The sequence below is a fragment of the Drosophila suzukii genome, chromosome Y (assembly GCF_043229965.1).
Source record: "Drosophila suzukii chromosome Y, CBGP_Dsuzu_IsoJpt1.0, whole genome shotgun sequence".
Lineage (NCBI taxonomy): Eukaryota > Metazoa > Arthropoda > Insecta > Diptera > Drosophilidae > Drosophila > Drosophila suzukii.
Window position 1 is genome coordinate 1,613,096 of NC_092085.1, and position 140,439 is coordinate 1,753,534.

At 47.7% G+C, this 140,439-nt stretch overlaps 11 protein-coding genes across 19 annotated transcripts; 3 read left to right on the forward strand and 8 right to left on the reverse strand.

The window, feature by feature from the left end:
• Positions 1-19,310: 19,310 nt before the first annotated feature.
• Positions 19,311-20,005, forward strand: LOC139353607 (uncharacterized). Its single transcript, XM_070997961.1, has 2 exons — positions 19,311-19,853; positions 19,928-20,005. Exons 1-2 carry the CDS (start codon positions 19,311-19,313, stop codon positions 20,003-20,005), a joined length of 621 nt encoding a protein of 206 aa, XP_070854062.1.
• Positions 20,006-32,759: 12,754 nt separating this feature from the next.
• LOC139353608 (uncharacterized) lies at positions 32,760-33,356 on the reverse strand. Its single transcript, XM_070997962.1, has one exon. It carries the CDS (start codon positions 33,354-33,356, stop codon positions 32,760-32,762), a length of 597 nt encoding a protein of 198 aa, XP_070854063.1.
• Positions 33,357-53,892: 20,536 nt separating this feature from the next.
• Positions 53,893-54,802, reverse strand: LOC139353610 (annexin A7-like). The gene is made up of 3 exons (XM_070997964.1): positions 54,674-54,802; positions 54,172-54,340; positions 53,893-54,119 (listed from the first exon to the last, which is right to left on the reverse strand). Exons 1-3 carry the CDS (start codon positions 54,800-54,802, stop codon positions 53,893-53,895), a joined length of 525 nt encoding a protein of 174 aa, XP_070854065.1.
• Positions 54,803-58,927: 4,125 nt separating this feature from the next.
• LOC139353611 (uncharacterized) lies at positions 58,928-62,611 on the forward strand. Its single transcript, XM_070997965.1, has one exon. It carries the CDS (start codon positions 58,928-58,930, stop codon positions 62,609-62,611), a length of 3,684 nt encoding a protein of 1,227 aa, XP_070854066.1.
• LOC139353526 (uncharacterized) lies at positions 61,549-63,992 on the forward strand. Its single transcript, XM_070997888.1, has 2 exons — positions 61,549-63,223; positions 63,291-63,992. Exons 1-2 carry the CDS (start codon positions 62,699-62,701, stop codon positions 63,327-63,329), a joined length of 564 nt encoding a protein of 187 aa, XP_070853989.1. The 5' UTR covers positions 61,549-62,698; the 3' UTR covers positions 63,330-63,992.
• A 4,010-nt stretch (positions 63,993-68,002) lies between these two features.
• LOC139353532 (uncharacterized) lies at positions 68,003-69,701 on the reverse strand. 3 transcript variants are annotated; one of them, XR_011604844.1, is made up of 5 exons: positions 69,247-69,701; positions 68,966-69,192; positions 68,847-68,904; positions 68,463-68,784; positions 68,003-68,311 (listed from the first exon to the last, which is right to left on the reverse strand). XR_011604844.1 is itself a non-coding variant. In XM_070997896.1 (4 exons), the coding sequence occupies exons 2-4, from the start codon at positions 69,036-69,038 to the stop codon at positions 68,553-68,555; spliced, it is 363 nt and encodes a 120-aa protein (XP_070853997.1). In that variant the 5' UTR covers positions 69,039-69,192; positions 69,247-69,700; the 3' UTR covers positions 68,387-68,552. The 3 variants fall into 3 exon arrangements, 1 of the variants encoding a protein (XP_070853997.1); XR_011604843.1 differs by having other exon boundaries at positions 68,459-68,784; XM_070997896.1 differs by lacking the exon at positions 68,003-68,311 and having other exon boundaries at positions 68,387-68,784; positions 69,247-69,700.
• A 658-nt stretch (positions 69,702-70,359) lies between these two features.
• On the reverse strand, positions 70,360-77,112 carry LOC139353533 (uncharacterized). Of its 3 annotated transcripts, none has more exons than XM_070997899.1 (9): positions 76,876-77,111; positions 76,607-76,821; positions 76,488-76,545; positions 76,104-76,425; positions 74,308-75,952; positions 73,533-74,260; positions 72,866-73,466; positions 71,799-72,816; positions 70,360-71,700 (listed from the first exon to the last, which is right to left on the reverse strand). In XM_070997899.1, the coding sequence occupies exons 2-4, from the start codon at positions 76,665-76,667 to the stop codon at positions 76,194-76,196; spliced, it is 351 nt and encodes a 116-aa protein (XP_070854000.1). In that variant the 5' UTR covers positions 76,668-76,821; positions 76,876-77,111; the 3' UTR covers positions 70,360-71,700; positions 71,799-72,816; positions 72,866-73,466; positions 73,533-74,260; positions 74,308-75,952; positions 76,104-76,193. The 3 variants fall into 3 exon arrangements, with proteins under 3 accessions (XP_070854000.1, XP_070853999.1, XP_070853998.1); XM_070997898.1 differs by having other exon boundaries at positions 76,100-76,425; XM_070997897.1 differs by having other exon boundaries at positions 74,308-76,425; positions 76,876-77,112.
• An 871-nt stretch (positions 77,113-77,983) lies between these two features.
• Positions 77,984-83,383, reverse strand: LOC139353530 (uncharacterized). The gene is made up of 7 exons (XM_070997894.1): positions 83,078-83,383; positions 82,543-82,967; positions 81,934-82,207; positions 81,159-81,886; positions 80,492-81,092; positions 79,425-80,442; positions 77,984-79,326 (listed from the first exon to the last, which is right to left on the reverse strand). The coding sequence occupies exons 1-2, from the start codon at positions 83,381-83,383 to the stop codon at positions 82,896-82,898; spliced, it is 378 nt and encodes a 125-aa protein (XP_070853995.1). The 3' UTR covers positions 77,984-79,326; positions 79,425-80,442; positions 80,492-81,092; positions 81,159-81,886; positions 81,934-82,207; positions 82,543-82,895.
• A 14,513-nt stretch (positions 83,384-97,896) lies between these two features.
• LOC139353531 (uncharacterized) lies at positions 97,897-99,502 on the reverse strand. Of its 3 annotated transcripts, none has more exons than XR_011604842.1 (5): positions 98,974-99,502; positions 98,693-98,919; positions 98,574-98,631; positions 98,190-98,511; positions 97,897-98,038 (listed from the first exon to the last, which is right to left on the reverse strand). XR_011604842.1 is itself a non-coding variant. In XM_070997895.1 (4 exons), exons 2-4 carry the CDS (start codon positions 98,763-98,765, stop codon positions 98,280-98,282), a joined length of 363 nt encoding a protein of 120 aa, XP_070853996.1. In that variant the 5' UTR covers positions 98,766-98,919; positions 98,974-99,502; the 3' UTR covers positions 98,078-98,279. The 3 variants fall into 3 exon arrangements, 1 of the variants encoding a protein (XP_070853996.1); XR_011604841.1 differs by having other exon boundaries at positions 97,898-98,038; positions 98,186-98,511; positions 98,974-99,501; XM_070997895.1 differs by lacking the exon at positions 97,897-98,038 and having other exon boundaries at positions 98,078-98,511.
• A 584-nt stretch (positions 99,503-100,086) lies between these two features.
• On the reverse strand, positions 100,087-115,274 carry LOC139353529 (uncharacterized). Of its 3 annotated transcripts, none has more exons than XM_070997891.1 (11): positions 114,830-115,274; positions 114,596-114,757; positions 106,615-106,825; positions 106,334-106,560; positions 106,215-106,272; positions 105,827-106,152; positions 104,035-105,679; positions 103,260-103,987; positions 102,593-103,193; positions 101,526-102,543; positions 100,087-101,427 (listed from the first exon to the last, which is right to left on the reverse strand). In XM_070997891.1, the coding sequence occupies exons 1-3, from the start codon at positions 114,866-114,868 to the stop codon at positions 106,643-106,645; spliced, it is 384 nt and encodes a 127-aa protein (XP_070853992.1). In that variant the 5' UTR covers positions 114,869-115,274; the 3' UTR covers positions 100,087-101,427; positions 101,526-102,543; positions 102,593-103,193; positions 103,260-103,987; positions 104,035-105,679; positions 105,827-106,152; positions 106,215-106,272; positions 106,334-106,560; positions 106,615-106,642. The 3 variants fall into 3 exon arrangements, with proteins under 3 accessions (XP_070853992.1, XP_070853994.1, XP_070853993.1); XM_070997893.1 differs by having other exon boundaries at positions 105,831-106,152; positions 114,830-115,267; XM_070997892.1 differs by having other exon boundaries at positions 114,830-115,267.
• A 9,032-nt stretch (positions 115,275-124,306) lies between these two features.
• LOC139353525 (uncharacterized) lies at positions 124,307-125,802 on the reverse strand. The gene is made up of 2 exons (XM_070997887.1): positions 124,683-125,802; positions 124,307-124,560 (listed from the first exon to the last, which is right to left on the reverse strand). Exon 1 carries the CDS (start codon positions 125,781-125,783, stop codon positions 125,130-125,132), a length of 654 nt encoding a protein of 217 aa, XP_070853988.1. The 5' UTR covers positions 125,784-125,802; the 3' UTR covers positions 124,307-124,560; positions 124,683-125,129.
• Between the last annotated feature and the right edge of the window lie 14,637 nt (positions 125,803-140,439).

Sequence of the window (140,439 nt, forward strand, 5' to 3'; positions counted from 1 at the left end):
AAAATACAAAAATGTCATATTATTTGTAACCAAAAAACAACGGCCAGAACCAGAAAAATTAAAAAAAAAAATTAAAATTAAAAAATTAAAAAAATTAACCAAGAAAATTTTTTAACAGAATTAAGAGATCAATTAAATGAATTTCATATTGAATCGGGACGATCCATTTTAGAAGGGGGAGAGTTATCCAACCCGTGAAACGGTTCCACTTATGGAATTTATAAACAAATTTTTGAATTCAATCTCAGCTATGTTACCCTTGCCTTCAGCGACATTGCCTTTGTTTAAAGACTCTGCCTTTGCCTTTGCCATTTACTTCGAGGGCCGCGCTTGACCGTCCTGCTAAGATAAATAAACCAATCGTAAAGTAAACACAAGCTTCCGTTCGAAGCCCAAACTTTTCCGTTCAAAGCCCACAGTATTGCGTTCTAAGTTTAGAACATATTGCGTTCCGATTTTCAATCAAATTGCATCGGTCAGCATAATTTCATTTCACAACGAGATGCGACAGTTTCAGCATAAGCTTTTATTTTAAACAAAAATTAAAGTTCTGGAAGCTTAAGAAAAGGAAAGCTTCTGGCCGAGGTTCATTGGATAATTTTTTAGAATTAAGATTCAGTCCTATTTTATCCGAGACCGCGATCGGTTCACAATCTTTAAAAAGTGTCTTGTATTAATTCAGTTTAAGAATAAAGGTTTATCACCCAAGTTTTAAAAAATTAAAAAATAAATTTTTTTAATTCATCTATTAACGACGAATTTAATTTGTATGTAAATAGTTGCCGGCCGAACTTAGCGGCAAAGAAAAAAGCCCTGCCGGCGCTCAGAGAGAGCAAAGTGCGCGGCTAACTTATTCTATTGAATAATGAACCCTTTATCCATTTGTCCCATTGACGGGCAAAAACCTTTAAAGATCTGTACATCTTTATTTATCTCTTTCAAAGAATATGAAATAGCTTAATAAATACCTATAGATTGTCCCAAAAAAACTGTTCCGTTTTCAGTCAAATGCTCTCAAACCAAAGTAGTTAGGACAAGCCTTGACACTAGAGCCAGAAAACGACATACATACATACATATGTATTTATGCATGTGTGTGGACGTACAAAATTGCAATCTAATATCCGCGGCCAATAGAATTCTTTCAAACAAAGCAATTCAACCAAATATTTTGAAATACAGAATGTGCCTTAAAATTGTGTATGTTTAGCAAGCATACATAAATATAAATGTTTTTTGTCTATTTTATGTGTTGCTTTCTCATTCTTGTCGCTGGCTGAAACAAAAGCAGAGCCGAGAAATGAGAGCAAGGGAGAGAGAACAAAGTGCGCGGCTAACTTATTTTAAAGTTTGTTATCTGAGTAACGGGTATCTGATAGTCGAGGTACTCGACTATAGCGTTCTTCCTTGTTTTTATATTTAAAAGAAAAGAAAGTGTACTCATCCTTCAAAGCTACACCAGACGAATACTTATTTATTTAACAAGCACGGGATTATTGAAAATGCACCAAACATTTTCATAACTCAAGGAACGGAACGACCTTTTAAAACCAATAGTTACCAGTGTTGAACTAATAAGCTTTTTTATTAGTTGTTGCTAAATTAAAATACGAATTTCAGGTTGCTTTAGGCTTGTTAACAACTTATTAGCGAGAGAGAGTACAGCAGGCGAGACGAGAATGCGTTTTATGTCGAGATCAGAATTCGTACTGATTTACAAAGGGACAGCCAGCCGAAAGCTGGGCCGAAAAATGCAAGTACACAAAAGACGAGAGAGCTAGATAAAGAGAGCTACCTTTCGCGATGCCATTAATATAAGAGATCGAATTAAGAAGATAGTTGGCTGCTGCGGCTGCGTGACCCGACATACTCCCCCCGTTGGAAGCCTGGGCTTCAACATTATCCTTAAGGGGTAGCAGACACAGCTTGTTTACTGCTCGCTTTGTCACTCCTGATGCTGTCTTCAGAACGGCAACTCGAGCAACCCCATCTCCACCGAAGAGAAGCTCGATCACTCTGGCGAGGGGCCACTTCATGGGAGGCAAGTTTTCGTCCTTAACCAGAACTAAGTCATCGACAACCAGGCCAGGTTTTGGGGTGCGCCACTTGTAGCGCTGTTGTAGCAGTGTTAGGTATTCTTCCTTCCATCGGGACCAAAAGATCTGCTGCAAGTAAGCCACGCGTTGCCATCCATCCAAGCGATTGAAGTTAAGACTGGTCACATCCGGCTCGACGAAAGAAGAAGGCGGACCACCATTCAAAAAATGTGCTTGGGTTAATACATCCAGATCAGCTGGGTTTTCTGAAATCGAGACTAATGGTCGAGAATTAACAACCGCCGAAATGTGACACACCAGGTTCCGCAACTCCTCAAAGGCTAAAACAGCAGTGCCAACAGCGCGGTAGAAATGATGCTTAGCGATCTTTACAGCCGCTTCCCAAAGACCGCCAAAGTGAGGCGACCTAGGAGGAATGAAACACCAATCAATAGCTTCAGCTAGGCAAAAGTCCAATGTAGCTCTCTGATGATCACTGCTGAGGAAAAGACGCCTTAGTTCGAGCAGCTCATTGCGAGCTCCAACAAAGTTGGTTGCATTATCAGACCAAATCTGCCGCGGCCTTCTTCTAGTGCATATAAATCGTTTGAGGCCATGTAGAAACGATACCGTAGAGAGATCCTTGACCAACTCCAGATGAATAGCCTTCGTGGCGAAGCAAATGAAGACACAAACGTAGCATTTTACTGGAGGCTTGCTTCGCACCTCTGACTTGTAGAGAAATGGCCCGCAAAAGTCAATGCCAGTGACTTCGAATGCATGAGATCCATCAAGTCGTTCCTTTGGAAGATCCGCCATTATATGCTCCACTACTCGAGGCTTCATTCGAAAGCATCTAATGCATTTGTTTACCGCCTTCATTACCGTCTTTCTCCCCCCAATAGGCCAATGTTGGGATCGAATTATGCCAAGTAATGCCCGTGGCCCAGTGTGCAGATTGCGTTCATGAAAGTGAGTAATAATGGCAATAGTGACCGAATGACTCCGTGGTAATATAATTGGATGACGCCCATTAAAATCCAGAGAAGAATTCTTCAGCCGGCCATCCACTCTAAGAAGCCCAAATTGGTCAATGAATGGCGAAAGAGATGCGAGCGAGCTGGAGGAGTGCACCATTCCCTTTGACTGCAATGATTTGATGTCATCCCATAAATGTGAGCGCTGGACAAGACGAAGCAACAGCAACAGAACAACAACTCCATCCAAAACAGCCGACACATTGGAGCACCACTTTCTAAGCTTAAATTTTCCCTTGGCTAGAAGTTTTGATGCCTGATCCATAATGATGACTGCCTCTTCCTTGGACTTGGCTCCAGATATCAAATCATCCACATAAAAATCGCGACGAATGACCTCAGCCCCAAGCGGAAACGCTGTATGCTCGTCTGCTGCCAACTGATGCATAGCTCGCACAGCCAGAAATGATGCTGGCTTCGTGCCATAAGTAACGGTGTCTAGCTTAAACACCCGCAATTGATCCTGGGGGGAGTCCCTCCACAAAATGCATTGCAAATGGCTGTCCTCAGGCTGAACCCTAACACAACGGTACATTTTGCAAATGTCTCCTGTGATTGCTACTGGGTGTGAACGAAACCGTAGAAGAATCTGGAACAGCTTAGGCTGAATAACAGGGCCTGCCATAAGAACATCGTTGAGAGAATAGCCTGAGGAACTGGCCGCCGATCCATCAAAAACTACGCGAAGCTTTGTAGTGGAGCTATCTTTCTTTATGACGCAATGATGAGACAAGAAATATCGGCACAACCCGATGTCAGCGGCAGAAACTGATGACATATGTCCTAGATCGGGATATTCTTTTATGAATGCTGCATATTGAGCCTTCAAAGATGGCTGACGATTCAACTTTCTCTCTAGGGACAATAATCTTCGATAAGCTTGCTGGTAGGACTCTCCCAAAAGATCTAGATTAAACTTGGCAGGCAGCCGAACAGAATAATCACCAGCTGGCAAACGATTGACGTGTCTTACGAAATGTGCTTCACAGTCCAATTCTTCCTTAGTAGCGCGTATAATTGGCTCGGCGCAGCTTTCCACTTCCCAAAATCGTCGAAGAAGATCATCTAACCGATCGAAACTATTCTCTCTACTAGCGAGAAGTTCATCTTGAGACGACATTAAAACCGAGCCATTGGAAAGGCCATAGCCTCCAGAAACAACCCAACCCAGACGCGTCTTTTGAATTAGGGGTAATCCAGGTGGGAGCTTGATTTGGCCAACGCACAACATCTCGAAAAAGAGGCTGGCTCCGATTAAAAGATCCACCCGCTGGGGAGCATAAAACCTTGGGTCAGCTAACTGTATATTTTTGGGTATGTTCCAGCTGCCAATGTCGACGTTGAAGCTAGGCTGTCGCTCTGTTATGTTCGGAGCAATCACCGCGGTAATGTTGGCCGAGTATTCGGAAGTTCGGGACTGAATCGTAATATTGACCGAGTGACCGTCCGTCACAAAACTGGAATCTCCAACTCCAGTTACAGATGCTGAGGATTTTACTTTCTTTACTTGAAGCTGATTTGCGAATCGGGACGTTATTAGATGCAGTTGGCAGCCCGAATCGAGTAGAGCTCGACAGGGAACGAAAACCCCAGAACGGTTTTTTACTAAAATGCTAGCCGTTGCTAAGAGCACAATATCATTACTAAATTCCTGTGCAATAAGAGCAGTCGAAGTGGAAGGCAGTGCAGAGGGTGAAGCAGAAGGATGTGCTTCTTGAAGCTGTGCTCCTTCTTGTGAAGGAAAAGAAGGTGAGTTTCCCAGGTGAAGCAGGGTGTGGTGCTTAGATCCGCATGAACGACAACTACTAGAGTTGCATTGCCGAACTTGATGACCAACCTTAAGACAATTTATGCAAAGACCGAGCCGCTTCGCTTCATGAAGCCTATTCGCAGGAGACAGGATTTTAAAATTCTGACAATAAGAAATGGAATGCCCAGTATCATTACAGATTATACAAATCCAGGGGTTAGCGTTCGAGACAACAAATGCTGATCTACGCGCATTGGGTATTCTGTTACTTCCCACCTGATTGCCCGGCGTATAGTTTGCCATGGCGAAATCCATAGTCTCCAACGTCCTGCATCGCTGCTCCAGAAATTATGCCATTGACTCCCACGTAGGAATTAAATTGACGAAGGCAGGGTCCTCTAAACGCTCTTCCCACTTTGCCTGACTTGTAGGATCCAACCTTTGGAACAGAACTTGGACGATGATGCATCCTGCGATTTGTTCTGTCGTGCCCAGTCCCTTGAGAGCACGAATATGAGCATTGAATTTATCGGACAGATCCCGAAGTGTCGAGACGGAACCACTCTGCACCGCCTTTAGTCCCAGGATCTCAATAATGTGTGCCTGAAAAACCAAACGTCGATTATCAAATCTATTTTTCAGCAAATCTAAAGCAATTGCGTAGTTGCCATCCGAAATTTCCAATGAGCGAATAGTTTCCAACGCTGCGTCCCTCAGGCATGATCGTAGATGCTGCAGCTTTTCTACGTTGGTGAGGTCGGGATGACTATCTATGATCGTGGTAAACATAGAATAAAAGTCAGACCAATTTGCATAACCTCCAGCGAATTTTGGAAGCTCCAGTGGGGGCAGCAATGCTGCCCTATGTCGAGGCTGACGCTGCTGGGGGCCGAAAACTCCCGGAGTGATGCCGTCAGCAAAAGTTGAATGCGAAAGAAGCTGTGAGGTGCGCTTTGAAATTTCGGATCGAACCGATGACTTCAGAGTTACGAGAATGTCATCAAATTTCTCACTTAAATCACTTTCAATTTCCTCTAAATCCAACTCTTCGAGCTCACCGAGCACCTTTTTAAATGACTCTTGAAGCTCATCAATCAACTCTAACCTCACATGAAGACCGGATTCGTCGCATGAAGTTAACGCCGCACTTGATAGGGAATCCACTAAGCGCTCCACTCTATTAAATAAAGCCGTTGCCTTGCGCTTTAAAAATATTGCCCTGTTTGCATCAGCGGTAACATCTCCAAAAGCTCCCGTAGGCATGGCTACAACAACAACAGCAGACGAAATGCCCGAAATTCGGCTCCAGCGGGAAGATGAGCGCAAAGCAAACGAGGGAATAACAGCCCGTTACTTGGCTATGTACGCTTCTATGTATAGCTGATTTTGCGCCTTATGTGTAAATTTCCGCAATCACCAACTGCTATTTATTTATAGCGCTCACTGCATTTAAGGCCTTATGATTGTTGCTACGCCAATGCACCGCAGAAACAAGAATGAAAAAAGTCAATAAATAGACTTATATGATTTGCACTTAGTATTATTTATGCACAAATCACGTCGGGGTCACCAATGTTGAACTAATAAGCTTTTTTATTAGTTGTTGCTAAATTAAAATACGAATTTCAGGTTGCTTTAGGCTTGTTAACAATTTATTAGCGAGAGAGAGTACAGCAGGCGAGACGAGAATGCGTTTTATGTCGAGATCAGAATTCGTACTGATTTACAAAGGGACAGCCAGCCGAAAGCTGGGCCGAAAAATGCAAGTACACAAAAGACGAGAGAGCTAGATAAAGAGAGCTACCTTTCGCGATGCCATTAATATAAGAGATCGAATTAAGAAGTTAGTTGGCTGCTGCGGCTGCGTGACCCGACAGTGCGGATATATACTATTACACAATAGGTGTATAACAAAAAGGGCCATAAGCCAAGCAAACGATCTAGATAAGATCTAAATGCACACGCACAACACCATGATAATTATAATAAAAATATATATTCCAAAATCTTGAAATAAATATACATAAATTGAAAACAAAACTTTTTCAAAATAATGGTCTAAGTAATGAGAAATGAATTAATTGTCCAAGAAACATAATTTCTAAACAAAAAAATTAATTAAATAAAAAATAAAGATAATAAATAAAAATTTAAAAAAAAACATGATCGTAAAGAACACAAAAAAAAAGATAACTAGATTTTGAGAATAGAGAAAAGGGTATTTTTTGATAAACCAAAAGATAACAGAGCCCCTGTAATTTCTTATGCAAATAGATGGATAGGTACGAATGGAAAAATAGGTGAACAATAAAACGAAACGTCGCTAAAAATATTTTTAATAATGCCGACAAATAAAGCGATAAACCTTTAGAAAGGACCCCGAATTTTCTGAGCGAGTGCAAGCCATACTTCAATTGCACAAGTCACCAATGTCAATCAATGAACTCAAAAATGAAAACATTGAAAGATATAACCTACAATTTTCACCATTGATCCATTGCACTGCAACACAAAAAGGAATTATTCTGAGTACAGTACCAAATTGTAAAGTTTTTTCGGAAGTAAATAAAGATCCGTTTCTTGGTAACGTAATAGTGATAAAAGCAGCATGGAATGGATTGAAATAAAGGATAGGCTGACAGAAGTAAAAAATACGATTGACAAGTCCTTTAAATGCCTAAATCAAAACAGAAATATACAAGAAGGCACCATAAACAAACACGCTAAAATACTAGTAGAATGCTTGATTGAAGCACGAACGCTAGTACATAATAACAGAGAAACACTAAACCAGCCACACTGGTCATATGCCACAAAATTATTCCTACGGATAAGATCCAATCTTATTTCTGTCAAAGAAAAATACGATTTGCATATATCTATCCCCACTGTTCTTAATACCCCAGTGACGGCTGAACCTAGTCAACAACTAGAGTCAGATACCGATACTACTGAAAAAATAGATTCAGAAGAAAAAGAAGAAAATATTGACGAGAAAAATATAAATGATTTAACAATACCTGCCGTAAACACATTACCTGAGGCAGAAGAAGAAAATTGGTTAGAACCTGAATCTAATTGTAGTACTGTTGAGGATAAACAAGTCATAATACCTTAGCAAGAAAAAATGGCTATCACACCAATTGAATTCCTAAAATTAGCCTCATCACTCATACCAGAGTTTGATGGTAAGGCAGAAAATTTGAAAAGTTTCTTAGATTCCTTAACTTTGGTAAACTCCCTGAAGGAATCCCATGAAGCTTTAGAAGTTAATCTGATCAAGACTAAGCTAAAAGGCCATGCACGAAACTTAATAGACAATGAGAATTCAATCTCAGAAATAATAGAGAAACTAAAAAATAAAGTTAAAGGAGAATCAGTAGATGCCATTTCGGCAAAAATATTGAATCTCCAACAGAGACAGAAAACAGCCAATCAATACGTTCAAGAAGTAGAGAAATTGGCAAAGGCACTAGGAGGAGCCAACATAAATGACGGACTTTCATCAGAATTAGCCACTCAGTAAAGCAAAACACATGCCGTCAAAGCAATGACCAAAAATTGTACAATCGATAAGATAAAACTTATCATGGAGGCTGGCACATTCAACACATTGGATGATGCCATGTCCAAATTCGTAAACAGTTGTACAGATGCAACAGGCCAATCAAACACGGTCCTGTTTTACAATAGAAGTAACCCTGGAAATTACCGCGGAAGAGGTAGTTTCCGCTCTTATAACAACAATAATAGTAGCCGTGGTTACTTTAACAATAATAGAGGACGAGGCCAAAATAGAGGAAGTTATAGAGGAAATAACCACCAAAATAGGGGTTATTACTATAACAATAATAATAACAATAATATTAGGGTAGCCCAAAACGTTTCGGGAAACTCCCAACAACCTTTAGATACCGAGCAATAGGGACCACAAAAATTCACACAATCATTCTCGGCTAAAATATATTTGTAACTTTCAAAAATGTCGCAACCGGAAAAGAAGTTGTATTTTTAGTAGACACTGGTGCGGACATATCTATACTCAAAGAAAATTCATATGTTTTTCCAAACATTCAATCCGACTGTGTAATAAACATACAAGGAATCAGTCAAGAAATTACAAAATCTATAGGACAAATATCCATTGAGATACAGACTTCTAAATATATAATCCCACATAATTTTCATATTGTAAATTTACAATTCGCCATTCCCTGTGATGGAATATTAGGAATCGACTTTATCAAAAAATACAACTGTCAGTTAGACTTCAAGCAATCCGAAGATTGGCTTATAATTAGACCAAATAACTTAAAATTCCCAATTTATGTTCCGATAACATACAGTTCTGGCAATAACTCCATAATTCTGCCAGCAAGATCCCAAGTTGTCCGAAAAATGAAAATAGATTCAATTGAAGACAGTGTGTTGATTCCAAACCAAGAAATTGAGCATGATAGCAAATACCATAGCATCCCCTGAAAATGCATTCATTAGACTACTTAACACAACAAGTACAGATAAAGTAGTTAGCATTAATAAATTAAATTATGAATCACTTTCGATCTACGACGTAGTTCAATCAAGCAAAGAAAATTGAGAAAAGTTTGTATTATCTCCACTTTTCAAAAATTTTCCTCCACAATTCCGGATACAACTGTCAACCCTATGCACACAATATAGCGATGTATTCGGATTGGAAACCGAATCGTTAAGTACAAATAATTTTTATAAACAAAAGCTGAGATTGAAGGATGAAGAACCGGTTTATATCAAATACCACAGAAGTCCTCACAGTCAAAAAGACGAAATTCAAGCCCAGGTACAAAAATTAATAAAAGATAAAATTGTGGAACCATCTGTATCTGCATATAACAGCCCACTCCTATTAGTTCCGAAAAAGTCCATCTCGGGCTCAGATATAAAGAAATCTCGATTAGTAATTGACTATCGTCAGATCAATAAAAAATTATTGTCTGCTAAGTTCCCACTAACCAGAATTGATGACATTTTGGACCAACTAGGTAGAACAAAATATTTTTCATGTCTCCACTTAATGTCAGGTTTTCACCAAATCGAGCTGGAAAAAAGCTCCAGAGATAGGACGTCCTTCTCGACCATTCTGCTTAAAAATAGCGCCAAACTCTTTTCAGAGGATGATGACTATAGCATTCTCTGGACTAGATCCTTCTCAAGCATTTTTTTACATGGATGATCTAATAGTCATTGGTTGTTCCGAAAAACATATGCTTAAAAACTTATCTGATGTTTTTGAGAAATGTAGGAAATGCAACCTAAAGTTACATCCTGAAAAATGCCCGACGACAAAAATACGACGTGATAAAAAATTATCCAGTCCCACACGATGCGGACAGCGCTAGAGGATTTGTTGAATTCTGCAATTATTAAAGACGTTTTTTTAAAAACTTTGCCGACTATTCTCGTCACATAACTAAGTTATGCAAAAAAAAATGTAAAATTTGAATGGACAGCTGACTGCCAGCATGCGTTCGAACATCTTAAATCGGCTTTAATAGAACCAACATTGTTACATACCCAGATTTCAGTAAAGAATTTTACATAATTACAGATGCTACTAAGCAAGCTTGTGGAGCAGCTTTAACGCAAAACAAAAATGGACTTCAACTCCCAGTTGCATACGCATCAAGATCGTTTACAAAGGGTGAAAGTAACAAAAGTACAAAGGAACAAGAACTTACAGCAATTCATTGGGCAAAAACCACACTTCAGACCATACAATATATTTATGGTAGACTCTTCACTGTCAAAACAGATCACAGACCACTTACGTACCTATTTTCCATGACAAATCCGAGTTCCAAACCCACGCGAATAATTAGAAGAGATCGACATCACTGTAGAGGATCTAAAGGGTAAAGATAATTACGTAGCAGATGCGTTATCGAGAATAACCATCAAAGAGCTAAAAGACATTACCAGAAATATAAATAAAGTCACTACAAGATATCAAAGTAGACATAAATCCGCGCAGAAGAAAAAGAAATAGAGTTGCCTAGGCAATCTATAGAAAAAGCTTCAAAGCCCTACGTATACGGAGTCATCAATAATGACGAAGTACTAAAGTAGTGACCTTGCACATAAATAATATGACCTGTTTCTTCAAACATGGAAAACAAATTACTGCAAAATATAACGTTAGCGATTTATTTACCAATGGAATTCTTGACTTAGGTCAGTTCTTCCAAAGGCTTGAAATGCAAGCCGTTATATATAAAATCAGCCAACTTAAAGTGGCACCGTGGGAAAATATCTTTGAACAAGTTTCAAAAGATGATTTTAAAAAAATGGCCAATTAGACATTGAAATCATTGAGCGTAGCGCTACTCAACCCGGTGACCGTAATATATAATGATAAAGAAAAAGAAGCTATACTGTCTACATTTCATAACGATCCAGTACAAGGAGGTCACACTGGCATAACTAAAACCTTGGCCAAGGTCAAAAGATATTATTATTGGAAAGATATGACCCGATATATTACTAAGTACATAAGAAAATGTCTAAAATGCAAGAAATCAAAAGTGACAATACATACAAAGACTCCTATGACAATCACAGATATTCCAATAAATGCTTTCGACAGAGCGATAGTAGTCACAATTGGTCCGCTACCAAAATCAGATAATGGTAACGAATATGCAGTCACACTTATATGTGATCTAACAAAATATTTAGTTGCCATTCCAATTGCCAATAAAAGTGCAAACACTGACGCAAAAGCTATTTTCGAATCTTTTATGTTAAGGTACGGTCCAATAAAGACGTTCATTTCGGACATGGGAACCAAATATAAAAATTCAATCATAAATGAATTGTGCAAATATTTAAAAATTAAAAATATAACTTCTACAGCACACCACCACCAGACAGTTGGAACAGTAGAAAGAAGTCACAGAACATTTAAAAAATACATACGCTCATACATATCGATTGATAAAAATGATTGGGACGTATGGTTAAAATATTTCGTATACTGTTTCAACACTACACCCTCAATGGCACATGATTACTGTCTATATGAGTTAGTTTTTGGCGAAACATCGAATTAGCCAAAAAAAATTTAATACCATAAAAAGCATAGAGCCTATATATAACATAGATGATTTTGCTAGAGAGAGTAAATATAGATTAGAAATAGCACATAAAAGAGCTAGAATTATGATAGAGGAAAATAAAAGGAAAAACAACGAATTTTATGACCTTACGACTAACGACATAGATATATCTATAGGAGATAAAGTTTTATTGAAAATGAAACAGGACATAAGCTAGATTCTAAATATACTGGACCATATACGGTAGAAAGTATAGAAGAGAACGAAAATATAATAATTTCAAACAATAAAAATAAGAAGCAAACAGTACAAAAAGATAGACTAATCAGTTCATTACTCTTACAAATATTTCCAGTATGGCCATATATAGCAGTAAAAACATAATAACACAAAAAAAACACTAAAAATTAAAACGCATAAATTTATATATATTTTCTTATATACAAATCAATATACTAATAAAATAACTATAATTTCGTTATTTTTCTAAAGGAGGGAGATGTAGTATGTTCACATATTGAATGCACTCTGTACTCAATGTTTCGCATTAATATTATTACATATACATTGTAGCACTTGGCCACAATAAGTAAGCCACAAATACAAGTACCAAACAGTTCTCAACTACACTGTCAGTAGCTGTACGAAGAATTGTAACAGCCTTAAGAATTCATTGAATAAAGAGAACTCTAAGCAAAAGGTTGACGTGCAAATCTAAATTGAAACAACATATTCAAATTGGGATAATAACTAATATAGAGGCATGCAAACTAGATGCACATCTGAACAACCCTTTGCTTGTTCGTGAGTTGGCTGACAAACTTCCAAATCAATATAAGATGAACTGGGCATTGCACCCAAAAGATGAATCCATAGCAAATGTAAAAGCATTTAGCGATTGGTTGTATAAGATCGCATAAGCATCCTCCACAGTCATTTCAACCTCACATTCAAGGACGTATAATGTACATACTCATACCATCTACAATGATGTACATCCGCAACATGCGGAAACGGAAGAGTACCCACACAATTCCTACCGATCCGAGAACTCAGCTGGTTTCGTATGCCAAAGCGCAGAGCATCAAGTCGCTCAATGTGAACAATTCAAAAACGCACTTACGAAGGAAGGCAAAAAGATGTTCGCGACAACAGGCTCTGTTTCAAGTGTCTGAAAGTTCATGGCCGTAGATGTTTTTTTACAAATGCATGCCGTGTTGTAGGATGTGAATCAAGGCATCATCCCTTTCTTCACAGAGGCAAGCCCAAAGTTTTCACGTCTTACCAAGTCAAATCAGCAGAAGTTGAACAATATTTTCGTATCCTGCCAATACATATCCAAGGTGACAATACTGAAGTTGACACCTTTGCTTTGCATTAGTGACACCCCCGAACCGATCTGTAAGCAGTGGGCCAATCAAACCACCAGAAGAGAGAGCAATTCGGTACGCTGCAATATTCGAGTTGCCGGGGCAGGCGCCACTGTGAAAATCCTAGGCTTGCCAAAACAGACGGTCAACGTACATGAATTGCGCATCAAGTTTTCACGTCTAGATGGAATACCCCTACAATCTTTTTCGAATGCCGAACCAATGATTCTTATTGGAACCAACAACTGGAAGCTCGCTGTTCCACGAAGGATCAGAGAAGGAAAATGGAATGATCCCATTGCGTCCAAGTGTATTCTAGGCTGGGGACTGCAAGGCTCCACAAGCTCCAACACTGCCTTTTCCATGCACCACTGCCAGTGCACCTGGGGCGAGATTGAAAAGAGCATTAAAGAGAGTTTTTGCGTTGAAACTGTTACTCCGCAGACGTTTCGTTCCGTGGATGACGAGAAGGCCCTGGAAACATTGGATAAAACTTGTTCAAAGAATGAAGGACATTATCAAGTAGGACTTCTTTGGCGCGAGAATAATCCAACTCTTCCGGAAAGCTACAACAACGCAATGAAACGGCTAAACTGTCTAAAGGCTAAGATAAACCGAGAACCGGAACTTTTTGGCAAAATTGAGATGCAAATAAATAATATACTCGAAAAAGAGTATGCATCCGAACTGTCCAGTGCCGAACTTGTTGAACAGCCTGATCGCGTGTGGTACCTTCCAATATTTATAACCCACAATCCAAATAAGCCTCAAAAGGTCCGTCTCGTCTGGGATGCGGCTGCTAAATCTCACGGGAGGTCACTCAACGATTTCATGTATACCGGTCCCGATTTACTACATCCACTTACCAAAGTATAAAAGACGTTTCGAGTTGGTAAAATAGCTGTTTGTGGCGACATTGCTGAAATGTTCCACCAAATTGGAATCCTCGAATCAGATGCGCAACGTTTTGTATGGTACAACAAGGAAACGCAGGCAATCAGAACCTTTGAAATGAGATCCATGACATTCGGAATATCCTGTGCGCCATGCATTGCTCATTATGTTCGCGACAAGAACGCGGAGGAATACAAGCTGCAAAGCCCTCGTGCGTTCGAAGCCATTACCAATTACATAGATAGCCTAGGCGACGAAACTGAAGCAATCGAGGTTACGTTAAAGGTCCGAGACATACACGCGGCTGGAAGTTTCAATATAAGGAACTGAGCTTCTAATTCACACGAAGTACTAAAACATTTACACGGTGATTCCCTCGATCTTCAACCGCCAAAGGAACTCGGAGATCCAGAAAAAGTCCTCGGTATGTTTTGGGAACCAGCAACTGATATGTTTTCAGATTTGCACGAATGAAAAGAAACGTCCTGTCGGAAGAAGCCTTGCCAACCAAACGCGAGGTACTGCAAGTGTTGATGTCCATATTTGATCCATTGGGATTCTTGTCCTGCTACACTATTGGCCTCAAAATGCTCCTTCAGGAAATTTGGCGCACAGGCATAGGCTGGGACGACATCTTACCAGGACCTCAGCTGAGTTTTTGGACGAAATGGAAAGACTTGCTACCCCAAGCTACAACTGTTCAAGTACCGCGCCATTACTCGCCCTTACTTTGTATGGCAGATTTTGTTGAACTACATACTTTCGTGGACGCCAGTGAGTACGGATATGCCGCCGTGTGTTACTTTCGGATAGGAAAAGGGGATGATATCACCGTCTCACTGATCGCAGCAAAAAGTAAGGTGGCTCCCCTCAAGCCACTTTCCATACCCCGCATGGAACTACTTGCTGCCGTAATCGGCGCACGTCTATCCTACAAAGTGCGGAGCATTCGCAACATAAGCGTCGATCAACACACTTACTGGACCGATTCAAGGACAGTACTTTCCTGGATGACGATGGACCCGCGTAATTTTTACTCTTTTGTAATGCATCGCGTAGGAGAAATCCTGGAGACCACAAACGCTGGTCAGTGGCATTGGGTACCAACAAAGCTTAACGTAGCAGACATGGCGACAAAGTTTATCAGCAAACCAAACTCACAGGAATGGATTAACGGCCCATCATTTCTTCAACATTCAAAGGACCAGTGGCCAAAACAGCCCACTTTGTGCCCTTCTAACAAAGTCGACCATGATGAGATTAAAAAAACGGTCTTGATAATCAGAAAAGAAAGCATAGTAGTGGTACCATTATACGTTGAGCGTTTTTCTGATTGGAAGCGCTTATACCGAGCAACGGCTACTTTTCTGTTATACTTGGACATTCTACGAGCTAGATGCAAAGCTGAGAAACTCCAAAAAATATTAACGCTCGAACAACTGACGACGGCCAAAAACCTACTCTTCAGGAAAGCACAACAAGATAATTTCAAATCGGAACTCGAGACTCTTCAATCAAACGGATTCATAAGTAAGCCCAGCGTATTGATTGGACTGAATATTTACATAGATAGTGATGGAATAATGCGTACTCAAGGCCGATCAGACACAATAAATCAAAGCCGAGACCAAATTGTCTTGCCAAAGCGCCACCACATCACTCAACTTATAGTAAAGGAATTTCACGAAACAAACCATCACATGCTTCACGAGGGAACAATTAATCTAATCCGCAGCGTATATTTTATTCCCCAGTTACGTGTTATTTACAAATCCGTACGGAAAGCGTGCCAAAGATGCAAAAATAATTCGGCGATCCCGGAACCACCTCAGATGGCACCACTACCGCCAGCTAGAGTCGCGAGCTTCGAGAGGCCCTTTACATACACTGGAGTGGATTTCTTCGGTCCAATTCTCGTTAACGTAGGCCGACACAAAGAAAAACGGTGGGGTGTTATATTTACATGCCTCACTCTGCGCGCAGTTCATATAGAGATAGCCCACAGCCTTGACACTAGCTCTTGCATAATGTGCCTGGCAAACTTTATGTCGCGACGCGGGACGCCCAAGGAAATATTTTCTGATAATGGAACAAATTTCAAAGCAACCGAAAAGATTGTCAAAGAGGAGCTAAAAAATGTTGAGTTCGACAAGCTCGTTATAAAATATGACAAAATTAAATGGCGCTTCAATCCACCTGCCGCACCACACATGGGCGGGGCATGGGAACGTTTAATTCGATCGATTAAAATGGTACTCAAATCCATTTCCCCAAACGCCAATTACAACGACGAAAGTCTCAAAAATGCTCTTATAAGTGCAGAGTACGTAATAAACTCCCGTCCACTGACCTTCGTTTCCTTGGAGGCAGAAGACGATGATGCACTTACTCCCAACCATTTATTGCTAGGATCCGCAGACGGCTTCAAGCCTCCACTGACAAGCGAGTCAAGCCCAAGACAACGTTGGCGCCAGGCAAACGAACTAGCCGATCTTTTCTGGAGGAGGTGGGTGAAGGAATATATGCCAATAATCACCAAGCGATCCAAATGGTTTCCCAACGACATCCTCTGGCAGTTGGCGACGTCGTAATCGTAGTGGACGAAAATCTACCCAGGAACCTTTGGCCCAAAGGACGAATTACAGAGGTCGTCACAGCCAAAGATGGTCAAGTTCGATCTGCCACTATTAAGACTCAACATGGTATTATGGTACGGCCAGCAACCAAAATAGCTGTACTGGACGTTGCTTCTAAGTAAATGTAAACACCCCATAGCTGTTTACGTGGGGGGGAATGTTACCGCCCCAGTACATTTTGAAACGTCGATTAATTTACATAAATTCATCGGTTGGATCCGACACCAATCAACATCTCGCCGACAATCGAAAGACCATACAGTTACAGTGCGATCCTCAACAGGAGAGGAAGATTTTTTAAAGCTCTTGATTTAATTTTGATTTTGTAATTTGATTTAACTAATAAAAGTCATCGGATTATAAAGCAGTGCTGTTAGAAGCTTTCATTAAGGGGTCGGCTGTAACAATAGCTATTCTGGATCTGCACCAGTCGCGATTCAAGGCCAAAACCCTGACTGTCCACAGCGCCACCTTTCAATCTATGGAGGAACACGTACATGACTCCAGACAGTTCGGGGAGGATGTGCTCGTCGCCGAGGCCGACTCTTCGGGGCAGGATCTGATTGCCGACTGCGAGATCATAGCCATGGATCTCCAAGGCTTCCGAGGTGCTATGCGCATCCGGGATCGCCTCATCGCCAAGGGACTGTGCACGGAAGTTCGCTCGCCGATGGCAATGGATGATAACGAACCGCTCTCCAGTCTGGAGGAGCTCGCAGCACTTGGCACCCAGTACGCCATTGTCTTGACGTCCGTGAAGTAGTAGTGCACTACTTGTATGAGGACCGTTCTGAGCATCCCGACTTGCCGCAGGATCAGGCCATCGAGATGGTTGTGTCAGACTTCAACCGCCGCCATGTCTTTAATTCAGCGGATGGTGTTCGTGACTGAGGTTGTTAACTTATAATAAAATTCTATTCAAAAACCTGTGATAATACTCCAGGAATCACGGTAAAGTTAATTTGTAAATATAAGAATACACACAATTTATTTATGTGTGTGTGTTATTTCCTGGAAGCGTCACACTATTTCGTCAGAATCCAGATTTCACGTCTTGTCACTTCAAAATTATGCGGAATAAGTGAGAGCTGAACCAGCTCTTCGGAACCAAAACGATATTAGTGTTACCAGTAGTGAGCAGAATACTTTTGCTTATACGATATTCTTATCGATATGAAGTAATGTCATATTCCAACACACATCCTCAAAAGTCTGATGCTCATGATTTATAAATTTAAATTTACAAACATGACTGCTATTACAAGACAGTCCTTGAGGAACTCTCACGTATATTTCCTCTTTTAAATCTCCATTTAAAAAAGCAGTTTTTACATCCATATGATGTACTTTAAGGCTATACTGGTTTGAAAAAGACATTATAAAAATAAAATATATATATATAAAAATTTTGCTACGCCCACTCTAACGCCCACAAACCTCCAAAGAAAAAAGCTATGGCGTCAGAGCCAGACAATGCGAAATGTTTTTACGCGTGTATGTGTGTGTATGTAAATAGTTGCCGGCCGAACTTAGCGGCAAAGAAAAAAAGCCCTGCCGGCGCTCAGAGAGAGCAAAGTGCGCGGCTAACTTATTCTATTGAATAATGAACCCTTTATCCATTTGTCCCATTGACGGGCAAAAACCTTTAAAGATCTGTACATCTTTATTTATCTCTTTCAAAGAATATGAATTAGCTTAATAAATACCTATAGATTGTCCCAAAAAAACTTTTCCGTTTTCAGTCCAATGCCCTCAAACCAAAGTAGTTAGGACAAGCCTTGACACTAGAGCCAGAAAACGACATACATACATACATATGTATTTATGCATGTGTGTGGACGTAAAAAATTGCAATCTAATATCCGCGGCAAATAGAATTCTTTCAAACAAAGCTATTCAACCAAATATTTTGAAATACAGAATGTGCCTTAAAATTGTGTATGTTTAGCAAGCATACATAAATATAAACGTTTTTTGTCTATTTTATGTGTTGCTTTCTCATTCTTGGCGCTGGCTGAAACAAAAGCAGAGCCGAGAAATGAGAGCAAGGGAGAGAGAACAAAGTGCGCGGCTAACTTATTTTAAAGTTTGTTATCTGAGTAACGGGTATATGATAGTCGAGGTACTCGGCTATAGCGTTCCTCCTTGTTTTTATATTTAAAAGAAAAGAAAGTGTACTCATCCTTCAAAGCTACACCAGACGAATACTTACTTATTTAACAAGCACGATTTTATTGAAAATGCACCAAACATTTTCATAACTCAAGGAACGACCTTTTAAAACCAATAGTTACCAGTTCCACAAGAAAAGGAGAGTATTAATATAATTTTCAAAGTTAATAATTGGTACCGTGAGTATGGTACAGGGTTGTCAACGTTATCTGATACTATCGCAACAACATTTTCCAACACTGAGAAAGGTTAATCTCTAGTCGCACGTGTCAATGGAAACTATTTCACGTTTGACAAGCTCGAGTGAAAGTTTTCAACATGTCCAATACGCCGATCGAAGGATATTTGCTGCTCAGGGGACCAACCCATCTTACCAGTCGAATCTTCGTAGGAAACCTGCCGCCATGCAGCCGCAAGGAACTTGCTCAGCTATGTGCACGTTATGGAAAAGTTTTGGGTACAATAATTGAGACGTTTGGTTTTCTTCAGTTCGAGAGTGAAAGACAGGCCAACATAGCTATTCTGGCTCTGCACCAGTCGCGATTCAAGGCCAAAACCCTGACTGTCCACAGCGCCACCTTTCAATCTGTGGAGGAACACGGACATGACTCCAGACAGTTCGGGGAGGATGTGCTCGTCGCCGAGGCCGACTCTTCGGGGCAGGATCTGATTGCCGACTGCGAGATCATAGCCATGGATCTCCAAGGCTTCCGAGGTGCTATGCGCATCCGGGATCGCCTCATCGCCAAGGGACTGTGCACGGAAGTTCGCTCACCGATCGCAATGGATGATAACGAACCGCTCTCCAGTCTGGAGGAGCTCGCAGCACTTGGCACCCAGTACGCCATTGTCTTGACGTCCGTGAATGAGAGCATGGGCTCGGCGTCAGTGCACTACTTGTATGAGACCGTTCTGAGCATCCCGACTTGCCGCAGGATCAGGCCATCGAGATGGTTGTGTCGGACTTCAACCGCCGCCATGTCTTTAATTCAGCGGATGGTGTTCGTGACTGAGGTTGTTAACTTATAATAAAATTCTATTCAAAAACCTGTGATAATACTCCAGGAATCACGGTAAAGTTAATTTGTAAATATAAGAATACACACAATTTATTTATGTGTGTGTGTGATTTCCTGGAAGCGTCACACTATTTCGTCAGAATCCAGATTTCACGTCTTGTCACTTCAAAATTATGCGGAATAAGTGAGAGCTGAACCAGCTCATCGGAACCAAAACGATATTAGTGTTACCAGTAGTGAGCAGAATACTTTTGCTTATACGATATTCTTATCGATATGAAGTAATGTCATATTCCAACACACCTCCTCAAAAGTCTGATGCTCATGATTTATAAATTTAAAGTTTAATAAAAAATTTGAAATTTGAATTGGCAAGACAAGATATTTCTGGGAGTGCACATTGACCCAACATTTGTTGCTTGAATTGGGGAAACCCAGTAAAACCCAATTAGGTCAATCTTAAAATTAATACAAAGAAAAATGAATATTCAAAATGACAAAATTATGTGATGCAAAATTAACATACAAACAATTAAAGGCAACTTCAGGAAGTAATCTTATACATTTGAAAATTATAAAGTAATTAGGAATATCTTCTGCTTCCAAACTTAATAACTAGAAAATATAACAGATTTTAAATTCAATAACATAGTTTCAAAAAATTATTCTTTTAAATGATAAATTAAATTATGTCTTCAACTTTTATGTAGGTATATAAAAAAAAATTGTCGTCTGCATCCATCAATCGGTTAAGCCAAGACGCTGTCTTAGTTGTGCGAAGCGTGGAGCTGGGAGTGGTTTTGTTAATATATCCGCCAGTTGATGATCTGTAGAAATATACTCAAGTTTTATTAGTTTATTTTCAGCTTGTTCACTTGAAAAATGATATTTGATGTCTATATGTTTTGAACGTTTGTTTTAAACATCTTGAAAAGATATCCTGTTGTACTTCTCCTATCCAATTGACTTCCACCCCAATCTGAATCTACATATCCAACAAAGAAGTCGTCATTCTTCTCAGTTTTAGTGAATGTTAGCTTAAAATCAATAGTACCTTTCAGATATCTTAATACCCTTTTTAAGCATAGCCAAAGCTATTTATTATTTTTCTGACTATACCGACTCAAAAGATTTACAGATATACTGAGATCTGGCCTTGTACATAGCATTACATACATAAGGCATCCAATCAAACTTTGACAAGGAGAATCGTCTCTTTCATCAGAGTCTAATAAATCAAAGTTCAGTTTACTTCGAAGTGGTGAATTTACAGAATTACATTGCTCCATTTTAAATATTAATAAAATATTTTTAATATAAGCTGATTGGCTTAATTCCACTTTACTTTCTTTTGTGTCTATTTTAATACCAATAAAATACTTAATTTCCATTAAATCTGTCATTTGAAACTTGCTCATTAAATATGACTGAAATTTATTCATTGTTAAAATGTTTTCTGTACAAATAACCAAGTCATCTACGTATACCAAAACATATATATTTTTTAAAATAGTCCCTTTATCCAAAATATATATACATCTATCTACAGGTGAATTTTTACAACCAATATCTTTTAAAGCCTGTTTAAGACCATAAATTGCTTTATTCAATTTACAAACATGACTGCTATTACAAGACATTCCTTGAGGAACTCTCATGTATATTTCGTCTTTTAAATCTCCATTTAAAAAAGCAGTTTTTACATCCATATGATGTACTTTAAGGCTATACTGGTTTGAAAAAGACATTATAAGTCTGAAACTTGCAATTCTAGTCACAGGGGCAAATGTTTCGTCGTAATCGATTAAACATTCCTGTGTAAATCCTCGTGCTACAAGTCTGGCTTTATATTTTAATGGTCTACCAAACTCGTTCTGTTTTATTGTAAATATCCATTTACAATCGACTATGTTTTTGTTTTCAGGTCTTTCTACCAGTGACCATGTTTTGTTAATTTCATGAGAATTAAGCTCATCTTCAATAGCTGCTCTCCACTGTTCTTTATCACTCCTATTATTAATTTCATCAAAAGATATTGGAGCACTACCTGTTAAAGTTTGCGCATTCATAACACAATTTTTAATCATATCTCTATATGACAATTTGGGCTTTTCTTTTAGTCTATTGCTTTTTCGAATTTGAGTATTAGAGTCACTTGGTTCACCTTCAGATAAAACACCAGATATCTCTGGATCGGCATTTTCCACTTCATTCGCCACTTCATTTTCAATTTCACTAGGCTGCACATCTGATACTACCATATCAGTGTTTTTCTGGTCTCTCAATAAGACCAGAGTCTTGAAAAGCAGGTTCAATATTTTCTTCAAGAATGGGAAAATCCATGTTGTTATCAACATCCACAGCTCTAGACATTATCCTGCTTGATTCATCAAACACTACATCTCTTGCAATAACAAATTTGTTATTCTCCACATCCCATACTTTATATCCATTTGGTTCATACCCGACAAGTATACCTTTCCATGATTTGTCATCAAATTTTCTTTTTCTCGTTTTATTGAGAAAGTATACTGTCGAACCAAAAACTCTTAAGTACTTCAGGCACGGCTTTTTGCTGTGCCACATTTCAAAAGGTGTCTTTCTGCATTCATGTAATGCACTAGTTGGGCTTCTATTAATAAGGTAGGTGGCTGTTAGCACTGCTTCACCCCAGAAAGTTTTCTGAATCTTGCCCCCTATAACTAAAGCTCGAGCTTTTTCCGTTATAGATCTAATCATCCTTTCGGATACACCATTTTGTTGTGGAGTATGTGGAACCGTTAAGTGGTAACTAATGCCTTTTTGAACACAGAACTCTTTCATTTCATTCGATAAATACTCCCTACCATTATCAATATAAAGGTTAACTATATTTAAATTAAACAAAGCATGCGTTTTAGCTACATAGTCTTGAAATACACTAAAAACTTCTGACTTATAACTCAACAGGTAAGTTACACAATAATGCGTATACTCATCAATAAAAACTACATAATAAATCTTATGATCAACAGTAGATGGGGTTATTGGACCACACACATCAGAATGTACAACAAATAATGGTCGATTTATGTGGTCCTTATTTTTAAGTTTATTAAAACTTAATCTCGCCTGCTTTCCCTTGACAAAAGCTTCACATAATTCACTTTCTGGTTTTATGTTATTCAGCAAATCTGTATCGTCAAACATATTTTTGGTTTTAATTTCTAAAAACTTTCCCTTACTCAAATGACCTAGCCTCTCATGCCACAAACTATAATTATTATTTTTAGCTGCATTTGCAATACAAGCTAGTTTATTAGAAAAGAAATTAACCAATGGAACATTTCCAAATATACTTCCATTCATTACAATTATTTTACCTTTTCTAACAGTTACACCTCCTGGGTGAAATACAATGGTAAGGCCTGCCTCCTGCATTTTTTTAACTGAGATCAAGTTTTCAGGGATATCAGGACAGTATAAGACATCTTTAAGCTCAATTTTATCATTTGAATCTGTGTACAGCTTCACTGTTCCTTTCTTAACTGCATAAATGAATACATCGTTCTTGGCAACAGAAATTTTAATAGGTTCATCTAGTTCAGTGATAGTTGTAAACAAACTCTCATTGTTGGCCAAATGGTCTGATGCGCCAGAATCCAATAAGAACCCAATGTTTGGTTGGCTATTTGCGCGTCTCATCGTAAATGCGATCCCATTATGATTTCCTTGGCTTTGTGTGGATGTCATCTGCGCCTGTTTGCCATTTCCATGTTTCTCCTTTTCCCTTTTTAGAGCAAAGCAATCTTTTTTAATGTGACCACTCTTGCCGCAATGAAAACATTTTTTCTGGACCTTTGAAACTCTATTTGTTGCAAATTTGCTACTTTTCTTATAAGAAAATTGAGGCTTACTGTCCTTTTTTACAGCCTGCATAACCTTTAGACTGGTATCTTTGCTAATATTTTTATACCCGTTACTCGTAGAGTATAAGAGTATACTAGATTCGTCGGAAAGTATGTAACAGGCAGAAGGAAGCGTTTCCGACCCCATAAAGTATATATATTCTTGATCAGGATCACTAGCCGAGTCGATCTAGCCATGTCCGTCTGTCCGTCTGTCCGGATGAACGCTGAGATCTCGGAAACTATGAGAGCTAGGCTATTGAGATTTGGCGTACAGATTCCTGAGCTTCTTACGCAGCGCAAGTTTGTTTCAGTAGACTGCCACGCCCACTCTAACGCCCACAAACCGCCCTAAAATGTAACTCCAACAGTTTTGATGCTAGATAGAAAATTTTAACTGAAATGTATTAGTCTTGTCAATACCTATCGATTGACCAAAAAAAATTTTGCTACGCCCACTCTAACGCCCACAAACCTCCAAAGAAAAAAGCTATGACGTCAGAGCCAGACAATGCGAAATGTTTTTACGCGCGTATGTGTGTGTATGTAAATAGTTGCCGGCCGAACTTAGCGGCAAAGAAAAAAGCCCTGCCGGCGCTCAGAGAGAGCAAAGTGCGCGGCTAACTTATTCTATTGAATAATGAACCCTTTATCCATTTGTCCCATTGACGGGCAAAAACCTTTAAAGATCTGTACATCTTTATTTATCTCTTTCAAAGAATATGAATTAGCTTAATAAATACCTATAGATTGTCCCAAAAAAAACTTTTCCGTTTTCAGTCCAATGCTCTCAAACCAAAGTAGTTAGGACAAGCCTTGACACTAGAGCCAGAAAACGACATACATACATACATATGTATTTATGCATGTGTGTGGACGTAAAAAATTGCAATCTAATATCCGCGGCAAATAGAATTCTTTCAAACAAAGCTATTCAACCAAATATTTTGAAATACAGAATGTGCCTTAAAATTGTGTATGTTTAGCAAGCAAATTATGTTTTTTGCTTCGGGATATATTAAAAAAAGCGATTTTTATTTTAATATAAAGCGGAGTTTTTATTGGTAAAGTTCTTTCAAGTTAGATCCCCAACCTTAAACTGATTTTACAAAATGCATTATTCTTATAACTATGCCTTTTAGCGGTGACAGCGACGCGAGCAGCGAAAGTGGACTTTGATTGAGAATTTGGATTGGTCAAATCTGTGGCCCGATGAAACGGTTTCTAGGCTGCATCTTTTGTTTAATTAATTTGATTTGGCCAAAGCTTTTATGCTGACGAATGGGTTCTCAGGCTGGACCCTTTGTTTAAATGTTTGACTATTGTTTATGTCTACCGTCGTCGATAAAGGCGTGAGAAGTGTTTATAATTCTGGTGCTGCCGATTGAAGGCGTGGGAAAGATTTGTGTTTGAGGGGTTAAATGCTTATGTCGGATTCTTGTTTTTGTTGATAGGTAATAGAGTTTTTAAGTTTTAACAATCGTATTGGTTCATATAAAGTAATATTAGTGCTGGATAATATAATTTTATTTTCTTTTATGTTCTTTGATGTTGTAATTTTAATATCTCTTATTTCTAAAGTACATTGACTTAATTGTATTATATTGTTATATTGAATTGTTTTGTTGAACATTTCGCAATCTTGATTAATTTGTGTCTCTTTTAAATTATAAGTAATAATGATGTTAGGCTCAATATATTTTAAAGATTCATTTTCTGATACAAAAGTGTGTTGAAATTTCGCAAATTGATTAGTAAGGATTTGAGAGATACATTGATCAGTGATAATAAATTTTTGGTCTAAAATATTTGCTAATGAATTTGGTGAATTTTCCAAGTAAAATACTTTCTTTTCAGCATTTACAAAATATTCATAATTATCATTTATATCAATTTGTCGGCGCATATTATCTGGATATTTAATAATTCTATATTTTTGTGTTTCTTTAAAAGAAGTGGGTATATGGGCTAGAATAAAAGTGTCTTTAGTTTGACTGCTTAACCAAGCTGAAGTTTTGATTGAGAGTAATTTTTCTTCGTTTATGTTCTCCAACTCTTCATGTTTTAGTATTTTAGGATTAAATATTCCAACTCTTGTTAATTGTAAACTCATTTGTAAATCTTCAATGTATTCTAGGAACATATTTAAGGAATATCTAAAAATGTGCAAAGCTTTTTCTTCTTGTTTATCTTTTACGAGTTTGCTTATATCTTTTGATTGTTCATTTATTATTTGAATTATTTCATTAAATTCTTTGTTTTCAATTAACATTTCTTGTAAGTTTTGTAGTTTATCTTCCAACTCTTTTTTATCATCTTCAGTTAATGTTCCAAATAGATACTTGTGAGCTGTCCCTAAAAAGTTAATAAATCCCCGTTTTTGTCTCGATGATGAAGTAATTCCCTTGATTTCATGTTTTAATTGTTTCAATGTAAATGCAATGTCCGGTACATAATCCGGTTTATAATTTATAAATTCCTGATATGTTTCAAATATTTTAGTTTGATTTATTTTAATCATATGATGTTCATACTTTAGAGGTATTTTTATAGTCCATGTGTTCAGAAGTAAATAACCGTTGTTCGAAGTAATGGGTGTAATGCTAATTTGTTGAGCTGTTGTCAATGGTATTTTCGTCCATGTCACTATCATGATCATTTTCATTATCAGAATCAGTACTGTCAGTTTCCCTGGAATGAGGAGAGAGATTTTGTATTTTAGCTTTTTTAAATTTACTTATGTGTTTTACTACTTTATGACCCCTATTAGTTTCTTGCCAGTGCTTTTCGTCTTTTTGTTCTAACGCTCCTGTCTTTTTGAATGGGTTTACTAATTTAGCTTTACGTTTCATTTCTTTTTCAACTTTAGTGTATTCCAGATCTACTTCATGTTCCTCGCGGTCTTTATTAAGTTTATCTATCTTATGTTCTTTTTGTTTTTGCATATTTTTGCTGGGTTTTATTCCATAAAGAAATATCTCAGCAGGAGTTTTACCTGTGGCATCGTGGGTTATTTCATGATTATAAACATATGTTGCCTTTTCTATGTTCATTAACTTATCTTCAGCGTCCGTAAGTGTATTAATAATTCTAAGTTTTTCATTGATTGTTTTATGTACCCTTTCTATATCGGCTATACCATTCTTGCTAGTTGTAATTTCAATGTTAATATTTTCCTTTTGTAACCAATTTTGTAATGATTTAGATACTAGGCCAGGATCTTGACCCATTTTAATTGTTTTCGGTTTACCTATCATATTAAAGATTTTAAGAAGAGCTTTTTTACTTTCAATGCAATCTGTGGTTTTTGTTTCAATAATAGAAATGAATTTTGAATGAATGTCGATGCATGTTAAAAATTTACGTTGGTCAATAAAGTAATAGTCTATAACATATTTATCGCGAATATTTTTGGTTTCTGGAGTTTTTTCAAACGGAAGAGCAACTTTTCTGTGCTCTGCTTTGCATAAATTACAAATTTCACATTTATTAATAATGTTTTGAATAAGTTTTTGTGTTTTAATTCCTTGGTGTATTGTTTTCTCATGTGTTTCTAATATTTTTCATGAAAGTCTGCATATGTGGGCAAGTTGGGAAGTACTACTGAAGTTTTCATTAATTTCGTACCAGTATTTGGTTTAATTAATTTCATATAGGCTCGTTGAAAAATCTTCGTCATTATTAATGTACATAACAAAATTGTGTCCACATATAAATTTTATAATTATGTCTTTCGCCAAAGTCTCAGTCATGTCACTGTAAATAATTTTATTAATAGTTTTGTTAAAGTAGTGAGTAAGTTCGTTAGTGTCTTGATTTCCCTTTTCAAATATAAGTTGGTGATTAAAAACGTTAACTGGTCGTTCGGTAATTTGTATGCAATCGCCATTATCTTCTTGTGCACTATGCACTGTTGCTGCAGTAGTATCTACATCGTCTTCATTTTGAAATACTTCTTCAATTTTGTTATCTTTTGATTCCTTTTTTTAATCCTGGATAGAGCATCTGCTACATGATTCTCTTTCCCTTTAATGTACTTTATTTCATAATCAAACTCTCTAAGCTTTATTTTCCAACCTTGTAATTTCATATTAGGTTCCTTTATATTGTGTAACCAAACAAGTGGTTTATGGTCAGAACATATTTTAAAACTTCTTCCAAAGAGATAGGGGCGGAAACACTTAGTCGCCCATACAATAGCTAATAATTCTTTTTCAATAGCTGCATAATTTAACTCATGTTCATTTAAAGTTCTACTGGCAAAACAAATGGGTTTCCCTTCTTGGGATAGTACAGCACCTAATGCATAATTGCTTGCATCTGAAGTTAGATCAAACTTCTTTTCAAAATCTGGATATATGAGAATCGGATCGTTACTTATTAAAGTTTTTAATTTTTCAAACGCTTCATTGTAACTAGGATCGTTTATATTTATTTTTGCTCCTTTCTTTAAGCAGAGAGTCATTGGTTTGGCAATTTTTGCGAAATCTTTTATAAATTTACGATAAAAACCACAAAGGCCTAAAAATGATTTTATTTGTTTGGAGAGTTTGGAATTTTAAAATCTTGAATATCTTGAATTTTATTTGGATTTGCTCTGATTCCTTCAGTTGAAATTATGTGACCTAAAAATTCAGTTTCTCGTTTCATAAACTCACATTTATCTAATTGTAGTTTGAGATTCGATCTGCGAAGACGTTCGAATACTTTTTTTAAAGATTGAATATGCTCTTGTAAAGAGGTTGAAAATATAACAATGTCGTCTAAATATACTAGACAATGGGTACCTATTATGTCGTGTAATATATTATTCATACAACGCTTAAATGTGGCGGGTGCATTTTTAAGTCCGAAGGGCATTCTAGTATATTCATAGTGACCCTTCTTAGTGGAGAATGCAGTTTTTTGAATAGAGTCCGGGTCCATTTCAATTTGATGGAACCCTTTAGCAAGATCTAATGTTGTAAAGTATTGACATTTCCCTAACTTGTCTAATATTTCGTCCATGTTCGGAATAGGGAATTTATCATTGATAGTTATTTCATTCAGTCCTCTGTAATCAATAGCCATACGAAATTTGGGTATGCCCGATGCATCCCTTTTCTTGGGTACCATTACAATTGTACTGCAATAAGGAGATTTGGATTTTCTGATAATACCTTGTCTTATCATTTCTTCAATTTGTTTTTCTACTTCTGTATCGTAAATGTAAGGATAACTATATGGTCTCCTATAAATCGGTTCTTCATGTTTTGTTTTTATAACGTGTTTGATTTCGTTCATGATACTGAATATCAAAATATTTTGACATTAAATAATGAAGTTCAGTTTTTTCTTCATTATTTAAGTGATTGTCTGTAATATTATTGTCAAATAAGTCCGTTTGTAAGGCATAATTATATTCTTCATCATCTACTACATTTGAAGCAGTTTGATTACATTTTTCCGTTATATTTACCATAGGAAATTCATAATTAGGTAATTCAATGGTGTTTTTCATAAAATCAATTTTTGCTGACGATTCTTTCAGAATTTGTCTTCCTATAAGAATGTCATAGTGTTTTGAAAAGTTTTTTATAAAAAATGTTTGCTTAGATGAAAATAATTTTGGAATACTAAACTGAATATATTTATTCAAAGTTACAGATTTACCAATTGTTTCAATTTTAGTAGAATTATTTTTAATTGGGTAGTTAAAGAAGTTTTCGTTAATTAAATTTATGCTTGATCCTGTATCGATAAGACAGAGGCATGGTTTATTATCAATTTTAATTTTTATGGCTGTGGTGTTTCGTCCGAGGCTGTTGTCTGAAAATTTTCAAATGTGTCCATTGGCTCAGACTTACGTTGTTGATCTGAATCTGAAACTCGGGGACGTTTTTGGGGAACATTGGTACTCTGAGTACTTTGGTTACCCTGTCCTTGATTGTTTTGAAAAGTTTTAGGATAATAATTATTTCCTGAATTATTATTATTAGAATTATTGTTGTTACCCCAATTTCTATTAGAGTCGAATCTATTCTGTCTCTGCTGGTTGTTGTTATATTTGTTTTGATAATTGTTATTTTGGAATCTACCCCCTTGGTTATTATCTGAATGATAGTTGGGTTTTGTATTTGAGTATGATTTTGATATTTTAAAATCCTGAAATTCATCATCTTCCTGAGAGTTTTTGAACATATAAGAACGATTGTTTATGGATTTATCTTCAAAGATTCCTACAGTTTGGGCCGCTTGTTTTAATTTAAGAGGAGACGAAATATCAAATTTACTTAATGTAATAAAAGTTTTGACTGGTAATTTTTCACGAATCACTTCAGCTAATGTATCACTCAATGTCCTCGAAACTAGAACTGTGTTTGATGGATTATTGTCTAAGCTCAATTTACAACAAATTCTACTAGTCTGTTCTTCCAATTCTTCAACAAATTTTCTTAAATTATTTTTATATTTAATCTCACGTAATTCTGCTATCATTCGATGAGGAGGTGTTGCGCTGTTGAACTCGCTGATAAGTAGGGTTCTCAGTTCCTTCCAGTCCTGTGGTATGTTTCTCATCAAGAGTGATCTGGCTTGTCCAACTAGGAGGTTCCTGATGGCTGCTTGGATAATTTGATTTTGGCCTTCTGATGTTGTAGGGTAATGGTAGACTAATTCATCGACTTCTTTTATAAAGAGAGCCAAATATAGTGGGTCTCCGTTGAATTTATTTATCTGTTTTAGTTGCAGAAGGAAATGATTCATGGATACATCTGAGAGGGCTTGTGATGCTTTTGCTGCTGCGGCCACGGCTGCTGCTGCTGCTGATGTTGATGGCAATTCCATTTTTTAATGGTTTTATTTATTTATTTTTTTTTTTTTTTTTAGGCGAAATTAATTAGATTTATTATCGCTGGGTTAGACACTAGAAATCCTCATTCGTGATTTAACTAATGTTGGTAAGTTCGTTTTGCGGATACAAATAATGTTTTAATTTTCGCGAAGTGATTTTTTTAAGTCCTTTTTAGGTAGTCACTCGCGAGGATATTACTTGTATCCTACCGACTGCGCCAATTATGTTTTTTGCTTCGGGATATATTAAAAAAAAGCGATTTTTATTTTAATATACAGCGGAGTTTTTATTGGTAAAGTTCTTTCAAGTTAGATCCCCAATCTTAAACTGATTTTACAAAATGCATTATTCTTATAACTATGGCTTTTAGCGGTGACAGCGACGCGAGCAGCGAAAGTGGACTTTGATTGAGAATTTTGATTGGTCAAATCTGTGGCCCGATGAAACGGTTTCTAGGCTGCATATTTTGTTTAATTAATTTGGATTGGCCAAAGCTTTTATGCTGACGAATGGGTTCTCAGGCTGGACCCTTTGTTTAAATGTTTGAATATTGTTTATGTCTACCGTCGTCGATAAAGGCGTGAGAAGTGTTTATAATTCTGGTGCTGCCGATTGAAGGCGTGGGAAAGACTTCTGTCTGAGGGGTTAAATGTTTATGTCGGATTGATTTGAATAACTGCGATAGTAGGCTCTGGACTTATGTTATTGACAATTGGAATAATGGGTATCTCGGGATATACAGGTTGTATGTTGGGTTTGGTATCCAGGGTATTTTGCGTATACGTCACTTACATACATACATACATGTATGATGTAAAAAATTGCAATCTAATATCCGCGGCAAATAGAATTCTTTCAAACGAAGCTATTCAACCAAATATTTTGAAATACAGAATGTGCCTTAAAATTGTGTATGTTTAGAAAGCATACATAAATATAAATGTTTTTTTGTCTATTTTATGTGTTGCTTTCTCATTCTTGGCGCTGGCTGAAACAAAACCAGAGCTGAGAAATGAGAGCAAGGGAGAGAGAACAAAGTGCGCGGCTAACTTATTTTAAAGTTTGTTATCTGAGTAACGGGTATCTAATAGTCGAGGTACTCGACTATAGCGTTCTTCCTTGTTATACCCGTTACTCGTAGAGTAAAAGGGTATACTAGATTCGTCGGAAAGTATGTAACAGGCAGAAGGAAGCGTTTCCGACCCCATAAAGTATATATATTCTTGATCAGGATCACTAGCCGAGTCGATCTAGCCATGTCCGTCTGTCCGTCTGTCCGTCTGTCCGTCTGTCCGGATGAACGCTGAGATCTCGGAAACTATGAGAGCTAGGCTATTGATTTGGCGTACAGATTCCTGAGCTTCTTACGCAGCGCAAGTTTGTTTCAGTAGACTGCCACGCCCACTCTAACGCCCATGCTGATGCTAGATAGACAATTTTAACTGAAATGTATTAGTCTTGTCAATACCTATCGATTGACCAAAAAAAATTTTTGCTACGCCCACTCTAACGCCCACAAACCTCCAAAGAAAAAGCTATGACGTCAGAGCCAGACAATGCGAAATGTTTTTACGCGTGTATGTGTGTGTATGTAAATAGTTGCCGGCCGAACTTAGCGGCAAAGAAAAAAGCCCTGCCGGCGCTCAGAGAGAGCAAAGTGCGCGGCTAACTTATTCTATTGAATAATGAACGCTTTATCCATTTGTCCCATTGACGGGCAAAAACCTTTAAAGATCTGTACATCTTTATTTATCTCTTTCAAAGAATATGAATTAGCTTAATAAATACCTATAGATTGTCCTAAAAAAACTTTTCCCTTTTCAGTCCAATGCTCTCAAACCAAAGTAGTCAGGACAAGCCTTGACACTAGAGCCAGAAAACAACATACATACATACGTTTGTTTTTTTTTTTTTTATATTCATTTATTTTATACAACTATATACAGTAAAAGTAAGTTCAAGAACAGGAGTAGGGGGCCGTGGTTGCGCGGTATCACCGCAAGGTATTGCTTCGCGCAATGGTAGCCACCTAGGCTGTTACTTCTCTCTTCTCGTTGTCGGTGCGACGCAGCGTTCGCAGTACGCTCGCTGCGTAGGCTGCCGTCGCTTCCCAATTCGCTTCCTTCAGCAGCATGAGGGGCACAAAAGTTTCTGGCCGAACTCTTGCCCCGGTGGTCTCCATGAGTATCTGGCGGTCATAGCCAAAGCGGCGACATTCAAAAAGGATATGCTGAGCGTCCTCGACAATGCCGCTGCCGCACTCTGGGCAACCGTCCTCCGTGTCGTGCCCGAAGCGCTTAAGGAAGCTTCGAAAGCAGCCGTGTCCACTCAGCGCCTGCGTGAGGTAAAAATCCACCTGGCCGTGCCTCCTACTTAGCCATGGCTCTATGCTGGGGATGAGCTTGTGCGTCCAGCGACCCTTGCTGGCTCTTCTCTTCACCTCGGTCTTGGTACTACGGTCCGCCTGTTCGCCTGCTAGAGCCGCGCGAATCTCCTTGGCCTCCCGCACCAGTTCACACAGGGGAACTTGGCCTGCGATGACAAGGGCTGCGTCGTCCGAGATCGTCCTGAAGGCACTCGAAATTCTAACGGCGCACAGGCGGTACGTCGAGTTAACACCTCGCATGTAGCTACTCACAGCAGTGGCCTCAGCCCACACTGGAGCAGCGTACAGCAACTGCGACTTGACAACAGTCGCGAGGAGCCTGCGTCTGTCCTGCTTCGTTCCCCTGGTATTCAGCAGGATCCTGCAGAGCGATCACAGCTAGCTGCGACTCCGCGTAGCCTCGACGCAGACTCCGAACTCTGATGCGCTCCGCGTCGATACCATACTGGTTCGCAATCGCAGCGCAGATTTCCTGCTCCGTCGCGATGGAGTCGATGTCTCTTATCTCCAGAACGAGAAGTTTGGTCTCGTCCGACATGGCTCGCACTGACGCTGCGTCGCCTAACACCCTCGCAATGCTCTCCTTCATGGCTTCTGCACTTTCTGCGCTGCCTTTGGCCACCTCGAGCAGTAGGTTGCCGTTAATGGTGCGGCGTACCTTGGATACACAGCTTCCCAAGTCCGACAGCTGTTTATCTTCCCTTCGAGTCACCATGGCTAACACCTCGCTGTACGATTTCCCGATCGCCTGGACAACGACGGCGTCGGGTCTGGCGCGACGCGTGGCCCTCGGCTTTTTCTTGACCACCTCCCACTCAGCGACCGGAATTGCGGGGCTCACAGTCTGGCGCCAGCGTGCGTCGCATCTCTCTCTTGTGGCCCTTTTGGCGGGTTCTTTCGGGTGCTCCTGGGAGCTTTGGCACTTTTCTGCTGCGTTGGGCGCGTGGATGGTGGGGCCACTTGAGCCGCGGATCCTCCAGCCACAGTCGGCTGGCTTATCCTTCGCCAAGGCTCCGTTTGCGCTGCAGAATCTCTCCTCCAGACAGGCGTTGTCTGCTGTTCTTTGTCGGCGCTCTGCAGGCTTCGAGAGCATTTCGCGCACACAATTGCAGCATCTTGCCCATTCACCCTGATACTGTCGTCCTTGCCGCCCTCTCTGTTCGCCTCTAGGATGTTCGTGTGAAGCGCCTTCATGCGCACGAACGTCTCCCTCGTGGCGACAGTTATGTATCGCGCCGTCTTATCCATCATCTTGGTGGATACCTCCTGCAGAAGCTTCCCCAGCTCCAAGAGATCCTCCAGGCAGGTTGCCTCGTGGGAGGCCTTGCTCCTTTTGGCCGGCGTTGTCCTCTGCGAGTTAGCTGGGCTCGCAGGATCACGCGTCCTCTTAGGGGTTTCCTTAGCTTCCTCGGTGTCTACGATCAGCTCATCGACTTGGGTTGTCGAAGGTGTCGGCGAGCGTTCGAGCTTGCTACCCTTCTTAAATGCCGCTGCAACTCCGTCGGTCCCATCTTCCCTCGGCTGGCGGGGAGATCTTACCACCGCTGGTCTGCCCGCGAAAGGGTTTTCAGCCTCCTCCATCTCGGGCTACCAGGTTTGTTCGAGGGAGGCTCCCGCGCTGGCCACAGATTTCCCCTAGGCTTACGATGGGGGATATACCGCCCCTTTTCGGTCCCCAGTGCCCCTTTTGATAGACACCGCCGCGGCGGAGGGGTTGGAATTTAGCCCGATCCTTGGCCTTCTGCCTTTTGCCGTCCCTGAATCCCGGTGCCAGAATTTGGAGAATTTCGAATATTCAAAATTCAAAAACTTTGGCTGGGCCCGCGTTTATGGCGCTTTCCAACACTATGTGCTGTTAGGCGCGGGGATCCGCGCTGTTAAGCTCCTACCCCGACGTTGTTCAACACTGTAAACAGCTGATTTTGTTGTTTGCAGTGATGCGGGAAAAAACGCGCGGGTGGCAGCTTGTGGATGCTGTGCGCGTGAGAGAGATTTCGAGGTGAAAGCCTCTCACTCGATGGGCGCGGGAGAGGATCCCCCCCCTAGCCCACGAACCGACAGCAGCCTCACCGGTCCAAGACTTGGGGATACGTTCGGAGGCCCCGCCGGAACAGTGCCCTGGTACGTACCTCTAGTCCCGGAGTGTCTCGCACTATACACAGTACACTTTTTAGGTAACGACCGTCGCTACACTGACTTTAAAACGAGATAATTTCAGAGCGCACTCGACTATACAACCGTCTTGCCTCACGTCAGTTGTCTATCTCCATACATACATATGTATTTATGCATGTGTGTGGACGTAAAAAATTGCAATCTAATATCCGCGGCAAATAGAATTCTTTCAAACAATGCTATTCAACCAAATATTTTGAAATATACATACATAAATATAAATGTTTTTTGTCTATTTTATGTGTTGCTTTCTCATTCTTGGCGCTGGCTGAAACAAAAGCAGAGCCGAGAAATGAGAGCAAGGGAGAGAGAACAAAGTGCGCGGCTAACTTATTTGAAAGTTTGTTATCTGAGTAACGGGTATCTGATAGTCGAGGTACTCGACTATAGCGTTCTTCCTTGTTTTCTATGCTTTTGCTACGAGTTTCATGAATTCTAAAATAGAGGTGTCGGACGGGTAAACAAATTCTACCGAGTTTTAGTCTTTTTTTACAAGAATTTTATGAACTAAAACTAAAAAATCAACGTTGCCTTCTAATTTATACAGAGTGCATCGCATAGACCCAATCGTTTTTCAGAGTGCACTTCAGGCAAGCAGTGCGGCGACAACAACAGCAACGCAAGCAGTAGACGTTCAGCAAACAACACTTGTAAAAGTGACGCCCCTTTCCGTTTTTGCTGCCACGCCCATTTGCCAACGCTGATTGACAAAGCAGCTAGCAAAAATGTGGCAGACTCGGAAAGAGAAAGGAGATTTCCCCCCTTTGGCGGCGACATAAAACAACATCGCATAAAAATCAGCGCAAGTGCCGACGCCTCTGCCAACGTCCTTTTGCACTGCTCAGTGGCTCGTAAATGGGCAAAACACTTTTACAAAGTGCAGCTTACACAGTTTCCGTCCCGTTCTGGCCACCGCGTGTTCTGTGGCGGGAGAAAGGGAGAGGGGGCGAGATGCCAGGAACAGATTAATGCGTTTATGCAGTGCTTTCACTTTCATCCGGCTCGTGGGACCATTATTATATTAGAGCAAGCAGTTGAGGAGCTCTTCTGGATTAAACAATGGAGTTTCTGACCTTGTTGATCTCTTGGCGAAAATCCCGATACTCGAAAGTTTCTGCAGCATTTGGTGCATAAGCCGCGGCTCAGTGGAATGTGGAACATTTGATAACGCATCGGCGTCGCACTTAAAACGCATGCACCGAGTGCCACCCAACACCCCGCGAATCGCCCCCAACACGCCCACTTTGAAACGCCCGCCCATTTCTGGTATTCGGCGATTAAGGTGATTTTAAACGCGCGCACGTTTTCCGCGCGATTTGATGGCGCTTTCGGTCGCGTTTGATTGCACGGTCCAAGCAATTAAAGTCGCCTCGTAAAGTCAGGCATCAAATCGTCACAGCTCCGGAATATGTACAACTGGCCTCGTAATAATAAGGATAATAATAACACTGTTGAACTAATAAGCTTTTTTATTAGTTATTGCTAAATTAAAATACGAATTTCAGGTTGCTTTAGGCTTGTTAACAATTTATTAGCGAGAGAGAGTACAGCAGGCGAGACGAGAATGCGTTTTATGTCGAGATCAGAATTCGTACTGATTTTACAAACGGACAGCCAGCCGAAAGCTGGGCCGAAAAATGCAAGTACACAAAAGACGAGAGAGCTAGATAAAGAGAGCTACCTTTCGCGATGCCATTAATATAAGAGATCGAATTAAGAAGTTAGTTGGCTGCTGCGGCTGCGTGACCCGACATACTCCCCCCGTTGGAAGCCTGGGTTTCAACATCATCCTTAAGGGGTAGCAGACACAGCTTGTTTACTGCTCGCTTTGTCACTCCTGATGCTGTCTTCAGAACGGCAACTCGAGCAACCCCGTCTCCACCGAAGAGAAGCTCGATCACTCTGGCGAGGGGCCACTTCATGGGAGGCAAGTTTTCGTCCTTAACCAGAACTAGGTCATCGACAACCAGGCCAGGTTTTGGGGTGCGCCACTTGGAGCGCTGCTGCAGTAATGTTAAGTATTCTTCCTTCCATCGGGACCAAAAGATCTGCTGCAAGTATGCCACGCGTTGCCATCCATCCAAGCGATTGAAGTTAAGACTGGTCACATCCGGCTCGACGAAAGAAGAAGGCGGACCACCATTCAAAAAATGTGCTGGGGTTAATACATCCAGATCAGCTGGGTTTTCTGAAATCGAGACTAATGGTCGAGAATTAACAACCGCCGAAATGTGACACACCAGGGTCCGCAACTCCTCAAAGGCTAAAACAGCAGTGCCAACAGCGCGGTAGAAATGATGCTTGGCGATCTTCACAGCCGCTTCCCAAAGACCGCCAAAGTGTGGCGACCTAGGAGGAATGAAACACCAATCAATAGCCTCCGCTAGGCAAAAGTCCAATGTAGCTCTCTGATGATCACTGCTGAGGAATAGGCGCCTTAGTTCGAGCAACTCATTGCGAGCTCCAACAAAGTTGGTTGCATTATCAGACCAAATCTGCCGCGGCCTTCTTCTAGTGCATACAAATCGTTTGAGGCCATGTAGAAAAGATACCGTAGAGAGATCCTTGACCAACTCCAGATGAATAGCCTTTGTGGCGAAGCAAATGAAGACACAAACGTAGCATTTTACTGGAGGCTTGCTTCGCACCTCTGACTTGTAGAGAAATGGCCCGCAAAAGTCAATGCCAGTGACTTCGAATGCATGAGATCCATCAAGTCGTTCCTTTGGAAGATCCGCCATTATATGCTCCACTACTCGAGGCTTCATTCGAAAGCATCTAATGCATTTGTTTACCGCCTTCATCACCGTCTTTCTCCCCCCAATAGGCCAATATTGGGATCGAATAATGCCGAGTAGTGCCCGTGGCCCAGTGTGCAGATTGCGTTCATGAAAGTGAGTAATAATGGCAATAGTGACCGAATGACCACGTGGTAATATAATTGGATGACGCCCATTAAAATCCAGAGAAGAATTCTTCAGCCGGCCATCCACTCTAAGAAGCCCAAATTGGTCAATGAATGGCGAAAGAGATGCGAGCGAGCTGGAGGAGTGCACCATTCCCTTTGACTGCAATGATTTGATGTCATCCCATAAATGTGAGCGCTGGACAAGACGAAGCAACAGCAACAGAACAACAACTCCATCCAAAACAGCCGACACATTGGAGCACCACTTTCTAAGCTTAAATTTTCCCTTGGCTAGAAGTTTTGATGCCTGATCCATAATGATGACTGCCTCTTCCTTGGACTTGGCTCCAGATATCAAATCATCCACATAAAAATCGCGACGAATGACCTCAGCCCCAAGCGGAAACGCTGTATGCTCGTCTGCTGCCAACTGATGCATAGCTCGCACAGCCAGAAATGATGCTGGCTTCGTGCCATAAGTAACGGTGTCTAGCTTAAACACCCGCAATTGATCCTGGGGGGAGTCCCTCCACAAAGTGCATTGCAAAAGGCTGTCCTCAGGCTGAACCCTAACACAACGGTACATTTTGCAAATGTCTCCTGTGATTGCTACTGGGTGTGAACGAAACCGTAGAAGAATCTGGAACAGCTTAGGCTGAATAACAGGGCCTGCCATAAGAACATCGTTGAGAGAATAGCCTGAGGAACTGGCCGCCGATCCATCAAAAACTACGCGAAGCTTTGTAGTGGAGCTATCTTTCTTTATGACGCAATGATGAGACAAGAAATATCGGCACAACCCGATGTCAGCGGCAGAAACTGATGACATATGTCCTAGATCGAGATATTCTTTTATGAATGCTGCATATTGAGCCTTCAAAGATGGCTGACGATTCAACTTTCTCTCTAGGGACAATAATTTTCGATAAGCTTGCTGGTAGGACTCTCCCAAAAGATCTAGATTAAACTTGGCAGGCAGCCGAACAGAATAATCACCAGCTGGCAAACGATTGACATGTGCTTCACAGTCCAATTCTTCCTTAGTAGCGCGTATAATTGGCTCGGCGCAGCTTTCCACTTCCCAAAGTCGTCGAAGAAGATCATCTGACCGATCGAAACTATTCTCTCTACTAGCGAGAAGTTCATCTTGAGACGACATTAAAACCGAGCCATTGGAAAGGCCATAGCCTCCAGAAACAACCCAACCCAGACGCGTCTTTTGAATTAGGGGTAATCCAGGTGGAAGCTTGATCTGGCCAACGCACAACATCTCGAAAAAGAGGCTGGCTCCGATTAAAAGATCCACCCGCTGGGGAGCATAAAACCTTGGGTCAGCTAACTGTATATTTTTGGGTATGTTCCAGCTGCCAATGTCGACGTTGAAGCTAGGCTGTCGCTCTGTTATGTTCGGAGCAATCACCGCGGTAATGTTGGCCGAGTATTCGGAAGTTCGGGACTGAATCGTAATATTGACCGAGTGACCGTCCGTCACAAAACTGGAATCTCCAACTCCAGTTACAGATGCTGAGGATTTCACTTTCTTTACTTGAAGCTGATTTGCGAATCGGGACGTTATTAGATGCAGTTGGGAGCCCGAATCGAGTAGAGCTCGACAGGGAACGAAAACCCCAGAACGGTTTTTTACTAAAATGCTAGCCGTTGCTAAGAGCACAATATCATTACTAAATTCCTGTGCAATAAGAGCAGTCGAAGTGGAAGGCAGTGCAGAGGGTGAAGCAGAAGGAAGTGCTTCATGAAGCTGTGCTCCTTCTTGTGAAGGAAAAGAAGGTGAGTTTCCCAGGTGAAGCAGGGTGTGGTGCTTAGATCCGCATGAACGACAACTACTAGAGTTGCATTGCCGAACTTGATGACCAACCTTAAGACAATTTATGCAAAGACCGAGCCGCTTCGCTTCTTGAAGCCTATTCGCAGGAGACAGGATTTTAAAATTCTGACAATAAGAAATGGAATGCCCTGTATCATTACAGAATATACAAATCCAGGGGTTAGCGTTCGAGGCAACAAATGCTGATCTACGCGCATTGGGTATTCTGTTACTTCCCACCTGATTGCCCGGCGTATAGTTTGCCATGGCGAAATCCATAGTCTCCAACGTCCTGCATCGCTCCTCCAGAAATGATGCCATTGACTCCCACGTAGGAATTAAATTGACGAAGGCAGGGTCCTCTAAACGCTCTTCCCACTTTGCCTGACTTGCCGGATCCAACCTTTGGAACAGAACTTGGACGATGATGCATCCTGCGATTTGTTCTGTCGTGCCCAGTCCCTTGAGAGCACGAATATGAGCATTGAATTTATCGGACAGATCCCGAAGTGTCGAGACGGAACCACTCTGCACCGCCTTTAGTCCCAGGATCTCAATAATGTGTGCCTGAAAAACCAAACGTCGATTATCAAATCTATTCTTCAGCAAATCTAAAGCAATTGCGTAGTTGCCATCCGAAATTTCCAATGAGCGAATAGTTTCCAACGCTGCGTCCCTCAGACATGATCGTAGATGCTGCAGCTTTTCTACGTTGGTGAGGTCCGGATGACTATCTATGATCGTGGTAAACATAGAATAAAAGTCAGACCAATTTGCATAACCTCCAGCGAATTTTGGAAGCTCCAGTGGGGGCAGCAATGCTGCCCTATGTCGAGGCTGGCGCTGCTGGGGGCCGAAAACTCCCGGAGTGATGCCGTCAGCAAAGGTTGAATGCGAAAGAAGCTGTGAGGCGCGCTTTGAAATTTCGGATCGAACCGATGACTTCAGAGTTACGAGAATGTCATCAAATTTCTCACTTAAATCACTTTCAATTTCCTTGAAATCCAATTCTTCGAGCTCACCGAGCACCTTTTTAAATGACTCTTGAAGCTCATCGATCAACTCTAACCTCACATGAAGACCGGATTCGTCGCATGAAGTTAACGCCGCACTTGATAGGGAATCCACTAAGCGCTCCACTCTATTAAATAAAGCCGTTGCCTTGCGCTTTAAAAATATTGCCCTGTTTGCATCAGCGGTAACATCTCCAAAAGTTCCCGTAGGCATGGCTACAACAACAACAGCAGACGAAATGCCCGAAATTCGGCTCAAGCGGGAAGATGAGCGCAAAGCAAACGAAGGAATAACAGCCCGTTACTTGGCTATGTACGCTTCTATGTATAGCTGATTTTGCGCCTTATATGTAAATTTCCGCAATCACCAACTGCTATTTATTTTATAGCGCTCACTGCATTTAAGGCCTTATGATTGTTGCTCCGCCAATGCACCGCAGCAGCAAGAATGAAAAGGTCAATAAATAGACTTATGTATATGATTTGCACTTTGTGTTATTTATGCACAAATCACGTCGGGGTCACCAATGTTGAACTAATAAGCTTTTTTATTAGTTATTGCTAAATTAAAATACGAATTTCAGGTTGCTTTAGGCTTGTTAACAATTTATTAGCGAGAGAGAGTACAGCAGGCGAGACGAGAATGCGTTTTATGTCGAGATCAGAATTCGTACTGATTTTACAAACGGACAGCCAGCCGAAAGCTGGGCCGAAAAATGCAAGTACACAAAAGACGAGAGAGCTAGATAAAGAGAGCTACCTTTCGCGATGCCATTAATATAAGAGATCGAATTAAGAAGTTAGTTGGCTGCTGCGGCTGCGTGACCCGACAAACACTTATTGTGCCTTTTTAAACCTGAACATTATTAGTCCATAAACATTCAGAATTTTAAATAAACTATAGAATTTTTTTTTAAAAAGATCCTTCCATCATAGTATGATAATAATAATGATTGCTAGTCAAGTAAATTTATTTATTTAATTTCAACAAATACTTTTGCGGCTGGGTCCTTATCTTTTCGCGCATTTCCAGAATCCAGCGTCATGCTGCAGAAGCTTCCGCCGCCGACGTCTCCTTGATCCCTCGAAGCGTTTCCGGCAGTGGCTGCCTTGACAAAGCGTCTGCCACCACGTTGAGTTGCCCTTTCCTGTACGCTATTTCGAAGTCGTACTGCTGCAACTCCAGGGCCCATCTGGCGATTTTCCCTGAAGGGCTCTCTATGCTGTTGAGCCACTTCAGTGCCATGTGGTCGGTTACTACTTTAAAGTGGTAACCTTCCAGATACGGTTTGAGCTTTCGGATTGCCCAGACGATTGCCAAGCACTCCTTCTCGGTCGTTGAGTAATTCTTCTCAGCGCATTGAGCGTTCGGCTTGAGTAAGAGATTACCTTTTCGCCTCGTTCAGTTTCCTGGGTCAAGATTGCCCCGATGCCGTAGTCGCTTGCGTCAGTTTGCAAGGTGAATGGTTTGTCGAAATCCGGGCATGCCAGTACGGGGTCTGCGACGAGTCTTGCCTTCACCTCTTCGAACGCCGTCTGATGTTCCTGCGTCCACACCCATTTATTGCCCTTGCGTAGCAGATCGTTGAGAGGTTTGACTATTTTTGCGAAGTCAGGTACAAACCGGCGGTACCATGATGCTACGCCCAGGTACTGTCGGAGCTCTCTTACTGTCGATGGTGGTTCCAGTTCGGCGATGGCTGCTACCTTTTCCGGATCCGTGCCTATTCCTTCGCTAGTCACTCGATGACCGAGATATAACAGCTCTTTCTTGAAAAATTGGCACTTCTCCGGTTTAATCTCAGATTTGCCTCCTTTAGTCGTCGGAACACTTCCTTCCTTTTGGCCTTGTGTTTTTCCAGCGAGCGCCGGATCACTATGATGTCGTCCTGGTAAGCAAATGCGTGCGGCGACATTTCGGGGCCGATCACCCGGTCCAGCACCCGTTGAAAGGTCGCAGACTCCGAATGAAGTCCGAATGGCATTACCATCCACTGAAACAGACCTTTGCCTGGTACCGTAAACGCCGTATATTGCCTGCTACTCTCTTCCAGTGGGATCTGCCAGTATCCATCCTTCAGGTCCAAGCTGCTGATGTACCGCGCTTCCCTTAGTTGATCTAGGATGTAGTTAATGCGGGGCATTGGGTAGGCATCCTTCACTGACTTCGCGTTGGTCTGCCTGAAGTCGACACACAGTCTCCACTTGCCTGTCTTCTTTTTCACCATCACGATGGGGGAGCTGTATGGGCTTTTTGAATGCTCTATGAACCCCATTTGGAGAAGCTCGTCCACCTTTGCGTTGATTTCCCCTTGAATTTTTGGGTTCTTTGGGTAGTATCTCTGCTTGATTGGCTTGTCGTCCTTCATTTTGATCTGGTGTTCTGCCATATTCGATGTTCCCGACATTGTGCTGAAGTCTGCCAGCTCTGTTTCAAGGAATGCTGTAGTATCGTCCAACTCGTCTACTTGTTTAACGACTGCTACTGATAGCTTCTCCTCGAGCCATCCATTGAGTCGGTTCCTGGTTGGTATTATTATCTCGTGTCCAGCAGACCTTATCTCGGTTCCGACTTGTTTCAGGAATTTCCATCCCAACACTAATGGATCCACTACTCCGGGTAAAACCAACAGGCTCATGGTCACTTGTTTGTTGCCGAATTTGACCTCCATCTCGAGCTGCGCATCAATTCCGCCGCACCAATTCAAATTCAATTTTCGCGATGGCTTCACCACCGGTGGCGGATCGTCGTCCCGCTCGCCCTGCAGAAACTTTAAATAGCTATCCATGAACTGAGTCTTCTTCTCCCCAATCTGCGTGCCCACGCTGACGGGCTTGGGAGCAGCTGGACTGTACGTCGTGGCTGCACTGGCTCCGCTAGTCGAAGGCGTCGCGGGCGTGGCCGCTGAATGGTCATGCCCGTTATTGGAAGCATGCGAATTAGGCGGGCAGTTCGATGGCTCCGGAGATGGAGTCTTGTTCGGATTACGTATGCCAAAGTTGGTGTTATTCGTGGAGGAGTTGATGCCGCGCCCGTTGCTGGATAGTGAGTTGGAGTATCCTTGCTTCGGTGCAGCTGTGGCGTCGGCCAGAAAGTCTAGCTCGTCCTCGATGTTCGGCACGATGACCTTGTTGCTGGCCGCCGCTGCTGCCGCCGCCGCTGCGGCCGCCGTCGCGTCATATCCGTTTATATCCTCCTGCCCCGCTCCATCGTCCTCCAGCTTTGTCCAACAAAGGTTTTGATGGTGCTGTTGCTGCTGCTGCAGGGTGCTTTGTATCACAGATGAATAGGCCACAGTAAGGGGCGTGGCAGTCGCACACAATCCAGCGCCTGCCTCCGACCGCCTTTGTACCGGGGACGCCGTCTTGTAGACGATCACCTGGGCCTGCGGTGTGCTGACCACGTCCACGGCATGTAAATTCGTGATGGGCGATCCATCTGCGGTGCTCAACGCCGGGCTCGCATATTGCGCCGGATAGGATCCCGCCGGAACTGGCACTGCCAGCGGCACCGGACTGCCATCCTGCTGCTCAACTATTGTCGCTCGGAAAGGCTGGCCATCCTTGCTCGTCACCTTGACCTTCCGGCCATCGATCATGTAAACGGTGTCCGGCTCTGTTTCCGCCTCGGCGATCTCCTGTTGCAGTTGCTGCTGGAGCTGCTGCTGCTGTTGCTGCGCTGCCTGCTGTTGTTGCTGCTGCTGCTGCTGTTGTTGTTGCAGTTGGATCAGTTAAATCGAGTCGTTGTAGGCTTTTAATTGCTTTTCCTGCTTAATCTGCACTTTGTCGGCCACCAGGTTGAGCTGTTGCTGCTGCGCCTGCTGCTGTTGCTGTTGGGCCTGTTGTTCCTCCAGAGCTGCCGGCGCTGGTGGGCACGATGCGGTTGTAGGCGTATGACCAGGGCCTGGAGTTGGGATCCATGGCTTGGACTCTTCTACTGCTGTTGGCTGGTAATTTTTAGACGTTATAGAATCGGAACTGTCGGTCTGCTCCGGCCCAGCATTATCTTCACATCGGACTGCACAACGCTCCAAATAGCACGAGCGGTTTCTGGTCCTGGGATCCAGCGGGCTCAACCGGAAACCACTTTCTTCCCAGATTCGGGGCTCCTCCGTCGCTGCCGTCTCCTCTACGGGTCCCTCCGGCCAGGTCCAGACAACCGTCTGCTGTCGCCACCTAACTCCTTCGGCCACGAACGTTTGGGTGCTGTGGCTCACATGGGCCGCCGGTATGTCCGTCCGGATGTGTTGCTGCTGCGGTGGTGGCTGCTGCTGCGGTGGTGGCTGCTGCTGCGGTGGTGGCTGCTCGCGCTCGAGCTGCTGCTGCTGTGGTGGCTGCTGCTGCGGTGGTGGCTGCTGCTGTGGTGGCTGCTGCTGCGGTGGTGGCTGCTGCTGTGGTGGTGGCTGCTCGAACCTCGGCGTGGGCGGTCGTGCTGGCGTCCACTGTGGTGACCCCTCGTACCGCGGTGTGGGCGGGATTTCGGGCAGCCACCGCGGAGGTGAGGACGCCCAGTCGTCTGCCACTTCTTGCGGCGGGATGCAGGGCTCAGGCGCATACCTCGGCGTGGGTGGGTACCCCGGGTTTTTCCACAGCTGCTGCTCCTCCTCCTCGGCCATCCGCAGTTGGGCCTGCCACTCCTCCATCTCCTTTAACCGCCGCTCCTCACTCCGCCTTCGCGCCACGCACTTTCGTCGAAACTCCCACGTAGCCGCTACCACAGCATCGGCATGGCTACTGGGAGCCAGCTGGTCCTGGGGCGGCTCTTCGCTAGCCCCCTCCACCTCCGCCTCGCCAGTCGGGATGCGTCCGTCGGCCCGGTTGACCGCTTTGCGAAACCGCCATCGCCGTTGCTCCACCCGCGGGTCTTCCACCAACTCGACGTCGCTGTCGGAGCTGATGACCGGCTCGGGGACGCCCCGCCCGGAGATCCGCCGCGAGGTTCGGGTAGGCCGGGCTGTCGACCATCCTTGCCCCGGGCTAGATCCTCCGGACGGCTGGTGGGCAGCCATCATTTTACGCGCTTCGCTCCTGGTTATGTGTGTGCTCATGATGCTCGTCGATTTTTATTGTTCAGCTGGAGCCTGGGCTCCCTTTAATGACACCTCGGTTCCGAGCCTTCCTCTTTGCTCAATCCCGCTATTTCCATCGGCCTCTCCTTCTTACTACCCAGATCTACGGTACAGCTCTCTGCTCTGTGCCGTCTTCCCCCTTCCTTCGGCAGACTTTTGATGCGTGTTTTTTCCTTCCTCCGATCAGTCCCAATCGAGACCTTAGACGCTATGGTTCGCTCCCTTTGTGTTCTTAACGTTCTCCTGATGTCCTTTATGTGTTTCATTGCGCCTTTGTAGATGCCCTGTAGTATCCTTGGAGTCGGTTTGTAGTATCCCTTTCGAATCCTTGGAGGTATCCTTGGAATTTGTTCGTAGTATCCTTTGGTAATCCTTGCAGGTATCCGTGGACTCTTTTCGTAGTATCCTTTGGGCATCCTTGGAGGTATCCTCTGAATCCTTTCGTAGTACCCTTGGGCATCCTTGGAGGTATCCTTGGACTCCTTTCGTAGTATCCTTTGGGCATCCTTGGACGTATCCTTGGACTCCTTTCGTAGTATCCTTTGGGCATCCTTGGAGGTATCCTTGGGATCCTTTCGTAGTATCCTTTGGTCATCCTTGGAGGTATCCTTGGACTCCTTTCGTAGTACCTTTTGGGAATCCTTGGACGTATCCTTGGACTCCTTTCGTAGTATCCTTTGGGCATCCTTGGGGGTATCCTTGGGATCCTTTCGTAGTATCCTTTGGTCATCCTTGGAGGTATCCTTGGACTCCTTCCGTAGTATCCTTTGGGCATCCTTGGGGGTATCCTTGGACTTTCAATGTTGTTTTGCGTCTGTTGTGTTTGCTTGCTGTGGCCGCTCGCTTGTGTTTTCCGTTTGTTGCTGTTTCAGCTCGCTTACGTGGATGGTCCGCTCTTTCTTTGTGCTTATGTGTCGTATTTTGCAGATTACTGGTGACGCAAAACCTATGACTTGGTAAGGTCCGTCGTATCTTGGGGCCAATTTTGCTGCGAACCCCTCGGCCGCTTTTGATAAGTGGTGTTCCTTGGCCCACACGACGTCACCCACCTCTGGCGTCCATTGCCTCCTCCTTAGGTTATAATGCCTAGCCTGGTCCTGGGATGCTTTCTCCAGGTTCCGCCTTACAATCTCGAAGATTTCCCTGAGTTTGTTTGCTTTCTCTTCCGGGGTCTCCGTCGGTCGTCCGGTCCCTACGGTTTCTCTGTCGTATAGGGCGCTCGGTAGTCTTGGTTCCCTGCCTTGGGTAATGAACGACGGTGTGTAACCTGTGGATTCTGAAACGCTCGTGTTTACTGCCAGCATGATTTCTGGCCAGTTTTCGTCCCAGTCTCTTTGGTTCTGCCCTGCGAACTGCGCTGTCATTGTTTTCACCGTCCTATTGGCTCTCTCAGTCGGGTTCTCCTGTGGGGTGTATGGAGCTGTGAACTGTTGCTTGGCTCCCATTTCGGCCAGGAAACTCTTGAAAGTTTTGCTGGTAAACTGGACTCCGTTGTCCGTTATGACTATTTTGGGGACCCCATACCTCGCGATTATGCGTTCTTTAAAAGCTTTCTTTAGGGACTCGGCCGTCGCGCTTCACAGCGGCACCAACTCAGTCTACTTGGAGAACCGGTCTATCAATACCAGCAGCATTTGGTTGCCGTGCTTCGAACGCGGCAGGGGTCCGACGAAGTCCGCACGTACCGTAGCCCATGGTTCCTCTGGCACCTGCGTAAGCATTTTCCCAGCCATTTGCATCTGATTCGGCTTGAATCTCATGCATGTCTCGCATCCTCGCACGTGTGCTCGGGCGTCCCTGTGCATTCCTGGCCAGTAGTACCGGGCTGCCAGACGTGCTATTGTCTTTCGGCTTCCTACATGGCCAGCCGCTGGTGAGTCGTGGTTCTCCTTCAGCACCGTTTCCCGTAGAGCTTTCGGGACGCACATCTTCCATGTTGCAACATCTTCGCTGCCCGCTCTATGAGGTATATTCCTGTACAGGGTGCTACCCTCCATCACGTAGTCCGGATACTTTTGCGGCTGGGTCCTTATCTTTTCGCGCATTTCCAGAATCCAGCTGCATGCTGCAGAAGCTTCCGCCGCCGACGTCTACTTGATCCCTCGAAGCGTTTCCGGCAGTGGCTGCCTTGACAAAGCGTCTGCCACCACGTTGAGTTGCCCTTTCCTGTACGCTATTTCGAAGTCGTACTGCTGCAACTCCAGGGCCCATCTGGCGATCCTCCCTGAAGGGCTCTCTATGCTGTTGAGCCACTTCAGTGCCATGTGGTCGGTTACTACTTTAAAGTGGTAACCTTCCAGATACGGTATGAGCTTTCGGATTGCCCAGACGATTGCCAAGCCTTCGAGGAGCGATATTGCTACGTCGAGACGTTCGGGATTGGGACACCAGGAATCTCCGAATTGAGACGCAGGTAGCTGAGATCCAGAGGGCATCACACAGCTAGGTCAAGGCGGTCGATTAACCCTGTCCACAAAGTCCTGGCGTTACGCCTGGAAAGAGTATACCAAGCCAGAAGGGAGAGCGGTCGATCGGTACCGTCTCGAGTGGAATTATCCAGGAGAGCCCTACGGATTCGACTTGCGAGGTCGCGGAGAGGCGTGCCCGAACCCCGAGTATAATAAGCCAGAAGGGAGAGCGGTCGATCGGTACGGTCTCGAGTGGAATTATCCAGGAGAGCCCTACGGATTCGACTTGCGAGGCGTGCCCGAACCCCGAGTACCAAAAGCCACGCGGAAACGTCCCGGACAAAAGGCAAAAGGGTGAGGCTAGGGTGGAACGTTCGTTTACACTAGGCGTGGAAGCGAAGTAAGGCGCGAGGCAGCTTCCTGGTTCTTAAGAGCATACAAAGTGTCGGACCTGGAAGAAGAAGAACTTGAAAAGGAACGGGAAGTCTTCGCACAGGAGAACAAGTTCTCAAAGACAAAGTCGGCGTCACCAACACAGGTGACATGCAGGAGATGCGAGGAGGTAGATAACCAGGACACACGAGGAAACGACCAATGGTCACCACCACACCAAGCCAAACGACAGCAGGCAACAGACGCACCACGCGGAGGCCATTGGGCACCACCCCCACAGCAACAGAGACAGCCAAACAATACCTTGTGCAGGCCGCCAAGCAACACACAGAGGCCACAAGATGCCACCCATATCACAGACCCGCAGGAGGCCTGTCGGAAATGCGGTGGGAACGGACACTGGGCTAGAGGATGTCGAAACCAGCGGCTGCTGTTTTGCTGGATATGCGGCAAGGTGGGTGTTAGGAGCGTCGATTGCTGCCAACGATCGGGAAATGGCCAGCGATCTCCGCCGCAGAGAGGCGAGCGGGGATCGCACAATGCCACTCCAAACTAACGGGCAAGCTAATCGAGGAGGAGCAGCAGTTGTCCGCAGCTGTGATGACTGGTGGGAACAGCTACAAAGCCACAATCGACACCGGAGCAACGGCAAGCTTCGTCACCGAAGAATTGGCGGACAATATTGCTGCTCTAGGAAGGATTACAAAGACGAGACGGCAAGTTAGGTTGGCAGATGGAAGGTGCGGCGGAATTGATGCGCAGCTCGAGGTGGAGGTCAAATTCGGCAACAAACAAGTGACCATGAGCCTGTTGGTTTTACCCGGAGTAGTGGATCCATTATTGTTGGGATGGAACTTCCTGAAACAAGTCGGAACCGAGATAAGGTGTGCTGGACACGAGATAATAATACCAACCAGGAACCGACACAATGGATGGCTCGAGGAGAAGCTATCAGTAGCAGTCGTTCAACAAGTAGACGAGTTGGACGATACTACAGCATTCCTTGAAACAGAGCTGGCAGACTTCAGCACAATGTCGGGAACATCGAATCTGGCAGAACACCAGATCAAAATGAAGGACGACAAGCCAATCAAGCAGAGATACTACCCAAAGAACCCAAAAATTCAAGGGGAAATCAACGCAAAGGTGGACGAGCTTCTCCAAATGGGGTTCATAGAGCATTCAAAAAGCCCTTACAGCTCCCCCATCGTGATGGTGAAAAAGAAGACAGGCAAGTGGAGACTGTGTGTCGACTTCAGGCAGATCAACGCGAAGTCAGTTAAGGATGCCTACCCAATGCCTCGCATAAACTACATCCTGGACCAACTAAGGGAAGCGCGGTACATCAGAAGTTTGGACCTGAAGGATGCATACTGGCAAATCCCACTGGAAGAGAGTAGCAGGCAGTATACGGCGTTCACGGTACCAGGCAAAGGTCTGTTTCAGTGGAGGGTAATGCCGTTCGGACTTCACTCGGCGTCGGCAACGTTTCAGCGAGTTTTGGACCAAGTAATTGGCCCCGAGATGTCACCTCACGCATTCGCTTACCAGGATGACATAATAGTGATCGGTCGCACGCTGGAAGAACACAAAAGAAACCTGAGAGAAGTGTTCCGGAGTCTAAAAGAGGCAAACCTGAGTCTGAATCCAGAAAAATGCCAATTCTTTAAAAAGGAACTACTGTACCTGGGACATCGAGTGACAAGCGAGGGAATAGGAACAGATCCAGAACAAGTAGCCGCCATAGCCGAACTGGAACCGCCATCGACCGTCAAAGAACTTCGGCAATACCTAGGAGTAGCGTCGTGGTACCGCCGATTTGTACCAGATTTTTCCAGAATCGTCAAACCCCTGAACGACCTGCTGCGCAAAGGCAGTAAGTGGGAGTGGACACCAGAGCACCAGATGGCGTTTGAGGAGTTTAAGGCAAGACTCGTGGCAGATCCAGTGCTAGCATGCCCGGACTTCAGTAGAACTTTCATCCTGCAAACAGACGCCAGCGACTACGGCATCGGAGCGATACTGACCCAGGACACCGAAAAGGGCGAAAGAGTAATCTCCTACTCAAGCCGAACACTGAACGGCGCGGAAAAGAACTACTCGACAACGGAGAAGGAGTGTTTGGCGATCGTCTGGGCGATCCGGAAGCTCAGGCCATATCTGGAAGGTTACCACTTTAAGGTAGTAACCGACCACATGGCCCTGAAGTGGCTCAACAGCATAGAAAGCCCTTCCGGAAGGATCGCCAGATGAGCCCTGAAGCTACAACAGTACGACTTTGAGATAGCGTACAGAAAGGGTTAGCTAAACGTGGTGGCCGACGCATTATCAAGACAACCACTACCGGAAACACTATGAGTTTTAAAAGAGGCATCGGCAACTACAGCTTCAGGAGGATGCAGCTGGATCCAGGACATGGGCGAAAAGATAAAGACCCAGCCGCAGAAGTACCCGGACTATGTTATTGAGGGTGAGACACTATACAGAAACATACCTCACCGAGCAGACAGTGAAGACGTCGCGTCATGGAAGATGTGCGTCCCAAAGTCGCTACGAGAAGCAGTGTTGAGGGAGAACCACGACGCACCGTCTGCGGGACACGTAGGAAGCCGAAGGACAATTGCACGGTTGGCAGCCCGATACTACTGGCCAGGCATGCACGAAAATGCGAGATTTGCATGCGGTTTAAGCCCAATCAGATGCAGGCGGCCGGGAAGAAGTTGAGCCAAGTGCCGGAGGAACCATGGGAACGGTATGTGCAGACTTCGTTGGACCCCTACCAAGATCTAAGCACGGGAACCAAAATCCTGCTGGTCATGATAGACAGGTTTTCGAAATGGACGGAACTGGTGCCCCACGCAGTGCGACAGCAGAGTCGCTCAAGAAGGCGTTTAGGGAGCGCATAGTCGCAAGGTACGGGGTCCCGAAGGTGGTCATAACGGACAACGGAGTGCAGTTTACAAGCCGTATCTTCAAGAGTTTTCTGGCTGAGATGGGTATCAGACAACAGTTCACCGCACCATACACACCACAAGAAAATCCGACCGAGCGAGCGAACAGAACGGTCAAGACCATGATTGCGCAGCTCGCAGGGCAGGACCAGAGAAACTGGGACGAGAAGTGGCCGGAGATTATGCTAGCTGTGAACACGAGCACATCGGAATCCACCGGCGTTTCTTACCCAGGGAAGGGTAGACGCAGCAGCCTATAGGATAAGGAAACCCTAGGCACTGGACGAGCTACGGAGACCCCTGAGGAAAATTCCAACAAACTAAGAGAGGTATTCGAGATCGTGCGGCGAAATATGGAAAAGGCGTCCCAGGACCAAGCCATACACTACAATCTGAGAAGGAGGCAATGGTCACCAGCGGTGGGCGACATAGTGTGGGCCAAGGAACATCACCTGTCCAAAGCGGCCGAAGGATTCGCTGCAAAACTAGCCCCGAGGCCCCCCTGGCCCTTACCAGGTCGTAGATTTCGTCTCTCCAGTGATCTGCAAAATTCGCCACATACAGTCGAAAAAAGAAAAGACAGTTCACGTTGGCGAGCTCAAGCAACAACTAAACGAGCAGACAGCAGAAACGTCAGATGTCTAACAACGGGTACGAGGCGACAGGATTAGGCGTCAGGCCGAAGCGAGAGTCATCCATACGCCACACGGAAAGGACAATCAGGATAGCACAAGGACATGGATAAGGGTTTCTCGTTAATCCAGACAAGGACGTGGATAGGGATGGAAGGTGATCCCGACCGCAAGGCAACAGGATTCAGCGTCGGGCAGTTGCCAGAGTCATCCGCGATAACGCCAGGTGGAAGGGACACTTAAAAAACGGCACAAGGATACGGGTAACGTAGAAGAGAGTATGCGCGGAAGGAGACAAGCAACACAAGACGCGCAATCCAGACATACACCGCAGCATCCGGAGATTCTATACGGAATGCGCCGGACGAGCTCGTCTAGTTGTTACCCGAGGAAAAGGGGAGGACGGTGCAGAATCAGTAGAAGCTCAAGGGAGTTAAGAGCGTCGAGGGAGCATCGAGGGAGCAACGAGGGAGCGCCGCGGGAATCACAATGACTCGAAGGCTAGGACATGCAAGGAAACGCCGGAGAGTAGATACAAGTTCTAAATGTTTCCCGAAGTAAGGGGGGAATGTGAGGAGTTGAATAACTCCCCACAAATAGAAGCAGCAGCAGATGGCCGGCCGCTTACCAGTTACGCGGCGAATTCGCGTAGTAACGGCGCGGCGAGGAGAGTTTGGAGACTTGGATGGAGAGCGAGAGAGTTTGGAGACCAAGGATGGAGATCGAGAGAGTTTGGAGACCAAGGATGGAGATCGAGAGAGTTTGGAGACCAAGGACGGAGAGCGAGAGAGTTTGGAGACCAAGCATGTTGAACGAGAGAGAATGGAGACTTCGCGGGCAAGGCAAGAGTGCCGTGTGCAAAACAGGATAACGGAACTCCACCGGACTTTGGACTCTCCCGTGAACTTTGGACCGGGAGAGGAAGTGCCACATCTCGGCAGCGGAGCGGCACACAGGCGTGCCACAAGCAGCACGGCAATCAGCGGAGTGGCAGCAGTGGGCGGAGCATCTATTGGAAGCGGTACGTGAAGGACAAGTGGGTCAACCAGGAGGCACGGACTTTGGACCCAGAGTGGAGAGATCCTTTTTTTTTTTTTTCATTTTATTCAAATTTTATTTCGGCCGCTCCTCGAACACTCTCGTGCCCGCCAGCCCCAACCGGACGCGGAACGCGCGCCCCTCTCTCCATACGCGCACGCTGCGCCTGCCGCCCAGGATGCGAGCCTCCTGTACCACCGGTGCCTCCGCGATCCCTTCGGACCACTCATGCTCCGCGATCTCTCGCCATCGCTGGCCCTCCGGCGCCGACACCGTCCGCGACAATTTCGGCCGTGTCACCACCTCGGACACTTCGGGCGCCCAGTGCTGCCGCTTGAGCGGAGGACGGCCGTTTTCCACGGGCTCAGGCCAGGGTCCTCGCTCCAGAGGCTCCGCGGTTACTGTCGTGCTCCCGGTAGGCATTGGCGTCCATGGCCCTGTCCTTGGCGTTGTTGGTCCGGTGCTCGGTGTCGGTGGTGCCCACTCCGGTCTGCCACGGGTCTTGGGATCCAGCGGGCTCACCCGGGGACCACTTTCTTCCCAGATTCGGGGCTCCTCCGTCGCTGCCGTCTCCTCTACGGGTCCCTCCGGCTAGGTCCAGACAACCGTCTGCTGTCGCCACATAACTCATTCGGCCACGAACGTCCGGGTGCCGGTATGTCCGTCCGGATGTGTTGCTGCTGCGGTGGTGGCTGCTGCTGTGGTGGTGGCTGCTGCTGTGGTGGCTGCTGCTGCGATGGTGGTTGCTCGCGTTCGAGCTGCTGCTGCTGCGGTGGCTGCTGCTGCGGTGGCTGCTGCTGCGGTGGCTGCTGCTGCGGTGGTGGCTGCTGCTGTGGTGGTGGCTGCTGCTGTGGTGGCTGCTGCTGCGGTGGTGGCTGCTGCTGTGGTGGCTGCTGCTGCGATGGTGGTTGCTCGCGTTCGAGCTGCTGCTGCTGCGGTTGCTGCTGCTGCGGTGGCTGCTGCTGCGGTGGTGGCTGCTATCGCTCGAGCTGCTGCTGCTGTGGTGGCTGCTTCTGCGGTGGTGGCTGCTCGAACCTCGGCGTGGGCGGTCGTGCTGGCGTCCACTGTGGTGACCCCTCGTACCGCGGTGTGGGCGGTATTTAGGGCAGCCACCGCGAAGGTGAGGACGCCCAGTCGTCTGCCACTTCTTGCGGCGGGATGCAGGGCTCGGGCGCATACCTCGGCGTGGGTGGGTACCCCGGGTTTTCCCACAGCTGCTGCTCCTCCTCCTCGGCCATCCGCAGTTTGGCCTGCCACTCCGGCGACTCCTCCATCTCCTTTCACCGCCGCTCCTCACTCCGCCTTCGCGCCACGCACTTTCGTCGAAACTCCCACGTAGCCGCTACCACAGCATCGGCATGGCTACTGGGAGCCAGCTGGTCCTGGGGCGGCTCTTCGCTAGCCCACTCCACCTCCGCCTCGCCAGTCGGGATGCGTCCGTCGGCCCGGTTGACCGCTTTGGGAAACCGCCATCGCTGTTGCTCCACCCGCGGGTCCTCCACCAACTCGACGTCGCTGTCGGAGCTGATGACCGGCTCAGGGACGCCCCGCCCGGAGATCCCACGCGAGGTTCGGGTAGGCCGGGCTGTCGACCATCCTTGCCCCGAGCTAGATCCTCCGGACGGCTGGTGGGCAGCCATCATTTTGCGCGCTTCGCTCCTGGTTATGCGAGTGCTCATGATGCTCGTCGATTTTAATTGTTCAGCTGGAGCCTGGGCTCCCTTTAATGACACCTCGGTTCCGAGCCTTCCTCTTTGCTCAATCCCGCTATTTCCATCGGCCTCTCCTTCTTACTACCCAGATCTACGGTACAGCTCTCTGCTCTGTGCCGTCTTCCCCCTTCCTTCGGCAGACTTTTGATGCGTGTTTTTCCTTCCTCCGATCAGTCCCAATCGAGACCTTAGACGCTCTGGTTCGCTCCCTTTGTGTTCTTAACGTTCTCCTGATGTCCTTTATGTGTTTCATTGCGCCTTTGTAGATGCCCTGTAGTATCCTTGGAGTCGATTTGTAGTATCCCTTTCGAATCCTTGGAGGTATCCTTGGAATTTGTTCGAAGTATCCTTTGGGAATCCTTGCAGGTATCCGTGGACTCTTTTCGTAGTATCCTTTGGGCATCCTTGGAGGTATCCTCGGAATCCTTTCGTAGTACCCTTGGGCATCCTTGGAGGTATCCTTGGACTCCTTTCGTAGTATCCTTTGGGCATCCTTGGACGTATCCTTGGACTCCTTTCGTAGTATCCTTTGGGCATCCTTGGAGGTATCCTTGGAATCCTTTCGTAGTATCCTTTGGTCATCCTTGGAGGTATCCTTGTACTCCTTTCGTAGTACCTTTTGGGAATCTTTGGACGTATCCTTGGACTCCTTTCGTAGTATCCTTTGGGAATCCTTGGGGGTATCCTTGGGATCCTTTCGTAGTATCCTTTGGTCTTCCTTGGAGGTATCCTTGGACTCCTTCCGTAGTATCCTTGGGGCATCCTTGGGGGTATCCTTGGACTTTGTGAGGAGTCGTTTGACCCCTCACAAATAGCGCCACCAACATCGCCAGCGCCAACAGCATCGGCCGCCAGCGCCAACAACATCGCCAGCGCCAACAGCATCGGCCGCCAGCGCCAACAACAACGCCAGCTAGCAGCTACAACATCGCCAGCGCCAACAGCAAACAAAACCCTCGCGAATAACTTTGTAAAAAAAAACATTGTACAGTGCATTTAATATATAAGCTTAGCCAATAATCATAAGATTTGTAGTTATATTGATACACAATAATTATTTTAGCTCAGCCTAAGCGATAGGTTCTGTTTACCTTTTCCCCCTCCGTTCTCACATCAGCAGTAGCCACACACACACACACACCAGGAGAGCAACGAAATATTCACCACGATAAGTGCAGCGCCGCACAGGAGCAAGCGAGAGAGGACATGCGATCGAGGAGGAAAACAACCCCCGAAAATTGGCACGCGCCAAGGGAAGAGCGAGAGAAAAGGAGTACCGAAACTTCGACAAGTGGAAAAAACCCAGAGCAGCCGAAAACTTGAACAAAACGCGGCGGCAAAGCTTAACTAGCTCTCTTTTGGAAAAGGCGGTGCACGGGATCAGAAGTGCGAGGAGTCATTTTTGCAAAGGCGGTGCACGTGATCAGAAACAGGAGCTCTCTTTTGGAAAAGGCGGCGCACCGGACCAGAAGTGCGAGCAGTTCACTTTTGGAAAACGCAGCGCACCGGACCAGAAGTGCGAGCAGGTGACTTTTGGAAAACGCGGCTCACCGGACCAGAAGTGCGAGAAGCAGGGGACTCTTGCAAAGGCGGCGCACGGGATCAGAAGTGCGATCAGAGCAAATTTATGTGGACAACAGGAGTCTTTTGCCTTCGGGCTGATGCCAAGTGACCCAGGAAGGGTTTACCTAGACGACCTCGAGGAGAGTGTGCCGGCCCAGGACCAGCGGCGGAGCACCCGGAGTCACGCGTGTGTGTCTGCGTGAGAGCGAGACGGGTGAGTGAGTGGAGTGAACCGCGTTTTGGCCAGCGAGAGTCCCGTGCAATGAGAAATTTGTCGAAGGCCTCGATGCGGTTTCGCCCAGAGTAGGCTAGAATTTATAAACCATGACCTAACCTAACCCGTTAATTGCGAGCACTGAGAAAAAAAAACATGAACCAAGAATTTAAATAAAGAATATTTTCTTACATATCTGAACACATGTTGTTGCCATGTTGTTCTTTTTCCCTTTGACTACTTTGATTTCTGATTTGATTTCCGAGCTGACTACACCGAGAGAAAGGGGTGGACCCAACTTTAGGAAACCCGTTGCTCATTAATTAAATAAAAATATTTCTCAGATATTAAAAATACTACGCACTGCCACACCCTCTTTCCAAAGGAACTTCGGGAAATATTTTTTTAAAAGGAAAATTTATTCTTCTTCTTTTATCACTGCCGGCTGTATTGAGCCAACTCGCGCCCGACTACACTGGGAAAACAAAAAAAAGTAGAATCTCGAGTTACAAATGAATCAATAAAAATACCCCAATAAAAGTATTTCTCGCCTGATTTTAATGCAACTCGTAGGGAAAAAAATCCAATCAAGCTGGCCACGCATAAATATGAATATTTCCAGACAAATGCCTAGATTTTAGGCCATAAATTCTGCCCTAGGGAAAAGTTGTCCCCATAATCGATCTCCTCTCTCTCGGCCTTCTCGTAGCGAATGCTATGAGCCAGGCCCAAATGCGCGTTACCGCTGACGCTTTTCACTCTGCTACAGACACCGAATAAACTGTTTCTCTCACTCCGTACCCCGGTGGCTGGCACTCTACATCTCACGCCAGCCAACCGATTTTCGTCTTAGACCTTTTTGTCCCATATCTTTACAAATATTTTCGGAAAAGAGACCCTGGCGGGACTGAGTATATCCCAGCCTACGAGACTTCTTTACAGAATGGAGCCCGAACAGGGACATGGGGTTTACGAAAATTTTAGACGACCTAAATATGGCCTAAATACCCATCTGTGTACAGAGTTTGAAAATTTTCGGTTCAGTCACTTAGAAGCGAAATTTTTAAGTCGGAACGTAAGGAGAGTCATATATCGAGGGACACAAAAATTTCTAGGGCAGGAAACAGGAAAATATATATATATTCAAAAATATACCAACGCATCGAACATAACCTCAGAAAAAAAAACTTAGAATTTAAGCAGAGCACATGGCATTCGGGAGAACTTATACAAAAGTATACCAACACACAGCGAGAAATTTCTAACGCACGCAGACACACATACATGTATTTCTAAGCAGAGCAAAGTACATAACCTAAAATCAGAGATTCTTTGTTCCAAGCTCACGTGGCCAGCAAATCAAGTGAGGACGAAACACATACAGGCAGATAATCGGAAAGAGAGAGAGAGCCCTCTAGGCTAGCCAACTCAGGTCACGAGAGTTTCGAAAGAGCGAGGTAGGGAAAAGCTAACGTATACTCCCTACAGCGCAGCCATTTTGTTTTTTTCGTTTTCACTCTCATCGTCGTCCCTCTCACACGAGCAGGAGTCGATCAAGTACAGGCAACGGGATCACATCGTTGGGGGCTTCTCATATAACCATCGCCGAGTCAACACGTGCATCGGCAGCTCTCAAAAACATCGTCGTGGAAAAATTTAAAACTACATCGTCGTCGAACAAAATTTAATCACCGTCGAGAAAATTTAGGAATTAAATCGTCGTTTGACATCGGATTGTGGTCACCATCGTTGCACGTGGGAATTCAGTGAATTCTTGGTGACAAACAAAATAAAATTTTCAATGAAGATTTTAACCAGTTCGAACATCGTTTGACCCTCGTCCAAGAATTTCTCTCGTCCTATCGAAACTTTTCCTGTCGTTTGCCAGTTAACTATTATTTCACAGCAATATGGGGGCGCGTTGGATTTCGTATCTCCGGAAGCGGGAATTGAAGGCGATTCTGAAGGAGTTTTCCTTGGAAGCAACCGTAACAGTTGAGGAAATGAGGAGCCGGCTGTCTGCTTTTAATAATCGGGACGACCACGTGCTGGAGATAGCTGAGCGGCTACAGGATTGCGAAGCGGAAATTACAGCCGCCCTAACGGATAGGAAGCAGCGTTCACCGACTCCGAACCCACACCCACAGGGTCCAACACAGCTTCAGGTGCCAGCACTGGAAGGCCGAGGTGCCGCCGATGTAGTTGGAGACACGGAGATCCATCCGGTCAATCGGGATATTTTTCCCAGGAAATCAGAGATGTCCGCAGCCACGCTAGCGGAAAAGCTGAAGAATTGGGGAATCACTTTTGACGGGACCACGGACCCCATAACCTTCATCCAACACCTCGAGGAACGAGCCAACGCACACGAAGTTGACGTGGAGAAGATGCCGCAGGCCATCCCTGGTCTTTTGACGGATACAGCTGAGCACTGGTTTCGGACAAGCCAGCTGCTAGGAAAATCTTGGACGAACTTCAAGAAGGCGTTTCTTGACTTCTTTCTGCCACCCAGGTACTTTCAGCGACTCGAGGATGAGATCCGCACCAGAGATCAGCGACGGGGAGAGACTTTCAAACAATACCTAGTCAACATCAGACTCATGATGCACAGAGCGGGGTATAATGCGGAGCAGGAGTTGGACCGGATCTATGAAAATCTCCAACCGGAGTACCAGATGTACGCAAGGAGGCACGACTTCACCACTTTGGAGCAACTTACCACTTTAGCGGTAAACTACGAGGTCACCCGCGATCGGAGCACAGGAAGCCATGCCAGAATGTTGGCCGAACCACAACCAGCGCCTAGAAGGAACGAGTACGCGATCGCAGCGTATGCAGGAGCATCACCAATAGGTCAACAGAATTTCACACGACCGGCCAGACGACCACCCACCCACAGTTTTACAATCAGTTCCTCGAGTGGGGAACAGGTCAATGGTGCCGAACTTCAGTCTTGCTTGCAGGAATTGTGCCCAGGAGGGTCACCGTTTAGCTACATGTCGCAATCCCATAGTCCTCTTTTGTTGGGATTGTGGTCGCAGAGGAGTACGCACTCTCGAGTGTTGCCGTCGTACCCAGCCGGGAAACGAGAGGAGTCTTCCCCGGAATTAGGAGAAATCTTACAGGTTCAGTCGAGCAGAATTATCGCGCAGGTGCAAATCGAGGGTCAGGAGTTTAACGCTACCATAGACACCGGAGCTAGCAGAAGCTTCGTGAGCGAACGAGTTGTTCAACGTGTAGAGACGCCACATAACGTACGGTCGGTACACAGTCATGTCAGCCTGGCGGAAGGCTCACGCAAGGAGATAACCAAGTCTCTGGTAGTTTTCCCTTCGTTCATGGAAGACGTTCTATTGGGCATGGGCATGTCTGCCACTCTCCAATGCGGCCGCGCTTCGCTGCAGCTGTACCCTCTCCTAATAAGCAGCCCCACTAACGACTTAGCTATGCCTCCTCTCTTGACAAATGCGTTCACTCCAGCAAACAACGATCCAGATAACGAGGTGCAAACCACCCTGACCAGCAGTATTTTAGGGTCTCGAGACGACAACGCCGTGCGAAATAATCCATTTCGACGGAATCATGCTACTGTTTCAGCGGAACCAGTAGAGGAAGGGCGAGCGCCTTCCCCAGTCAGACCAGGATACACGCCTGACACTGGAGGAGCACTAGCCGCAATCACCGCAAACGCCGAGCAAGAAGAATTAGAACCCTGGGTAAACAAATTCCTACAGGAGGAATTGGCCAAATTCGAAGGATTGACGGGAGTGTCAAATATCGCTGAGCATACGATCACGATGCGAGATGATAAGCCCATCAAACAGAGGTATTTTCCTAAGAATTCCGCGATGCAGAGGATTATCGATGAGCAGATCGACGAACTGCTACGCAACGACTGTATAGAGCCTTCTCGGAGCCCCCACAGCGCCCCTATTGTACTCGTGGGCAAGAAATCTGGAGAGATGCGACTATGTGTAGATTTTCGACAACTAAATGCCCATTCTATTCCAGATGCATACCCGCTGCCAAGGATAACACACATCTGGGAGCGTCTGCGCCATGCCAAGTACATATCGACGCTCGATTTGAAGAGCGGATATTGGCAAATCCCTGTAGCCGAGTCCAGCCGCGAGTGCACAGCATTTACAGTCCCCGGGAGGGGCTTGTACCACTGGAAAGTGATGCCGTTTGGCCTCCACTCAGCATTAGCCACATTCCAGCGGGCGCTCGACAGCGTCATAGGACCGGACATGGAGCCCAACGCGTTTGCGTATTTGGATGACATCATCATCATCGGCCGCACTCTGGAGGAGCATGTGCAGCATCTACAAGAAGTATTTCGACGGCTACGAAAGGCGAACCTTCGTCTCAACGCGAAGAAATGCAGTTTCTTTAAGCGCAGCCTGGTGTACTTGGGACACGTCATCAGTGAGGAGGGAATTCACACGGATCCCGACCAGATTTCGGCAGTACGGCGACTGAGTCCGCCCACCACATGCAAGGAGTTGAGGAAATGTCTAGGGATTGCGTCATGGTACAGGAGATTTGTACCCAACTTTGCCAGCGTAGTGCAGCCCATGTCTTTGCTACTCAAGAAAGGAAAGAAATGGCAATGGGAGCAGGAGCAGCAAGATGCGTTCGAGGAACTCAAAAGAAAACTCACGGAGGCGCCGGTTCTCGCCTGCTCCGACTTCAACGAGAAGTTCGTGTTGCAAACAGACGCCAGCGACGTCGGCCTAGGAGCAGTTTTAACGCAGAAAATCCAGGGAGAAGAACGAGTCAACGAGAACGCATTCGCCAGCAGACGCCTCAACGCCGCCGAGGAGAACTACTCCGCCACAGAAAAGGAGTGTCTGGCTATCATATGGGCCATCAGGAAACTCAGATGCTACTTGGAAAGTTATCGATTTGAGGTGATAACGGACCACCTCGCCTTGAAGTGGCTCAGCTCGATTGATAATCCCACCGGCCGCATAGCGCGCTGGGCGTTTGAACTGCAGCAGTACCAGTTTGACGTCACCTATCGACGCGGGAGCCAGAACATTGTTGCAGATGCACTTTCTCGACAGCCTTTGGAAGTACTTCAGATGATCCAGGAGGATAAGCCGGGATGCACATGGTACCAGCGGATGCTGAAACTTGTTCAGGACAGGCCTGAAGATTACCCGGACTACGCGTACGAGAACCAACAGCTCTATCGGCATATCGGATCCCGACCTGACGACGAAGACTCCGTGCCCTGGAAACTGTGCGTAGCCAAGGAACACCGACAGCGAGTACTGTCGGAATGCCATGACCAGCCGACGGCAGGACATCTCGGAATCAGGAAGACAACCACCCGCATCGCCCAGAGATATTACTGGCCAGGTCTTTTCCGCGATATTGCCAGGTATGTCCGCAAGTGTGACACTTGCCAACGGTTCAAAGTCAGCCAAACCAAACCGGCGGGTAAAATGTTCACCAGACAGATTAACGAGCCGTTCGATACTGTCTGCGCCGATTTTATTGGCCCCTTCCGCGATCCAAGAGTGGGAATTCGATGCTGCTCGTATTCTTCGACGCCTTTTCGAAATGGGTTGAGTTGGTCCCCTTGAGAAAAGCTACTTCGGCGCATCTCGAAAAATCCTTTCGGGAGAGGATTTTGAATCACTTTGGTATTCCCCGAACATTTGTCTGCGATAATGGGACACAGTTTACGAGTCTTCTGCAAGCAGGCGGGAATGGAGATCCAACATACAGCACCTTATAATCCGCAGCAGAACCCGACAGATAGGGCCAATCGCACCATTAAAACGATGGTCGCCCAGTATATCGAGGACAAGCAGACGACGTGGGACGAACTTCTGCCCGAACTGAAGCTGGCAATTAATAGCAGCATCTCAGAATCAACCGGATTCAGTCCAGCGTTCATCGTCCAAGGCAGAGAGCCACGACTCCCAGGAGCCTTGTATGATGAAGTGACTCCAGGACCAAGCCAAGCGCCACGTTCACCCGAAGCGAAAGCGGAATTGCTACGGGACATTTTCAAGGTAGTACAGGAGAACACTCAGAGAGCTTCGTTGGAGCAGCGGAAGCATTACGATCTCAGGCGACGTGCGTGGAGACCGACCATAGGATCGCTGGTTTTCGTAAAACAGCATCATTTGTCCAGGGCAGCGGATAACTTTGCCGCTAAGCTAGCACCCAAGTACGAGGGCCCGTACAAAGTAAAGTAAAAACCCAGTTAGTAATCGTTAAAACAAAGCACTAATACCCTTTTGTTCTCCCCTACAGACATGGCGTCGGACAACCCGTCACACCTGTGGCGCATGACAACACGCAAGCCACGGCCACCCACATTTCTCAACGCCCCCCGAAGTAGGAGGGGAATGTGAGGAGTCGTTTGACCCCTCACAAATAGCGCCACCAACATCGCCAGCGCCAACAGCATCGCCAGCTAGCAGCTACAACATCGCCAGCGCCAACAGCATCGGCCGCCAGCGCCAACAACAACGCCAGCTAGCAGCTACAACATCGCCAGCGCCAACAGCAAACAAAACCCTCGCGAATAACTTTGTAAAAAAAAACATTGTACAGTGCATTTAATATATAAGCTTAGCCAATAATCATAAGATTTGTAGTTATATTGATACACAATAATTATTTTAGCTCAGCCTAAGCGATAGGTTCTGTTTACCTTTTCCCCCTCCGTTCTCACATCAGCAGTAGCCACACACACACACACACACCAGGAGAGCAACGAAATATTCACAACGATAAGTGCAGCGCCGCACAGGAGCAAGCGAGAGAGGACATGCGATCGAGGAGGAAAACAACCCCCGAAAATTGGCACGCGCCAAGGGAAGAGCGAGAGAAAAGGAGTACCGAAACTTCGACAAGTGGAAAAAACCCAGAGCAGCCGAAAACTTGAACAAAACGCGGCGGCAAAGCTTGACTAGCTCTCTTTTGGAAAAGGCGGTGCACGAGATCAGAAGTGCTAGGAGTAATTTTTGCAAAGGCGGTGCACGGGATCAGAAACAGGAGCTCTCTTTTGGAAAAGGCGGTGCACGGGATCAGAAGTGCGAGGAGTCATTTTTGCAAAGGCGGTGCACGGGATCAGAAACAGGTCTCTCTTTTGGAAAACGCGGCGCACCGGACCAGAAGTGCGAGCAGTTCACTTTTGGACTTTTGGAAAACGCGGCGCACCGGACCAGAAGTGCGAGAAGCAGGGGACTCTTGCAAAGGCGGCGCACGGGATCAGAAGTGCGAGCAGAGCATATTTATGTGGACAACAGGAGTCTTTTGCCTTCGGGATGATGCCAAGTGACCCAGGAAGGAGTTTACCTAGACGACCTCGAGGAGAGTGTGCCTGCCCAGGACCAGCGGCGGAGCACCCGGAGTCACGCGTGTGTGTGTGCGTGAGAGTCCCGTGCAATGAGAAATTTCTCGAAGGCCTCGATGCGGTTTCGCCCAGAGTAGGCTAGAATTTATAAACCATGACCTAACCCAACCCGTTAATTGCGAGCACTGAGAAAAAAAAAACATGAACCAAGAATTTAAACAAAGAATATTTTCTTACATATCTGAACACAAAATTTGCCGCTGCCATGTTGTTCTTTTTCCCTTTGACTACTTTGATTTCTGATTTGATTTCCGAGCTGACTACACCGAGAGAAAGGGGTGGACCCAACTTTAGGAAACATGTTGCTCATTAATTAAATAAAAATATTTCTCAGATATTAAAAATACTACGCACTGCCACACCCTCTTTCCAAAGGAACTTCGGGAAATATTTTTTTAAAAGGAAAATTTATTCTTCTTCTTCTATCACTGCCGGCTGTATTGAGCCAACTCGCGCCCGACTACACTGGGAAAACAAAATAAAGTAGAAACTCGAGTTACAAATGAATCAATAAAAATACCCCAATAAATGTATTTCTCGCCTGATTTTAATGCAACTCGTAGGGAAAAAAATCCAATCAAGCTGGCCACGCATAAATATGAATATTTCCAGACAAATGCCTAGATTTTAGGCCATAAATTCTGCCCTAGGGAAAAGTTGTCCCCATAATCGATCCCCTCTATCTCGGCCTTCTCGTAGCGAATGCTATGAGCCAGGCCCAAATGCGCGTTACCGCTGACGCTTTTCACTCTGCTACAGACACCGAATAAACTGTTTCTTTCACTCCGTACCCCGGTGGCTGGCACTCTACATCTCACGCCAGCCAACCGATTTTCGTCTTAGACCTTTTTGTCCCATATCTTTACAAATATTTTCGGTAAAGAGACCCTGGCGGGACTGAGTATATCCCAGCCTACGAGACTTCTTTACAACTTTCAATGTTGTTTTGCGTCTGTTGTGTTTGCTTGCTGTGGCCGCTCGCTTGTGTTTTCCGTTTGTTGCTGTTTTTTGAATATAAAATAAACGACGCGCCGAAAGTAATTGTTATTTGTTCCCCGTGCCCCGTGTTTTTTTTCGCGTCTAGTAGTCCTTGTGCCCGTCGAACGGAAGTGTCAAACTCACCAGTGCTAGTCGCCCCAGTTGTGCAGTCAGTAGGACCACAAGTTTCCACATTTCCACACACGACAGGCCTGTTTGCTGCTCTCTCTGCCCGGCAAACAAACATTTAGTGAATATTTTCTACACTTTTTGTTCGGTCGTGTTTTTTTTATTTTGCTAAAGTCACGTTGTGCCATCCGTATTGTTTTCGTTTCGGTTTTCGGGGAACAGTGCCGTTGTTCGTCTTGGGGGTCTAGTGACCTTGCGCGACCCGCACCATGGACCTGCGCAGCTGGCGTAAGGTCCTTATCCAGTAGGTCATCGAGTGTCGCTTCACCGAACACAACTTCATCACACTGGAGCAGTCGGACATCGATGCCTTCTTCTCGATCTACGTGCAAAAGGCCCAGGTGGCGCCGGTAGAGGAGGAGAACGCGCTGCCGGCCCTCGCGGAGCACCGCTCCCCCCTGCAGAACTTCCTCCGAGATCATTATCCAGAGTTCAGTGCCCACATAGATGGCCGTGGCCAACTTGTGACCGCGGACTACGTGTATGTCTACACACTGCTCCTGCATTACTCATGCGTGAAGCAGCCCAGCGTGTTTATCCACAGCATCTGCAAGAAGCTGCCGGAGCTAGTGCAGACCTGCATCGCAAACTTCTTCGGCCAGACGTTGGAGCAACAGCTGACGCGCCAATTTCTCCGCCAGTCTATGAACAATGTGGCTGTGATTTACCGCCAGGGCGTCCAGATCAGCCCCAGTCGTCCGAGCTGCAGCACCATGAGTCCCGACCATGGGTCTCATTATTTGGCTAGTTTTAAGCAACAAGTTAGGGGAGGAAAATCCTTGGAAAATCCCAAAACCTTTTCGAGGCGCCAAGGGAACTAGCTTAAAAGAGGACTTGAGAAGTGTACATACCCTTGCATGTCCTATAATAATCTAAGGTTTCACTAAAAATGTATAAAATGGCCATTAATCCTTGAATCCTACTATTTCAACTAGTTTATTGACAATAAAGTGAAGTAAAGTAAAATGGAAGAAAGAAAATCCTTTGAAAATCCCAAAATAAGAAAATAACTAAATTAAAAAGGGGAATTTGATATGTACATATCTAAAAAGAATTTATATTCCCTTGTATTTATAATCACAATTCAATATTTGACTAAATAGGAATAAAATAAACATTTGCCCTTGAATATTACTTATATTTCAACTAGTTTTATTGAAATTAAAAAAAATTGCTCATATAATCAGTTCTATAAGTTAAATATCAAGTCGGTTAGGGTCTATACAAAGTCCTTCCTTTTCCCCATGAATGTTCCTATATCCAAAACATTTTTTTCTTATCTAGATATGAGGTAATACACCCTGACAGTACTGAAATAATATACAATGACCATTAGTCCTTGAATACCATTATTTCCACTTGTTCTGTTTACAACAAAGTGAAATTCTCATATAATCAGTTCTTTAACAATCGACTCTGGTAGGTGCCTATGTTTTTTCTATATGAAAGTTCCTATATCAAAGGTGTCTTGGAATCTAGACTCATGACATTTGGGCAACCATGACTTTGAAAAAATAGTATCCCCTATAGTATAGTATAGTATTGAAAAAATAGTATAGTATAGTAGTAAAATAGATGAAGGCTGACAACCCTGTTTTTCAGGAGACATGACATGCAAAATTATTTCGGGCTGGAAATGCAAAATACCCGAACTCACCTCGGTGGAAGTTCTGCAGAGACGAGCGGCGAGGGTCGGCAGCGCGTTCTCCTCCTCCACCGGCGCCACCTGGGCCTTTTGCACGTCGAGAAGAAGGCATCGAGAAGAAGGCATCGATGTCCGACTGCTCCAGCGTGATGAAGTTGTGTTCGGTGAAGCGACACTCGATGACCTGTGTCGGGAAATCGCGTAAGTGGATGGTATCGGGAAGACCTGCGACGATCCCAGGATCTCTACTACTTACCCACTGGATATGGACCTTACGCCAGCTGCGCAGGTCCATGGTGCGGGTCGCGCAAGGTCACTAGACCCCCGACGAACAACGGCACTGTTCCCCGAAAACCGAACTGAAAACAATACCGATGGCACAACGTGACTTTAGAAAAATAAAAAAAAACACGACCGAACAAAAAGTGTAGAAAATATTCAATAAATGTTTGTGTTTGCCGGCAGCGAGAGCAGAAAACACGTCTGTCCTGTGTGGAAATGTGGAAGCCTGTGCTCCTACTGACTGCACAACTGGGGCGACTAGCACTGGTGAGTTTGACCCTTCCGTTCGACGGGCACAAGGACTAATAGACGCGAAAAAAAAATACACGGGGCACGGGAAACAAATAACATTTACTTTCGGCGCGTCGTTTATTTTATATTCAAAAGCCGACGCTAGGGATGGGAGAAATGTATCAAAATCGATACTTTTCGTATAAAAATAAATATTTATATCGTGATATTTTTCAACTGACTTATCGCTGTTATCGCTATCAGCAACGTAAATGACGGAAACGTAAGTGCGTAAATACAAATGTTGCAATTGGAGTCGAGTGGGAGCGACGTTATCGATAGTTTAGGTCGATAGGGCGATAGCTGCAGCAGCGGGATGAGTCTGGCGGGCGATCTGGCCATTTGAAGATTAATCCCGGTTCGCTCTGGGATTACTTCAAATGGCCCATGTATCCAATGACCCAATGTCGAGAGAGGCCATGTAATATGGCGGGGGGCGATGATCAGCAGAGCGTGATAGTCGCGGCCATACTGTCCAGCAATCAAGGCAGATGCAGCTAGGAGTGCTAGTATAAATTTTCTTTGTGCCTTAAATTAAATAGTGAGTTATGTGAAAGTTCTATAGTAGTTCGGGATTTAATATTTATCATTTATAAATAGCAGCCGGGGTACCAATACAAAGGGCCCCGGAAGAATTTATTTGGACTCTACTGACATCGCCATACTTCGACATACCTACCAGCCCGACTTGGCTGACCAGCAACCGGTGTCCGTTCGACCCGTGCCAGCGACCAACCAGGAAAGCCTTCTACAATCGACGCCGACGACGTCAACACTTCCCGGTGAGTCCGTTCCGTCGTACCGCGTCCTCCTCCTCCTCTCGGGAACTTCCAGCGCTCGCATTGCGGCGCTGAGAAGTATCGCCATTTTGTCTGGCAGCCGAATCTCGGAATGCCCGTGCACCACTCACCGGAGAGCGCCGTTTTCCCGTATCGCTGCTGGCCTCCGACGGGAAGTCATCAGCCCGGGCAATCATCGCCTCCAGGCCGGCCCAACAGTGGCTGAAAATTAAGAGAAATTAAATACACGTGTACCTCGATTATATATAGTGATATCTACTTACCTGTTTGTGAGTTTATCCGGAGTTAGACCCGAGAGCCTTATTTGTCCTCGTTGTTTGCCTAAAATTAAAAAGGTCGCGAGCATTAGTTAAATGGTATAGTTTACAGTGCAGTTACGTACCTTTTTGGCCTGTCCCTTCTTTTCCCTTGGAGCTCCTCAGGATTAGGTGACCATACACACGCGCATCGCGCATGTTCCCTTGAGGCCCGCGTTTCCATGCGAGCTCTACCAATACATGGCTGGTAGAGCATAATTCCCGCGGCGCCTGTACCCTTTCCCAGCAAAACAAATCCTCTGCTTTGACCGCGTAAATATCCGAGACGGCGGCCAGGTTTCGGTCTTAGAGGCTGAGGAAGGATAAATCTATTAAGAGGAGAATGTATATGAACGATTGTACTTACCATATTTATTAAACCTTTGTAATACCCACTATGTGTGAATAAGCTTTCCCAGTGGGGGAGATGGAACCGTAGCCGCAGTCGCGAGGAGGGGGCTCCTGCCGACTGCGAATGGGTGGTGCCCTGCAGCATCTTGAGGGCATCCATGGATGGGCGGGAGCGCTTGGCTAGGACATCGATAGCCACCAAATGTAATCCATTTTCCCGACAATAACTGTAATTTTTGCTTTGTTTACGTTTTTGCCCTTAGTGATGGCCGATAGATTAGTAAGGTGAGACCGCGAAGTTATCGATACTTATGTTGCGAGCTGTGGCATTAGGGGTACTTTGCCCTGAAGACGACTGAGCTAGCGGCACTGCCACCGAAAAAAAGCAGTTCGTAACATATTGGCGCCCAATTAAACAAAATAAATTGTCGAGGCGACGACGTCTCGCCCATTTATGACCCTGACGTCCCCGCCATCACGACCTATGGCTTGCAACATAGATTGCAATTGCTAGGGAGTGGTGACGGGGAAGTCAGCTGAGTAGGGAAGTTGGAAGTAGAACGGGAGGCACGTCGACATTGCCGACGATTCGCTCCTGGTCACAGTCTTACCAGTGAACCGGTGATGGCATCTTGGGGCAAATCAAGATTTGCATCACGGGATGCACTGAAGACAATCTGTGATAATTTCTGTGATAGAGTAGTTTTAAAGCTTGTATTTTGTTATTTATGTATTTGAAATGTTTTTTGTTAGGATGTTGGGTTCCTGGGCTTTTCTCCCCGTCCTTGATTTCTAATTTTATGTCGGTTGTAAACTTAATTGCGTAATCGTGACCCGTAGCAACCCTACGCGCTGCACGGTTGCCTCGACTTAAAATAGAAAAAAAGGGCGGGAAAGAAAAGCCAACAGGAGCCAAACCAGCCGATGTCCTTAACTGGCGGCTATCACCACGGGTGATAGCTAGTCCAGTTGACGTACGGCTAGGCGGAGCCGGGAAAATCGGATTTTTGGAGAAAGCGCAAGACAAGTAGGTCGGAAGCCCACCGGCGAGGGTCAGTTCCATCTCCCCAAGTCCAGAGTAGTAGGAAGAAAAAAAATAATACAAGAAAATAGGAGATTTGGAAAGGAGTTGGAAAGTGAGGAAGATTTGTTTATTTTATTATTTTTGCTATTAGTTATTTTCGTATTTATTATATTATTTATTATTGTATTTATTTGTTGTCTTATTTATTTATTTATTTATCATATTTATTATCGTATTAGTAGTTCTTAAGTATTAATTTCAAAATTCTTGGGAAGCATGTCCGAGGGTAAGGACGTCAGGGATAGGCACGGCCACCAGCTCAGATCGATGGGTCCTCCCGGCGACGACAAGGACGACGTCTGGTCCACGGACGTAGAGGGTGCTGCTGGGTTGCCGCGGATATCGCTGGCTGGGGGTTTACCCAGAACGCCGGTAGGCGGTAGTGCGGTGGATCGGATTCGGGATCAACCGGCGGATCTGGAGCACCATCGGTCGCTCAGGGTCCTGGACTTCAAGGCAATCGTCGAGGCGCAGGATCGACTTCTGGTTCCGGAGCAGACGGCACCACTAAAGCTGAACACGGAACGGGATACAGCGGCGGAGTCGGCGATGAACGCAGCTCTGGCACAGGCTGCCCAAACCTATCGTGCGTCACAAGAGGTAGGAGTGAGCCAGGCGTTGCGGGAAGAAATCAGGAACGGATTCATCGACATGATGAAGTTGTTGAACGACGTCCTGAGGCCAGCCGAGAGCAAACCGCAGCCGCTGCAGGAGGGCGCGAGTCGCCAAGTGTCGATGGTGCCTACACCGTCGTGTCCAGAAGGCGGCGCAAATGGCCCAGCGGGATTTCCGCAGCGGCAGGATACAGGAGGATGCGACCGAAGGCCGCCGGAATTGCCGCCAAGGCAGCGACCTCGACTGCCGGTAGATGACTCTCCAGGGATCGACAGCAGCCTGAGCCAGGAACCCGAGTATCATCGGACAGGCAGGAGCGATCGCCACGCACGGCCATGGCGCATCGAGGACCGAAGGACGGCGGATTTTCGGGACGAGCCGCGGTTATACGCCAACGCGGGAGCCGGCAACGGAAACCGCTACATCCGAATGGACCGATGGAACCTCTCATTCGGCGGCGAAGACGATGGCCATTCCGTGGACGACTTCGTGTTCCGTCTGGAGTTCCTGCAGCGGCAGCATCAATGTCCGTGGAGTGAAGTTCTGCGCAACTTCCATGTTCTCTTATCGGGCAGAGCGAAGGAGTGGTACTGGGTGCATGTACGCCAGTCCAGAGTGGACACTTGGGCCCAGCTGCGCAGGGCTCTGATGGATCGGTTCCGTGGCCACCAGACGGAACACGAAAGGATGCACGAGCTTCTTCAACGTGAGCAACAGCCGGGAGAGAGCGCGGATGACTACATCCATTCCATGCAGCAACTCGCCTCACGCCTGAAAAAACCAATGCCAGAGCGGCAGTTGGTTAAGGTGGTGAAAAAGGGCTTGAGGGATGGCATCGCTAGATATGTTTACGCGATGGACGTACTCACCGGCGACGAACTTCGGGAAGAGTGCGTCGAAGTGGAGAGGAGTTTCGTCGAGGGCGTGCTGCTTACCTGCAGCAGAACAAGATACGGGTCAGCGAGGCGCACGTACAGGATGAAGTCGACGAGCAGCGACACCTGGAGGTGGACGAGCTACGTGGGCGAGTCCGAAATCCATTTAGGCCAGGTTGCTGGAATTGCGGGGCTGCGGAGCACGGATTCCAAGATTGCGAAGCCACGGAGTGGAGGAGATTTTGTTTCCGGTGCGGCAAGCTGGGCGTGATTTCTCCAAAATGTCCCGATTGCGCGGAAAACGGTCGGCTGGGCAGTCCGAAAGCGGGAGGGACTCGCCCAGGTTGGAATCCCGCGAAGTAGTTCCGAAGAAAGAAGACGAAAACAAGAATATACATAATCCATCTGATAGTCATAAGTACTTGTTAAGATACCTGCCGGAGGATGAGAGGCTTCGCCGTTATATGGAGGCACGGAACCGGATCTTTGCGGAGCATCAGTCCAGAAGGCAAGGGAGCGCTTCAGGATGAGGAGATCCAGACGACGAGAGGTGGTGGCGGCCGTTAAGCGCATTGATTCCGCTGATCCTCGACCCTTCGCCGACGTGGAGACCTTGGGCAAGCAGCTCACCGGCTTGTTGGATACAGGCGCCAGCGTAAGTGTGCTGGGCAAAGGCTGTCGAGAGCTCGTGGAAGCGCTGGGAGTTACCGTCCAACCGTATTTTTCGGTAGTCCGTACGGCTTCTGGCGAAGATCGATCCATCATCGGACGCTTGGAGCTGCCTGTAAGGTAAGTAAGCCGGTCACGTTCTACCTGTGCCCATACCTGGAACAAACGGCGTACTTCGGAGTCGACTTCTGGCGAGCCTTCGGACTAGCTCCAGCCGTCGTGGGGAAGCCGGCGACGAGAGGCGTCAAGGCAGCGGAGGAAATCCATGCCAGCCAGATGGAGCACTATGCCGACCAGGAAGATGAGGACGAGGTAAGGGAGGAACCCGAATCCTGGAGCCTTTCTGCGGAGGAAAAGCTGGCGTTGGGCAAAGTCAAGGAGGAGTTCCTTACCTTTGAGAGGGACGGCCTCGGAGTCACCAGCATGGAGAGGCATTCCATCGAGCTGATGGAAGGAGCTCGGGTCTTTAAGGATCGTCCGTATCCGATGTCTCCGGCGAAGCAGAAGGTGGTCGAAGACGAAATCGACAAGATGTTGGAGCTGGGTGTCATCGAGGAGAGCAAAAGCCCGTGGAGCAACCGCACAACAGTGGTGTCGAAGCCAGGGAAAGACCGGTTCTGCCTGGATGCCCGGAAGTTGAACGCCTTGACTATCAAAGATGCATACCCTCTGCCCAGTATAGAAGGAATCCTCTCCAGAATAGACCAGACGCATTACATCTCCAGCGTTGACCTGAAGTTTGCGTTTTGGCAGATCGAACTAGATGAGAAGAGCAAGGAGTACACTGCGTTCACGGTTCCAGGCAGGCCGTTGTACCAATTCCGAATGATGCCGTTCGGACTGTGCAACGCGGCACAACGCTTGGTGCGACTCATGGATCGGGTGATACCAGCGGAGCTCAGATCCAACGTCTTCGTCTACTTGGACGACCTGCTAATCCTGGCTCCAGACTTTCAGACGCACCTGAAATACTTGCGTCGGGTAGCCCACAGTCTGAAATCAGCCGGATTGACCATAGGGTTAAATAAGTCGAAGTTTTGCTTCAAATCTTTGACTTACCTAGGGTTTATAGTCGGAGGTGGACGGCTGCAGATGGATCCTGGACGTGTTACGGCAATCCAGAAGATGCCTTACCCGAAATCCATGAAGGAAGTACGTGCCTTCCTCGGCACAGCGGGATGGTATCGACGGTTCGTCAAGAACTTCGCTACGCTAGCCGCACCACTCTCCGAGTCCTTGAAGAAGGCTGGAAACACGAAGTTTTCCCTAAGTCCCAGCGCCACCCAGGCAGTGGATGACCTGAAGTTGGCCTTGACGAGCGCGCCGGTCCTGGTTCATGCGGATTTCAAGAAGCATTTCTTCATCCAGTGCGACGCATCCCACGTTGGCGTCGGCGCGGTATTGTTTCAGCGGAACCAGGACGGAGACGAGCAGCCCATCGCGTTCTTCTCGGCCAAGATGAACAAACACCAGGTTAACTACTCGGTCACGGAAAAGGAATGTCTGGCGGCCATCCTAGCTATTCGGAAGTTCAGACCGTATGTGGAAGGGATGCCCTTCACATGCATTACCGATCACGCCAGCCTTAAGTGGTTGATGACAATGAAGGATCTTTCCGGACGACTCGCAAGGTGGTCTCTCCAGCTGCAGGGCTACGATTTCAGCATCGAACATCGCAAAGGCAGCGAGAACGTAGTCGCCGACACCCTATCCCGCATCATCGAGGAAGTCCGGATAGATCCAACGGAGTTACTGGGATTCGAGACGACCGAATTTGCTGCGGAGGACTATAAGGAATTAGTGCAAGACGTGGAGTCCAACAGGGAGCACTTACCGGACCTCAAGGTGGATGGCGGACTCATCTTCAAGCGCATGAGTAACCCCAAAATGGACGAGGAATTGGAAGGATCCGAATGGAAGCTGTGGATCCCGCAAAGCCTGACGCACAGCTTGGTAGAGCGTGCTCATTCGGACCCCAAGGCTGGCCATGGTGGGATGACGAAGACCTTAGAGATCCTGCGACGCCAGTTCTATTGGCCAGGGATGACCATCCAGGTACGGGAATACGTCCGAAGTTGCGAGGTGTGCAAGGAATCCAAAGCGCCAAACTTCCGGATGCAGGTCGGAATCGGAGGAAGGGTAGAGACGGAGAGGCCATTCCAGAAACTGTACATCGACTTCCTGGGCAAGTATCCGAGGTCCAAGAGTGGACACGCCTGGATATTTATCGTGGTGGACCACTTCTCGAAGTACACCTTCTTAAAGGCGATGAAGGAGGCGACGGCGTCGAACGTTGTAAATTTCCTGGTAAACGAGGTATTTTACAAGTTCGGGGTGCCTGAGACGATACATTCGGACAACGGCAAACAGTTCGTATCCAAGGCGTTTGAGGAGATGATCGATGGCTTCGGTGTATACCACATGAGGACTCCCGTATACTCACCACAGAGCAATGCCGCGGAGAGGGTAAACCGAAACGTCTTGGCCGCAATTCGCAGCTTCTTGGACGAAGATCACCGGGAATGGGATGCACATTTGCCGGAGATTGAGGTGGCCATCCGAAACACTGTCCACTCAGCCACAGGGGAAGCGCCGTTCTTCACTGTATTCGGCCATCACATGTTCCTCAACGGTTCCAGCTACAAACTAGCCAGACGACTCAGGTCTCTGGTCGACCATGAAATGGCCGGAATGCAGACCAAGGACAAGCTTCGGGTTATCCACGCCAAGGTGCAGAAGCAACTGGAGGGTGCATACCAGACGAGCCGGCAGCGCTACGATAAGCGAGCCCGTACTCTGCTCGCCAAGCCAGGCCAAGAAGTCTTCCGCCGCAACTTCGTGCTGAGTGATTTCAGCAAATCTTTTAACGCCAAGTTTGCTCGCAAGTTCCTTAAAGCCAGGGTGGTCAAATCCGTCGGCAGCAATGCATACCTGCTGGAAGATCTCCAAGGCCGCAGTCTGGGAGTGTATCACGCCAAAGACATCCGGTTGTGACCTGAAAGAAGGACAAAACAAACGAGCATCGCGATCACATCTGCAATACTTCCCGTCATGCGTGGGCCCCGCGTTAGGCGCCGATCGAACTGCAGGGTGGTATCAGTGCCGTGTTGAATCCCATCGTATCTCCAAAGCTACCAATTATTTCATCGTTCTGCTGAAACTCCGGGCAGCGCCCCTCGAAATCTTTGGTTGATGTTGCAATTGGAGTCGAGTGGGAGCGACGTTATCGATAGTTTAGGTCGATAGGGCGATAGCTGCAGCAGCGGGATGAGTCTGGCGGGCGATCTGGCCATTTGAAGATTAATCCCGGTTCGCTCTGGGATTACTTCAAATGGCCCATGTATCCAATGACCCAATGTCGAGAGAGGCCATGTAATATGGCGGGGGGCGATGATCAGCAGAGCGTGATAGTCGCGGCCATACTGTCCAGCAATCAAGGCAGATGCAGCTAGGAGTGCTAGTATAAATTTTCTTTGTGCCTTAAATTAAATAGTGAGTTATGTGAAAGTTCTATAGTAGTTCGGGATTTAATATTTATCATTTATAAATAGCAGCCGGGGTCCCAATACAAAGGGCCCCGGAAGAATTTATTTGGACTCTACTGACATCGCCATACTTCGACATACCTACCAGCCCGACTTGGCTGACCAGCAACCGGTGTCCGTTCGACCCGTGCCAGCGACCAACCAGGAAAGCCTTCTACAATCGACGCCGACGACATCAACACTTCCCGGTGAGTCCGTTCCGTCGTACCGCGTCCTCCTCCTCCTCTCGGGAACTTCCAGCGCTCGCATTGCGGCGCTGAGAAGTATCGCCATTTTGTCTGGCAGCCGAATCTCGGAATGCCCGTGCACCACTCACCGGAGAGCGCCGTTTTCCCGTATCGCTGCTGGCCTCCGACGGGAAGTCATCAGCCCGGGCAATCATCGCCTCCAGGCCGGCCCAACAGTGGCTGAAAATTAAGAGAAAATAAATACACGTGTACCTCGATTATATATAGTGATATCTACTTACCTGTTTGTGAGTTTATCCGGAGTTAGACCCGAGAGCCTTATTTGTCCTCGTTGTTTGCCTAAAATTAAAAAGGTCGCGAGCATTAGTTAAATGGTATAGTTTACAGTGCAGTTACGTACCTTTTTGGCCTGTCCCTTCTTTTCCCTTGGAGCTCCTCAGGATTAGGTGACCATCGCGCATGTTCCCTTGAGGCCCGCGTTTCCATCCGAGCTCTACCAATACATGGCTGGTAGAGCATAATTCCCGCGGCGCCTGTACCCTTTCCCAGCAAAACAAATCCTCTGCTTTGACCGCGTAAATATCCGAGACGGCGGCCAGGTTTCGGTCTTAGAGGCTGAGGAAGGATAAATCTATTAAGAGGAGAATGTATATGAACGATTGTACTTACCATATTTATTAAACCTTTGTAATACCCACTATGTGTGAACAAGCTTTCCCAGTGGGGGAGATGGAACCGTAGCCGCAGTCGCGAGGAGGGGGCTCCTGCCGACTGCGAATGGGTGGTGCCCTGCAGCATCTTGAGGGCATCCATGGATGGGCGGGAGCGCTGGGACGTCGATAGCCACCAAATGTAATCCATTTTCCCGACAATAATTGTAATTTTTGCTTTGTTTACGTTTTTGCCCTTAGTGATGGCCGATAGATTAGTATGGTGAGACCGCGAAGTTATCGATACTTATGTTGCGAGCTGTGGCATTAGGGGTACTCTGCCCTGAAGACGACTGAGCTAGCGGCACTGCCACCGAAAAAAAGCAGTTCGTAACATATTGGCGCCCAATTAAACAAAATAAATTGTCGAGGTGACAACGTCTCGCCCATTTATGACCCTGACGTCCCCGCCATCACGACCTATGGCTTGCAACATAGATTGCAATTGCTAGGGAGTGGTGACGGGGAAGTCAGCTGAGTAGGGAAGTTGGAAGTAGAACGGGAGGCACGTCGACATTGCCGACGATTCGCTCCTATTCACAGGCTTACCAGTGAACCGGTGATGGCATCTTGGGGCAAATCAAGATTTGCATCACGGGATGCACTGAAGACAATCTGTGATAATTTCTGTGATAGAGTAGTTTTAAAGCTTGTATTTTGTTATTTATGTATTTGAAATGTTTTTTGTTAGGATGTTGGGTTCCTGGGCTTTTCTCCCCGTCCTTGATTTCTAATTTTATGTCGGTTGTAAACTTAATTGCGTAATCGTGACCCGTAGCAACCCTACGCGCTGCACGGTTGCCTCGACTTAAAATAGAAAAAAAGGGCGGGAAAGAAAAGCCAACAGGAGCCAAACCAGCCGATGTCCTTAACTGGCGGCTATCACCACGGGTGATAGCTAGTCCAGTTGACGAACGGCTAGGCGGAGCCGGGAAAATCGGATTTTTGGAGAAAGCGCAAGACAAGTAGGTCGGAAGCCCACCGGCGAGGGTCAGTTCCATCTCCCCAAGTCCAGAGTAGTAGGAAGAAAAAAAATAATACAAGAAAATAGGAGATTTGGAAAGGAGTTGGAAAGTGAGGAAGATGTGTTTATTGTTATTTATTTTTGCTATTAGTTATTTTCGTATTTATTATATTATTTATTATTGTATTTATTTGTTGTCTTATTTATTTATTTATTTATCATATTTATTATCGTATTAGTAGTTCTTAAGTATTAATTTCAAAATTCTTGGGAAGCATGTCCGAGGGTAAGGACGTCAGGGATAGGCACGGCCACCAGCTCAGATCGATGGGTCCTCCCGGCGACGACAAGGACGATGTCTGGTCCACGGACGTAGAGGGTGCTGCTGGGTTGCCGCGGATATCGCTGGCTGGGGGTTTACCCAGAACGCCGGTAGGCGGTAGTGCGGTGGATCGGATTCGGGATCAACCGGCGGATCTGGAGCACCATCGGTCGCCCAGGGTCCTGGACTTCAAGGCAATCGTCGAGGCGCAGGATCGACTTCTGGTTCCGGAGCAGACGGCACCACTAAAGCTGAACACGGAACGGGATACAGCGGCGGAGTCGGCGATGAACGCAGCTCTGGCACAGGCTGCCCAAACCTATCGCGCGTCACAAGAGGTAGGAGTGAGCCAGGCGTTGCGGGAAGAAATCAGGAACGGATTCATCGACATGATGAAGTTGTTGAACGACGTCCTGAGGCCAGCCGAGAGCAAACCGCAGCCGCTTCAGGAGGGCGCGAGTCGCCAAGTGTCGATGGTGCCCACACCGTCGTGTCCAGAAGGCGGCGCAAATGGCCCAGCGGGATTTCCGCAGCGGCAGGATACAGGAGGATGCGACCGAAGGCCGCCGGAATTGCCGCCAAGGCAGCGACCTCGACTGCCGGTAGATGACTCTCCAGGGATCGACAGCAGCCTGAGCCAGGAACCCGAGTATCATCGGACAGGCAGGAGCGATCGCCACGCACGGCCATGGCGCATCGAGGACCGAAGGACGGCGGATTTTCGGGACGAGCCGCGGTTATACGCCAACGCGGGAGCCGGCAACGGAAACCGCTACATCCGAATGGACCGATGGAACCTCTCATTCGGCGGCGAAGACGATGGCCATTCCGTGGACGACTTCGTGTTCCGTCTGGAGTTCCTGCAGCGGCAGCATCAATGTCCGTGGAGTGAAGTTCTGCGCAACTTCCATGTTCTCTTATCGGGCAGAGCGAAGGAGTGGTACTGGGTGCATGTACGCCAGTCCAGAGTGGACACTTGGGCCCAGCTGCGCAGGGCTCTGATGGATCGGTTCCGTGGCCACCAGACGGAACACGAAAGGATGCACGAGCTTCTTCAACGTGAGCAACAGCCGGGAGAGAGCGCGGATGACTACATCCATTCCATGCAGCAACTCGCCTCACGCCTGAAAAAACCAATGCCAGAGCGGCAGTTGGTTAAGGTGGTGAAAAAGGGCTTGAGGGATGGCATCGCTAGATATGTTTACGCGATGGACGTACTCACCGTGGGCGAACTTCGGGAAGAGTGCGTCGAAGTGGAGAGGAGTTTCGTCGAGGGCGTGCTGCTTACCTGCAGCAGAACAAGATACGGGTCAGCGAGGCGCACGTACAGGATGAAGTCGACGAGCAGCGACACCTGGAGGTGGACGAGCTACGTGGGCGAGTCCGAAATCCATTTAGGCCAGGTTGCTGGAATTGCGGGGCTGCGGAGCACGGATTCCAAGATTGCGAAGCCACGGAGTGGAGGAGATTTTGTTTCCGGTGCGGCAAGCTGGGCGTGATTTCTCCAAAATGTCCCGATTGCGCGGAAAACGGTCGGCTGGGCAGTCCGAAAGCGGGAGGGACTCGCCCAGGTTGGAATCCCGCGAAGTAGTTCCGAAGAAAGAAGACGAAAACAAGAACATACATAGTCCATCTGATAGTCATAAGTACTTGTTAAGATACCTGCCGGAGGATGAGAGGCTTCGCCGTTATATGGAGGCACGGAACCGGATCTTTGCGGAGCATCAGTCCAGAAGGCAAGGGAGCGCTTCAGGATGAGGAGATCCAGACGACGAGAGGTGGTGGCGGCCGTTAAGCGCATTGATTCCGCTGATCCTCGACCCTTCGCCGACGTGGAGACCTTGGGCAAGCAGCTCACCGGCTTGTTGGATACAGGCGCCAGCGTAAGTGTGCTGGGCAAAGGCTGTCGAGAGCTCGTGGAAGCGCTGGGAGTTACCGTCCAACCGTATTTTTCGGTAGTCCGTACGGCTTCTGGCGAAGATCGATCCATCATCGGACGCTTGGAGCTGCCTGTAAGGTAAGTAAGCCGGTCACGTTCTACCTGTGCCCATACCTGGAACAAACGGCGTACTTCGGAGTCGACTTCTGGCGAGCCTTCGGACTAGCTCCAGCCGTCGTGGGGAAGCCGGCGACGAGAGGCGTCAAGGCAGCGGAGGAAATCCATGCCAGCCAGATGGAGCACTATGCCGACCAGGAAGATGAGGACGAGGTAAGGGAGGAACCCGAATCCTGGAGCCTTTCTGCGGAGGAAAAGCTGGCGTTGGGCAAAGTCAAGGAGGAGTTCCTTACCTTTGAGAGGGACGGCCTCGGAGTCACCAGCATGGAGAGGCATTCCATCGAGCTGATGGAAGGAGCTCGGGTCTTTAAGGATCGTCCGTATCCGATGTCTCCGGCGAAGCAGAAGGTGGTCGAAGACGAAATCGACAAGATGTTGGAGCTGGGTGTCATCGAGGAGAGCAAAAGCCCGTGGAGCAACCGCACAACAGTGGTGTCGAAGCCAGGGAAAGACCGGTTCTGCCTGGATGACCGGAAGTTGAACGCCTTGACTATCAAAGATGCATACCCTCTGCCCAGTATAGAAGGAATCCTCTCCAGAATAGACCAGACGCATTACATCTCCAGCGTTGACCTGAAGTTTGCGTTTTGGCAGATCGAACTAGATGAGAAGAGCAAGGAGTACACTGCGTTCACGGTTCCAGGCAGGCCGTTGTACCAATTCCGAATGATGCCGTTCGGACTGTGCAACGCGGCACAACGCTTGGTGCGACTCATGGATCGGGTGATACCAGCGGAGCTCAGATCCAACGTCTTCGTCTACTTGGACGACCTGCTAATCCTAGCTCCAGACTTTCAGACGCACCTGAAATACTTGCGTCGGGTAGCCCACAGTCTGAAATCAGCCGGATTGACCATAGGGTTAAAGAAGTCGAAGTTTTGCTTCAAATCTTTGACTTACCTAGGGTTTATAGTCGGAGGTGGACTGCTGCAGATGGATCCTGGACGTGTTACGGCAATCCAGAAGATGCCTTACCCGAAATCCATGAAGGAAGTACGTGCCTTCCTCGGCACAGCGGGATGGTATCGACGGTTCGTCAAGAACTTCGCTACGCTAGCCGCACCACTCTCCGAGTCCTTGAAGAAGGCTGGAAACACGAAGTTTTCCCTAAGTCCCAGCGCCACCCAGGCAGTGGATGACCTGAAGTTGGCCTTGACGAGCGCGCCGGTCCTGGTTCATGCGGATTTCAAGAAGCATTTCTTCATCCAGTGCGACGCATCCCACGTTGGCGTCGGCGCGGTATTGTTTCAGCGGAACCAGGACGGAGACGAGCAGCCCATCGCGTTCTTCTCGGCCAAGATGAACAAACACCAGGTTAACTACTCGGTCGCGGAAAAGGAATGTCTGGCGGCCATCCTAGCTATTCGGAAGTTCAGACCGTATTTGGAAGGGATGCCCTTCACATGCATTACCTATCACGCCAGCCTTAAGTGGTTGATGACAATGAAGGATCTTTCCGGACGACTCGCAAGGTGGTCTCTCCAGCTGCAGGGCTACGATTTCAGCATCGAACATCGCAAAGGCAGCGAGAACGTAGTCGCCGACACCCTATCCCGCATCATCGAGGAAGTCCGGATAGATCCAACGGAGTTACTGGGATTCGAGACGACCGAATTTGCTGCGGAGGACTATAAGGAATTAGTGCAAGATGTGGAGTCCAACAGGGAGCACTTACCGGACCTCAAGGTGGATGGCGGACTCATCTTCAAGCGCATGAGTAACCCCAAAATGGACGAGGAATTGGAAGGATCCGAATGGAAGCTGTGGATCCCGCAAAGCCTGACGCACAGCTTGGTAGAGCGTGCTCATTCGGACCCCAAGGCTGGCCATGGTGGGATGACGAAGACCTTAGAGATCCTGCGACGCCAGTTCTATTGGCCAGGGATGACCATCCAGGTACGGGAATACGTCCGGAGTTGCGAGGTGTGCAAGGAATCCAAAGCGCCAAACTTCCGGATGCAGGTCGGAATCGGAAGAAGGGTAGAGACGGAGAGGCCATTTCAGAAACTGTACATCGACTTCCTGGGCAAGTATCCGAGGTCCAAGAGTGGACACGCCAGGATATTTATCGTGGTGGACCACTTCTCGAAGTACACCTTCTTAAAGGCGATGAAGGAGGCGACGGCGTCGAACGTTGTAAATTTCCTGGTAAACGAGGTATTTTACAAGTTCGGGGTGCCTGAGACGATACATTCGGACAACGGCAAACAGTTCGTATCCAAGGCGTTTGAGGAGATGATCGATGGCTTCGGAATACAGCACATGAGGACTCCCGTATACTCACCACAGAGCAATGCCGCGGAGAGGGTAAACCGGAACGTCTTGGCCGCGATTCGCAGCTTCTTGGACGAAGAATCCCATCGTATCTCCAAAGCTACCAATTATTTCATCGTTCTGCTGAAACTCCGGGCAGCGCCCCTCGAAATCTTTGGTTGATGTTGCAATTGGAGTCGAGTGAAGGCGACGTTATCGATAGGTTAGGTCGATAGGGCGATAGCTGCAGCAGCGGGATGAGTCTGGCGGGCGATCTGGCCATTTGAAGATTAATCCCGGTTCGCTCTGGGATTACTTCAAATGGCCCATGTATCCAATGACCCAATGCTGAGAGAGGCCATGTAATATGGCGGGGGGCGATGATCAGCAGATATCGTGATAGTCGCGGCCATACTGTCCAACAATCAAGGCAGATGCAGACAGGTAGACGGGAAACTACAAATTTGTCTTTGTGCTTAAAAATCAAATAGCAGCCGGGGTCCCAATACAAAGGGCCCCGGAAGATTTATTGGAGATCTGCTGACATCTGCGCGACTTCGACATACCTGCCAGCCCGACTTGGCGGCCCAGCAAACGGTGTCCGTTCGACCCGTATCAGCGACCAGCAAGAAGGGCCTTTCCCAGTCGACGACGACGTCCACATTTCCCGGTGAGTCCGTTCCAGAGTACCGCGTCATCCTCCTCTCGGGAACTTCCAGCGGTCGCATTGCGGCTCTGAGAAGAATCGCCATTTGTCTGGCAGCCGAATCTCGGACTGTCATTGCATAACTCACCGGAGAGCGCCTTTTTCCTGTGTGGAGATCCGGATCACTGCTGGCCTCCGGCGAGAAGCCTTCCGCCCGGGCTATCATTGCCTCCAGGCCCGGCCCAATAGTGGCTAAAATTTAGCAAAATTAAATACACGTGTACCTTGATTATATATATATAGATATCTACTTCCCTGTTTGTGAATTTATCCGGAGTTAGTCCCGAGAGCCTTATTTGTCCTCGTTGTTTGCCTAAAATTTAAAAGGTCGCGAGCATTAGTTTTAAATGGTATAGTTTACAGTGCAGTTACGTACCTTTTTGGCCTGTCCCTTCTTTTCCCTTGGAGCTCCTCAGGATTAGGTGACCACACACACGCGCATCGCGTATGTTACTTTGAGGGCCGCGTTTCCATGCGAGCTCTACCAATACATGACTGGTGGAGCATAGTTTCCGCGGCGCCTGTACCCTTTTCCAGCCAAACAAAATCCTCTGCTTTGACCGCGTAAATATCCGAGACGGCGGCCAGGTTTCGGTCTTAAAGGCTGAGGAAGGATAGATCTGTTAAGAGGAGCATGTATATAAACGATTGTACTTACGATATTTATTAAAACCTTTGTAGTACACACGATGTGTGAGTAATCTTTCCCAGTGGGGGAGATGGAACCGCCGTAGTCGCGAGGAGGGGGCTCCTGCCGACTGCGAATGGGTGGTGCCCTGCAGCATCTTGAGGGCATCCATGGATGGGCGGGAGCGCTTGGCTAGGACATCGATAGCCATTAAATGTAATCCATTTTCCCGACAATAACTGTAATTTTTGCTTTGTTTACGTTTTTGCCCTTAGTGATGGCCGATAGATTAGTAAGGTGAGACCGCGAAGTTATCGATACTTATGTTGCGAGCTGTGGCATTAGGGGTACTTTGCCCTGAAGACGACTGAGCTAGCGGCACTGCCACCGAAAAAAAGCAGTTCGTAACATATTGGCGCCCAATTAAACAAAATAAATTGTCGAGGCGACGACGTCTCGCCCATTTATGACCCTGACGTCCCCGCCATCACGACCTATGGCTTGCAACATAGATTGCAATTGCTAGGGAGTGGTGACGGGGAAGTCAGCTGAGTAGGGAAGTTGGAAGTAGAACGGGAGGCACGTCGACATTGCCGACGATTCGCTCCTGGTCACAGGCTTACCAGTAAACCGGTGATGGCATCTTGGGGCAAATCAAGATTTGCATCACGGGATGCACTGAAGACAATCTGTGATAATTTCTGTGATAGAGTAGTTTTAAAGCTTGTATTTTGTTATTTATGTATTTGAAATGTTTTTTGTTAGGATGTTGGGTTCCTGAACTTTTCTCCCCGTCCTTGATTTCTAATTTTATGTCGGTTGTAAACTTAATTGCGTAATCGTGACCCGTAGCAACCCTACGCGCTGCACGGTTGCCTCGACTTAAAATAGAAAAAAAGGGCGGGAAAGAAAAGCCAACAGGAGCCAAACCAGCCGATGTCCTTAACTGGCGGCTATCACCACGGGTGATAGCTAGTCCAGTTGACGAACGGCTAGGCGGAGCCGGGAAAATCGGAAGCCCACCGGCGATGGTCAGTTCCATCTCCCCAAGTCCAGAGTAGTAGGAAGAAAAAAAATAATACAAGAAAATAGGAGATTTGGAAAGGAGTTGGAAAGTGAGGAAGATTTGTTTGTTTTATTATTTTTGCTATTAGTTATTTTCGTATTTATTATATTATTTATTATTGTATTTATTTGTTGTCTTATTTATTTATTTATTTATCATATTTATTATCGTATTAGTAGTTCTTAAGTATTAATTTCAAAATTCTTGGGAAGCATGTCCGAGGGTAAGGACGTCAGGGATAGGCACGGCCACCAGCTCAGATCGATGGGTCCTCCCGGCGACGACAAGGACGATGTCTGGTCCACGGACGTAGAGGGTGCTGCTGGGTTGCCGCGGATATCGCTGGCTGGGGGTTTACCCAGAACGCCGGTAGGCGGTAGTGCGGTGGATCGGATTCGGGATCAACCGGCGGATCTGGAGCACCATCGGTCGCTCAGGGTCCTGGACTTCAAGGCAATCGTCGAGGCGCAGGATCGACTTCTGGTTCCGGAGCAGACGGCACCACTAAAGCTGAACACGGAACGGGATACAGCGGCGGAGTCGGCGATGAACGCAGCTCTGGCACAGGCTGCCCAAACCTATCGCGCGTCACAAGAGGTAGGAGTGAGCCAGGCGTTGCGGGAAGAAATCAGGAACGGATTCATCGACATGATGAAGTTGTTGAACGACGTCCTGAGGCCAGCCGAGAGCAAACCGCAGCCGCTTCAGGAGGGCGCGAGTCGCCAAGTGTCGATGGTGCCCACACCGTCGTGTCCAGAAGGCGGCGCAAATGGCCCAGCGGGATTTTCGCAGCGGCAGGATACAGGAGGATGCGACCGAAGGCCGCCGGAATTGCCGCCAAGGCAGCGACCTCGACTGCCGGTAGATGACTCTCCAGGGATCGACAGCAGCCTGAGCCAGGAACCCGAGTATCATCGGACAGGCAGGAGCGATCGCCACGCACGGCCATGGCGCATCGAGGACCGAAGGACGGCGGATTTTCGGGACGAGCCGCGGTTATACGCCAACGCGGGAGCCGGCAACGGAAACCGCTACATCCGAATGGACCGATGGAACCTCTCATTCGGCGGCGAAGACGATGGCCATTCCGTGGACGACTTCGTGTTCCGTCTGGAGTTCCTGCAGCGGCAGCATCAATGTCCGTGGAGTGAAGTTCTGCGCAACTTCCATGTTCTCTTATCGGGCAGAGCGAAGGAGTGGTACTGGGTGCATGTACGCCAGTCCAGAGTGGACACTTGGGCCCAGCTGCGCAGGGCTCTGATGGATCGGTTCCGTGGCCACCAGACGGAACACGAAAGGATGCACGAGCTTCTTCAACGTGAGCAACAGCCGGGAGAGAGCGCGAATGACTACATCCATTCCATGCAGCAACTCGCCTCACGCCTGAAAAAACCAATGCCAGAGCGGCAGTTGGTTAAGGTGGTGAAAAAGGGCTTGAGGGATGGCATCGCTAGATATGTTTACACGATGGACGTACTCACCGTGGACGAACTTCGGGAAGAGTGCGTCGAAGTGGAGAGGAGTTTCGTCGAGGGCGTGCTGCTTACCTGCAGCAGAACAAGATACGGGTCAGCCAGGCGCACGTACAGGATGAAGTCGACGAGCAGCGACACCTGGAGGTGGACGAGCTACGTGGGCGAGTCCGAAATCCATTTAGGCCAGGTTGCTGGAATTGCGGGGCTGCGGAGCACGGATTCCAAGATTGCGAAGCCACGGAGTGGAGGAGATTTTGTTTCCGGTGCGGCAAGCTGGGCGTGATTTCTCCAAAATGTCCCGATTGCGCGGAAAACGGTCGGCTGGGCAGTCCGAAAGCGGGAGGGACTCGCCCAGGTTGGAAACCCGCGAAGTAGTTCCGAAGAAAGAAGACGAAAACAAGAATATACATAGTCCATCTGATAGTCATAAGTACTTGTTAAGATACCTGCCGGAGGATGAGAGGCTTCGCCGTTATATGGAGGCACGGAACCGGATCTTTGCGGAGCATCAGCTGAGCGGCATGCGTCTAGTGTCACGGAGAGTCCAGAAGGCAAGGGAGCGCTTCAGGATGAGGAGATCCAGACGACGAGAGGTGGTGGCGGCCGTTAAGCGCATTGATTCCGCTGATCCTCGACCCTTCGCCGACGTGGAGACCTTGGGCAAGCAGCTCACCGGCTTCTTGGATACAGGCGCCAGCGTAAGTGTGCTGGGCAAAGGCTGTCGAGAGCTCGTGGAAGCGCTGGGAGTTACCGTCCAAAAGTATTTTTCGGTAGTCCGTACGGCTTCTGGCGAAGATCGATCCATCATCGGACGCTTGGAGCTGCCTGTGAGGTACAAAGGCGTAAGTAAGCCGGTCACGTTCTACCTGTGCCCATACCTGGAACAAACGGCGTACTTCGGAGTCGACTTCTGGCGAGCCTTCGGACTAGCTCCAGCCGTCGTGGGGAAGCCGGCGACGAGAGGCGTCAAGGCAGCGGAGGAAATCCATGCCAGCCAGATGGAGCACTATGCCGACCAGGAAGATGAGGACGAGGTAAGGGAGGAACCCGAATCCTGGAGCCTTTCTGCGGAGGAAAAGCTGGCGTTAGGCAAAGTCAAGGAGGAGTTCCTTACCTTTGAGAGGGACGGCCTCGGAGTCACCAGCATGGAGAGGCATTCCATCGAGCTGATGGAAGGAGCTCGGGTCTTTAAGGATCGTCCGTATCCGAAGCCAGGGAAAGACCGGTTCTGCCTGGATGCCCGGAAGTTGAACGCCTTGACTATCAAAGATGCATACCCTCTGCCCAGTATAGAAGGAATCCTCTCCAGAATAGACCAGACGCATTACATCTCCAGCGTTGACCTGAAGTTTGCGTTTTGGCAGATCGAACTGGATGAGAAGAGCAAGGAGTACACTGCGTTCACGGTTCCAGGCAGGCCGTTGTACCAATTCCGAATGATGCCGTTCGGACTGTGCAACGCGGCACAACGCTTGGTGCGACTCATGGATCGGAGCGGATACCAGCGGAGCTCAGATCCAACGTCTTCGTCTACTTGGACGACCTGCTAATCCTGGCTCCAGACTTTCAGACGCACCTGAAATACTTGCGTCGGGTAGCCCACAGTCTGAAATCAGCCGGATTGACCATAGGGATAAATAAGTCGAAGTTTTGCTTCAAATCTTTGACTTACCTAGGGTTTACAGTCGGAGGTGGACGGCTGCAGATGGATCCTGGACGTGTTACGGCAATCCAGAAGATGCCTTACCCGAAATCCATGAAGGAAGTACGTGCCTTCCTCGGCACAGCGGGATGGTATCGACGGTTCGTCAAGAACTTCGCTACGCTAGCCGCACCACTCTCCGAGTCCTTGAAGAAGGCTGGAAACACGAAGTTTTCCCTAAGTCCCAGCGCCACCCAGGCAGTGGATGACCTGAAGTTGGCCTTGACGAGCGCGCCGGTCCTGGTTCATGCGGATTTCAAGAAGCATTTCTTCATCCAGTGCGACGCATCCCACGTTGGCGTCGGCGCGGTATTGTTTCAGCGGAACCAGGACGGAGACGAGCAGCCCATCGCGTTCTTCTCGGCCAAGATGAACAAACACCAGGTTAACTACTCGGTCACGGAAAAGGAATGTCTGGCGGCCATCCTAGCTATTCGGAAGTTCAGACCGTATGTGGAAGGGATGCCCTTCACATGCATTACCGATCACGCCAGCCTTAAGTGGTTGATGACAATGAAGGATCTTTCCGGACGACTCGCAAGGTGGTCTCTCCAGCTGCAGGGCTACGATTTCAGCATCGAACATCGCAAAGGCAGCGAGAACGTAGTCGCCGACACCCTATCCCGCATCATCGAGGAAGTCCGGATAGATAGAGTTACTGGGATTCGAGACGACCGAATTTGCTGCGGAGGACTATAAGGAATTAGTGCAAGACGTGGAGTCCAACAGGGAGCACTTACCGGACCTCAAGGTGGATGGCGGACTCATCTTCAAGCGCATGAGTAACCCCAAAATGGACGAGGAATTGGAAGGATCCGAATGGAAGCTGTGGATCCCGCAAAGCCTGACGCACAGCTTGGTAGAGCGTGCTCATTCGGACCCCAAGGCTGGCCATGGTTGGATGACGAAGACCTTAGAGATCCTGCGACGCCAGTTCTATTGGCCAGGGATGACCATCCAGGTACGGGAATACGTCCGGAGTTGCGAGGTGTGCAAGGAATCCAAAGCGCCAAACTTCCGGATGCAGGTCGGAATCGGAAGAAGGGTAGAGACGGAGAGGCCATTCCAGAAACTGTACATCGACTTCCTGGACAAGTATCCGAGGTCCAAGAGTGGACACGCCTGGATATTTATCGTGGTGGACCACTTCTCGAAGTACACCTTCTTAAAGGCGATGAAGGAGGCGACGGCGTCGAACGTTGTAAATTTCCTGGTAAACGAGGTATTTTACAAGTTCGGGGTGCCTGAGACGATACATTCGGACAACGGCAAACAGTTCGTATCCAAGGCGTTTGAGGAGATGATCGATGGCTTCGGAATACAGCACATGAGGACTCCCGTATACTCACCACAGAGCAATGCCGCGGAGAGGGTAAACCGGAACGTCTTGGCCGCGATTCGCAGCTTCTTGGACGAAGATCACCGGGAATGGGATGCACATCTGCCGGAGATTGAGGTGGCCATCCGAAACCCTGTCCACTCAGCCACAGGGGAAGCGCCGTTCTTCACCGTTTTCGGCCATCACATGTTCCTCAACGGTTCCAGCTACAAACTAGCCAGACGACTCAGGTCTCTGGTCGATCATGAAATGGCCGGAATGCAGACCAAGGACAAGCTTCGGGTAATCCACGACAAGGTGCAGAAGCAACTGGAGGGTGCATACCAGACGAGCCCGCAGCGCTACGATAAGCGAGCCCGTACTCTGCTCGCCAAGCCAGGACAAGAAGTCTTCCGCCGCAACTTCGTGCTTAGTGATTTTAGCAAATCTTTCAACGCCAAGTTTGCTCGAAAGTTCCTTAAAGCCAGGGTGGTCAAATCCGTCGGCAGCAATGCATACTTGCTGGAGGACCTCCAAGGTATATCATGCCAAAGACATCCGTTTGTGACCTGAAAAAAAAGGACAAGCAAAGTATACGAGCATCGCGATCACATCTGCAATACTTCCCGTAATGCGTGGGCCCCGCGTTAGGCGCCGATCGAACTGCAGGATGGTATTAGTGCCGTGTTGAATCCCATCGTATCTCCAAAGCTACCAATTATTTCATCGTTCTGCTGAAACTCCGGGCAGCGCCCCTCGAAATCTTTGGTTGATGTTGCAATTGGAGTCGAGTGGGAGCGACGTTATCGATAGTTTAGGTCGATAGGGCGATAGCTGCAGCAGCGGGATGAGTCTGGCGGGCGATCTGGCCATTTGAAGATTAATCCCGGTTCGCTCTGGGATTACTTCAAATGGCCCATGTATCCAATGACCCAATGTCGAGAGAGGCCATGTAATATGGCGGGGGGCGATGATCAGCAGAGCGTGATAGTCGCGGCCATACTGTCCAGCAATCAAGGCAGATGCAGCTAGGAGTGCTAGTATAAATTTTCTTTGTGCCTTAAATTAAATAGTGAGTTATGTGAAAGTTCTATAGTAGTTCGGGATTTAATATTTATCATTTATAAATAGCAGCCGGGGTCCCAATACAAAGGGCCCCGGAAGAATTTATTTGGACTCTACTGACATCGCCATACTTCGACATACCTACCAGCCCGACTTGGCTGACCATCAACCGGTGTCCGTTCGACCCGTGCCAGCGACCAACCAGGAAAGCCTTCTACAATCGACGCCGACGACATCAACACTTCCCGGTGAGTCCGTTCCGTCGTACCGCGTCCTCCTCCTCCTCTCGGGAACTTCCAGCGCTCGCATTGCGGCGCTGAGAAGTATCGCCATTTTGTCTGGCAGCCGAATCTCGGACTGCCCGTGTACCACTCACTGGAGAGCGCCGTTTTCCCGTATCGCTGCTGGCCTCCGACGGGAAGTCATCAGCCCGGGCAATCATCGCCTCCAGGCCGGCCCGACAGTGGCTGAAAATTAAGAGAAATTAAATACACGTGTACCTCGATTATATATAGTGATATCTACTTAACTGTTTGTGAGTTTATCCGGAGTTAGACCCGAGAGCCTTATTTGTCCTCGTTGTTTGCCTAAAATTAAAAAGGTCGCGAGCATTAGTTAAATGGTATAGTTTACAGTGCAGTTACGTACCTTTTTGGCCTGTCCCTTCTTTTCCCTTGGAGCTCCTCAGGATTAGGTGACCATACACACGCGCATCGCGCATGTTCCCTTGAGGCCCGCGTTTCCATGCGAGCTCTACCAATACATGGCTGGTAGAGCATAATTCCCGCGGCGCCTGTACCCTTTCCCAGCAAAACAAATCCTCTGCTTTGACCGCGTAAATATCCGAGACGGCGGCCAGGTTTCGGTCTTAGAGGCTGAGGAAGGATAAATCTATTAAGAGGAGAATGTATATGAACGATTGTACTTACCATATTTATTAAACCTTTGTAATACCCACTATGTGTGAATAAGCTTTCCCAGTGGGGGAGATGGAACCGTAGCCGCAGTCGCGAGGAGGGGGCTCCTGCCGACTGCGAATGGGTGGTGCCCTGCAGCATCTTGAGGGCATCCATGGATGGGCGGGAGCGCTTGGCTAGGACATCGATAGCCACCAAATGTAATCCATTTTCCCGACAATAACTGTAATTTTTGCTTTGTTTACGTTTTTGCCCTTAGTGATGGCCGATAGATTAGTAAGGTGAGACCGCGAAGTTATCGATACTTATGTTGCGAGCTGTGGCATTAGGGGTACTTTGCCCTGAAGACGACTGAGCTAGCGGCACTGCCACCGAAAAAAAGCAGTTCGTAACATATTGGCGCCCAATTAAACAAAATAAATTGTCGAGGCGACGACGTCTCGCCCATTTATGACCCTGACGTCCCCGCCATCACGACCTATGGCTTGCAACATAGATTGCAATTGCTAGGGAGTGGTGACGGGGAAGTCAGCTGAGTAGGGAAGTTGGAAGTAGAACGGGAGGCACGTCGACATTGCCGACGATTCGCTCCTGGTCACAGTCTTACCAGTGAACCGGTGATGGCATCTTGGGGCAAATCAAGATTTGCATCACGGGGTGCACTGAAGACAATCTGTGATAATTTCTGTGATAGAGTAGTTTTAAAGCTTGTATTTTGTTATTTATGTATTTGAAATGTTTTTTGTTAGGATGTTGGGTTCCTGGGCTTTTCTCCCCGTCCTTGATTTCTAATTTTATGTCGGTTGTAAACTTAATTGCGTAATCGTGACCCGTAGCAACCCTACGCGCTGCACGGTTGCCTCGACTTAAAATAGAAAAAAAGGGCGGGAAAGAAAAGCCAACAGGAGCCAAACCAGCCGATGTCCTTAACTGGCGGCTATCACCACGGGTGATAGCTAGTCCAGTTGACGAACGGCTAGGCGGAGCCGGGAAAATCGGATTTTTGGAGAAAGCGCAAGACAAGTAGGTCGGAAGCCCACCGGCGATGGTCAGTTCCATCTCCCCAAGTCCAGAGTAGTAGGAAGAAAAAAAATAATACAAGAAAATAGGAGATTTGGAAAGGAGTTGGAAAGTGAGGAAGATTTGTTTATTTTATTATTTTTGCTATTAGTTATTTTCGTATTTATTATATTATTTATTATTGTATTTATTTGTTGTCTTATTTATTTATTTATTTATCATATTTATTATCGTATTAGTAGTTCGTGTCTTAAGTATTAATTTCAAAATTCTTGGGAAGCATGTCCGAGGGTAAGGACGTCAGGGATAGGCACGGCCACCAGCTCAGATCGATGGGTCCTCCCGGCGACGACAAGGACGATGTCTGGTCCACGGACGTAGAGGGTGCTGCTGGGTTGCCGCGGATATCGCTGGCTGGGGGTTTACCCAGAACGCCGGTAGGCGGTAGTGCGGTGGATCGGATTCGGGATCAACCGGCGGATCTGGTGCACCATCGGTCGCTCAGGGTCCTGGACTTCAAGGCAATCGTCGAGGCGCAGGATCGACTTCTGGTTCCGGAGCAGACGGCACCACTAAAGCTGAACACGGAACGGGATACAGCGGCGGAGTCGGCGATGAACGCAGCTCTGGCACAGGCTGCCCAAACCTATCGCGCGTCACAAGAGGTAGGAGTGAGCCAGGCGTTGCGGGAAGAAATCAGGAACGGATTCATCGACATGATGAAGTTGTTGAACGACGTCCTGAGGCCAGCCGAGAGCAAACCGCAGCCGCTTCAGGAGGGCGCGAGTCGCCAAGTGTCGATGGTGCCCACACCGTCGTGTCCAGAAGGCGGCGCAAATGGCCCAGCGGGATTTTCGCAGCGGCAGGATACAGGAGGATGCGACCGAAGGCCGCCGGAATTGCCGCCAAGGCAGCGACCTCGACTGCCGGTAGATGACTCTCCAGGGATCGACAGCAGCCTGAGCCAGGAACCCGAGTATCATCGGACAGGCAGGAGCGATCGCCACGCACGGCCATGGCGCATCGAGGACCGAAGGACGGCGGATTTTCGGGACGAGCCGCGGTTATACGCCAACGCGGGAGCCGGCAACGGAAACCGCTACATCCGAATGGACCGATGGAACCTCTCATTCGGCGGCGAAGACGATGGCCATTCCGTGGACGACTTCGTGTTCCGTCTGGAGTTCCTGCAGCGGCAGCATCAATGTCCGTGGAGTGAAGTTCTGCGCAACTTCCATGTTCTCTTATCGGGCAGAGCGAAGGAGTGGTACTGGGTGCATGTACGCCAGTCCAGAGTGGACACTTGGGCCCAGCTGCGCAGGGCTCTGATGGATCGGTTCCGTGGCCACCAGACGGAACACGAAAGGATGCACGAGCTTCTTCAACGTGAGCAACAGCCGGGAGAGAGCGCGAATGACTACATCCATTCCATGCAGCAACTCGCCTCACGCCTGAAAAAACCAATGCCAGAGCGGCAGTTGGTTAAGGTGGTGAAAAAGGGCTTGAGGGATGGCATCGCTAGATATGTTTACACGATGGACGTACTCACCGTGGACGAACTTCGGGAAGAGTGCGTCGAAGTGGAGAGGAGTTTCGTCGAGGGCGTGCTGCTTACCTGCAGCAGAACAAGATACGGGTCAGCCAGGCGCACGTACAGGATGAAGTCGACGAGCAGCGACACCTGGAGGTGGACGAGCTACGTGGGCGAGTCCGAAATCCATTTAGGCCAGGTTGCTGGAATTGCGGGGCTGCGGAGCACGGATTCCAAGATTGCGAAGCCACGGAGTGGAGGAGATTTTGTTTCCGGTGCGGCAAGCTGGGCGTGATTTCTCCAAAATGTCCCGATTGCGCGGAAAACGGTCGGCTGGGCAGTCCGAAAGCGGGAGGGACTCGCCCAGGTTGGAAACCCGCGAAGTAGTTCCGAAGAAAGAAGACGAAAACAAGAATATACATAGTCCATCTGATAGTCATAAGTACTTGTTAAGATACCTGCCGGAGGATGAGAGGCTTCGCCGTTATATGGAGGCACGGAACCGGATCTTTGCGGAGCATCAGCTGAGCGGCATGCGTCTAGTGTCACGGAGAGTCCAGAAGGCAAGGGAGCGCTTCAGGATGAGGAGATCCAGACGACGAGAGGTGGTGGCGGCCGTTAAGCGCATTGATTCCGCTGATCCTCGACCCTTCGCCGACGTGGAGACCTTGGGCAAGCAGCTCACCGGCTTCTTGGATACAGGCGCCAGCGTAAGTGTGCTGGGCAAAGGCTGTCGAGAGCTCGTGGAAGCGCTGGGAGTTACCGTCCAAAAGTATTTTTCGGTAGTCCGTACGGCTTCTGGCGAAGATCGATCCATCATCGGACGCTTGGAGCTGCCTGTGAGGTACAAAGGCGTAAGTAAGCCGGTCACGTTCTACCTGTGCCCATACCTGGAACAAACGGCGTACTTCGGAGTCGACTTCTGGCGAGCCTTCGGACTAGCTCCAGCCGTCGTGGGGAAGCCGGCGACGAGAGGCGTCAAGGCAGCGGAGGAAATCCATGCCAGCCAGATGGAGCACTATGCCGACCAGGAAGATGAGGACGAGGTAAGGGAGGAACCCGAATCCTGGAGCCTTTCTGCGGAGGAAAAGCTGGCGTTAGGCAAAGTCAAGGAGGAGTTCCTTACCTTTGAGAGGGACGGCCTCGGAGTCACCAGCATGGAGAGGCATTCCATCGAGCTGATGGAAGGAGCTCGGGTCTTTAAGGATCGTCCGTATCCGAAGCCAGGGAAAGACCGGTTCTGCCTGGATGCCCGGAAGTTGAACGCCTTGACTATCAAAGATGCATACCCTCTGCCCAGTATAGAAGGAATCCTCTCCAGAATAGACCAGACGCATTACATCTCCAGCGTTGACCTGAAGTTTGCGTTTTGGCAGATCGAACTGGATGAGAAGAGCAAGGAGTACACTGCGTTCACGGTTCCAGGCAGGCCGTTGTACCAATTCCGAATGATGCCGTTCGGACTGTGCAACGCGGCACAACGCTTGGTGCGACTCATGGATCGGAGCGGATACCAGCGGAGCTCAGATCCAACGTCTTCGTCTACTTGGACGACCTGCTAATCCTGGCTCCAGACTTTCAGACGCACCTGAAATACTTGCGTCGGGTAGCCCACAGTCTGAAATCAGCCGGATTGACCATAGGGTTAAATAAGTCGAAGTTTTGCTTCAAATCTTTGACTTACCTAGGGTTTATAGTCGGAGGTGGACGGCTGCAGATGGATCCTGGACGTGTTACGGCAATCCAGAAGATGCCTTACCCGAAATCCATGAAGGAAGTACGTGCCTTCCTCGGCACAGCGGGATGGTATCGACGGTTCGTCAAGAACTTCGCTACGCTAGCCGCACCACTCTCCGAGTCCTTGAAGAAGGCTGGAAACACGAAGTTTTCCCTAAGTCCCAGCGCCACCCAGGCAGTGGATGACCTGAAGTTGGCCTTGACGAGCGCGCCGATCCTGGTTCATGCGGATTTCAAGAAGCATTTCTTCATCCAGTGCGACGCATCCCACGTTGGCGTCGGCGCGGTATTGTTTCAGCGGAACCAGGACGGAGACGAGCAGCCCATCGCGTTCTTCTCGGCCAAGATGAACAAACACCAGGTTAACTACTCGGTCACGGAAAAGGAATGTCTGGCGGCCATCCTAGCTATTCGGAAGTTCAGACCGTATGTGGAAGGGATGCCCTTCACATGCATTACCGATCACGCCAGCCTTAAGTGGTTGATGACAATGAAGGATCTTTCCGGACGACTCGCAAGGTGGTCTCTCCAGCTGCAGGGCTACGATTTCAGCATCGAACATCGCAAAGGCAGCGAGAACGTAGTCGCCGACACCCTATCCCGCATCATCGAGGAAGTCCGGATAGATAGAGTTACTGGGATTCGAGACGACCGAATTTGCTGCGGAGGACTATAAGGAATTAGTGCAAGACGTGGAGTCCAACAGGGAGCACTTACCGGACCTCAAGGTGGATGGCGGACTCATCTTCAAGCGCATGAGTAACCCCAAAATGGACGAGGAATTGGAAGGATCCGAATGGAAGCTGTGGATCCCGCAAAGCCTGACGCACAGCTTGGTAGAGCGTGCTCATTCGGACCCCAAGGCTGGCCATGGTTGGATGACGAAGACCTTAGAGATCCTGCGACGCCAGTTCTATTGGCCAGGGATGACCATCCAGGTACGGGAATACGTCCGGAGTTGCGAGGTGTGCAAGGAATCCAAAGCGCCAAACTTCCGGATGCAGGTCGGAATCGGAAGAAGGGTAGAGACGGAGAGGCCATTCCAGAAACTGTACATCGACTTCCTGGACAAGTATCCGAGGTCCAAGAGTGGACACGCCTGGATATTTATCGTGGTGGACCACTTCTCGAAGTACACCTTCTTAAAGGCGATGAAGGAGGCGACGGCGTCGAACGTTGTAAATTTCCTGGTAAACGAGGTATTTTACAAGTTCGGGGTGCCTGAGACGATACATTCGGACAACGGCAAACAGTTCGTATCCAAGGCGTTTGAGGAGATGATCGATGGCTTCGGTGTATACCACATGAGGACTCCCGTATACTCACCACAGAGCAATGCCGCGGAGAGGGTAAACCGAAACGTCTTGGCCGCAATTCGCAGCTTCTTGGACGAAGATCACCGGGAATGGGATGCACATTTGCCGGAGATTGAGGTGGCCATCCGAAACACTGTCCACTCAGCCACAGGGGAAGCGCCGTTCTTCACTGTATTCGGCCATCACATGTTCCTCAACGGTTCCAGCTACAAACTAGCCAGACGACTCAGGTCTCTGGTCGACCATGAAATGGCCGGAATGCAGACCAAGGACAAGCTTCGGGTTATCCACGCCAAGGTGCAGAAGCAACTGGAGGGTGCATACCAGACGAGCCGGCAGCGCTACGATAAGCGAGCCCGTACTCTGCTCGCCAAGCCAGGCCAAGAAGTCTTCCGCCGCAACTTCGTGCTGAGTGATTTCAGCAAATCTTTTAACGCCAAGTTTGCTCGCAAGTTCCTTAAAGCCAGGGTGGTCAAATCCGTCGGCAGCAATGCATACCTGCTGAAAGATCTCCAAGGCCGCAGTCTGGGAGTGTATCACGCCAAAGACATCCGGTTGTGACCTGAAAGAAGGACAAAACAAACGAGCATCGCGATCACATCTGCAATACTTCCCGTCATGCGTGGGCCCCGCGTTAGGCGCCGATCGAACTGCAGGGTGGTATCAGTGCCGTGTTGAATCCCATCGTATCTCCAAAGCTACCAATTATTTCATCCTTCTGCTGAAACTCCGGGCAGCGCCCCTCGAAATCTTTGGTTGATGTTGCAATTGGAGTCGAGTGGGAGCGACGTTATCGATAGTTTAGGTCGATAGGGCGATAGCTGCAGCAGCGGGATGAGTCTGGCGGGCGATCTGGCCATTTGAAGATTAATACCGGTTCGCTCTGGGATTACTTCAAATGGCCCATGTATCCAATGACCCAATGTCGAGAGAGGCCATGTAATATGGCGGGGGGCGATGATCAGCAGAGCGTGATAGTCGCGGCCATACTGTCCAGCAATCAAGGCAGATGCAGCTAGGAGTGCTAGTATAAATTTTCTTTGTGCCTTAAATTAAATAGTGAGTTATGTGAAAGTTCTATAGTAGTTCGGGATTTAATATTTATCATTTATAAATTGCAGCCGGGGTCCCAATACAAAGGGCCCCGGAAGAATTTATTTGGACTCTATTGACATCGCCATACTTCGACATACCTACCAGCCCGACTTGGCTGACCATCAACCGGTGTCCGTTCGACCCGTGCCAGCGACCAACCAGGAAAGCCTTCTACAATCGACGCCGACGACGTCAACACTTCCCGGTGAGTCCGTTCCGTCGTACCGCGTCCTCCTCCTCCTCTCGGGAACTTCCAGCGCTCGCATTGCGGCGCTGAGAAGTATCGCCATTTTGTCTGGCAGCCGAATCTCGGACTGCCCGTGCACCACTCACCGGAGAGCGCCGTTTTCCCGTATCGCTGCTGGCCTCCGACGGGAAGTCATCAGCCCGGGCAATCATCGCCTCCAGGCCGGCCCGACAGTGGCTGAAAATTAAGAGAAATTAAATACACGTGTACCTCGATTATATATAGTGATATCTACTTACCTGTTTGTGAGTTTATCCGGAGTTAGACCCGAGAGCCTTATTTGTCCTCGTTGTTTGCCTAAAATTAAAAATGTCGCGAGCATTAGTTAAATGGTATAGTTTACAGTGCAGTTACGTACCTTTTTGGCCTGTCCCTTCTTTTCCCTTGGAGCTCCTCAGGATTAGGTGACCATACACACGCGCATCGCGCATGTTCCCTTGAGGCCCGCGTTTCCATGCGAGCTCTACCAATACATGGCTGGTAGAGCATAATTCCCGCGGCGCCTGTACCCTTTCCCAGCAAAACAAATCCTCTGCTTTGACCGCGTAAATATCCGAGACGGCGGCCAGGTTTCGGTCTTAGAGGCTGAGGAAGGATAAATCTATTAAGAGGAGAATGTATATGAACGATTGTACTTACCATATTTATTAAACCTTTGTAATACCCACTATGTGTGAATAAGCTTTCCCAGTGGGGGAGATGGAACCGTAGCCGCAGTCGCGAGGAGGGGGCTCCTGCCGACTGCGAATGGGTGGTGCCCTGCAGCATCTTGAGGGCATCCATGGATGGGCGGGAGCGCTTGGCTAGGACATCGATAGCCACCAAATGTAATCCATTTTCCCGACAATAACTGTAATTTTTGCTTTGTTTACGTTTTTGCCCTTAGTGATGGCCGATAGATTAGTAAGGTGAGACCGCGAAGTTATCGATACTTATGTTGCGAGCTGTGGCATTAGGGGTACTTTGCCCTGAAGACGACTGAGCTAGCGGCACTGCCACCGAAAAAAAGCAGTTCGTAACATATTGGCGCCCAATTAAACAAAATAAATTGTCGAGGCGACGACGTCTCGCCCATTTATGACCCTGACGTCCCCGCCATCACGACCTATGGCTTGCAACATAGATTGCAATTGCTAGGGAGTGGTGACGGGGAAGTCAGCTGAGTAGGGAAGTTGGAAGTAGAACGGGAGGCACGTCGACATTGCCGACGATTCGCTCCTGGTCACAGGCTTACCAGTGAACCGGTGATGGCATCTTGGGGCAAATCAAGATTTGCATCACGGGATGCACTGAAGACAATCTGTGATAATTTCTGTGATAGAGTAGTTTTAAAGCTTGTATTTTGTTATTTATGTATTTGAAATGTTTTTTGTTAGGATGTTGGGTTCCTGGGCTTTTCTCCCCGTCCTTGATTTCTAATTTTATGTCGGTTGTAAACTTAATTGCGTAATCGTGACCCGTAGCAACCCTACGCGCTGCACGGTTGCCTCGACTTAAAATAGAAAAAAAGGGCGGGAAAGAAAAGCCAACAGGAGCCAAACCAGCCGATGTCCTTAACTGGCGGCTATCACCACGGGTGATAGCTAGTCCAGTTGACGAACGGCTAGGCGGAGCCGGGAAAATCGGATTTTTGGAGAAAGCGCAAGACAAGTAGGTCGGAAGCCCACCGGCGATGGTCAGTTCCATCTCCCCAAGTCCAGAGTAGTAGGAAGAAAAAAAATAATACAAGAAAATAGGAGATTTGGAAAGGAGTTGGAAAGTGAGGAAGATTTGTTTATTTTATTATTTTTGCTATTAGTTATTTTCGTATTTATTATATTATTTATTATTGTATTTATTTGTTGTCTTATTTATTTATTTATTTATCATATTTATTATCGTATTAGTAGTTCTTAAGTATTAATTTCAAAATTCTTGGGAAGCATGTCCGAGGGTAAGGACGTCAGGGATAGGCACGGCCACCAGCTCAGATCGATGGGTCCTCCCGGCGACGACAAGGACGATGTCTGGTCCACGGACGTAGAGGGTGCTGCTGGGTTGCCGCGGATATCGCTGGCTGGGGGTTTACCCAGAACGCCGGTAGGCGGTAGTGCGGTGGATCGGATTCGGGATCAACCGGCGGATCTGGTGCACCATCGGTCGCTCAGGGTCCTGGACTTCAAGGCAATCGTCGAGGCGCAGGATCGACTTCTGGTTCCGGAGCAGACGGCACCACTAAAGCTGAACACGGAACGGGATACAGCGGCGGAGTCGGCGATGAACGCAGCTCTGGCACAGGCTGCCCAAACCTATCGCGCGTCACAAGAGGTAGGAGTGAGCCAGGCGTTGCGGGAAGAAATCAGGAACGGATTCATCGACATGATGAAGTTGTTGAACGACGTCCTGAGGCCAGCCGAGAGCAAACCGCAGCCGCTTCAGGAGGGCGCGAGTCGCCAAGTGTCGATGGTGCCCACACCGTCGTGTCCAGAAGGCGGCGCAAATGGCCCAGCGGGATTTTCGCAGCGGCAGGATACAGGAGGATGCGACCGAAGGCCGCCGGAATTGCCGCCAAGGCAGCGACCTCGACTGCCGGTAGATGACTCTCCAGGGATCGACAGCAGCCTGAGCCAGGAACCCGAGTATCATCGGACAGGCAGGAGCGATCGCCACGCACGGCCATGGCGCATCGAGGACCGAAGGACGGCGGATTTTCGGGACGAGCCGCGGTTATACGCCAACGCGGGAGCCGGCAACGGAAACCGCTACATCCGAATGGACCGATGGAACCTCTCATTCGGCGGCGAAGACGATGGCCATTCCGTGGACGACTTCGTGTTCCGTCTGGAGTTCCTGCAGCGGCAGCATCAATGTCCGTGGAGTGAAGTTCTGCGCAACTTCCATGTTCTCTTATCGGGCAGAGCGAAGGAGTGGTACTGGGTGCATGTACGCCAGTCCAGAGTGGACACTTGGGCCCAGCTGCGCAGGGCTCTGATGGATCGGTTCCGTGGCCACCAGACGGAACACGAAAGGATGCACGAGCTTCTTCAACGTGAGCAACAGCCGGGAGAGAGCGCGGATGACTACATCCATTCCATGCAGCAACTCGCCTCACGCCTGAAAAAACCAATGCCAGAGCGGCAGTTGGTTAAGGTGGTGAAAAAGGGCTTGAGGGATGGCATCGCTAGATATGTTTACGCGATGGACGTACTCACCGGCGACGAACTTCGGGAAGAGTGCGTCGAAGTGGAGAGGAGTTTCGTCGAGGGCGTGCTGCTTACCTGCAGCAGAACAAGATACGGGTCAGCGAGGCGCACGTACAGGATGAAGTCGACGAGCAGCGACACCTGGAGGTGGACGAGCTACGTGGGCGAGTCCGAAATCCATTTAGGCCAGGTTGCTGGAATTGCGGGGCTGCGGAGCACGGATTCCAAGTTTGCGAAGCCACGGAGTGGAGGAGATTTTGTTTCCGGTGCGGCAAGCTGGGCGTGATTTCTCCAAAATGTCCCGATTGCGCGGAAAACGGTCGGCTGGGCAGTCCGAAAGCGGGAGGGACTCGCCCAGGTTGGAATCCCGCGAAGTAGTTCCGAAGAAAGAAGACGAAAACAAGAATATACATAATCCATCTGATAGTCATAAGTACTTGTTAAGATACCTGCCGGAGGATGAGAGGCTTCGCCGTTATATGGAGGCACGGAACCGGATCTTTGCGGAGCATCAGTCCAGAAGGCAAGGGAGCGCTTCAGGATGAGGAGATCCAGACGACGAGAGGTGGTGGCGGCCGTTAAGCGCATTGATTCCGCTGATCCTCGACCCTTCGCCGACGTGGAGACCTTGGGCAAGCAGCTCACCGGCTTGTTGGATACAGGCGCCAGCGTAAGTGTGCTGGGCAAAGGCTGTCGAGAGCTCGTGGAAGCGCTGGGAGTTACCGTCCAACCGTATTTTTCGGTAGTCCGTACGGCTTCTGGCGAAGATCGATCCATCATCGGACGCTTGGAGCTGCCTGTAAGGTAAGTAAGCCGGTCACGTTCTACCTGTGCCCATACCTGGAACAAACGGCGTACTTCGGAGTCGACTTCTGGCGAGCCTTCGGACTAGCTCCAGCCGTCGTGGGGAAGCCGGCGACGAGAGGCGTCAAGGCAGCGGAGGAAATCCATGCCAGCCAGATGGAGCACTATGCCGACCAGGAAGATGAGGACGAGGTAAGGGAGGAACCCGAATCCTGGAGCCTTTCTGCGGAGGAAAAGCTGGCGTTGGGCAAAGTCAAGGAGGAGTTCCTTACCTTTGAGAGGGACGGCCTCGGAGTCACCAGCATGGAGAGGCATTCCATCGAGCTGATGGAAGGAGCTCGGGTCTTTAAGGATCGTCCGTATCCGATGTCTCCGGCGAAGCAGAAGGTGGTCGAAGACGAAATCGACAAGATGTTGGAGCTGGGTGTCATCGAGGAGAGCAAAAGCCCGTGGAGCAACCGCACAACAGTGGTGTCGAAGCCAGGGAAAGACCGGTTCTGCCTGGATGCCCGGAAGTTGAACGCCTTGACTATCAAAGATGCATACCCTCTGCCCAGTATAGAAGGAATCCTCTCCAGAATAGACCAGACGCATTACATCTCCAGCGTTGACCTGAAGTTTGCGTTTTGGCAGATCGAACTAGATGAGAAGAGCAAGGAGTACACTGCGTTCACGGTTCCAGGCAGGCCGTTGTACCAATTCCGAATGATGCCGTTCGGACTGTGCAACGCGGCACAACGCTTGGTGCGACTCATGGATCGGGTGATACCAGCGGAGCTCAGATCCAACGTCTTCGTCTACTTGGACGACCTGCTAATCCTGGCTCCAGACTTTCAGACGCACCTGAAATACTTGCGTCGGGTAGCCCACAGTCTGAAATCAGCCGGATGGACCATAGGGTTAAATAAGTCGAAGTTTTGCTTCAAATCTTTGACTTACCTAGGGTTTATAGTCGGAGGTGGACGGCTGCAGATGGATCCTGGACGTGTTACGGCAATCCAGAAGATGCCTTACCCGAAATCCATGAAGGAAGTACGTGCCTTCCTCGGCACAGCGGGATGGTATCGACGGTTCGTCAAGAACTTCGCTACGCTAGCCGCACCACTCTCCGAGTCCTTGAAGAAGGCTGGAAACACGAAGTTTTCCCTAAGTCCCAGCGCCACCCAGGCAGTGGATGACCTGAAGTTGGCCTTGACGAGCGCGCCGGTCCTGGTTCATGCGGATTTCAAGAAGCATTTCTTCATCCAGTGCGACGCATCCCACGTTGGCGTCGGCGCGGTATTGTTTCAGCGGAACCAGGACGGAGACGAGCAGCCCATCGCGTTCTTCTCGGCCAAGATGAACAAACACCAGGTTAACTACTCGGTCACGGAAAAGGAATGTCTGGCGGCCATCCTAGCTATTCGGAAGTTCAGACCGTATGTGGAAGGGATGCCCTTCACATGCATTACCGATCACGCCAGCCTTAAGTGGTTGATGACAATGAAGGATCTTTCCGGACGACTCGCAAGGTGGTCTCTCCAGCTGCAGGGCTACGATTTCAGCATCGAACATCGCAAAGGCAGCGAGAACGTAGTCGCCGACACCCTATCCCGCATCATCGAGGAAGTCCGGTTAGATCCAACGGAGTTACTGGGATTCGAGACGACCGAATTTGCTGCGGAGGACTATAAGGAATTAGTGCAAGATGTGGAGTCCAACAGGGAGCACTTACCGGACCTCAAGGTGGATGGCGGACTCATCTTCAAGCGCATGAGTAACCCCAAAATGGACGAGGAATTGGAAGGATCCGAATGGAAGCTGTGGATCCCGCAAAGCCTGACGCACAGCTTGGTAGAGCGTGCTCATTCGGACCCCAAGGCTGGCCATGGTGGGATGACGAAGACCTTAGAGATCCTGCGACGCCAGTTCTATTGGCCAGGGATGACCATCCAGGTACGGGAATACGTCCGGAGTTGCGAGGTGTGCAAGGAATCCAAAGCGCCAAACTTCCGGATGCAGGTCGGAATCGGAAGAAGGGTAGAGACGGAGAGGCCATTCCAGAAACTGTACATCGACTTCCTGGACAAGTATCCGAGGTCCAAGAGTGGACACGCCTGGATATTTATCGTGGTGGACCACTTCTCGAAGTACACCTTCTTAAAGGCGATGAAGGAGGCGACGGCGTCGAACGTTGTAAATTTCCTGGTAAACGAGGTATTTTACAAGTTCGGGGTGCCTGAGACGATACATTCGGACAACGGCAAACAGTTCGTATCCAAGGCGTTTGAGGAGATGATCGATGGCTTCGGTGTATACCACATGAGGACTCCCGTATACTCACCACAGAGCAATGCCGCGGAGAGGGTAAACCGAAACGTCTTGGCCGCAATTCGCAGCTTCTTGGACGAAGATCACCGGGAATGGGATGCACATTTGCCGGAGATTGAGGTGGCCATCCGAAACACTGTCCACTCAGCCACAGGGGAAGCGCCGTTCTTCACTGTATTCGGCCATCACATGTTCCTCAACGGTTCCAGCTACAAACTAGCCAGACGACTCAGGTCTCTGGTCGACCATGAAATGGCCGGAATGCAGACCAAGGACAAGCTTCGGGTTATCCACGCCAAGGTGCAGAAGCAACTGGAGGGTGCATACCAGACGAGCCGGCAGCGCTACGATAAGCGAGCCCGTACTCTGCTCGCCAAGCCAGGCCAAGAAGTCTTCCGCCGCAACTTCGTGCTGAGTGATTTCAGCAAATCTTTTAACGCCAAGTTTGCTCGCAAGTTCCTTAAAGCCAGGGTGGTCAAATCCGTCGGCAGCAATGCATACCTGCTGAAAGATCTCCAAGGCCGCAGTCTGGGAGTGTATCACGCCAAAGACATCCGGTTGTGACCTGAAAGAAGGACAAAACAAACGAGCATCGCGATCACATCTGCAATACTTCCCGTCATGCGTGGGCCCCGCGTTAGGCGCCGATCGAACTGCAGGGTGGTATCAGTGCCGTGTTGAATCCCATCGTATCTCCAAAGCTACCAATTATTTCATCCTTCTGCTGAAACTCCGGGCAGCGCCCCTCGAAATCTTTGGTTGATGTTGCAATTGGAGTCGAGTGGGAGCGACGTTATCGATAGTTTAGGTCGATAGGGCGATAGCTGCAGCAGCGGGATGAGTCTGGCGGGCGATCTGGCCATTTGAAGATTAATACCGGTTCGCTCTGGGATTACTTCAAATGGCCCATGTATCCAATGACCCAATGTCGAGAGAGGCCATGTAATATGGCGGGGGGCGATGATCAGCAGAGCGTGATAGTCGCGGCCATACTGTCCAGCAATCAAGGCAGATGCAGCTAGGAGTGCTAGTATAAATTTTCTTTGTGCCTTAAATTAAATAGTGAGTTATGTGAAAGTTCTATAGTAGTTCGGGATTTAATATTTATCATTTATAAATTGCAGCCGGGGTCCCAATACAAAGGGCCCCGGAAGAATTTATTTGGACTCTATTGACATCGCCATACTTCGACATACCTACCAGCCCGACTTGGCTGACCATCAACCGGTGTCCGTTCGACCCGTGCCAGCGACCAACCAGGAAAGCCTTCTACAATCGACGCCGACGACGTCAACACTTCCCGGTGAGTCCGTTCCGTCGTACCGCGTCCTCCTCCTCCTCTCGGGAACTTCCAGCGCTCGCATTGCGGCGCTGAGAAGTATCGCCATTTTGTCTGGCAGCCGAATCTCGGACTGCCCGTGCACCACTCACCGGAGAGCGCCGTTTTCCCGTATCGCTGCTGGCCTCCGACGGGAAGTCATCAGCCCGGGCAATCATCGCCTCCAGGCCGGCCCGACAGTGGCTGAAAATTAAGAGAAATTAAATACACGTGTACCTCGATTATATATAGTGATATCTACTTACCTGTTTGTGAGTTTATCCGGAGTTAGACCCGAGAGCCTTATTTGTCCTCGTTGTTTGCCTAAAATTAAAAAGGTCGCGAGCATTAGTTAAATGGTATAGTTTACAGTGCAGTTACGTACCTTTTTGGCCTGTCCCTTCTTTTCCCTTGGAGCTCCTCAGGATTAGGTGACCATACACACGCGCATCGCGCATGTTCCCTTGAGGCCCGCGTTTCCATGCGAGCTCTACCAATACATGGCTGGTAGAGCATAATTCCCGCGGCGCCTGTACCCTTTCCCAGCAAAACAAATCCTCTGCTTTGACCGCGTAAATATCCGAGACGGCGGCCAGGTTTCGGTCTTAGAGGCTGAGGAAGGATAAATCTATTAAGAGGAGAATGTATATGAACGATTGTACTTACCATATTTATTAAACCTTTGTAATACCCACTATGTGTGAATAAGCTTTCCCAGTGGGGGAGATGGAACCGTAGCCGCAGTCGCGAGGAGGGGGCTCCTGCCGACTGCGAATGGGTGGTGCCCTGCAGCATCTTGAGGGCATCCATGGATGGGCGGGAGCGCTTGGCTAGGACATCGATAGCCACCAAATGTAATCCATTTTCCCGACAATAACTGTAATTTTTGCTTTGTTTACGTTTTTGCCCTTAGTGATGGCCGATAGATTAGTAAGGTGAGACCGCGAAGTTATCGATACTTATGTTGCGAGCTGTGGCATTAGGGGTACTTTGCCCTGAAGACGACTGAGCTAGCGGCACTGCCACCGAAAAAAAGCAGTTCGTAACATATTGGCGCCCAATTAAACAAAATAAATTGTCGAGGCGACGACGTCTCGCCCATTTATGACCCTGACGTCCCCGCCATCACGACCTATGGCTTGCAACATAGATTGCAATTGCTAGGGAGTGGTGACGGGGAAGTCAGCTGAGTAGGGAAGTTGGAAGTAGAACGGGAGGCACGTCGACATTGCCGACGATTCGCTCCTATTCACAGGCTTACCAGTGAACTGGTGATGGCATCTTGGGGCAAATCAAGATTTGCATCACGGGATGCACTGAAGACAATCTGTGATAATTTCTGTGATAGAGTAGTTTTAAAGCTTGTATTTTGTTATTTATGTATTTGAAATGTTTTTTGTTAGGATGTTGGGTTCCTGGGCTTTTCTCCCCGTCCTTGATTTCTAATTTTATGTCGGTTGTAAACTTAATTGCGTAATCGTGACCCGTAGCAACCCTACGCGCTGCACGGTTGCCTCGACTTAAAATAGAAAAAAAGGGCGGGAAAGAAAAGCCAACAGGAGCCAAACCAGCCGATGTCCTTAACTGGCGGCTATCACCACGGGTGATAGCTAGTCCAGTTGACGAACGGCTAGGCGGAGCCGGGAAAATCGGATTTTTGGAGAAAGCGCAAGACAAGTAGGTCGGAAGCCCACCGGCGAGGGTCAGTTCCATCTCCCCAAGTCCAGAGTAGTAGGAAGAAAAAAAATAATACAAGAAAATAGGAGATTTGGAAAGGAGTTGGAAAGTGAGGAAGATGTGTTTATTGTTATTTATTTTTGCTATTAGTTATTTTGTACCCTCTCCTAATAAGCAGCCCCACTAACGACTTAGCTATGCCTCCTCTCTTGACAAATGCGTTCACTCCAGCAAACAACGATCCAGATAACGAGGTGCAAACCACCCTGACCAGCAGTATTTTAGGGTCTCGAGACGACAACGCCGTGCGAAATAATCCATTTCGACGGAATCATGCTACTGTTTCAGCGGAACCAGTAGAGGAAGGGCGAGCGCCTTCCCCAGTCAGACCAGGATACACGCCTGACACTGGAGGAGCACTAGCCGCAATCACCGCAAACGCCGAGCAAGAAGAATTAGAACCCTGGGTAAACAAATTCCTACAGGAGGAATTGGCCAAATTCGAAGGATTGACGGGAGTGTCAAATATCGCTGAGCATACGATCACGATGCGAGATGATAAGCCCATCAAACAGAGGTATTTTCCTAAGAATCCCGCGATGCAGAGGATTATCGATGAGCAGATCGACGAACTGCTACGCAACGACTGTATAGAGCCTTCTCGGAGCCCCCACAGCGCCCCTATTGTACTCGTGGGCAAGAAATCTGGAGAGATGCGACTATGTGTAGATTTTCGACAACTAAATGCCCATTATATTCCAGATGCATACCCGCTGCCAAGGATAACACACATCTGGGAGCGTCTGCGCCATGCCAAGTACATATCGACGCTCGATTTGAAGAGCGGATATTGGCAAATCCCTGTAGCCGAGTCCAGCCGCGAGTGCACAGCATTTACAGTCCCCGGGAGGGGCTTGTACCACTGGAAAATGATGCCGTTTGGCCTCCACTCAGCACCAGCCACATTCCAGCGGGCGCTCGACAGCGTCATAGGACCGGACATGGAGCCCAACGCGTTTGCGTATTTGGATGACATCATCATCATCGGCCGCACTCTGGAGGAGCATGTGCAGCATCTACAAGAAGTATTTCGACGGCTACGAAAGGCGAACCTTCGTCTCAACGCGAAGAAATGCAGTTTCTTTAAGCGCAGCCTGGTGTACTTGGGACACGTCATCAGTGAGGAGGGAATTCACACGGATCCCGACAAGATTTCGGCAGTACGGCGACTGAGTCCGCCCACCACATGCAAGGAGTTGAGGAGATGTCTAGGGATTGCGTCATGGTACAGGAGATTTGTACCCAACTTTGCCAGCGTAGTGCAGCCCATGTCTTTGCTACTCAAGAAAGGAAAGAAATGGCAATGGGAGCAGGAGCAGCAAGATGCGTTTGAGGAACTCAAAAGAAAACTCACGGAGGCGCCGGTTCTCGCCTGCTCCGACTTCAACGAGAAGTTCGTGTTGCAAACAGACGCCAGCGACATCGGCCTAGGAGCAGTTTTAACTGGGAGAAGAACGAGTCAACGAGAACGCATTCGCCAGCAGACGCCTCATCGCCGCCGAGGAGAACTACTCCGCCACAGAAAAGGAGTGTCTGGCTCTCATATGGGCCATCAGGAAACTCAGATGCTACTTGGAAGGTTATCGATTTGAGGTGATAACGGACCACCTCGCCTTGAAGTGGCTCAACTCGATTGATAATCCCACCGGCCGCATAGCGCGCTGGGCGTTTGAACTGCAGCAGTACCAGTTTGACGTCACCTATCGACGCGGGAGCCAGAACATTGTTGCAGATGCACTTTCTCGACAGCCTTTGGAAGTACTTCAGATGATCCAGGAGGATAAGCCGGGATGCACATGGTACCAGCGGATGCTGAAACTTGTTCAGGACAGGCCTGAAGATTACCCGGACTACGCGTACGAGAACCAACAGCTCTATCGGCATATCGGATCCCGACCTGACGACGAAGACTCCGTGCCCTGGAAACTGTGCGTAGCCAAGGAACACCGACAGCGAGTACTGTCGGAATGCCATGACCAGCCGACGGCAGGACATCTCGGAATCAGGAAGACAACCACCCGCATCGCCCAGAGATATTACTGGCCAGGTCTTTTCCGCGATATTGCCAGGTATGTCCGCAAGTGTGACACTTGCCAACGGTTCAAAGTCAGCCAAACCAAACCGGCGGGTAAAATGTTTACCAGACAGATTAACGAGCCGTTCGATACTGTCTGCGCCGATTTTATTGGCCCCTTCCGCGATCCAAGAGTGGGAATACGATGCTGCTCGTATTCTTCGACGCCTTTTCGAAATGGGTTGAGTTGGTCCACTTGAGAAAAGCTACTTCGGCGCATCTCGAAAAATCCTTTCGGGAGAGGATTTTGAATCACTTTGGTATTCCCCGAACATTTGTCTGCGATAATGGGACACAGTTTACGAGTCGTTCATTCAAAGCCTTCTGCAAGCAGGCGGGAATGGAGATCCAACATACAGCACCTTATACTCCGCAGCAGAACCCGACAGATAGGGTCAATCGCACCATTAAAACGATGGTCGCCCAGTATATCGAGGGCAAGCAGACGACGTGGGACGAACTTCTGCCCGAACAGAATCTGGCAATTAATAGCAGCATCTCAGAATCAACCGGATTCAGTCCAGCGTTCATCGTCCAAGGCAGAGAGCCACGACTCCCAGGAGCCTTGTATGATGACGTGACTCCAGGACCAAGCCAAGCGCCACGTTCACCCGAAGCGAAAGCGGAATTGCTACGGGACATTTTCAAGGTAGTACAGGAGAACACTCAGAGAGCTTCGTTGGAGCAGCGGAAGCATTACGATCTCAGGCGACGTGCGTGGAGACCGACCATAGGATCGCTGGTTTTCGTAAAACAGCATCATTTGTCCAGGGCAGCGGATAACTTTGCCGCTAAGCTAGCACCCAAGTACGAGGGCCCGTACAAAGTAAAGTAAAAACCCAGTTAGTAATCGTTAAAACAAAGCACTAATACCCTTTTGTTCTCCCCTACAGACATGGCGTCGGACAACCCGTCACACCTGTGGCGCATGACAACACGCAAGCCATGGCCACCCACATTTCTCAACGCCCCCCGAAGTAGGAGGGGAATGTGAGGAGTCGTTTGACCCCTCACAAATAGCGCCACCAACATCGCCAGCGCCAACAGCATCGGCCGCCAGCGCCAACAACATCGCCAGCTAGCAGCTACAACATCGCCAGCGCCAACAGCATCGGCCGCCAGCGCCAACAGCATCGGCCGCCAGCGCCAACAACAACGCCAGCTAGCAGCTACAACATCGCCAGCGCCAACAGCAAACAAAACCCTCGCGAATAACTTTGTAAAAAAAAACATTGTACAGTGAATTTAATATATAAGCTTAGCCAATAATCATAAGATTTGTAATTATATTGATACACAATAATTATTTTAGCTCAGCCTAAGCGATAGGTTCTGTTTACCTTTTCCCCCTCCGTTCTCACATGAGCAGTAGCCACACACACACACACACACACCAGGAGAGCAACGAAATATGCACCACGATAAGTGCAGCGCCGCACAGGAGCAAGCGAGAGAGGACATGCGATCGAGGAGGAAAACAACCCCCGAAAATTGGCACGCGCCAAGGGAAGAGCGAGAGAAAATGAGTACCGAAACTTCGACAAGTGGAAAGAACCCAGAGCAGCCGAAAACTTGAACAAAACGCGGCGGCAAAGCTTGACCAGCTCTCTTTTGGAAAAGGCGGTGCACGGGATCAGAAGTGCGAGGAGTCATTTTTGCAAAGGCGGTGCACGGGATCAGAAACAGGTCTCTCTTTTGGAAAACGCGGCGCACCGGACCAGAAGTGCGAGCAGTTCACTTTTGGACTTTTGGAAAACGCGGCGCACCGGACCAGAAGTGCGAGAAGCAGGGGACTCTTGCAAAGGCGGCGCACGGGATCAGAAGTGCGAGCAGAGCATATTTATGTGGACAACAGGAGTCTTTTGCCTTCGGGCTGATGCCAAGTGACCCAGGAAGGAGTTTACCTAGACGACCTCGAGGAGGGTGTGCCGGCCCAGGACCAGCGGCGGAGCACCCGGAGTCACGCGTGTGTGTGTGCGTGAGAGCGAGACGGGTGAGTGAGTGGAGTGAACCGCGTTTTGGCCAGCGAGAGTCCCGTGCAATGAGAAATTTCTCGAAGGCCTCGATGCGGTTTCGCCCAGAGTAGGCTAGAATTTATAAACCATGACCTAACCTAACCCGTTAATTGCGAGCACTGAGAAAAAAAAACATGAACCAAGAATTTAAACAAAGAATATTTTCTTACATATCTGAACACAAAATTTGCCGCTGCCATGTTGTTCTTTTTCCCTTTGACTACTTTGATTTCCGATTTGATTTCCGAGCTGACTACACCGAGAGGAAGGGGTGGACCCAACTTTAGGAAACCCGTTGCTCATTAATTAAATAAAAATATTTCTCAGATATTAAAAATACTACGCACTGCCACACCCTCTTTCCAAAGGAACTTCGGGAAATATTTTTTTAAAAGGAAAATTTATTCTTCTTCTTTTATCACTGCCGGCTGTATTGAGCCAACTCGCGCCCGACTACACTGGGAAAACAAAATAAAGTAGAAACTCGAGTTACAAATGAATCAATAAAAATACCCCAATAAATGTATTTCTCGCCTGATTTTAATGCAACTCGTAGGGAAAAAAATCCAATCAAGCTGGCCACGCATAAATATGAATATTTCCAGACAAATGCCTAGATTTTACGCCATAAATTCTGCCCTAGGGAAAAGTTGTCCCCATAATCGATCCCCTCTATCTCGGCCTTCTCGTAGCGAATGCTATGAGCCAGGCCCAAATGCGCGTTACCGCTGACGCTTTTCACTCTGCTACAGACACCGAATAAACTGTTTCTCTCACTCCGTACCCCGGTGGCTGGCACTCTACATCTCACGCCAGCCAACCGATTTTCGTATTAGACCTTTTTGTCCCATATCTTTACAAATATTTTCGGTAAAGAGACCCTGGCGGGACTGAGTATATCCCAGCCTACGAGACTTCTTTACAACTTTCAATGTTGTTTTGCGTCTGTTGTGTTTGCTTGCTGTGGCCGCTCGCTTGTGTTTTCCGTTTGTTGCTGTTTTTTGAATATAAAATAAACGACGCGCCGAAAGTAATTGTTATTTGTTCCCCGTGCCCCGTGTTTTTTTTTTGCGTCTAGTAGTCCTTGTGCCCGTCGAACGGAAGTGTCAAACTCACCAGTGCTAGTCGCCCCAGTTGTGCAGTCAGTAGGACCACAAGTTTCCACATTTCCACACACGACAGGCCTGTTTGCTGCTCTCTCTGCCCGGCAAACAAACATTTAGTGAATATTTTCTACACCTTTTGTTCGGTCGTGTTTTTTTTATTTTGCTAAAGTCACGTTGTGCCATCGGTATTGTTTTCGTTTCGGTTTTCGGGGAACAGTGCCGTTGTTCGTCTTGGGGGTCTAGTGACCTTGCGCGACCCGCACCATGGACCTGCGCAGCTGGCGTAAGGTCCTTATCCAGTAGGTCATCGAGTGTCGCTTCACCGAACACAACTTCATCACACTGGAGCAGTCGGACATCGATGCCTTCTTCTCGATCTACGTGCAAAAGGCCCAGGTGGCGCCGGTAGAGGAGGAGAACGCGCTGCCGGCCCAGCCTGGGGAGCACCGCTCCCCCCTGCAGAACTTCCTCCGAGATCATTATCCAGAGTTCAGTGCCCACATAGATGGCCGTGGCCAACTTGTGACCGCGGACTACGTGTATGTCTACACACTGCTCCTGCATTACTTATGCGTGAAGCAGCCCAGCGTGTTTATCCACAGCATCTGCAAGAAGCTGCCGGAGCTAGTGCAGACCTGCATCGCAAACTTCTTCGGCCAGACGTTGGAGCAACAGCTGACGCGCCAATTTCTCCGCCAGTCTATGAACAATGTGGCTGTGATTTACCGCCAGGGCGTCCAGATCAGCCCCAGTCGTCCGAGCTGCAGCACCATGAGTCCCGACCATGGGTCTCATTATTTGGCTAGTTTTAAGCAACAAGTTAGGGGAGGAAAATCCTTGGAAAATCCCAAAACCTTTTCGAGGCGCCAAGGGAACTAGCTTAAAAGAGGACTTGAGAAGTGTACATACCCTTGCATGTCCTATAATAATCTAAGGTTTCACTAAAATTGTATAAAATGGCCATTAATCCTTGAATCCTACTATTTCAACTAGTTTATTGACAATAAAGTGAAGTAAAGTAAAATGGAAGAAAGAAAATCCTTTGAAAATCCCAAAATAAGAAAATAACTAAATTAAAAAGGGGAATTTGATATGTACATATCTAAAAAGAATTTATATTCCCTTGTATTTATAATCACAATTCAATATTTGACTAAATAGGAATAAAATAAACATTTGCCCTTGAATAATATTTATATTTCAACTAGTTTTATTGAAATTAAAAAAAATTGCTCATATAATCAGTTCTATAAGTTAAATATCAAGTCGGTTAGGGTCTATACAAAGTCCTTCCTTTTCCCCATGAATGTTCCTATATCCAAAACATTTTTTTCTTATCTAGATATGAGGTAATACACCCTGACAGTACTGAAATAATATACAATGACCATTAGTCCTTGAATACCATTATTTCCACTTGTTCTGTTTACAACAAAGTGAAATTCTCATATAATCAGTTCTTTAACAATCGACTCTGGTAGGTGCCTATGTTTTTTCTATATGAAAGTTCCTATATCAAAGGTGTCTTGGAATCTAGACTCATGACATTTGGGCAACCATGACTTTGAAAAAATAGTATCCCCTATAGTATAGTATAGTATTGAAAAAATAGTATAGTATAGTAGTAAAATAGATGAAGGCTGACAACCCTGTTTTTCAGGAGACATGACATGCAAAATTATTTCGGGCTGGAAATGCAAAATACCCGAACTCACCTCGGTGGAAGTTCTGCAGAGACGAGCGGCGAGGGTCGGCAGCGCGTTCTCCTCCTCCACCGGCGCCACCTGGGCCTTTTGCACGTAGATCGAGAAGAAGGCATCGATGTCCGACTGCTCCAGCGTGATGAAGTTGTGTTCGGTGAAGCGACACTCGTTGACCTGTGTCGGGAAATCGCGTAAGTGGATGGCATCGGGAAGACCTGCGAAGATCCCAGGATCTCTACTACTTACCCACTGGATATGGACCTTACGCCAGCTGCGCAGGTCCATGGTGCGGGTCGCGCAAGGTCACTAGACCCCCGACGAACAACGGCACTGTTCCCCGAAAACCGAACCGAAAACAATACCGATGGCACAACGTGACTTTAGCAAAATAAAAAAAACACGACCGAACAAAAAGTGTAGAAAATATTCAATAAATGTTTGTGTTTGCCGGGCAGCGAGAGCAGAAAACACGTCTGTCCTGTGTGGAAATGTGGAAGCCTGTGCTCCTACTGACTGCACAACTGGGGCGACTAGCACTGGTGAGTTTGACACTTCCGTTCGACGGGCACAAGGACTACTAGACGCGAAAAAAAAATACACGGGGCACGGGGTACAAATAACATTTACTTTCGGCGCGTCGTTTATATTATATTCAAAAGCCGACGCTAGGGATGGGAGAAATGTATCAAAATCGATACTTTTCGTATAAAAATAAATATTTATATCGTGATATTTTTCAACTGACTTATCGCTGTTATCGCTATCAGCAACGTAAGTGACGGAAACGTAAGTGCGTAAATACAAATAAATATTTATGTCCTTCAAATTAGCGTCGGCCTGTTAGCAATGTCCGTCAAATTAGCGTCGGCCTGTTAGCAACGAAAGTGGAACGGTGGAATTTGGAACATGGGGGCTCTTTTTATTTTTAAATTTTCTCGCTTTTTGGGGACCAAATCGAAAAATCTAAAATGCTAGATTGTTAAGAAAGAAAAGATCTATCGATCTAGGTAGGTTTGAGACACATCCGAGGTCTATTAATGTTTCAAAAATGCATTTGAAAAATCGTGTCCCCACAATTTTCTTAACTGCTCCCCTCACAGAGGTTGTGCCAATATGCACGATAAGCCAAGCTATTGGGGGTTAATTCAAGCTCCTTTTCTGAAAGTTCCATTAAAATCAAACCCACAGTTTTCGAGAAAATAGCCTAACAGTGACGCAACCTCGGATTTTCCCCATACAAAAAAGGGGGCAAAAATGAAATTACCTACGGCTCCACTCCTAGAAGTTGTGCCAACATGCACGGTATATGGGTAGATAGGGGATAATCTAAGGAGTGTTCTGTGAAAATTTTATCAAAATCAAACCCACAGATTTTGAGAAAACTGCTTTACAGTTGGGGGTGCTAAAAAGGTTAATAAAAGACCGTTTAATCCAGAAACTGAACCTTTAGATACTAAGACATGAACCACAATGTAAACAGCTTAGCCATGACAATCATTCGACGCTAACTTTCTATAACTTTATACAACTTTCACAGAGGTTGTGCCAACTTGCACGGTATCGCATTAGAAGGGGCATCATTTTAGCTAATTTCTGAATAAATTACAGGCAATTCAAATCCACAGTTTTCGAGAAATTCAAGTATTTTCAATTATGGCTTTTGCCACGCGGTCACACTGTCCAGGCCAGCGAGAAATCGTATGCACCCGTGACATCAACCATCAAAATATATATGCAAATTTTAATTAATTCATACAACTCTCACAGAGGTTGTGCCAACTTGCACGGTATCGCATTCGAAGGGGCATCATTATAGCTAATTTCTGAGTTAATTACAGGCAATTCAAACCCACAGTTTTCGAGAAATTCAAGTATTTTCAATTATGGCTTTTGCCACGCGGTCACACTGTCCAGACCAGCGAGAAAGCAAATTCAGCCAAGACATTTACCACGAAAAGGTATTTATCGATATATCGCCAAGTGCCAAGCTACGACCTACAACACTTAATTGAGCCAATCGAATACTTTTGGCCGCCAAGTATTGAAAAATATATATTTTATGTTTCAAATTTTCATTGTGATATGTATGCACCCCCTAATTGGTATTTATTTCCCTATTATTTTAATGTATAATTCATCGAAATCGAGCCAGTGGTTTGGTAGAATTTAACATTTTATTGATTTAAGAAAAATATAAAAATTACCTATTTGCTATTGTGGAGTTGCCATACTGCCGAACAGAATCCCCGTTACTTTGAATTAGAAGCTCGTGCAGAGAAGTAAAGTGAAAAGAAAATAAAAGCTGAAATTTATAATAAAACTTAAAACATAGATACATCATGTGTAATTTATTCGTATTAAAACTATTTTGCTGCTCGCTAATGCGATTAGTGTGAGTGCTGGCAGCGCGGTTGCCAAACGATTTAAAAATCGCTTAACAGACAACACATCCGCGGCCCAGCTTCATCGCGCCCAACATCCCAGCTTCCACAAAGTGCATATCGATTTCCTTCTGTGTCGACATGTTGATGTCCCAGTGCCACAGAGAGTCTGCTGCATCATTTCTAAGTCTCCTCCGGCTTTTGTTTGAGTTTCGATTCGTGACTTCTCCATCCTGGTTGAAAGTAAATCCGCTCGACACAAAAGGAGCGCGCAGAAGCACACGGAGTTTAGCTGGTACAGCGAGGAGCACTCTTCAACTTCCTCAATATTTGGCAACAATAATTTAATGTCTACATAAGGTGGCAAAAAAACTTTGACCAAGTGCCACCTTTTCGGATCGTGCCTGCAACTCCAGTGGCGGCTTACCAATGTTTAACCAGAGCTGCATAACAGGCGCAGAGCTACAGCAATAAGCCCCGGAGGAGATACTGCTGAGAAGACTTGGATATTTTTGAGAAAAAATTTTTTTATTGGACGGAAGAGGCGAGCCCCAATTGGTATGCATAGCCGAGGACATCGGGCAGGTGCTGAAATCCCATTCTCCCCCAACTAACATTCCGGGGATATGGCGACAAATCCGCTCTTAATTAATTAACATTTGACTTTGTGTACCGCCATGTGAGCTAATTAGAGGTCGCGACCCCCCGCATGGCGACCCCAATTAGTCGCCCCATTCGATTAAACCCGAGTGCGCTTCGGCTGCATTCCGGAATGGTGTCATACCTGCCATAAAGCATGTCTGCCAGCCGTCAAACGCGCCGGGACCAAGATGACATTGCATCACCACCATCCCCCCGACCCAGGGCTTAGTTCGGTGCGTGTGCTTAAACAATTGCATGGCCGGGTGGGAAGCCCTATTTGCCTTTCGGAAAAGAAATTCCTGGAACGGCCCTTATTAAATTGCTCAACCTAAAAGTTATGAATTTCTCACACGGACACCCTACAACAATTTGGCTCTCAAGTGGAGCAGTGGCGGATCTAGGGGGGGCGAAAGGGCCAAGCGCCCCGGGCGCCAAGTCTGAGAGGCGCTAAATCGAGTCCGACTAGCAATATATGTTTCGAGAATTCATATTTTCCCGCGGCGCTGCGCATGTAACGCTCCCTATAGAATACAAGTGTAAGTGTTTTATGATGTGATCAAAAGGAAAAGGGACGCTTGAAACGTCATAACAAACTTTCTTGCTTAGAGAGAGAGAGGGAGAGAGAGCGAGCAGTATACGTGTTAGGCTATGAACGCGTTTATTTACATACATTCCAATCAAGGCAGTGTTTTTCTATTGCAACATTTAATCAAGGTACTTACGCTTCGATGTTATTTATCAAATATTATTCACTGAACCTTCCATTTCTTGATGTTCTAAAAATATATTTCTACTATTTCAAATTAGGCGTGGAAAACACAAAAATGAAACGAATAAAACCAAGTGGTGCCCAGTTCAAACAACACACCGAAAATTTGTCGAAAAAATTTATGTTAAATGAAAAGTCATAACAAGGAAACCTCAGACACCTCAAATTCAGGTGGAATCTTTATCAAAGGAGATTCCGGAGATAGAAACCGCTGGACAATCATCTGTTGGAATTGATAGTGAAAAACAAACAAAATACTCCTAATGTTATTCGTACAGCAAAAAGGGAGGGGGCGGAATTTTTCGCTTTGCCCCGGGCGCCAGCAACCCTACATCCGCCACTGCAGTGGAGTTCATGACTGGGACCCCGGGTGGAGCGGACGCGTCCGCAAAACATTACTCAAATCGCCCCCAATGGTGGTGTATTTATATTTCGGGGCACGGAGGCCAGCTGACCGACTCATGGACGCGCAACAATTCCATTTACAAATTATAGCTTCGGTGTTTTTTAACATATAACCTCCTAAGCTTGGAAATAATTTTTATTTATTTATTTATATTCTGGTTTTGGGACAATTGCAAATTGCCACCAACCACTTAATTTAGCTATAGCTACTGGGCCTTAAGCTATTTACATATTTTCTGCAAAAGTTTATTTATGTATAGTTATTAACAAAATTTAGATATTGTTATATAAGCGTATGGCCTTGATGAAATCATTGGCGCTGGCGATATTGGTGGATTTTAGGGATAGGGCATCAGGTGACTTTATGGAGAGGAAAAAGTGCCGCACGTTGTTTCGCGTACCGCAGAGCTCGCACTGGGGTGGGGGTTGTTTATTGAGAACATGCTCATGGGTGTATCTTGAGTGTCCAAAACGTAGTCTTAAGAATTTTGTGAGATCTCTGCGGTTGATGTTGTCTTCGGATGGGATGGTGTAATCTTTAATTGATCATTTCTTTTCGTTGACATATTTGTAGTGGTCAGATGCGTTTTGCCAGATCGATTCCATTTGTTTTTTGAAAGTATTTTTAATGAATAACTGTGTGTCTGTGAAGTTATAGTTGCATTCCATAACCTGTGGGCTTCTTTTGCTGCTAGGTCTGATGTGTCGTTACCTGGAATCCACAGTAATATAATCTTTGGTTGGTGGCGGTTGAGGATGTCTCGAATACGAACGGTATAGAAAGATTGGTTATTGGTGTTGGTAACTGAACCCTTCAGTTCTGCAGTAGGGAAGCGGTGACATGGCTCAAGGCAAAAAGCTTTTTTTGTGCCTAAAACGCTGTGCCGCTGTTGACGTCAGCAGAGCAGTCGGCGCAGCGTAGAAGACTGCCCACGAAAACGATCGTGCAACAAAGAGAGGCAGATATTCGGATATTTCCCTCTCTTTCTTGTCTTATAATCTGCCTGCACTCCACGCTCGCAGAGACAAATTTCGGCTGGTCCGTTATTTTTTTTGCGTCTCTCCGTTATGTTCGGCTAGCGACTAATATTTCGGCGGAAAAATTTTCGTGAAGAAGCGACATGTGAATGCCCTAATATTTTAGGAGCATTATTGTGTATCGAAAAAAACAACTAATATTGTTTTATAAAAGTAAACTATTTGATTATAGTAAAATTTAGTAAATTGAATTTACTTATAATGTTATATTTACTTATTATACATTCTTATTACAATATAATTTTATAGTTAAGTTATAGAAATTTAGTCCGCTAAAATTGATTTAAGTATTTAAAACATTTAAGTATTAACATTTAAAAAAAAATCGTATTGTATTTTTTACTCAAGAAGTAAAAACTAAGTCGGATATATTTTACTTTAGAAAGGGTATAGGTGCAGTGGCACGCGCCAACAGCGAAGAGAAAACAAAAGAAATCTAGTAAAGGGGTGAGAAGACTTGGTGCATTCTGTTTGAGTGATTGAAAGGGAAGCATCCATTTTAATGGTGCGCAGCAGAGTTACTTTAATCGTTTAGTTAATATAATAAAGTCAGGTAAGTGCTACATTAAGTTTAAGATGTTGTGCATTGATCTTAGTTTAAAGTACGTAAATTTTGAAGGTATTCAATGGGTTCCGTTAGCCGAAAGTGGATGACGAAATGTTTTGTGCCAATAAAAATTCTGCAACAAGCTATAAAAGGTAAATATACAATTAAACAAATAAAACGCATTTTTTAAACATATGTTTTTCAGGAGCGTTGGCCAAGGATTCAGAGGACCCGGACAAAGGTTTAAAAACGGCGATGTCTAACGTTAAAAATAAGCTTACGAAGCAAAAAAACAGAAACAATAATTGTACAATTTTTGAAGGGAAGTTACAGCCCTTCAGTTCCAAAAAAAAAAATTTCACTTGTGAATCACCTTGTGAATCCCGTGGGACATGTCCTCTTGCACAAGTGAAGAACAAGTGACGCTCCATATAGAAAATTGTATGGGATGTCCGCATTTTCACAAGTGAAAATTCAAACGAAAATTTTTCGAAGTCCCACGGGATTTCACTTGTTCCTTATACTCATGAAACGTCCCAAGTGAAATCACTTGTAAGAATTAGAATTTTTCCATGAGTTTTCACTTATTAAATCACTTGCAAGTGACACGTCCCAAGTGAAATAACTTGTGAAAATCAGATTTTTTCCATGAGTTTTCACTTATTAAATCACTTGCAAGTGACACGTCCCAAGTGAAATCACTTGTGAAAATCAGAATTTTTCCATGAATTTTTCCAAGTAACACGTCCCAAGTGAAATCACTTGTGAAAATCAGAATTTTTCCATGAGTTTTCACTTATGAAATGACTTGCAAGTGACACGTCCCAAGTGAAATCACTTGTGAAAATCAGATTTTTTCCATGAGTTTTCACTTATAGAATTTAAAATACATAAATTTGTATATACTTTTAAATATATTTTAATTAAATAATGTTATTTAGGTTTTCTGTTAAAGGACAATTATTGTTAGTAAGCCTAATTTTGTGTTACGTTAATTTGCTTTTTACATTGGTCATCGCCTTCCTTAAACCTTTGTCCGGGTCCTCCGAATCCTTGGCCAACGCTCCTGATAACGATCGTAACGAGTGATACACCAATCGAAAGGTATCGCAAAAACCAAAAAGATTGCATACCAAGACTTTCGAAATATAGATTTGTTTGGGAGAAAAGGCGGTGAAAGTGTAAAAGTAAAATTTTAGAAAATTGGAGCTGCTGGATATTGTGGGGCTAAAAACCCCCGGCTATTTAGCTAGTTTTATTCTTACTGGGAATACGCGTCGGATGACACCTCATTTGTTGAAATGAATTTTAAAAGCAATTAAAACTTATACCAAAAGTACACCAAACTTTTATGAACTATGTACTTATGTTTGTATAATTAAGTTTAGTTCGTCTTAACTTGTTTCCAGTCCATTTTTAAAGTACTTAGACCAGATAATAATGAGAAACAATACGATCCTTGAACGATCACATTTTCCCCAATTTCAAAGGCGACTCAACATACAAGCTCAAAGTGTCCCAACTTACAGACCTCCTAATTTTCCGACCTCTCCCCTAAAAATTAAAAAATTACATGAACATTTTCTTGTTATTTTCAGAAATAAAAATTTAAACGTGACCAAGGCTATAGAAGCCGCTTTAGAGCTAGGACTAATAGGGACGTCAGGCCGTTTGTCAGAAAACGAGTACCAAATAATTCGTACGTGTTTACGTAAAAATTGTTGTATTGCCAATAGTGGATATTTTAAGCAAAAAAATGCTCCCAAAAAATGGCAGAAACGAATTTTCCTAAATTACAAAAAAGTTTTAGAAAAGTTGAATTTAAAAAGAAAGACTTTTTATTGGAAAATAAATCAGAGAAATCAGAAAATGAATTTCCTGAAGTTAGTATCCCAAATTTCAATGGTAATAAAGTCGGAGTCGAATTAAATGAAGATCTTAATATTACTTTAAGTTCTTCTTCGATTTCCATTCCGTTTGACGAAAGTTATATCGAAGCTACATTAAAATGTCTTCGAAAAACTTGTCGGCTTGGCAACACAAGTTTAAATGTTAATGTGGAAATGGTGAATCTAGACCCAAATCACATTCGCTTACCACAGCCGTATAAAATTTTAATAGCTGAAATGCAAATTCAGAATTTTCTGGAAATAGTGTTGAAATGCAGCACAAAGTTTTCAGGAAAAAAAGCATAGAGCACGTGATAAGAGAAAACTTTTTCTCTGTTAATAATGCGTGTTCAATTAACTTCAAAAGTTTGCGAATGAATAAGGAATCGTTTTGTGCTTATGCATATTGTCAAGATCCTGCTTGCAACTTTTACAAGTTTCAGGGATCTTTTAATGGAAATGTAAAAATGTATTCGAATAGAATCGGATATAGGCATTCCATAAACTTAAAAAAATCTACTCTGTGCAGGGCCGTAAACAGATTCCTTTCCAAAAAAGAAATTAAAGGCAGCACTGCATTTGAATTTAGAAATAAATTGATAAATTTGGCCAACACAAACAGGGCGCTAATTGGTAATGATCAAATGATCAATAAACATTTGTCCTATTACCGGAATTTTATATCAGAGGAAACCGCAAAAGAGGATTTTAATAAAGATCCCTTTAAAGATACCTTTGATATGAAATGTAAGAATTTTTCACACTTCATTCAGTTTCTATCGACGAAACTGGAAGTGTATTTGTGGAACACAGAACACATAAGTCTTTTGGTAAATAACATCAAGAAGGATACATTGCATTTAGATGCAACGGGATGTGTTGTGCAACGAATGAAATATGTGGAGAAAAGAATTCTCCTGTACTCATTGGTTGCACATGTTCGAGAATATAATATGGTATATCCTGTGGCGCATGCCATTTTGTCTAATCACTTTACATATGATATTGTTCGCTTTTTAAGCGAGCTAAATAGGTGTTGTAAAGTGTATAAGTTAAAGCTGCCAATATGCAAACGAATAATAACCGACGTCAGTATGGCTATTATTCAAGCCATTTTGAATGAATTTAACGATCTAGATAGTGACATATTTCCTAGTGTATGCGTTCAATTTTGCACAAGTCACTATGCCAAAATAATGTGTGCTGATATCGACAGAACCGTTGGATTGGCTAGTATTGAGTTAAGAGATTTTGTTAGATGGTCTTGGTCTCAAGACCGTTAAGCAGGTGGCCTTAAAATCATGGTATGGGCATGTTTCTCGTACAGTGGTGTGGGCCCCATACGTTTGATCGATGCGATCATGGACCAACATGTTTACGTAAATATACTTAGAAACGTCACTCGTTGTAATTATTTATTTATTTATTTATATAAAGCTAGCTGAAATTTAAAACTATAGGCTAACTAAATTAAGAAAATTTCAATTTTAAACTTAATTTTGGTTTTTTTATGGAATGTGATCATTTTCATGACGTTGTCGGGGGTTGGGTTTGAGATAATGTTGATGGGGTTAAGCGAATGGAAGGATTCTGATCTGGGTTCGGATAAGGAAGGACAGTGTATAATGATATGTTGGATATTGGGGAGTGGTGGCAGAATGGGCATGTGTTGGGAACTGTTCTAGTTCTACCTAGTCGTAGCTGGTGTTCTAATTATATGTTATTATTTATATATATATATTCTTCTGAGCAGATGTATTATTTTAGAGTAGATACTTTAAAAGTGTGTATATAGTTTTTCCGCTCATATAAGTTAGTCGATTACTAGATGTGTTACAAATTGGTAAACTAGTGAGGATTTTTCCGTATTTGCGCGTGGGTGAGCTTAAGTTAAAGGCACAATGGTTATTTAACGTAAGATTACGATAAGTATGTAAGCTTAATCTACCGAGTGTTGTATGTAAATGGCTCAGCTGGGTAAAGTTCACCCTAGCCCGTTGCTGCTACCACCGCTCCACCTACAGATCCTTAACCCGGATGTCGGCACTCTGCTGCCAATGGTCGAACACGCAGTGAGGGAAGGCATTTCCAATAGATCTTACAGGCCTCGGTCACATCGTTGTCATGCTGTATACTTCAGACAGATCTCCAAATGCGGCTCACCGGCACCGGCAAAAATGTGCTCTCCGGACTTCTCGATGATGCACTGCATCATTGGACTTGGTCAGGCGCTTCAGACCCTACGCCAGCTTGGGCAGATCGGTGGGGTTCTTGGGCTCCACAGGGGATAGGAAGAGCTTCTTGACCTGAAATCGAATGAGAAGATAGTACGAAATTAGTAATTTCAAATATTGTATTTTTCACTGTTTAATCTGTAAAAATTTTAAATATTCTATAAGTTTATGAAGATATGTAAATCACAAATTACATTGACAATTATTTTCTTTCCCTGCCGATTCGAGTACGGGTCGCGCCCCTGTAACTGCTGTAGTTCCATGACTATACCGTCGCATTGCAAACTCACATCCTTGATCTGCTCTGAGGGACAGCTTGGAAAACTAGAGGCGCTTCAGTCTCCTCTTCACGGCCGACGGACTGATGTACTTTTTGTGGCCAAGGCAAGATGTTTAACTGGTGAATTCGAAGCTCTTATTCGACGTCGTTGACAAGGTCTTACAATCGTCTATCTCAGATGAAACCTGCTAAGGACTGTGTGCCCGCTTAGGTGTGCTGATGGGAGCTGGCCCGGTATTCGCGGGAGAAGCATTGATGAGGCGCAATAGTGTATAGTGGAATAGTGTATCGCTGAAGATAGATGTCTCCGAAATGGTGAGGTTGTTACCGTACAGAGATAGCTCTAAGAACTTGAGGCGCTTCAGTGATAAACCCTTCCATGCGTGGTGTCCATTGAGGAACTTGCCTTTTCATTTGCTGGGCGTTCCGGACTCTGAATTTGCTCCCCATCGACCGCGGGATAGAAGGTTTGCTTAATCTCGAGCCCAGGCGGCAGGTTGAACACTAGATTTTCGCCACCACCGCTGACATCTACTGTCGATGCCTCGTTGGCAAAGTCCAGCTGGCGCTGCTCCTGCTTCACCTGCAGCTGCAGCACGTTCTTTATATCCTCCTGCCCCGCTCCATCGTCCTCCAGCTTTGTCCAACAAAGGTTCTGATGGTGCTGTTGCTGCTGCTGCAGGGTGCTTTGTATCACAGATGAATAGGCCACAGTAATGGGCATGGCAGTCGCAGACGATCCAGCGCCTGCCTCCGACCGCCTTTGTACCGGGGACGCCGTCTTGTAGACGATCACCTGGGCCTGCGGTGTGCTGACCACGTCCACGGCACGTAAATTCGTGATAGGCGATCCATCTGCGGAGATCAACGCCGGGCTCGCATATTGCGCCGGAAAGGATCCCGCCGGAACTGGCACTGCCAGCGGCACCGGACTGCCATCCTGCTGCTCAACTATTGTCGCTCGGAACGGCTGGCCATCCTTGCGCGTCACCTTGACCTTCCGGCCATCGATCATGTAACAGGTGTCCGGCTCTGTTTCCGCCTCGGCGATCTCCTGTTGCAGTTGCTGCTGGAGCTGCTGCTGGAGCTGATGCTGTTGTTGCTGCGCTGCCTGCTGTTGTTGCTGCTGCTGCTGCTGTTGTTGTTGCAGTTGGATCAGTTAAATCGAGTCGTTGTAGGCTTTTAATTGCTTTTCCTGCTTAATCTGCACTTTGTCGGCCACCAGGTTGAGCTGTTGCTGCTGCGCCTGCTGCTGTTGCTGTTGGGCCTGCTGTTCCTCCAGAGCTGCCGGCGCTGGCGGGCACGATGCGGTTGTAGGCATACGACCAGGGCCTGGAGTTGGGATCCATGGTTGGCTTGGACTCTTCTACTGCTGTTGGGTAGTAATTTTTAGACGTTATAGAATCGGAACTGTCGGTCTGCTCGGGCCCAGCATTATCTTCACATCGGACTGCACAACGCTCCAAATAGCACGAGGGGTTTTTATGTTTAATTTCGGGCGCAGCGTTACGTTTTTTTAGATTCGGTGCATAACTTGTTTGAGGATGAAAATGCCCGCTCTGCTGCCCATCGGCCAAGGTGATTTGCAACTTTCTAGGTAAGTTTTCGCATTTCCTCACTCCTTTCTATTTCATCCTTTCTCTCTCCAGACGACCTCTCTCGCCTCTCGTCTCTCTCTCTCGCCCTTCAATCGTCCTCCGCCGGCTGAGCCTGGCTTCACGCTGGCAACACTCGAGAGCTGGTGTGGAGAGGACTTCGCATTTGCTTCGCTGCAGGTGAGTATTTTGGTGTCGTTTGGCTGCTTCCTGTATTAACCCAGTATGAATTTCAGGATGCTGGAGCTGCCATGTATGCCCCTTACTTCTGGCCCCTGTTTCAGCCGCGTTTCCCGTTTATGCCGGTTTTCAAACTCCGTTTTGTTCATTTTATTCAAATTTTATTTCGGCCGCTCCTCGAACACTCTCGTGCCCGCCAGCCCCAACCTCTCTCCAGACGCGCACGCTGCGCCTGCCGCCCATGATGCGAGCCTCCTGTACCACCGGTGCCTCCGCGATCCCTTCGGGCCACTCCGGCTCCGCGATCTCTCGCCATCGCTGGCCCTCCGGCGCCGACACCGTCCGCGACAACTTCGGCCGGGCCACCACCTCGGACACTTCGGGCGCCGAGTGCTGCCGCTTGAGCGGAGGACGGCCGTTTTCCACGGGCTCAGGCCACACCCAGGGTCCTCGCTCCAGAGACTCCGCGGTTACTGTCGCGCTCCCGGTAGGCATTGGCGTCGATGGCCCTGTCCTTGGCGTTGTTGGTCCGGTGCTCGGCGTCGGTGGTGCCCACTCCGGTCTGCCACGGGTCCTGGGATCCAGCGGGCTCACCCGGAAACCACTTTCTTCCCAGATTCGGGGCTCCTCCGTCGCTGCCGTCTCCTCTACGGGTCCCTCCGGCCAGGTCCAGACAACCGTCTGCTGTCGCCACCTAACTCCTTCAGCCACGAACGTCCGGGTGCCGTGGCTCACATGGGCCGCCGGTATGTCCGTCCGGATGTGTTGCTGCTGCGGTGGTGGCTGCTGCTGCGGTGGTGGCTGCTCGCGCTCGAGCTGCTGCTGCTGTGGTGGCTGCTGCTGCGGTGGTGGCTGCTGCTGTGGTGGTGGCTGCTCGAACCTCGGCGTGGGCGGTCGTGCTGGCGTCCACTGTGGTGACCCCTCGTACCGCGGTGTGGGCGGGACTTCGGGTAGCCACCGCGGAGGTGAGGACGCCCAGTCGTCTGCCACTACCCCGGGTTTTCCCACAGCTGCTGCTCCTCTGCCACTCTGCCACTCCGGCGACTCCTCCATCTCCTTTAACCGCCGCTCCTCACTCCGCCTTCGCGCCTCGCACTTTCGTCGAAACTCCCACGTAGCCGCTACCACAGCCTCGGCATGGCTACTGGGAGCCAGCTGGTCCTGGGGCGGCTCTTCGCTAGCCCACTCCACCTCCGCCTCGCCAGACGGGATGCGTCCGTCGGCCCGGTTGACCGCTTTGCGAAATCGCCATCGCCGTTGCTCCGCGGGTCCTCCACCAATTCGACGTCGCTGTCGGAGCTGATGACCGGCTCGGGGACGCCCCGCCCGGAGATCCGCCGCGAGGTTCGGGTAGGCCGGGCTGTCGACCATCCTTGCCCCGGGCTAGATCCTCCGGACGGCTGGTGGGCAGCCATCATTTTGCGCGCTTCGCTCCTGGTTATGCGTGTGCTCATGATGCTCGTCGATTTTGATTGTTCAGCTGGAGCCTGGGCTCCCTTTAATGACACCTCGGTTCCGAGCCTTCCTCTTTTCTCAATCCCGCTATTTCCATCGGCCTCTCCTTCTTACTACCCAGATCTACGGTACAGCTCTCTGCTCTGTGCCGTCTTCCCCCTTCCTTCGGCAGACTTTTGATGCGTGTTTTTTCCTTCCTCCGATCAGTCCCAATCGAGACCTTAGACGCTCTGGTTCGCTCCCTTTGTGTTCTTAACGTTCTCCTGATGTCCTTTATGTGTTTCATTGCGCCTTTGTAGATGCCCTGTAGTATCCTTGAAGTCGGTTTGTAGTATCCCTTTCGAATCCTTGGAGGTATCCTTGGAATTTGTTCGTAGTATCCTTTGGGAAACCTTTGCAGATATCCGTGGACTCTTTTCGTAGTATCCTTTGGGCATCCTTGGAGGTATCCTCGGAATCCTTTCGTAGTACCCTTTGGGCATCCTTGGAGGTATCCTTGGACTCCTTTCGTAGTACCTTTTGGGAATCCTTGGACGTATCCTTGGACTCCTTTCGTAGTATCCTTTGGGCATCCTTGGGGATATCCTTGGGATCCTTTCGTAGTATCCTTTGGTCATCCTTGGAGGTATCCTTGGACTCCTTCCGTAGTATCCTTTGGGCATCCTTGGGGGTATCCTTGGACTTTCAATGTTGTTTTGCGTCTTTTGTGCTTGCTTGCTGTGGCCGCTCGCTTGTGTTTTCCGTTTGTTGCTGTTTCAGCTCGCTTACGTGGATGGTCCGCTCTTTCTTTGTGTTTATGTGTCTTATTTTGCAGATTACTGGTGACGCAAAACTTATGACTTGGTAAGGTCTGTCGTATCTAGGGGCCAATTTTGCTGCGAACCCCTCGGCCGCTTTTGATAAGTGGTGTTCCTTGGCCCACACGACGTCACCCACCTCTGGCGTCCATTGCCTCCTCCTTAGGTTATAATGCCTAGCCTGGTCCTGGGATTCTTTCTCCAGGTTCCGCCTTACAATCTCGAAGATTTCCCTGAGTTTGTTTGCTTTCTCTTCCGGGATCTCTGTCGGTCGTCCGGTCCCTACGGTTTCTCTGTCGTATAGGGCGCTCGGTAGTCTTGGTTCCCTGCCTTGGGTAATGAACGACGGTGTGTAACCTGTGGATTCTGAAACGCTCGTGTTTACTGCCAGCATGATTTCTGGCCATTTATCGTCCCAGTCTCTTTGGTTCTGCCCTGCGAACTGCGCTATCATTGTTTTCACCGTCCTATTGGCTCTCTCAGTCGGGTTCTCCTGTGGGGAGTATGGAGCTCTGAACTGTTACTTGGCTCCCATTTCGGCCAGGAAACTCTTGAAAGTTTTGCTGGTAAACTGGACTTCGTTGCCCGTCATGACTATTTTGGGGACCCCATACCTCGCGATTATGCGTTCTTTAAAAGCTGTCTTTCGGCTTCCTACATGGCCAGCCGCCGGTGAGTCGTTGTTCTCCTTCAGCACCGTTTCCCGTAGAGCTTTCGGGACGCACATCTTCCATGTTGCAACATCTTCGCTGCCCGCTCTATGAGGTATATTCCTGTACAGGGTGTTACCCTCCATCACGTAGTCCGGATACTTTTGCGGCTGGGTCCTTATCTTTTTGCGCATTTCCAGAATCCAGCTTTCGAAGCGTTTCCGACAGTGGCTGCCTTGACAAAGCGTCTGCCACCACGTTGAGTTGCCCTTTCCTGTACGCTATTTTGAAGTCGTACTGCTGCAACTCCAGGGCCCATCTGGCGATTTTCCCTGAAGGGCTCTCTATGCTGTTGAGCCACTCCAGTGCCATGTGGTCGGTTACTACTTTAAAGTGGTAACCTTCCAGATACGGTTTGAGCTTTCGGATTGCCCAGACGATTGCCAAGCCTTCGAGGAGCGAGATTGCTACGTCGAGACGTTCGGGATTGGGATACCAGGAATCTCCGAATTGAGACGCAGGTAGCTGAGATCCAGAGGGCTTCACACGGCCCTCGATTAACCCTGTCCACAAAGTCCTGGCGTTACGCCTGGAAAGAGTATACCAAGCCAGAAGGGAGAGCGGTCGATCGGTACGGTCTCGAGTGGAATTATCCAGGAGAGCCCTACGGATTCGACTTGCGAGGTCCCGGAGCGGCGTGCCCGAACCCCGAGTATAACAAGCCAGAAGGTAGAGCGGTCGATCGGTACGGTCTCGAGTGGAATTATCCAGGAGAGCCCTACGGATTCGACTTGCGAGGTCCCGGAGCGGCGTGCCCGAACCCCGAGTACCAAAAGCCACGCGGAAACGTCCCGGACAAAAGGCAAAAGGGTGAGGCTAGGGTGGAACGTTCGTTTACACTAGGCGTGGAAGCGAAGTAAGGCGCGAGGCAGCTTCCTGGCGTTCCGCCTTGACTGTCCGCGCGGGCTGAGCAGAAACCCCAGTGGGACCATCCGGGACAGAGCAAGGGACAGGCGGCGGTGTGATGGTGACGCTTCCCTAAGCCCGTACGGCCCATACCCCTCGCGAGTCCGAGTCGGTATCAGCAGTCACCAAGTCACGCGTGAGAAGCGAACAGCGAGCGAGTGTCTTCAGGGAGCTGCGAGGCTCTTCAGGGAGCTGCGAGTATCTTCGGGGAGCTACAGGACAGGAGCACCGAGTCATCAAGGCGAGAGGTCGTCGAGTCAATCAGGACCGTCGGAAGCACCGAAGGTCACAAGCAACGAGTCCAGGCCAACCAAGCGACTAAGACACTTGTAATAATATACCCGCAATAAACCCAATACGAACCCGTGAATTCTGTGCTTTCTCAATGAGCTACTGGGCGGTCACGTTAATATAAATTTGGTGGTACCAACACACAATATACTGAGCTAGCCGCACGAATATCGTAGCGAGCAGACCATAAAAATCAGTTCGTTACATCTGGCGCCCAACGTGATTGTCCCAACAGTGAGAACAGCACAATAAAAATGAGAAAGAAGTGGATTTACCGCCTCAAGAAGGAAGACTTCGCCCATGTCGCACAGAGGCTCAACGTCGCCCTGGAGGGCAGGCTAGACGACATGAGGAAGGCGCTATCGGAATACTACTCCGAAACAGAGAACGATCCACAACTCGTCGACATCTGGGCCGAGCTGGAGGCGACATACTACGACAGAGCCGGCACAAGCATTACGTTAACAACCGCCGAAGGGGACATCCTGGTGGCAAGCCTGAGCATTGACAACATGCAAAAAGAGGCCTACAGGAGAGAATCAAGCCAAGAAAAGAAAGCAGCAGCGCTGACCCCGAGACCAAGCCAGGCGGACTATGCAAAGGTCGCTAAGAAGGTCCGCGAATGGTCGTTCAGGTTCGACGGGGCGGAAAAACCATTCGAGTTCCTGGAGCAGGTAGAATGGTCCGCCAACACGTACGGTTTGGAGCTTGATATGATCCCTCGAGCGATGCCGGAGTTGCTAAAAGGAAGGGCTTTGAAATGGTTCATCGCCAACAATAAGCAGTGCAGAACTTGGGTAGAATTCATTGAAAGTTTCCACACATACTTCCTGCCAAGAGATTTCTTCACCAGGCTGGCGGACCAAGCCCGGCAAAGGAAGCAAGGCTTCAGCGAGTCGTTCAAGGACTACATGATCGACATGCAGACGATGGTGAGGCCACTTAGCTATTCTACGAAAGAGACGTTAAGGGTTATTAAAGACAACTGCACCCCAAGCCTACGGATGTTCTTAAGAGCATACAAAGTGTCGGACCTGGACACGCTAATGATCCTAGCCGATGAGTACGAAGAACTTGAAAAGGAACGGGAAGTCTTCGCACAGGAGAACAAGTTCTCAAAGACAAAGTCGGCGTCACCAACACAGGTGACATGCAGGAGATGCGAGGTGGTAGATAACCAGGACACACGAGGAAACGACCAATGGTCACCACCACACCAAGCCAGACGACAGCAGGCAACAGGCGCACCACGCGGAGGCCATTGTGCACCACCCCCACAGCAACAGAGACAGCCAAACAATACCTTGTGCAGGCCGCCAAGCAACACACAGAGGCCACAAGATGCCACCCATATCACAGACCTGCAGGAGGCCTGTCGGAAATGCGGTGGGAACGGACACTGGGCTAGAGGATGTCGAAACCAGCGGCTGCTGTTTTGCTGGATATGCGGCAAGGTGGGTGTTAGGAGCGTCGATTGCTGCCAACTATCGGGAAATGGCCAGCGATCTCCGCCGCAGAGAGGCGAGCGGGGATCGCACAATGCCACTCCAAACTAATGGGCAAGCTAATCGAGGAGGAGCAGCAGTTGTCCACAGGCAAGCTTCGTCAGCGAAGAATTGGCGGACAATATTGCTGCTCTACGAAGGATTACAAAGACGAGACGGCAAGTTAGGTTGGCAGATGGAAGGTGCGGCGGAATTGATGCGCAGCTCGAGGTGGAGGTCAAATTCGGCAACAAACAAGTGACCATGAGCCTGTTGGTTTTACCCGAAGTAGTGGATCCATTAGTGTTGGGATGGAACTTCCTGAATCAAGTCGGAAACGAGATAAGGTGTGCTGGACACGAGATAATAATACCAACCAGGAACCGACACAATGGATGGCTCGAGGAGAAGCTATCAGTAGCAGTCGTTCAACAAGTAGACGAGTTGGACGGTACTACAGCATTCCTTGAAACAGAGCTGGCAGACTTCAGCACAATGTCGGGAACATCGAATCTGGCAGAACACCAGATCAAAATGAAGGACGACAAGCCAATCAAGCAGAGATACTACCCAAAGAACCCAAAAATTCAAGGGGAAATCAACGCAAAGGTGGACGAGCTTCTCCAAATGGGGTTCATAGAGCATTCAAAAAGCCCTTACAGCTCCCCCATCGTGATGGTGAAAAAGAAGACAGGCAAGTGGAGACTGTGTGTCGACTTCAGGCAGATCAACGCGAAGTCAGTTAAGGATGCATACCCAATGCCTCGTATAAACTACATCCTGGACCAACTAAGGGAAGCGCGGTACATCAGCAGTTTGGACCTGAAGGATGGATACTGGCAAATCCCACTGGAAGAGAGTAGCAGGCAGTATACGGCGTTCACGGTACCAGGCAAAGGTCTGTTTCAGTGGAGGGTAATGCCGTTCGGACTTCACTCGGCGTCGGCAACGTTTCAGCGAGTTTTGGACCAAGTAAATGGCCCCGAGATGTCACCTCACGCATTCGCTTACCAGGATGTCATAATAGTGATCGGTCGCACGCTGGAAGAACACAAAAGAAACCTGAGAGAAGTGTTCCGGCGTCTAAAAGAGGCAAACCTGAGGCTGAATCCAGAAAAATGCCAATTCTTTAAAAAGGAACTACTGTACCTGGGACATCGAGTGACAAGCGAGGGAATAGGAACAGATCCAGAAAAAGTAGCCGCCATAGCCGAACTGGAACCGCCATCGACCGTCAAAGAACTTCGGCAATACCTAGGAGTAGCGTCGTGGTACCGCCGATTTGTACCAGATTTTTCCAGAATCGTCAAACCCCTGAACGACCTGCTGCGCAAAGGCAGTAAGTGGGAGTGGACACCAGAGCACCAGATGGCGTTTGAGGAGGTTAAGGCAAGACTCGTGGCAGATCCAGTGCTAGCATGCCCGGACTTCAGTAGAACTTTCATCCTGCAAACAGACGCCAGCGACTACGGCATCGGGGCGATACTGACCCAGGACACCGAAAAGGGCGAAAGAGTAATCTCCTACTCAAGCCGAACACTGAACGGCGCGGAAAAGAACTACTCGACAACGGAGAAGGAGTGTTTGGCGATCGTCTGGGCGATCCGGAAGCTCAGGCCATATCTGGAAGGTTACCACTTTAAGGTAGTAACCGACCACATGGCCCTGAAGTGGCTCAACAGCATAGAAAGCCCTTCAGGAAGGATCGCCAGATGGGCCCTGGAGCTACAACAGTACGACTTTGAGATAGCGTACAGAAAGGGTCAGCTAAACGTGGTGGCCGACGCATTATCAAGACAACCACTACTGGAAACACTATGAGGTTTAAAAGAGGCATCGGCAACTACAGCTTCAGGAGGGTGCAGCTGGATCCAGGACATGGGCGAAAAGATAAAGACCCAACCGGAGAAGTACCCGGACTATGTTATTGAGGGTGAGACACTATACAGAAACATACCTCACCGAGCAGGCAGTGAAGACGTCGCGTCATGGAAGATGTGCGAGAAGCAGTGTTGAGGGAGAACCACGACGCACCGTCTGCGGGACACGTAGGAAGCCGAAGGACAATTGCACGGTTGGCAGCCCGATACTACTGGCCAGGCATGGATAGAGACTCCCGAGCCCACGTACGAAAATGCGAGATTTGCATGCGGTTTAAGCCCAATCAGATGCAGTCGGCCGGGAAGATGTTGAGCCAAGTGCCGGAGGAACCATGGGCCACGGTATGTGCAGACTTCGTTGGACCCCTACCAAGATCTAAGCACGGGAATCAAATGCTGCTGGTCATGATAGACAGGTTTTCGAAAGGGACGGAACTGGTGTCCCTACGCAGTGCGACATCAGAGTCGCTCAAGAAGGCGTTTAGGGAGCGCATAGTCGCAAGGTACGGGGTCCCGAAGGTGGTCATAACGGACAACGGAGTGCAGTTTACAAGCCGTATCTTCAAGAGTTTTCTGGCTGAGATGGGTATCAGAAAACAGTTCACCGCACCATAAACACCACAAGAAAATCCGACCGAGCGAGCGAACAGAACGGTCAAGACCATGATTGAGCAGTTCGCAGGGCAGGACCAGAGAAACTGGGACGAGAAGTGGCCGGAGATTATGCTAGCTGTGAACACGAGCACATCGGAATCCACCGGCCATACACCGGCGTTTCTTACCCAGGGAAGGGAACCACGTCTACCCAGCAGCCTATAGGATAAGGAAACCCTAGGCACTGGACGAGCTACGGAGACCCCTGAGGAAAATTCCAACAAACTAAGAGAGGTATTCGAGATAGTGCGGCGAAATATGGAAAAGGCGTCCCAGGACCAAGCCAGACACTACAATCTGAGAAGGAGGCAATGGTCACCAGCGGTGGGCGACATAGTGTGGGCCAAGGAACATCACCTGTCCAAAGCGGCCGAAGGATTCGCTGCAAAACTAGCCCCGAGGTACGATGGCCCTTACCAGGTTGTAGATTTCGTCTCTCCAGTGATCTGCAAAATTCGCCACACACAGTGGCGAGCTCAAGCAACAATTAAACGAGCAGACAGCAGAAAGTACGAGGCGATAGGATTAGGCGTCAGGCCGAAGAGAGAGTCATCCATACGCCACACGGTAAGGACAATCGGGATAGCACAAGGACATGGATAAGGATTTCTCGTTAGTCCAGACTGCGAGGCCAAAGAATTATGCGTCAGGCCGAAGCGAGAGTCATCCACACGCCACGCAGAAAGGTCAACCATAAGGGTAGGGCACAAGGACGTGGATATGGATGGATGGTGATCCCGACCGCAAGGCAACAGGATTCAGCGTCGGGCAGTTGCCAGAGTCATCCGCGATAACGCCAGGTGGAAGCGACACTTGCAAAACGGCACAAGGATACAGGTAACGTAGAAGAGATTATGCGCGGAAGGAGACAAGCAACACAAGACGCGCAGTCCAGACATACACCGCAGACTCTATACGGAATGCGCCGGACGAGCTCGTCTAGTTGTTACCCGAGGAAAAGGGGAGGACGGTGCAGAATCAGTACTACACCGTAGCCAGCTGGTCACAAAAAAAAAAAAAAAAAGAAACACGCACCACACCAACAGTTGACTAAAAACAAGAAAAAGAACGGGGCATGCATGGGCCGCACCAGCAACCTGAAATTTAAAGGGGGCTTAGTGCAGGAAAGAGAAACGGACATCATAAATACTTACCTGCTGTCCTGGTTGCGAAGCGAATGCGAAGTCCTCTCCGCACCCGCTCTCAAAAGCTGCCAATGTGGAGTCAGATGCTGCCAACAGAGGACGAGTGAAGGGCGAGAGAGGACGAAAGGATGAGATAAAAAGGAGTGAAGGAAATGCAAAAGAAACTTACATACCTATGAAAGTTGCAAAATCACCACGAGCCAGGGAAGGGGGCGCCTCGATAGGCGATCGATTGGCACTGGACGATAGTGCGATCGATGGGCACACGACAATGGAAATATCGGCCAAGGTGGAAATATCGCAAACGAGCAGGTGGCAACGCCGCACCGTCGGTATCGATATGCGAATAAATATCGATCACGCACGAATGGTGTGACCAGGCGGAGGAAACATGGAAAGGAGTGAGACGCAGTAACGAGCACCGAGCTGGGATCGATAGCCCATGAGTATCGATGTCCCAGTGGAGACACGGGAAACATCGGCGCGGGAGATTTAAAGTTGCTACGAGGAGGATGATCAGCGCTGTAGAAGCTCAAGGGAGTTAAGAGCGTCGAGGGAGCATCGAGGGAGCAACGAGGGAGCGCCGCGGGAATCACAATGACTCGAAGGCTAGGACATGCAAGGAAACGCCGGAGAGTAGAAACAAGTTCTAAATGTTTCCCGAAGTAAGGGGGGAATGTGAGGAGTTGAATAACTCCCCACAAATAGAAGCAGCAGCAGATGGCCGGCCGCTTACCAGTTACGCGGCGAATTCGCGTAGTAACGGCGCGGCGAGGAGAGTTTGGAGACTTGGATGGAGAGCGAGAGAGTTTGGAGACCAAGGATGGAGATCGAGAGAGTTTGGAGACCAAGGACGGAGAGCGAGAGAGTTTGGAGACCAAGCATGAATAACGAGAGAGAATGGAGACTTCGCGGGCAAGGCAAGAGTGCCGTGTGCAAAACAGGATAACGGAACTCCACCGGACTTTGGACTCTCCCGTGAACTTTGGACCGGGAGAGGAAGTGCCACATCTCGGCAGTGGAGCGGCACACAGGCGTGCCACAAGCAGCACGGCAATCAGCGGAGTGGCAGCAGTGGGCGGAGCATCTGTTGGAAGCGGTACGTGAAGGACAAGTGGGTCAACCAGGAGGCACGGACTTTGGACCCAGAGTGGAGATCCTTTTTTTTTTTTTTTAATTTATTCAAATTTTATTTCGGCCGCTCCTCGAACACTCTCGTGCCCGCCAGCCCCAACCGGACGCGGAACGCGCGCCCCTCTCTCCATACGCGCACGCTGCGCCTGCCGCCCAGGATGCGAGCCTCCTGTACCACAGGTGCCTCCGCGATCCCTTCGGGCCACTCATGCTCCGCGATCTCTCGCCATCGCTGGCCCTCCGGCGCCGACACCGTCCGCGACAATTTCGGCCGTGTCACCACCTCGGACACTTCGGGCGCCGAGTGCTGCCGCTTGAGCGGAGGACGGCCGTTTTCCACGGGCTCAGGCCACACCCAGGGTCCTCGCTCCAGAGGCTCCGCGGTTACTGTCGCGCTCCCGGTAGGCATTGGCGTCGATGGCCCTGTCCTTGGCGTTGTTGGTCCGGTGCTCGGCGTCGGTGGTGCCCACTCCGGTCTCCCACGGGTCCTGGGATCCAGCGGGCTCACCCGGGGACCACTTTCTTCCCAGATTCGGGGCTCCTCCGTCGCTGACGTCTCCTCTACGGGTCCCTCCGGCCAGGTCCAGACAACCGTGTGCTGTCGCCACTTAACTCCTTCGGCCACGAACGTCCGGGTGCCGGTATGTCCGTCCTGATGTGTTGCTGCTGCGGTGGTGGCTGCTGCTGCGGTGGTGGCTGCTGCTGTGGTGGCTGCTGCTGCGGTGGTGGCTGCTGCTGTGGTGGCTGCTGCTGCGGTGGTGGCTGCTCGCGTTCGAGCTGCTGCCGCTGTGGTGGCTGCTGCTGCTGTGTGGTGGCTGCTGCTGCGGTGGTGGCTGCTCGAACCTCGGCGTGGGCGGTCGTGCTGGCGTGTGGGCGGGATTTCGGGCAGCCACCGCGGAGGTGAGGACGCCCAGTCGTCTGCCACTTCTTGCGGCGGGATGCAGGGCTCGGGCGCATACCTCGGCGTGGGTGGGTACCCCGGGTTTTCCCACAGCTGCTGCTCCTCCTCCTCGGCCATCCGCAGTTGGGCCTGCCACTCCGGCGACTCCTCCATCTCCTTTAACCGCCGCTCCTCACTCCGCCTTCGCGCCACGCACTTTCGTCGAAACTCCCACGTAGCCGCTACCACAGCCTCGGCATGGCTACTGGGAGCCAGCTGGTCCTGGGGCGGCTCTTCGCTAGCCCCCTCCATCTCCGCCTCGCCAGTCGGGATGCGTCCGTCGGCCCGGTTGACCGCTTTGCGAAACCGCCATCGCCGTTGCTCCACCCGCGGGTCCTCCACCAACTCGACGTCGCTGTCGGAGCTGATGACCGGCTCGGGGACGCCCCGCCCGGAGATCCGCCGCGAGGTTAGATCCTCCGGACGGCTGGTGGGCAGCCATCATTTTACGCGCTTCGCTCCTGGTTATGCGTGTGCTCATGATGCTCGTCGATTTGTATTGTTCAGCTGGAGCCAGGGCTCCCTTTAATGACACCTCGGTTCCGAGCCTTCCTCTTTGCTCAATCCCGCTATTTCCATCGGCCTCTCCTTCTTACTACCCAGATCTACGGCACAGCTCTCTGCTCTGTGCCGTCTTCCCCCTTTCTTCGGCAGACTTTTGATGCGTGTTTTTTCCTTCCTCCGATCAGTCCCAATCGAGACCTTAGACGCTATGGTTCGCTCCCTTTGTGTTCTTAACGTTCTCCTGATGTCCTTTATGTGTTTCATTGCGCTTTTGTAGATGCCCTGTAGTATCCTTGGAGTCGGTTTGTAGTATCCCTTTCGAATCCTTGGAGGTATCCTTGGAATTTGTTCGTAGTATCCTTTGGGAATCCTTGCAGGTATCCGTGGACTCTTTTCGTAGTATCCTTTGGGCATCCTTGGAGGTATCCTCTGAATCCTTTCGTAGTACCCTTGGGCATCTGTTCGGAGCAGATCGCCAGCGCCTAGTCATGCGCGCATAGGTGTACGACGGCACCTGCATCGCTCTCTGCTTATCTTTAGCCTTCTTTCTTATACCCATAAAGCTGTCGCTTATCTATTCAGCAACTACTTTGTAAGCCTGCATATGTCTATATGAAGATCTTGGAGCCAAGCTTTTTACACATTCACAGTCCGTCTGCCGCTCCGAATAAACGCTATACATTTTAATATAACCTATTCGTGCGTTATTAATTATAAATATAAGGGTGGCATATTTGTTGTCTTCCCCACAAGCATTTGGTGACCCCGACGTGATAGCAGTTTTAATCGGAGTCTGCAACTCGGTTTCGCGATTGTTTAATATAGTTTAAACAAACGCTTTGTTTCGCTGTCGTTATCGTGCATTCGGTCACAAACAGACGAACATACATACATATGTGCATATAAAAGTGCACAGCCGGCCGTTTGATTTTTTGTACATTTTGCGCTGTGAAAAAACACCAAATTTGTGTTGTGCAAATAATTCTTAACAAAGTGAATCGCATTTAATCTTTGTTAATAGCGCATATTACATATATACATGTACATATAGCCATACATACATTCGTTTGCCAGTTACATAATCCGCTGTTGCTAGGCAGGCAATTTATCGGCAAGAACAACAACAACAAAGTTAAAGGTTCCGTTGCATCTCGGCGACGCTTGTTAACCTTCACGTTTTCGCGGTAAAGGGTATACGGTGTTTTGTGCCTCTAACGCGGTCGGACATTTTACTTTACTTCATTTTCATTTCATTTTTTTCATTCTCGTGATTGAAAAATGTCTGATACGGAAAACTCGGTTCGGGCTCAAAATGAATCCACAAGTGACGTCGACTACTACCGAGTCAAAGCCCAATCTATTTTGCGGCAAATGAGCTCGATGAAATGCTATTTAAACGCTGATGCGGTTAATCAGTTTGACGAATCTGATTTGCTGGCGCGAATGGAATGGATCAATTCCTTAAACCAGGCATTTGATTCTGCGCAGACATCGTTGGAAAGACTGGACTTTGCAGAGATCTCGAGCGACCATCGGATTGAATTTGCTGAAGTCTTCATGGATGTGAAGGCGAAACTAAGCCGAGGCTTGGCGGCTCATCGCAAGTCACAATTGCCGGCTTCAACCGCTGCAAATTCAACATCTATTGACATCACTAATAATGCGGATCTTTCTTTTCGATTGCCTCGGTTGCCAAATTTGGAAATTGCTCGTTTTCATGGATCCTACTCTGAGTGGCCGGATTTTCTTGCGACTTTCACTACGGTCATCGGAAATGATGATGAGCTAAGCGACATTGAAAAATTACAATATTTGCGTTCGAGTTTGGGCGGCGTGGCTCTGGAAACCATACGATCTCTCGAACCCTCGAATGCTAATTTTAAAAAGGCTATGAATTTGCTGGTTAATCGATTTGATAATAAAGTTTTACACTTTCAGGCACATGTTCAGGCAATATTCGGTTTAAAGGGTGTCGAGAAGGGATCTTCGAAGGGTC

Excerpts from the sequence above, each read along its gene's own strand:
- LOC139353607 (XM_070997961.1), top strand. The coding sequence starts at position 19,311 with ATGTCCAATACGCCGATCGAAGGATATTTGCTGCTCAGGGGACCAACC. Across the intron at positions 19,854-19,927 it reads ACGCCATTGTCTTGACGTCC|GATCAGGCCATCGAGATGGT; the intron begins GTGAATGAGAGC and ends GACTTGCCGCAG.
- LOC139353608 (XM_070997962.1), bottom strand. The coding sequence starts at position 33,356 with ATGCGAGGTGTTAACTCGACGTACCGCCTGTGCGCCGTTAGAATTTCG.
- LOC139353610 (XM_070997964.1), bottom strand. The coding sequence starts at position 54,802 with ATGGAGGAGTCGCCGGAGTGGCAGGCCAAACTGCGGATGGCCGAGGAG. Across the intron at positions 54,341-54,673 it reads CCTGCATCCCGCCGCAAGAA|CAGCAGCCACCGCAGCAGCA; the intron begins GTGGCAGACGAC and ends CCACCACCGCAG. Across the intron at positions 54,120-54,171 it reads GGACATACCGGCACCCGGAC|CCGGAGGGACCCGTAGAGGA; the intron begins GTTCGTGGCCGA and ends GTCTGGACCTAG.
- LOC139353611 (XM_070997965.1), top strand. The coding sequence starts at position 58,928 with ATGGGGGCGCGTTGGATTTCGTATCTCCGGAAGCGGGAATTGAAGGCG.
- LOC139353526 (XM_070997888.1), top strand. The coding sequence starts at position 62,699 with ATGGGACACAGTTTACGAGTCTTCTGCAAGCAGGCGGGAATGGAGATC. Across the intron at positions 63,224-63,290 it reads AGTACGAGGGCCCGTACAAA|ACATGGCGTCGGACAACCCG; the intron begins GTAAAGTAAAAA and ends TCTCCCCTACAG.
- LOC139353532 (XM_070997896.1), bottom strand. The coding sequence starts at position 69,038 with ATGCGCGATGCGCGTGTGTATGGTCACCTAATCCTGAGGAGCTCCAAG. Across the intron at positions 68,905-68,965 it reads AGAAGGGACAGGCCAAAAAG|GCAAACAACGAGGACAAATA; the intron begins GTACGTAACTGC and ends TTTTAATTTTAG. Across the intron at positions 68,785-68,846 it reads CCGGATAAACTCACAAACAG|CCACTGTTGGGCCGGCCTGG; the intron begins GTAAGTAGATAT and ends CTTAATTTTCAG.
- LOC139353533 (XM_070997897.1), bottom strand. The coding sequence starts at position 76,667 with ATGCGCGATGGTCACCTAATCCTGAGGAGCTCCAAGGGAAAAGAAGGG. Across the intron at positions 76,546-76,606 it reads AGAAGGGACAGGCCAAAAAG|GCAAACAACGAGGACAAATA; the intron begins GTACGTAACTGC and ends TTTTAATTTTAG. Across the intron at positions 76,426-76,487 it reads CCGGATAAACTCACAAACAG|CCACTGTTGGGCCGGCCTGG; the intron begins GTAAGTAGATAT and ends CTTAATTTTCAG.
- LOC139353530 (XM_070997894.1), bottom strand. The coding sequence starts at position 83,383 with ATGATAGCCCGGGCGGAAGGCTTCTCGCCGGAGGCCAGCAGTGATCCG. Across the intron at positions 82,968-83,077 it reads CCGCCAAGTCGGGCTGGCAG|TTTCCCGTCTACCTGTCTGC; the intron begins GTATGTCGAAGT and ends ACAAATTTGTAG.
- LOC139353531 (XM_070997895.1), bottom strand. The coding sequence starts at position 98,765 with ATGCGCGATGCGCGTGTGTATGGTCACCTAATCCTGAGGAGCTCCAAG. Across the intron at positions 98,632-98,692 it reads AGAAGGGACAGGCCAAAAAG|GCAAACAACGAGGACAAATA; the intron begins GTACGTAACTGC and ends TTTTAATTTTAG. Across the intron at positions 98,512-98,573 it reads CCGGATAAACTCACAAACAG|CCACTGTCGGGCCGGCCTGG; the intron begins GTAAGTAGATAT and ends CTTAATTTTCAG.
- LOC139353529 (XM_070997891.1), bottom strand. The coding sequence starts at position 114,868 with ATGGACCTGCGCAGCTGGCGTAAGGTCCATATCCAGTGG. Across the intron at positions 114,758-114,829 it reads GTAAGGTCCATATCCAGTGG|GTCAACGAGTGTCGCTTCAC; the intron begins GTAAGTAGTAGA and ends TTCCCGACACAG. Across the intron at positions 106,826-114,595 it reads TCTGCAGAACTTCCACCGAG|TTATTGTCGGGAAAATGGAT; the intron begins GTGAGTTCGGGT and ends CAAAAATTACAG.
- LOC139353525 (XM_070997887.1), bottom strand. The coding sequence starts at position 125,783 with ATGATCGATGGCCGGAAGGTCAAGGTGACGCGCAAGGATGGCCAGCCG.